Source organism: Pipra filicauda, unplaced genomic scaffold, assembly GCF_003945595.2.
Source record: "Pipra filicauda isolate LSUMZ 115617 unplaced genomic scaffold, ASM394559v2 scaffold272_size1030459_pilon, whole genome shotgun sequence".
In the NCBI taxonomy this organism is placed as follows: domain Eukaryota; kingdom Metazoa; phylum Chordata; class Aves; order Passeriformes; family Pipridae; genus Pipra; species Pipra filicauda.
Window position 1 is genome coordinate 683,841 of NW_024104390.1, and position 141,186 is coordinate 825,026.

Genomic DNA, 141,186 nt, shown 5'->3' on the forward strand with positions numbered 1-141,186 from the left:
TCCCCCAAACCCCCTGTGGTTTTGTCCAGCTTGAAGTTATTATTTGCCTCCAGCCTGCCCTGCCCCCTTTCCCTTAACTGTGTGCTCTCCTTCCCTCCTGTTCCCCATCCCATCTCAGTTTTGGTTCCTGCTCCAGGGTGGTTCCCTTTCCTCTATCTCTCTGATGATGGCAACAGGGAGAGGGAACAGTCCAATTTTTGGCCTAGAATAGTCTTACCTTCCCTGCCTTTGGACAGCTGGTTCATGTCTGGTAGCAAATCCCCATCAGCTGGGAGGGATAAGTGTTGGCCAAGCGTTGACAGGACACCCTCATCTGCCTCACCATCACTGTGCCTGTCCCAACACAGCACTGGGAAAGGTATAGGAGCATCCCCGGAAATCTCTGCAGGCCCTGGAGGTTTTCAAGTTAAGACATGAGCTAGAAGAGTAATCTGAAATGAATAATTTATTTTGGTGAATTTTCCTTCCCTCTGTTTACAGATTGTCTGGGAGCAGATTGCAGCTTTCGCACCTCAATTCATTATTGGAAACTATTTGCAGATAGTTCCCAGTCTGCAACTCATTTGCTAACTCTGTTGGGAGCACTGCAGATCTGAAATCAGGGCTGTTCTCACTGGTCAGGTGGTACTGCCGCGCTCTCCTTCTTCCATGGAATCCATGTGACGTTCAGAATGAGGCTGGAAGGGCAGATGCTCCCAGTCACAAATCAGATGTTCCTTTCCTGCCAGTGCTCCCCAGTGGCCTTTCTGTCCCTACATCTGCCCCTGCCAGGACATCCACCAGCCTTAGGAAAGTAGGAGTCAACTCTAAAAACAAATGAGGAACTGGGCAAAACAAACATCAAACCAAGTAGCAGAGGCCACATCTCAGGAACTCAAGACACAGGAACACTGTGCAGCAATGTCCACCCCAGCCCAGGACCATCCCAGTGGAGACACTGTTGGCTTGCAGAAAAACAAAAAGCTGACCCCTCCAAAGAACACATGGGCTACAGTGTGCTGAACCTGGGGACAGCAGAGCTCCTGACATGCAGAGCTGGGAGAAGGACCTGGAAGGTGAGCCCAGCTGGATCATACTGGTGTGACTGGGATGGAGCGACCATTCTTCAACTGCTGCTCTCAGGACTCTTCCCACTCCTTGGGCACTGTGTACTAGACCTGTCCTGGTGGTCCAGGGATACCCAGAGGCTCTGTGCAGGATCTGGTTGCCAGGTCTTGCTGAAGAGGCATTGGGAGGGCTTTTCATCCCAAATACCTGCTTATTTTGGATGCTTTGTTCTTCTGGAGGTTTGGCCTTCACACAGGTGTGGGTGAGAGCTGCCAGTGCAGAAACGGAGAGGCCATGACTGTGTTGGGCACCTCTGACCAGGTCACTGGGTTGGCATGTGAGACACAGCCGTGCCAGCTCAGCCCAGCCCTCCTTCACCCTGCACTCAACACATGCGGAGTCTCCTGGCTCGGGTCCATGGAGGAGCAGGTTCTATGGCCCTTCTCCCCACTTCCCTTGGCTTCTCTGCACATGCTAATGAGAGTCTCCTACCCTGGAATGGTCCATGCAGACATGAACCCTGTCTAGTCCATCGTTGGAAGGAAAAAAATCCACCATGCCTCGAAATCCAGAGGGCCTTTCTACCCAAGGGCACACAGTTGGGATGCAGAGCCTTTCTCAGCAGAACCTACAAGTACCCAGATCCACCATGGAGGAACCTCCTTGGAATCAAGAATCTGGACAAAAAATTGCTAAAGAAACCACTTAAGGCTTTGTGTTTCTGCTTCTTCAAAGCCCATTTATCATCTTTGGGCACTGCATCCAGCTTGGGGGGCTCCAGCACAGGAGAGACATAGACCTGTTGGAGTGAGTCCAGGGGAGGCCATGGAGATGCTCCAAGGGCTGGAGTCCCTCTGCTCTGGAGACAGGCTGGGAGAGCTGGAGGGGGTTCAACTGGAGAAGAGAGGGCTCCAGGGAGAGCTGAGAGCCCCTTGCAGGGCCTAAAAGGGGTCCAGGAGAGCTGGAGAGGGACTGGGGACAAGGGATGGAGGGACAGGACACAGGGAATGACTTCCCACTGCCAGAGGGCAGGGTGAGATGGGAGATTGGGAAGGAATTCATGGCTGTGAGGGTGGGGAGGCCCTGGCCCAGGTTGCCCAGAGAAGCTGTGGCTGTCCCTGGATCCCTGGAAGTGTCCAAGGCCAGGTTGGATGGGGCTTGGAGCAACCTGGGCTGGTGGAAGGTGTCCCTGCCCATGGCAGGGGGTGGAACTGGATGAGGTTGAAGGTCCCTTCCAACCTAAACCAGCCTGTGATTCTGTGATTGTTCCCACTCAGTGAGCTCAGGGCAGCTCCAAGCCATGTGCCAGTTTTCAGCCAGGTAAGTCTCCCAAAGGCTTCAACTGAGCAGCTTCCTGCGAGTGGCTCCTGAACAAATCCTGCAGGCCCTTCCTGCACAGCCCTGTGATTCTCTGAAGGATTCTTGGTGCATTCCAATCTCAGCAGCACCGCTGGGATCAGGTGGGAACCTTTAACAGAGGGAATTGATGTGTCAGGCTGCAGCCAGGGCTGCGGTGATTTACAGGAACAGCTCGTCCGAGCCGCCCCTATTGCTCAGGCAAAGAGTCCTGAAATCTGAGCGAAATCACGAAGCAGGAGCTCTGAGCTCATAATTCACCTTCCGGGGAGAGGGAACATCTGTGGGGAATTGCTGGCTGTGCAGGGGGTGGCTGTACTGACGGAGGGGAAGCTTTTATCCCTCTGCCTTGCCCATCCAGGCTCTGCAATACTCTGGAGCAGTTTTTCATGGCAATAGGAGCCAAACAGCCCATGGAACAACACAGACATTCAGCGCCTTTTCCTGAACTAATAAGATGTGGCAATGAGCTGAGACAGCTGAGGGAGATGGAGCACAGGGCCTACCATGGGGGGTAGGTGGTTCAAGCCAGGCAAAGCTCACACCAGGGCTCAGGACTCAATCCCATCTCTCTGGCATGTCATGTCTTACTGCAAAGGAGCCCAGGAGTGCCCAGCCATGCTTCAGTCTCCTGGTTCCTGGGCTCTCCCTGCAGCCATCTGAGGTGTTCTGGTACCCAGGGCACATCCCACTGCAGGGAAGAAATCAGACCTGACACGTAACCTGGCTGGAAGGGACCCACAAGGATCATCCAGTCCAAACCCTGGCCCTGCACAGACACCCCAACAATCCCACCCTGTCCCTGAGGGTGTTGTCCAAACCCTCCTGGAGCTCTGGCAGACTTGGTGCTGTGCCCACTGCCCTGGGGAGCCTGGTCAGTGCCCAGCCATCCTTTTTCCTGAGATTCAACCCAACCCTGCCCTGACACAGCTTCACGTCGACTGCTAATATATATATACATATAAAATATACATTCTCTCTCTATATATATATTTGGTGTGCAGGTAGGATGATCCAATCTTGCATTCATGGTAGTCTGGTCTCCTGGAATTGTCACTCTGCCAGCACACAACTTCTCTGCCCACTGGTGTACATCAGCTCCTGAAAATGAAGCAGTAACTATGCTGGGTGTCTGGATAAATCATGTCAGCACAGATCTCACTCCAGTCCAAACATGGCCAAGGAGCTTTGCTGATGTAGAGCCTCCCTGTGCCTCCACGTCTGGCCAATCCACAGGGTCTGGGCTTCAGCTGCTGGAAACGACCAGGGCAGAGCCAGGATCTATGTGCCCTTCACACAGGCCAACAGGTAGAAGGTATAATACACAAACTGTGTCACCAGTCCCAGGGGTGGTGGTGAGCCTGGGGAGCCCTCTCAGTTTTGTATTTGAGAGTGTTCCCCATAGTCTGCCTGGGCCTGTCCTCAGAGCAGGGGAGCACTAGTCTGAGACAAGATTCTCTTGGCTCTCCTGAAGGATGACTTGTCCAGGGGTCCAGAGGGATCACTGTCTCGTGGATAAGGCTATAGTCCCCCCTGCTGATTGTCCCTGCTGCACTGTGCACCCTGTGCTCGTGTCTGCTCCTGTCTCCTGCCAGCACAGCCAGTTCCAGAACTTCAGCAGAGGCATAACAGGGTCCCAGAAGGGTTTGGGTTGGAAGGGACCTTAAAGATCATCTTGTTCCAACCCCTCTTCCACTAGAGAGAGCAAGTAAACGGGTCTCTTTCTCTGTTTTTCTGCCTCCTTGCTCCTCTAAGAGATGTTTTCAGATGCTCACAGCCACATCAGACACAGGACAGATGCAGCCACAAGGCTGTGGGGAAGAAAAGTAAAAAATCTTTGCCAGATCAGCACAAGCTACACTTTATTTAATATTGGGATTCAACTCTATTATATTCTATTTTAAAAAAAGGGGTGGGTGTGAGCACGGCGAAGGGTCATGACTCCCCATTTTACGTGCCCTCTCTATTTCTCCACATCCACCTGTCTCTTCCACCTTCTCCTCAGTGCCCATAGACCCAGTAATGTGCCCCAAACATGTCGGGGCCCCTCTGCTCACAAACCTGGGTTAAAGAGAACAGGTGAAGGGCTGACACTTTGCAAACAACACTCACAACCCAAAGGAAGAGAATTGATCTAAGTGTGATTAAGCGTTAGGTAGAGATGAACATATAATTATCCAGTCAAAGCAAGGTCTCTTCATCTCAGGGAATGTTGGCTCCTTTCCAAGTGCAAACGAGCTGCACAGAATTACTCACACTGTGACTGTGAGCACCTCAGCTCCCCCAGGACATCTCCTGCTTGGGAGACTCCTCCTTCACCCAGTTCTTGCTGGACAACACCTTGACATGTTGAGAAATGGGAAGCACAAATGTCCAACATGAGGCACAGAGGGAGAGCCAGTCTCCTGTACCCTGGGACATGAGCTTGGAGAGGGAGCTGGCCCGAGGACACTGTCACACTGTGGAGCACTGCTGTGCACGCCAAGGTCACAGCCACCGTGTTCCTTCATGGTGACCTCTATGTAACAACTGTTGGGTCTCAAACCAGCCCAAATTGGTGCAGGAATCTGCAAGAAAAGTCAGTCCCAGCCCTTTACAGATGTGCTCTCTCCATTTCAAGATTAACCTTTCAGAAATGTCAGCCAAACAGCCACATGCAGCCTCCACCTTCCTGGTAGAACCTGTAATTTTTGGCCTTGTGACTAGAGCTTCAGTTAACTCCTTCAGTGCTCCTGTTCACCTTCCAGCCATCTCCCAGGAAATTCCAGCTCCAGGGTCCTTTTATCTGCAGTGCTTTTGATGCTCTGCATGTAGGTGACCTCTCCTGATGCACCACTTGGGATGGCAAAGTCAGAGGGCACTGCTGAAACAAGAGTGCTTGGAGGTGTGTTTAAAAGTGAGGAGCAGCATATTCCTAATCTGTGGTAGCTGGACTGTCATGCTGAAATAGCAGCGTGGGGAGGATCATCCTCCCTCCTAGAAGATGTCCATAACTCCACAACAAGTGTGCTGCCAGCAGATTGCATTAGGAGCGTTCCTTGTCTCTTCCCAGACCTCACCTATCCTTTACCCCTGACATTCCCGGAAAACCCTCCTGTTCCTTCAGAGCAGACCCACCACAGACTGGCCCAAGCACCCAAGAGAGACCTGTGTCCCCCCTGAGGGTCCCAGCCTGTGACCCTGAGGGCACAGTGCTTCCTCAGCAGCACAGTCACCAAGTGCTGTCCTGGGCAGTGTGTACAGGGCTCGTGGAGAACACAGGATGGGTAGGATAGAGCTGGAAGTCACCCTTATGCAAAGCAAACAGAGGGAAAGGGGCACCCGAGGCAAAAGGAGGGTGAAGGCAAGTGGATGCCTGAGCTGGGATGCAGGTGGGCTTGTAGGCTGAAGGTGTGGGAAGGAAGGGGACTAGGGAATCATCTCTGCCACCTCTGCATTCCAGAGGGGCAGAAAGACAGTGGTCAGAGGGCCAGGGAGGCCCCTGCCCTCCCCAGGTGTCACCTCCCCTCTCCAGGGGACTGGAGGAGAGGGGCTCCAGGCTTTAGGCTGCACACACCTTCCCATTTGGACAGTTAGATGGTGTCTGGGTACCAACAGTTCTCCTGGATCACCTTCAGGTGGGATTTCAAAGGTCTAGTGAAGGGGTGCCTGCCCATGGCAGGTCCCTTCTAACCCAAACCATCCTGTGTTTCTGTGATTCTAAGCCGAGTACCTTTGGCCAGCTGAGACTGTTTCATAAACAAGGCCCACACTTGGTAAATCACCTCCATCTGCCTCAAACGCCCACTAATGTCTCTCTTTGGTTGCATTTCTTTTTTCCACAGACGACTGTGAAGCACCCCACAGACCTCTGGATGAGATAAGACTGGTTATTGTACCGGGAGAAACATTTCCTGGCTCACCTTGGAGTGAGGCCTACACACAAAATTATGAACTGGGTAGGTCTTGGAGAGATGTGGTTATGACACCAACCCTGAGTGCAAAGCTGCAGGAGATGGCCAATATTAGGGTGACACAAGTGAGGAATGAATGTTCAATAGCATTTATATACCTGGGTGTAGATAGGTGAGGATATATACACAGTCTGTACATGGAATCACAGAATGGTTTGGGTTGAAAGGAACCTTAAAGCTCATCCAGTCCCACCCTCTGCCTTGGGCAGGAACACCTTCCACCAGCCCAGGTTGCTCCAAGCCCCGTCCAACCTGGCCTTGGACACTTCCAGGGATGGGGCAGCCACAGCTGCTCTGGGCAACCTGTGCCAGGGCGTACCCACCCTCACAGGGAAGGATTTCTTCCCCATATTACACCTAACCTCGCTCTCTGGCAGTGGGAAGCCATTCTGCCTTGTTGTGTCACTGCAGTTCCTGATGAAAAGTCTCTCCCTGGCTTCCTTGTGGGCCTTTCAGATACTCCGAGGTTACTGTGAGGTCCCCACACAACCTTCTCATCTCCAGGCTGGAGCCCCTACTCTCCCAGCCTGTCTTCATAGGGGAGGTGCTCCAGTTCCCTTATGAATTCCATGGCCTCCTCCAGACTTGCTCCACCAGTTCCATGTCCTTCTTACCTTGGGGGCATCAGAACTGTGTGCAGTATTCCAAGTGGGGTTTCACATGATACAGAATACATACACATACTGTACATACACCTGGTGGCAATTGAAGTCTCTGACTAGCAGGGACAGAGCCACCATGTCTCCATATTGAAGATGCTCGGCTTTCTCTGGCACCATCCTTCCCTCCTCCTTTCCCCACCTAGCAAACGAGTTCACTTAATAAAAATCCATCTTTGTGCTTCCCAGGACATCTGCAGATGGGAGCTGCCTGTGCAGTGAGCACTCGGCTGCTGCCGGACAGGGAAGGCAGCCAGGGCAGGATGGGAGCTGGCTTCACCCTGCTTCCCTACAGCGTGAGCCTCATGCTCCTCGGGTAAACTGAGGTAAGCTCTGTCCTTCCTGCACACAGGAGAGTGATCCCACAGGGACAGGGATGGGATGTGGCCAGAGGGCTCGGAGAGAGGGCAGAGCTCTCTTTCGGACTGTACCCAAGGGCCTCTTTGCCATCCCTCCCCCGGGGCGGCAGCAGCTCCGCAGCAGCAGCAGCAGCAGAACGTGGTGAGGAAGAGGAAGCACCGCGGGTTCGGGTGTCTCTCGCCGCCTTCCCGGTGCGCAGATTCAGAGCAGGGGAGAAACACCTGCCGAGGTCTCCGGTGCCTCCGGGAGGGGCTCCGAGCCGCGGACCCCGAGCCCGGGCGGTGCGGGCGCGGCTGCGGCGGAGGTAGGGAGGGGGGAGCGGGCCCGGTGCCCGCTGCCGCCCGGGCGTCCCTCTCCGCCGCTTCCTTTAGGTGGCACCTCTCTTCCAGGAATGAGCCTCCCGGCCCCGCGCAGCCCTGCCCGGGCCGCGGCCGCACCGCGGGGGCTCCGCCGCGGAGCCGCCGCCGTCGGAGCGGCCCCTCCTCCCCCCCGCCACCCCGTGCCCGGCTCCCCCGTCCTCCCGCTCACTCCTCCAGCCAGTAAATCCGATCTAGGCTGATTCCTCTCACGTCAAACCACATGATCCCATAAAACATTCATCGCCGCTCCATCCCCGCTCGCTCGCCGCTCGCTCCCGGGATACAGCGCAGCCGGCTCCGCTCCCCGCCGCGGGATCCGCCGCAGCCCCGGCCCCGCACGTGCGGCGGGCGGAGGGAGGAAGGACGGGCGGAGGGAGGAGGAAGCAGGCGGGCAGGCAGGGAGGGGGAGCCTCGCCTGGATGCTGACTCCAGCTCGGGGGCTGCTCATTCCCCCGATGAACGAGGGCGCCGGCACCGGGAGCGCCCCCCCCTCCCCGTGCGCCGCCGCTCCGCGCTCGGGCTGAAGTTTGGCACCGGGATCTGCCCCGCTTTCTCAAGGATTGTACCGCTGCCGCTCCACTTTGCGCCTCCAGACGTGCCTTCCCCGACCCCTAAGATGAAGAGGGCGATAGCTGAAGGTAGGTGCGCCCCGTCCCCCCCACCGCCGGGGCTCCCCGGGGCAGGGCGCGGTGGCCGCGGCCCCAACTTCGCCCCGCGCCGGGAACTTCCCTCGCCGCAACTTTTTGTTCCGTGGAGTCTCCGGGAGCGGTTGGTCCCATGCGGGGAAAGAGGGGCCGGGCCGGGCCGGGCCGGGAGAGGCGGCGGGGAGGGCGCGGGGGGAGCGGGAGCGCCGCGGCTGCGGGAGCGGAGGGAGGGGAGGCCGGGGGGTAGCGAGTAGCGAGCACCGGGCACGGCTCGGCACGGCTCGGCAGCGGGATGGACGCAGAGCAGCGGGCTGAGCCCCCTCTGGCCCCCGCCCAGCCTCGACTCGGCTCGGCTCAGCCTTGGGGTGACCGGGCGAAGTTGGTGCCGCCGAGGGAAGCGCATTCCGCGCTCCCCAACCCGCATCCCCCGGCCGAGGGGGCTGGAACGGGGGGGGAGCGGGGCTGGGGCAGCCCGGCTTTCCCCCGCTCCCAGCCCGGCCGCCGGGGGAGCACCGGCCCCGCTCCCCGAGCCCGTCCCGGGCCCGGTCAGCCCCGGGTGCCTCCGGCCGGGGAAGTTCGCGGAGGGTCCGGGCTCCCCGGGGGGATAACGGGTCCCGGGGTGCGGCGGGAGCTCCCCGCAGAGCCCTTCCGCAGGGTGTCCTCGCTTCATCTCAGCCCGGTGCCGATTAGCCAGGGGCTGGGAAGAGCTGGGGGAGCAGGGGTGGGACCCCCCTTTCTGCTCGCTCCTCCGGGGGAGAGAGGCACAGGGGATGCAGCTGCCACAGCTCGATCCTCTGACTGAAAACAGCCCTTTTTCATCTGCTTTGGCGATAATCTTTGCTTCCCGGTCCCGGTGTGCGGGCTGGGGCTGGGCTGGGCTGGGCTAGGACTCGGACTCTCGGAGCCCCCCGGTCCCGCCGTGCCTTGGCCATTTGCGGCGGCTCCGGATGAGCCCCGAAACGCAGCCCCACAGCGGAACACACGCTCTCCCGCTGCAGTTCAGAGCGCCTGGAGAAGCATGTGCCTCCCAGGTGTGTTTGCTGGGAACCCAGCCCACAGATTGCAGTTTTTAACGGGAGAGATCAGCCCATCGTGGGAGCGCCAGTGCTGCCCAGACTGCTGGGCAAGGGACATGTGGGCATCCGGAGCCTCTTGCTGCACGGAGTCTCTTCCCGAGTGTGCGGTCTCCAGCTTGCTTCCCGTTCCCATCAGTGACACAATGTAACTCTTCTTTCCTTTCTATTTTGGAGGGCACTCTGGCTGATTTGTTGTGGTGATCAAAGGACACATCCAAGCTCTGATCCAAACAGCACACCATCTCCTTTAAAGACTTTGTATCGGTTTTAAATCTGAAATGGCCAATTTATTCCTATTTGGGGAACACCTTGGGAGCAGGTTCCGGTGCCAGCTTCTCCCAGGGGCCCTCAGGGGATGCTGGTGTTTCAGCCTCCATTTGCCGTGAGCCGGAGCCTGGGCAGGAGTCACCCATCGATTTGAAGCCGGCGGCTCTGGGCTGTGCTCAGACTGCTGGTGCCAGGCTGTGCTGGGGCTCTTTGTGTCCCGTGCTGCTGCTGGGGGGGGCTGTGGCCGTGCAGAGCAGCATCCAGGTGCTGGGTGTGGTACAGACACCCGGATCCCCCCTCCTTACCATCCCAGATCCTGGTGCAGCACAACACTTCTCCGCACAGTGACATTCCCGGCTGCTACCAGCATAATGTGGAACAACACAGAGGATAATGAAATATAAAAACTGTGTTACAGCGGCTTTATTTATAGAACAAGGCTTTGAGGGGTTTGGGTTTGAATTATTCCCTTTTTTCCTGTGGTTTATGAATTGCTCCTGTGAGAGGCCGGGTAGCCTGGATTGCTGGCAGGTTTGACTGGAAAGTCCTTATGAACCTTGGGAGATTATGTTTAGCTGAGTGACCATCCTACTGTATCTGGACTACATTTCCCACTGTGGGCTGCCAGGATGCTTCAAGTGCCTTGTAAGCCAGAAATAGCCACCAGGGGCAGTTGGACAGGCAGAGCTTTCCCTGTTCTCAGCACTTGCTGCCTTATTAACACGATTCATTTATATTGAAAAAGGGCTTTCCATGCTTATTCTTTTTTTTAAACAAATGCAAAACCCTGTAATATGAGAACCAACATCAACATAAGAGACTCCTTTTTCACTCATGTGAGAGCAACTCTTTTTTTTTTCTTGAGAGAAAAAAAATTTATCATATAATTTTTATATTTCCTGTCTTTACAATCTTCATTTTTTATCAAGAGGCTGCTGCATTTTCTGGGCTTGATTCCCCCTTCCCCACCAGGCAGCACAGACCTCAGACCTATATTCTGTGGCACTATCAGGGACCATCGAAGGGTGTTTGGACAGGTTTTCTGAAAAGGAATATCCTTAAAGAGAAATTTTAGGGCAAAAGGGTGGAGGTGCCGTTGCACCGCTCGGTGTCTGGGCATTGTGTCAGTGCAGGTGTCATTGTGTCCCTGCTGGTTGTGTGATGTTTTCCCAGACAAAGCTGGTCCAGAGAGTGAGTTAATGAGATGGTGAGAAAGCGCCACGGTGTCTCTGTGCTGGGGGTTGTGGACAGCACATGCTGGGGCTGCTCCTGCTCCACTGGCATAGGGACCCTGTTCCACTCTGGCTTACCAAATCAGGGCCCTCATTAATTACCTCCATCCCGTGCTCAGGTGCTCTGGGATCTGCTTGGGGAAAACCTCCTGGGAGCCATCCACAGGAGTGGTGGGAAGGAGCAAGAGGAGGAAGGGGACAGTTTACTACACAACGAGTGTCCCTCTGCTTTCACATGCTCCCCGCTCGGCTTGGAATGAGGGGGCAGGGGAATTGCTCCATACACTCATCCTGGTGGCTCACTGTGGAGTTGGAAGCTGGCAAGGGACATGGGGGTCCCCAGCTAATATCCCCACGGATTTCTTGATAACCCTGTACCAGTCAGGGGCTACTAACGCAGACCCTGTGCTGTGTGATCTTCTTCTGACACCAACGATGACTTTGGCCATTAAACTTCCAAAGGATTAAGCAAAATCTGCAAAATCCAGCAGCACATATGGGAATTTTCTACCTTTTTCAGCTCGGAAGCAGCAAGGAGACTGTGAGCTGGGGGCTGGGAGGGGCAGGGATGCTCTGGAGGACAGCTCTCAGGCACAGAGATGCTGCTGTGGGGAGTGGTGCCTGCTCTGGAAAGGGCTGTGTCTTCCTTCCCTTCCCATCCTCCTGGGCCTTGTGGGAGAGGGGGAAGGAGAGGGAAAATCAGTTGAGCCAGAGCCTCGACAAGGAAAATGAGCTCTAATCTCTGCTCTGAGCCTGCACATGGCTGCTGTGCCAGTGGCTCAGGCAGCTCAGCCCTGCTGTGCTGCCGAGTCCATCCCTGTGGAAAGGCTGGAGCTGCAGCCCCAGGATTCAGCCTGTGGAACAGGAGGAAGAAGAAAGGAGTCGGTCTAATTAGGTGTGTGTCCTCTTCCCCTTGGATTTGCAATGCTTTCTGCTGCTGTCACCTTCATTAAGACAAATCTCTGAGTGCCAAGCTCCTCTTTTGATGTTCCTGAAGAGGTTTTCTCTTTATGCAGAAGGCATGGACACAGTGGAATAGGAGTATCCTGCACCACTGCACAGAGGTGTAAAAGGGAACATCTCAGCATCGTGTCTGCAAGGGCTGGGAGTCGCACTGAGGCTTCTCCTATCCACGTGGAAAGCTCTGTGCTGTGTCCTAAAGCCAGATGGGGCTGTCTGGGATTTGTGAGTAACAGGGTTTCAGGGCTTCTCCATCACACACACACAGAGGTGTGGGAGGGAGGAGTGAGGCTTGTGATCTACAAAGCCCAGCCTCTCCTCCCCTTTCCTGCTGTGGTTGCAACTCCTGGAGGTTTCCACATACTGAGGGAAAAGGGGACAATTGTACTGAAAAGTCTTAATCAGCTAAAAGAAGCAGAGGGTGGATCCTCCTGTGTTTGCGCAGAGATGCCGAAGCAATTCGTGCAGAGTTTGCTAAAATGTGCAGACTCACCTCAGCCTGCACGAGGGTCTCATTGAGGCTGGTGGGACACACAGCAATGGGAGGTTTGGGTGGCTGATTCCCCACTGTGGTGGTGTTCAGCTGGGATGTGTAGGCTCAGAGCAGATTGGCAGCCGGGTGCCACAGAGACTCCCGTGGTGTGTGTGCATGGCCAGGCCCTGCCTGGGAAAGGCAGGACACATCTGCAAGTGGTGTGGCACGGACTGTTCATGTTTACTTGGCTTTTAGAGAGCTCCCAGAAGTCAGGGCCTCTGGAGTCTGGTCTTGGCCCTGTTTCTAACCTCTCTGTACCCTTGACCAGGTCAATGAGCCTTTCTGTGATATGGTTTCAGCTTTTCCAGCTCAAGCCCTCAGAGACTGATGCTGAGTTATCTCCCCAGGGACCCAGAATATGCTTAAATTCAGCCCAGAGCTGAAACGTGGAGGTCTGTGCAATCACTGATCACTTCTTCAGCAGTGACACAGGGTCAGGTAACAAGACTGATGATGTTCTCCTTTGAGCTGTTGCTGCACCCACAGCAGGTTTGTCTCTTTGGGCTGGCCTGCCTTTCTCCCAGCCTTCACACTGGAACTGATCAATAGCACCAGCAGGTTTTATAGTATTTATTGCCCCTCTCAAGTCTCTGCTCCTGGAATCAGGGGATTAGAAAAGTGCTTGAGGTTTTTTTTATCCTTCCTGATTGCCAAGAAAAGCAGAAGCACTACATAAGCACATGCAAGACATTGAGGAAGTTGGAAGCAAGAAAGCACTCCAATGCTGTGATTTTTGGTTCAGTTTCTTGAGAGCTCAGTAGTTTGAGGCATCACCCTGCTCAGACTCTCAAGCAGCAGACAGTCAGCAGTGTTGGGTCCTCTCTGTGTGGGTCAGGCAAGGCAGGGTTACAGAACATTTGCTTTCATAGAATGGTTTGGAGGTATCATCTGGATACACCTGAAGTACATCTGGAGAGTACATCTTCAGGGATCTAAGGAACCTCTTGCTCAAAGCAAATGTAATTGCAAAGCCAGTTCTGGTTGCTCATGGGCTTGTCCTGCCAAGGATGGATGTCTTTCCGAGGCCTGGGTCAGCACCGGGAGGGCCCATGTCCCTTTGGGATGGTGGGGGTACCTCTGGTCTCTCCCTGGGCATGGCAGTAGGGGAGCAGCAGTGCTGGGTCCACCCTCCATGGGAGTAGGTGAACTCACTTCCTGGGAATTCAGGAGCTGGTGCTGGGGGAGGTATCAAGGAGGACATGGGGGTGGGGGTCACAGTCAGGGACCTTGGCAGGGACACTCAGGAAGGCAGCAGACACTTCCAGACACTTGTTTTGGGTTTGCTTTGCTGACTGCACTGGGGGATAAAGCCCCTGGCCATATTTTCTGTGTCCTGTTAGAGCTCCCCCAGCAGTGTCCCACATCAATGGTAATTACAGCACAGTTTCCCTGGAGCTCTTTAGTCCTCAAATGCACCCTGTGCTGGCAGCCTGTCCTGACATGGTGCAGTGGCAGAGATCTCTCTGAGGACACACTTTAGCATGGCCAAATCCCAGAATCCTGGTGGGAAGGGTCCAGAGCAGGGCTGTTGCACATGGGATCAGGTCTGCTGTGGATTTCTCTATCCAAGCTTTGGAAACTTCCAATGATGGAGCCTCGCTGGCTTTTCCCACTATTGCAGCTGATTAAAAAGCCTTTTATTATGTCTGAAATGACCCTCCCAAGCTGCAGTTCTTGGCCGTGTCCCTTTGCTGTGTCATGTGGCCTCACAGAGGTATGTTGGGCTCTGTCATACTCACAACTGCCTTTGAGTAGCTGTAGGCAGTGATTAGATCACCCTCTGCCTCCTCTTTGCCAGACCTAACCATCCTAAGCCCCTCTGTCTTACCTTTGAGGACACATTAGGACACATACTGGGAAGAAATTCTTGGCTGTGAGGGTGGGGAGGCCCTGGCACAGGTTGCCCAGAGCAGCTGTGGCTGCCCCTGGATCCCTGGAAGTGTCCAAGGCCAGGTTGGACGGGCTTGGAGCAACCTGGGACAGTGGAAGGTGTCCCTGCCCATGGCAAGGGGAGGAATGAGTGGAGCTTTGAGGTTCCTTCCAACCCAAACTATTCTGGGATGTAGTGATTCCATGGTTCTGTGACACATTGGAGGCTTCTGACCATCCATGGTCATCCTGGGCTGTGCCAGCCCCGGTGTGTCCCAGCCCCAGGGCAGGGCCCGTCCCTGTGCTGGCACTGCTGGGGCACCTCCAGCCCTGGGGGCACTTCTGGGCCCCTCAGACAAGAGACACTGAGGGGCTGGAGCGTGTGCAGGGAAGGGAACGGAGCTGGGAAGGGGCTGGAGCAGCAGGAGGGGCTGAGGGAGCTGGGGGGGCTCAGCCTGGAGCAAAGGAGGCTCAGGGGGGACCTTCTGGCTCTGCAACCCCCTGACAGGAGGGTGCAGTGAGCTGAGTGTCAGTCTGTTTTCCCAGGGGACAAGGGACAGGAGGGGAGGGAATGGCCTCAAGTTGCACGAGGGGAGGGTCAGGTTGGATATCGGGAGAAATTTCTTCACTGAAATGGTGGTCAGGCACTGGAACAGTTTGACCTGGGCAGTGGTGGAATCCCCATCCCTGGAAGTGCTCCAAAAGTGTGTGGATGTGGCACTTGACACAGTTTGGTGGTGAACGTGGTGGTGCTGCTGGGGGAAAGGTTGGACTGGATGATCCCAGAGGGCTTTTCCGACCTAAATGATTCTGTGATTCTCTGACCGAGCTCATCCTCCATTGGAACTTTTTGTTTTCCCCAAGTTAATTTTGGACTCAGGAAATCCCAGCTGGACAGTATTGGAGGTGCAGCCCCCCAGCCCTGAGTGGAGCTGGGCAGTGACTGTCCCACCCCACTGCCCACACTCTTTACACAGCCCAGGGTGGAGTTCCCATATTTAGGAGCAACCATTTGCTCATGTTCACCTTGGTCCCACCATAGCTCCCAGGCCCTTCACACCAAACTGCTCACACTTTACAGGCTGGTTTGGCTGCAGAGGACTATTCTGCCCCAGGTATGGAAGTTCCTGCACTTCTTGTACCATTAATAATAATATTACCTCTTAATACTGTTCCACTTTCACTCCTTTAGAAAGCTCAGACATTTAGGTAAATGATACCAAACTGCACATGATTTGGTTCCTTGTGTACTGAAGTGTTATTTAGCAGTGGGTCAGAACCATTTGGAGAAGTCCAGGGAAGTCCAGGGTTCCCATCCTGCACTTCTCTTCTCCAAATCACCTGTGCTGCTGCCAGAGTTCCATCCAGACAGCCAAGGACAAGGCAGTGCTTCACATGGCCTCCTTTCTTCCTTCCACCATCAGCATCCTGATGCCTTAAGCCCCTAATGTTTTTTTTATTTTTCTAATATTTGTAAGACTTGTAAGTTTTATAAGTAGTGGAAGTAGATTTTAGATTTTAAAAGCAGCAACCTCCCCCCCTCCTTTGTCCCTTGTCCCTTTCCCTTTCTCTAGCACCCTTGTTTACACATTCCTTAACCCTCGTACCCCATTCTATGCTCCCTATATCGATCCTACCCCTGAATACAGCGGAAATGTTTAGTCTTTTGTCAAGGCAAGGCCTAGATTGTTGGCAGAACAGCATATCAGGGCCTAAACCACAGAACACAGTCAAGAATTAGGTAACTATGTACCTTTGTGCTCTGATGAAGAGGAAGGTGGGATGAACACGGGGACCCAAAACCCCCAGACCCATTTCTCAGGGGGTGGACCCGGGGCGGACCAGAGTAAAGGCCACAGTGTGGACACATCTGGGATTGGATGGATGGTGTTATAAAATGTAACATCTCAGGCACGGCCTGCGCACATCTTGTAACATCTTTGCCTTGGCAAATAAACCCTTTCTTATCTCACCCCTAATTAACTGCTCTGGAGATTTTTTCAGCATCAAAATTTCATGGCAACAATCCAGAGGGGATCAAAGTCCTTTTGCCCAATGATGCTTGTTTTGCTGTTTGCTTCTGGAGCTGACTCAGAAAAACTTTCTTGTCCAGCATTTCTGTACTTAATCCATGAAGGTCTGGAGAGTCTTTATTGTTAGCTTTTCTTTGATCCCCATCCACAGCCACAATTCCACATGGAGATGAAAACAGTCCAGAGAAAGCAAATGTATCTACAGCAGCAGCCTGAGGTTCATTGCCTGGATGGGAGTTTCCAGCCTGTCACAGCTTTGCTCCATCCCGTGGGAGCTGGACACGTTCCCTCAGATGGCTCTTTGAGCCCTGGTGCCTTCTCAGCAGTTGTGCTTTCTTTTATCTCTCTGTGCTGCACCTTCCCTGAAAACAAAGGACTGTTTGCATTCAAATGTGATGCTTTCTCTTCTTCCTCAGTGCACAGGATAATTACAGTGCCTTGCGTGGACTTGTACTAATTGATCAGTTATTAGTGATAATTATAATTTACATGATGATTTAAGGGGCATTTCCACAGCAGAAATGATGTTCTGATACAACAGTTCAGAATTGCTTGTGATGTGTCAGATCATATCCTGTGAGCTGCTCACTGGGGAGATGGGTTAAATTTTATTTTTTTGTTAAAAACCAATCCTTTGCAAGAACCATCTGGTTGCTAAATTCTTCTCCTGAAGCTGTGCAGTTTGCTGGGAGTTCATTTGCGTCTTTAGCTCCTAAAGAGGAAGTAAAAGTGACTGATTAGTCTAAGACTGGGACCATTCACATCAAAGTGACAGATTTTGTGAGCTGGATTTGGGAAAGTGTTTAAAACTGGTGTGTTTTCATTAAATTTTGAAGACTGTGGGCAGAACTCTGCTCTGGGCACTCCAGCACAGCTCTGGGCTCTGCACCCTGTGTCGTTCTGTCAAAGTGAATTGTGTGCCTGGTAAAATTTGCATGTGCTTGTTTGATGACTTTAAATATTGATTTTAATTGTGCATCTTTCTTAAGGCTGTGAGTGATGATGGAGCCACGGACAATAACCATGTGCATAATACAGCCATGTGCAGGGAGATGGGAACTCAGCCTGACTCTTAAGCAGAAGGGAGGGGGGAAAAGAAAGGAAAATACCTCTGGCGGCCCCAAATTCAGTTTTCCCTGCTTCCAGGCACCATGGGGGGCTTTGTCAGGGATGTGCCTTCAGCTACCAAGCAAATTGAGGCTTCAGAAGCCTTTTGTTAGTGCTGGTGTCAGGCTGTGAAGGCTCCACACCCTCCCCTGACCAGAGTTGTCTTTGGAAATCCTAAGAGCAAATACTGAGTTTGTGAACGTGGGGTTTGTCTCTGCAGAGAAAAATGGTCACCTGAAAGCCACTGGGACCCTTTGGACACACACATGGACTTGCACTACAAGGGCCTGGAGTGCCAGGACAAGGGGGAATGGCTTCCCACTACCAGAGGGCAGGGATAGATGGGATATGGGGAAGGGATTCTTCCCTGTGAGGGTGGGGAGGCCCTGGCCCAGGTTGCCCAGAGCAGCTGTGGCTGCCCCTGGATCCCTGCAAGTGTCCAAGGCCAGGTTGGACAGGGCTTGGAGCAACCTGGGCTGGTGGAAGGTGTCCCTGCCCATGGCAGGGGGTGGCACTGGATGGGCTTTAAGGTTCATTCCAACCCAAACCATTCCATGATTCTGTGATTGCACATCCCCGCGGCATCGGCGTGTTTTGAGGGGCAGTGGGAGGTGTGGTGGGAGCAAATCCCTGTCCCTGGGCACGGGTTCCTTCCCAAGCACACCCCCCCAGCACAGATCTGGCCGTGATTAATGCTTTCCATACCTGTGCAAATATGGTTAGCATTGGCTTTACACTAGAGGGCTGTCTGTCCCTTTCCCTTTGGAGAACAGGCTGGAGTCGCTGTGCCGGGAATGTTTTACAGTAACCCCAGGATTTGACAGCAGCCCGTTGGTGGGGTGGGTGATGTGATGCAGGCTGGGAGTCACTGCTCAGCTCTCTGTGCTGCACAGGAACACCCTGGCCTGGGCTGAAGGGCCCTTGGATGTGGTTTGTCTCAGGTGAAGTGAAGCCTCAGTGGCTGTGTCACCAGGCACTGTCCCCTGCAAGGTCAGCAGCCTTTCTGCAGCAAGCAGCAGGTTTCCAGCCAGCCGTGTCTTCCCTCCTCTTATTTCAGACCATGTTTGCTGTCAGTGTTGGCACAGCTCTGGGTGTCCAGGAGTGTGGCATTTCCTGCACTTGAGAGAACCTGCAGCCCTGAATATCTGCATTTACAGCTGTGGGGTGCACTCAGACAGGAATTGCTTTGGAAGTGGCTTCTGGGGGCTGGAGGAGGGTCTTTAGCATCCCAGAGCTGACAGAGATTTGGCAGTTTATGTCTGGTGGGACAACTCCTCTGGCTCTCCTGCCAACAACAGGCTGGGACCTCCATGGGGACTTTGGCCACCATGAAGGACAGTTGCTTTGGGTCCACTGGTATCACAGGTTTCAGAGAATCACAGAATATCCTGAGCTGGAAGGGACCCACAAGGATCATCCAGTCCAAACCCTGGCCCTGCACAGACACCCCAACAATCCCACCCTGTCTCTCAGAGCGTTGTCCAAACCCTCCTGGAGCTCTGGCAGCCTTGGGGCTGTGCCCACTGCCCTGGGGAGCCTGGTCAGTGCCAACCACCCTCTGGGGGAAGGACTTTATCCTTATATACAACCTAACCCTGCCCTGACACAGCTTCATGCTGGTTTAGTTTAATTGATTTGTTTAATTCTGTCCCCACTCATGTTCATCTAGACTGACTTTAACTCATGTAAAGATGGAACTAGCTGAGGTTTGCCTTTGCCTAAGAGACCTGGTTTGAATTCACACAGTCCTTAAACCAGTGTGCCTGCCTGGAGAGATCCAACCCCAAACACACCCCCCCAGTGACTTCCATGTGCATTGTGCCAGCTGCATTCGGGGCACATTTTTTTCCATTTCTGGGTGCCTGAGCAGTCAACCTTTGGCTCGGTTTGGGCAAAAGTGGTGGTAATTGAGAGCAGCCAAGTCCCTTGACCCTGGCTAACAAGGATCTGCTTCAGTGAGCAGGACTGTAGGGGGGGGATGCAGTGGGATGGCCAGGAAGGAGTGGAGGGGAGGCACCGGTAGGCACTGGGCACACTCTGGGGCTGAGTCTGGCACACACTGAAGTGCAGACATTGGTTCTTTGTCACAAGTTGATTTATGAAGTCCAGGGACTTCTCTCCATCCCTCAATTTGCAGCTAATGTGTCCTGAGGGAGGGGGGATTAATAATGGTAATTACAGCAGCTCTTGGTGGCATTAACCAAGAGGGATGCACAGGGATGGGTGGTGGGAACTGCTCTGCCATGAGGAGCTGTCTGGCTCTCCATCCACCTCCAGCCACGGGCTGGGACAGCAGCTGCTGCCAGATGTGGGGCAGGACAGGGAGCAGCAGTGGGGACAGGCTGAGCTAGGCTGTCCCCTGAGCCCCGGGCAGTGATGTCCCTGGGCTGGAGCTGGAGAGGAGCCTGTTTGCTGCAGTGTTGCCTCGCTGTCCCTGGTCACCTCAGCAGAGCTGGGAGCTGCAGGCAGGAGGGCATGGCCTGACCCCTGGTGACTCACAGCAGCCTTGACTTTCACCTTTGGGAGCATGGTAAGGTTGGCAGAGACCAGCAGCACAACCAGTCTGGGGTTCAGGGTGAGAAGGGACTGTGCTGGTACTGCCATTCCCTGTGGTGTGGGATGTTCCCTGCTCTTGTGCCAGCCAGGTTGGAGTGCAGGGCAGTGCAGGAATCACAGAATGGTTTGGGTTGGAACGGAGCTTTCAGCTCGTCTCATTCCACCCTCTGCCATGGGCAGGGACACTTTCCACTATCCCAGCTTGCTCCAAGCCCTGTCCAGCCTGGCCTTGGACACTTCTAGGGATGGGGGAGCCCCAACAGCAGGAAGCCCCTGGGAAGCTGCCTGGGCTGGGCTGCACTGCTCCCCCCAGCTCTGCTCCTCTGTCCAGAACAACAGCTGCTGAGTCCCTCCCTTGGCTGGTTCCATTTCAACCCACAAAATGGATTTTAGGTCTTCTGGGTGAGACAGCAAAGGGATTCTGCCATCCCCAGCCTGCCTGGGCATTGTGGTGTGGGGGGGTATCAGCTTTTGCAGGCCTTGAGGGGTCAGTTTTAAGCCTGGATTTCTGACATCATGTGGTGAAGTGAGATGAGACGAGACCTCAGCTGGTCTTGGAGCCAGAGCCTGGCTGAGGGGCTGTGCCTTGATCTTAAGCCTGGGAAAGGCGACATCTCTGGGTTTGATGTTACCCACAGCACTGAGGAGCCATTTCTCCCAGTCTTTTTGGCAGTTCTACCATGACACAGTTGTGTCAGCTGCTGCTGAGGCACTGTCCATGCTCTGGGGGCAAGGCAGTGTCTAGAAATCAGACAGTGGTTGTTTAAATCTCATCCCCAAGTCAGCCAGCGCTACTCCCGAGTTCCTGAGGCTGCAGCCTGTGCTGTGTGCAGGCAGGGTGGTCCTGAGCCCTGGGGAGAGGCTCTGGGAGGGGCTGGGGATGCTGCTGCTGCCTGAGCACAGTGCTGGCCCAGGTTGTGTCCCAGTGATAGTCCCATTCTCTCCCAGGCTGGAAGGAGCTCCCAGGGAGCAGCACAGCCAAAGAGAGACATTTATACGAGTGGCACGATAAATGAATCTGAGCTGCCTCGGGGGAGCCAGCTCAGAGGAGCCTTTACTTGGCCATGACTTTTCAGTGGGAAATGCTTTTCTTTTGCTGTGTTTATTTTTGGCTTTCCTAGTATTTTGCTGGGCTTACAATTAATCCTGAGCTTCTAGGTGGCCAGCTGGGCTGTGGGGACAAAGTCTGCCTCAAAGCAGTTTGTTTGGTCATTTCCTGAGGACCTTGGATTTACTAGGAGCTTGGAAGAACTTAACCTGGGTACACCTGAGCCATGTGCACACACTGCTCTGGGTGGAGAGCCACCTGGGCTAGTGGAAGGTGTCCCTGCCCATGGCACAGGGTGGAACTGGATGATCTTTAAGGTCCCTTCCAACCCAAACCATTCTATGATTCTGTGATTCTAAGGGAAGAGGTCCCTGTGGCTGCAGCCCACCCAGGGAAAGGGACTGCAGGAGCCACTTGGGCACTCTCTCACCAGGTGGACAGGGACTTTGCTCTCCCTTGGCAGAGGTGGCAGCTGGGCTGTTGCTGCTGGGAGATGGCAAGTGGGGAAGGGAACCAAATGTGTGTCACTGGTGCATGAGCTGGTGGCAGGTTTGCACAGTGTGTGTTGTGTGGGTGTTAGAGCTGGGCCTGCCTCTCACCCTGGGGCACCTGCCATACTTTTACACAGAGAAATAGTGAGAGGACAAGGGGGGTGAAGTTTAGATTAGATGCTCTAAAGAAGTTCTTTACTCAGAAGGTGGGGAGGCCCTGGCACATGTTGCCCAGAGAAGCTGTGGCTGCCCCTGGATCCCTGGAAGTGTCCAAGGCCAGGTTGGATGGGGCTTGGAGCAACCTGGGCTAGTGGAAGGTGTTCCTGCCCATGGCAGGGGGTAGATGATATGAGCTTTAAGGTCGTTTCCAACACAAACCAATGATTCTATGATTCCATTTTTATTGTCATGAGAACCCCCCAGTGCAGCCTGTGCCTGCTCCAGCCTTGCTCCCTGCATGGCTTTATGTGAAATGTCCTGGGCCTGAGCCCTCAGGAATGGGCTGCAGGCCTGGCAGGCCCTGAGAGGAACTGTGCTGGGATCCCTGGGACTCCCTGCACTGCACAGGCTGTGCCTTGGGTGTGACGGGGGATCAGCTGACGAATTCCCTGCCTGCCTTTTGAGCTTGTTCTGTGGCAAACCCCCCGTGGGTTCCAGCCAAGGCAGCTCTGTGTGCTGTGCACCCTCCTCTTGCTGTAGCTGGGATGGGCCCTCTGGAAGCGTTTGAGCTCTGTTGGTTTTAGCTGGGTTGGTTTTAGCTGGGTTTCTGAGGCTTTCTAACTTGCTTCTCCCTTCCTAAAATTGAGGCTTCACTGTGGCCCATCTGAGCACAAATTCTCTGCCATGCACATTTGTTTCCTGCTCATAAAGCCACCTCATAAAGGCTGAGTGGGGAAAAACTCTTGTCAAGGCTCCTCAAGTGCTCTGTGTGATGAGCCTGGGGTTTGTTCCACCTCCTCAGTGCAGGTGGAAGGTGAGTGTGCAGGAGCTGTGGGCTGTGATGGCAGAGACTGGCTGTGAGCAGAGCACAGGGTCACCCAGAGGGGCCGAGGGGCAGCTCTGCTGCTGCCCTACTGGCATTTAGGGGGTGACACAGAGAGGCCACAGGCCAGCAGCCCCCACCCATGGCCCCTGTGTGTGACCATGCACAGAGCTCCTCCTGAGAAACCCTCCCAGCACATTCTGTCCTTCTGTCCACAGGAGGGGTGACAGTCGGTGTGTCTGAGCCCCCTGCTTGTCCCCACCCCCCTGTGCAGGCTGAGCATCCCCGGGGAGGGAATGGGGTGACCTGATGCCCTGTGACACTGCAGGGAACACTCCAGCTGCTCTAGACCAGAGGGATGCAGCTGCTAAAAAAGCCCTGGGAGCCCTCCCTACCGGCAGGGCTGGGGCAGAGCAGGCATTTACTGTGTTCTCTAAAACAGAGAAACTCTGCACACTAAAGGAATGAGCCCAACACTTGGCACTGGGAGAGACTGGAAGTGATAATGGGAGGCAGGGCTTTAATGGCACAGGAATCTCTCACTGTGATGGGAGCCAAAAGAACCCCACTGGGAGTGTCAGAATGGGCAGAGAGGAAAAGGAGATGAACAGGGTTTGCAAGTATACCCCAACAGCTCCCGAAAAAGAGCCTTGACCCACCTTTGGCTCAGGCTGGGGCCAGGCTGCCAGAGCAGCTCCTGTGACCCCCAGCTCCCTCTCTTGCTTCCCCAAACCCCTCCTGCTTGGGAAGGCTGAGGTGAGGGGGACAATCAGTCATTCAGGCCAAGTACACACCAAGTGCAGCCTTGTGGGGCCCGTGAGCGTGGCTGTGCCTGGGTGTGACACCACGTGTGGGGCTGTGTGAGCAGAGGCCACACGTGTGCTTGGGCAGGCAGGACACGGGGGGAGCTGCATGAGAGGCTGCCCTGGCTCCTGTCACGGGACAGGGGGGAAAATCCCCGTGGGCTGAGCACACAGGGATTGAGGAGAGGGAGTGTGAAGAGGAGCAGGCTGCAGCTTGTTTGTCACCCAAGAGGGACAGGAAAATCAGAGACACACCAGAAATAATGCAACAAGTGGCTGTGCTGAACACAGGCTCAGGACAGGCTCTGCCAGGCAGCCGGGCCGGCTTCCTCCTCGATGCCCTGGGCTGCCCTACAGATGCAGGGCCAAAACTCAGTCCCCTCCACTGCCTGTGGGCCTTTGGTTTTCTCCCTCTCAGAACTAAAGGCCACTGTGGAGAATCACAGAACCATAGAAACATTAAGGCTGGAAAAGATCTCCAAGATCATCACGTCCAACCTTTGACCAATACCTCCATGTCCACTAACCCATACTGTGAAGTGTCATGTGTACTCATTTTTTGAACACTTCCAGGGATGGTAACTCCATCACTGCCCTGGGCAGCCCGTGCCAAGGCCTGACCACTCTTTCAGTGAAGAAATTTTCCCTAATATCCAGCCTGAACTTTCCTTGGTGCGAGTTGAGGCCGTTTCCCCTTCCCTGAGAAGGTTCACAGTGCCACCTGAAGAGGTTCCTCAGCACAGGGTGTTGGTGCTCCCTGTGCAGCAGGTTGGCAGCAGTTCATCCTCAGTGCCTGCCTGGCCCTTTGGAGCAGCACCAGGGAATATGCAAATTTAACCTTTGAATTTACTGTGCTGTTCTTTTCCTGGGAAATGTCACTTGGGCACCAAGCTGGGAGTGCCTGCTCTGGGAGTGGGGTGGGGGGCAAGCAGCAGGGGCATGTGCCCTGATTCTGAGGGGGCATCCAGCCAACCCCCAGCATGGGGCTGGGGCCTCCAGGGCGCCTTTAGTGCTCTGGGAGTGCCAGGAGCCCATGTGCTCTGCCTTGGCTGTCAGCAGGAGCCACCTGAACCGACAGGATGTGATGGGTGGAACAGGTTTGGGTGACTTGAGCTGGTTCCTGAGTGACAGGGGGAGGGTCATGTCCCCATGGCCGGTGCTGGGCAGGACCTGTCAGCAGTGACACATGAGAGAGGCATGTGGAAGCCAGGGCCCTGCCAAGAGAACTCCTGTGCCTCCAGGGATGGGCTGGATCCAGAGGATGCTTCTGAGACAGGAGGGAACTCCCTGTTTGCTCGAATGTGAAGCAGATGGAAAGCTGAAGGGAATCCCAGCTGTCAAAGCTGGCAGTGACTGATAGGACCATCCTAGCTCAGACCAGAGACTAAGATGAAGGATTGTTTCCAGGCTACCCCTGGGAGGTACCTATGGAACAAAAGAAAGGTGTGATTACAGTGGGGCAGGAGTGACAGTGCAAAGGAGATGAATTTCAGCTCAGGTGAATAACCAGGGACTGTATCAGTGTCCCTGGAGGGCTTTGCCCTGGTTGCTGGACCATCCATGCCTTTCCTGCCACACGGGCTCCGTGAGTTTTCTCAGCTCCTGCAGGGTGGATTTGCCAATCTCTGCAGCATTTCAGCCATGCTCAGGGAATAATTCTATGATTCCATTGACGAGCAGATGAGCTGGGGGGGCTCAGCCTGGAGAAAAGGAGGCTCAGGGGGGACCTTCTCACTCTCTGCAACTCCCTGGCAGGAAAGGGGAGCTGGAGGGGGGGATTGGGCTCTGCTTCCAGGGAACAAGGGGCAGGATGGGAGGAAATGGCCTCAAGTTGCACCAGGGGAGGTTCAGGTTGAATACTGGGGAAATTTTCTGCATGGAAAGGGTGGTCAGGCATTGGCACAGCTGCCCAGGGAGGTGGTGGAGTCACCATCCCTGGAAGTGTCCAAAAGCATGTGGATGTGGCACCTGGGGACAGGGGTTGGTGTGAACATGGTGGTGCTGGGTTAAGGGTTGGACTCAATGATCTCTGAGTCTTTTTCCAACCTAAATAATTCTGTGATTCCCTGTGGGCTGTGCCAGATTCAGCTGTGGCTTTGGGGAGGCAGAACACACCTGGAGAGCCCTGAGAACACTTCTAGTTGTGTGGCCCTGGAAGTGTTCCCTGCAGGTTTCTGCAGAGTTATTACAGCTGCCACTTAAGATCTGGCTTTGTGGGGACAAAATGCTTCAGGGTCAGCAGGGCAGGAACTCTCAATGAACAAGCCAAGGTGGGCTCTCCTCCAGGCCCTCTGGGAGCAGCCAGCATGGGCAGCTCCAGGCTGTTAGACCCTGAAATACTGGAGCAAAGTGCAGCTGCCTTCACCAGCATCCCTGAAAACAGCAGGGCAGGATGTCCATGGGATGGGTTTCAATAGGAAAATTATTCATTTCCCAGCTCCCAGAGGGGTTTTTTGAAAACAGTAGAGAGTAAATAAGGGTTTTGAAAGTGATGGCAAATACCTCGGAGGTGCCCTTCCAAGCAGCCTCAGCTGTTGGAAATTACACTCCCATCTCCAATGGTTCTGGGAAGCAGAGGGTGGGGCCCTGGGGGTCTCTGGATCCTGTGTGTGCTCCTGTTTGCTTGGGTGCTAATTAGAGGAGTGTGTGTCAGAGCTCTGCTGTGTATTCTGTAACTCTCTAAATTCAGATAAGAGCCATTACAAATCCATCACAAGGTATGTTAAAAGCTCCTTAATTAATATCCAGTAAAGCCAGTGGTCCCTGGCTGTGAGCACAGCAGAGGAGTGCAGGGCAGGGAGGGAAACCAAGTCAGGGAGCAAAGAGATGAAGTGGGGAGGGTGACATGGCCAGTTCCAGTGACCCAAGGCTGTGCTGTGGCCTTGATGCACCTGCAGCATCATCAGAGGGCTGAGGGGGGCCAGGGGCCTTTGCTGACGGGACTTTTCCAGGTTTCTGACCCGGGTAAAGCCCCAGTAGAGAAGGTGGGTGCCCCCCCCACGCCCTCAGAGGTTGGCCCTGTGCCCAGGGCCTCCTGCACAACCTGATGTGGCTTCCTGGACATGCATCCACCCCTGCCCACGGCAGAGAGGTTGGAATTAGAGGATGCTTAAGGTCCATTCTGGGAGTCTCTGATCCAGCAGCAGGAGCTGTGGGCTGCAGGGCTGAAGGGGTGTCTGTGCCCATTCCCATGTTCCTTGTGCTGCTCTGCTGGGCTCTGGAGCCCGTCTGCAGCTCCACATGTCCTGTGTGATGTGTGGCCTGTGTTCTGGCATCTGTGTGGGAGGGCTGCAGGTCCCCTGTTGTCAGAGCAGAGATGGGGCTGCTGAGATAAAACCACACTGATCACTTACCCCTCTGGCCCTGCTGAGATCGTGTTCTTCGGCATTGCCACAGGTCTCTCCTGCATCTCCAGGGACAGGGGACATCAGTGGTGGCAAAGCTACACATGACACGGTCCTGGAGGAGAGGGGGTAACCCGTGTGCAGCTGAGGAGATGGTGGCTGGAGCTGGGTTTGGCCTGTGAGCCTGGGGGGTCCTTGCCAGCCCCCTGTCCCTGGGAGGAGAGCGGTGCTGAACCTGCCCTTGCACTCATGGGCTCCTGTGCCAGGCCAGCAGGGAATCCTGGAGTGGTTTGGGTGGGAAGGGACATTAAAGCTCATCTCATTCCACCCCCTGCCATGGGCAGGGACACCTTCCACTAGCCCAGGTTGCTCCAAGCCTGGTTCAACCTGGCCTTGGACACTTCCAAGAAAGGGGCAGCCACAGCTTCTCTGGGCAACCTGAGAGTCCATCATGGATGGATTAATTCTTCTGGCATTCACCTGAGGAAGAAGAAATGATGGGGGAGGAAACTCCTGGTTCAACCATGCAGAGGCAGTTTTGCAGGGAGCAGAACATTCTGCACGGCATCCCGGGGTGCAGGTATGGGCACAGTTGTGATTGCCCTGCCACAGCCCACATGTGCACAGCAGGACTGATGGGGCTCTTTATCTGCTGATCTGTTGTGGTTGCACAAATCAAGAGCTGGAAGACATAGGAGAGAGACTTTTCCCAAGGGAATGTAGAGATAGAACAAGGGGGAATGGCTTTAAGCTGCCAGAGGGCAGGGTTAGATGGGATATTGGGAAGGAATTCTTCCCTGTGAGGGTGGGGAGGACCTGGCACAGGTTGCCCAGAGAAGCTGTGGCTGCCCCTGGATCCCTGGAAGTGTCCCAGGCCAGGTTGGACGGGGCTTGGAGCAACCTGGGCTGGTGGAAGGTGTCCCTGCCCATGGCAGGGGTAGCACTGGATGGGCTTTAGGTTCCCTTCCCACCCAAATGGTTCCATGATTCTATGATTTTGGGGAGAGCTGCAATGACAGCAGAGCTGCCTCTGCTCTGGGACACTGGCATTTCTTCCCAAATTCCTTCAGGAGCAAATGGCAGCTGCTTGTGCTCATGTGGAACTGCATCTGTAAAGGGAAACAGCAGAGATTTCAAGTGGCACTGCCTGTTTTACCATTTCAAGAAGTGTCTTATTGTAATTGCCTTGCTTATTTGGAAAAAAACCCCACTGTAGTTACTAGAAATTCAATATAGAAATTACTAGTTACTACCCTCTGTAGACTAATTTTGAGGGTAGAAGAAGAATGAGGAATTTAATGCACACTATAATGAATGTCAATCTTCTCTCTTAATGAATAGGAATCACAGTTTGCTCCACATTGTTGGGAAATGAAAAGCATCCAAAATTCCATTCACTTTCTTCCTTTTTTCTTTTTTTTTTTTTTTTTTTTTTTTGAGAGAGATAATACTGTGCACAGCAGATGGGTACATTCATTTGAGAGCACTGAGGATTTTTATCTCTCACTGTACAAGTCAAGGTTTTCCTTCAGCTGAGCTTTGTAAAATTTCCTATACAAGCCAAACATAATGTTGCTACAGAGCTGGATCCTTCAGAGCAAAGTGGGCTGGGGTTTTTCCCTCCCTCCTGTAGCAAACCATCCCAAGAATTCAAAGCAGAGATGACCCAGCTTGTGCATGATATATGTTTGCTATTCTCAGCCCTAGCTTTGCTTGCTGGATTGGCAGAGGAGTGTGTGTGTGAGACTCTTGTGCAGTTATGTCCCTTACAGGGACACAAAGCCTCATCCTATCGCTGCACATGAAAGAGTTTCCTCCACCAGCTTCCTGAGCTGCTTCCCCTGCCAGGGGACCCCCCACCTCGAGCCCAGGGGTGAGCTGGCAGCAGGAGCTCTGGATTTGGAGTTACCATGGGGCAGCCTCATCCTGGCTGAGGGGTGTGCAGGAATTCCTGTTTTATAGCAGGAGAGGGTGAACTCAGCCCCACCCAGCTCTGTGGGCCTCAGGACCTGCCTCTGAGGGAGGCTGTGTGATGCAGGATCTCTGGAGGAGCAGAGCATCTTAATTTCTCAGGGGGGAATATGTGTGTGGAGCAGCAGAGCCTGGGCCAGGAGCCCTTCCCAGTCCTTGTCTGACTCGTGCTGCTCCATGGCAGCTCTGTCTCTGTGGGAGAACCACCCTTGGTGTGGTTCCAGGACTGAGCTCCTGGCTGTGGGCTCAGTTCAGCCAGGCTGGACATCCTGCCCTTCTCTGTGGCTCTGTTCATATCTGGGCTGGCTTGGAGACAGTTTTAGGGCACCTGAGCACAGCCCCTGGGACTGGAGGCAGCAGGGGGGGTTGTGGCTGGTGGTAGAAGCCTTGAGGGTACCTGCTCCAGGATCCCCATCTGCTGCACTCAGGAGAGGGTGCAGGAGGCTTTGGAGTGGATGTGGGGGCTGGGGGTACTACTCACAGGAACCAGCCCCCAGAGCTCAGGGGTGAAGGGGATGAGTGGGTGCAACAGGGGGAAGGGGAATTGAGGAGCAACTGGGGCACAGAGCTGAGGATTTGGCCACATCAACCTGGGAGTGAGTCCCAGGAAACATCCCTGGGAAGGGACGTGTCAGCAGAGCCTGGTTTGCATCTCTGTGAGTCTGGGACCTGGATAGAGAGCTCCTGGAGAGGAGCAGGATGGCAGCAGCCCTGTGAGCCCTGTGGGGTTCTCTGGGAGGTGGGGAGGGAGGGCAGCTCTCCCCCAGACACAGGAGCTCTGGCTGGGTCTGGAGAGGGTTCCTTGCTCCGTGGTCCTGGGGATCCAGAGGGGATTTTTCCATGTGTTCTCTCTCAGGCTCCAGCTGAGCGGGTGCCAGCCCTGTGCCAGAAGAGTTTAGAGTTCCACAGGTTTAAAATATTTATTAATGTGAAGATGTCGTTAGCACTTAAGCTGAGGCAATACAGTCGAAGTCTTTTTGTTGGAATGGAAGTTAGTGATGCTGAAAAGCCATTAAGCTGTAAATATAAACTATATTAAGTGTTCAGTAGCAACCTTAAATATCCCTTTGTTGGCTGCTCTGCCTTTGCCAGGCTGAGTGTCTGTGAGGGGATTGTTCACGGCGGGGGCTCTGCTGGGCCAGCTCTGCCCGGGAGCTCTGAGAGGGGCAGGAGTGCATTTCCAGGTGGGATTTCCTGAGCAGCACAGCTCAGGGCTGCCTGTGCAGGGCCTGATTATTCAACAGCCCACGGGATGCTGAGACTGAGAGCAGGGCACGAAGGCTGAGTGTTCAACCCCTGTCCAACCCCAACAAGGACTGTGTCTGTAGGAGCACTGGACATGGTGGGACCTGACTTTGGTCTGGGATTCCATCTGCTTGTAAAATCGTGGAATCACAGAATGGTTTGGGTTGAGAGGGACACTACAGATCATCTTCATCCACCCCCTGCCATGGGCAGGGACACCTCCCACTAGCCCAGGTTGCTCCAAGCCCCGTCCAATCTGGCCTTGGACACTTCCAGGGATCCAGGGGCAGCCACAGCTTCTCTGGGCAACCTATGCCAGGTCCTCCCCACCCTCACAGGGAAGAATTCCTTCCCAATCTCCCATCTATCCCTGCCCTCTGGCAGTGGGAAGCCATTCCCTGTGTCCTGTCCCTCCAGCCCGTGTCCAAAAACCAGCCACTGGACAAGGTGTGTCTTGGCAGAAGGGAGGCTGTGGGTGAGATTCCTGGATGATTGCTATCCATGGACGTGGCTCCCAACCTGATGCATTCAGGCCCTGCTGAGGAGCTCCTTCCCATCCCAATGGGCTCCTTGCCTAGTCCGGGATCAGCCCTGATCCTCCCGTGCTCACGGATCAGGCGGGAGAGGAGGGATTTTCTCAGAAAGGGCTGTCAGAGCTCAAAGGGAGTGTCACAGCTGACACTGAGCCTGAACCCTCTCCATCCCTCATGGGGACAGGAATGGGATGATGCTGCCCGTGCTCTGAGCTCTGCCAGGCACGGCTGTGCCCCCTCAGGGGCCGCTCAGCACCGGGCACAGCCTGGAACCCTCCTGTCTGGTGTCCTGCTCTGTGCCAGTCCAGCTCTGCTGCCTAGACTGCACCAAACCTTGACATTTTGGGTCCAGAGGGGGCCATGGAGGTGCTCTAAGGGCTGGACCAGCTTTGCTCTGGAGCCAGGCTGGGAGAGCTGGGGGGGTTCACCTGGAGAGCAGAAGGCTCCAAGGAGGCCTGAGAGCCCCTTCCAGGGCCTAAAGGAGCTCCAGGAGAGCTGGAGAGGGACTGGGGACAAGGGATGGAGGGACAGGACAAGGAGGAATGGCTTCCCAGTGCCAGAGGGCAGGGAGAGATGGGAGATTGGGAAGGAATTGTTGGCTGTGAGGGTGGGGAGGCCCTGGCCCAGGTTGCCCAGAGAAGCTGTGGCTGCCCCTGGATCCCTGGAAGTGTCCCAGGCCAGGTTGGATGGGGCTTGGAGCAACCTGGGCTGGTGGAAGGTGTCCCTGCCCATGGCAGGAGGTGGAATGAGATGAGCTTTGAGGTCCCTTCCAACCCAAACCATTCTATGATTCTGTGATTCCATGATTTCTGTCTGAGCAAGACAGAAATCCTTGGACCTGTGTGTCCCAATGTGCTGAATCCCAGTAGCTCATTTTGGGTGGATTATCAGAACCAGAAGTGCTGCCTGGTCAGCCTGGCCATGCAGAACCTGCATCTGCTCTTTGGACACATCCTTTTGTGCTCCAGCCTAACACTGGCATTAGATTTAGAAAACTTCCTGTGCCCAGGAGAGCTCATATTTCAATCTTTAAAACCAACCTGAATAAAGATTGAAAAAATAAGAAGCCCCTGCTCTGGCTGCTGAGAGCATGAAGTGATATGGATTTTTTAGGCAATTAAATTGCACATAATAGAGTAACTAGGTTGTACAAATTTAAAGAGCACCTGGAATATGCAGGCATATTCTGAAATTTCTAATCTCATATTTCAGCTCTAGACCATTAATCTGCCATATTTAGGGCCTTTATTTCTTTTCTATTCCCACTGCTTGGAGCTGGGACATTGCTGGTAAATGCAGCTCTTCCGTGGTCACCTCAGTCTCCTGTTCTGTCGGGTGCTGCCCCCTGAGCACCTTTTCCTCTGCACATCCTGTGCTCAGCATCACTTTTTTTCTGAGGAGAATGGAGCAGAGCTTGTCAGAACTGGGACAGCTGCTTGGGAATGGGAGCACCATCAGCAGAGACAGCCCAGACCTTCCTGGGGAGGGGGGGTGCAGCCTCCATCCCCCCTGCAGGGGCTGTGCTGGGGGGGCACGGGCTGGGGGGGTCACTGTGGTCACGGCACCAAGGCTGCCAGAGCTCCAGGAGGGTTTGGACAGCGCTCTCAGGGACAGGGTGGGATTGTTGGGGGGTCTGTGCAGGGCCAGGAGCTGGACTTGGATGATCCTTGTGGGTCCCTTCCAGCATAGGATGTTCTGTGATTCTGTGACTTCAGAACCCACATCACAGAAACCTCTGACAAAGCCCCTTTGCTCAGTCCTGCCATTTCTGCCCCGTGGCTGTGTCACTGCTGTCACCCACCCGTGCCCTCTGAGCCCCCTGCACACCCCCCTGCAGGCTGTCAGAAGGAAGGTGAGCCCTTCCCTGGCTGGGCTGTGCTCCTGCACGGCCCATTCCTGCCCTTGGCACTGATCCCTGGGTGGCAGCTGCCCCCTGCCAGCAGCATCTGAGCTGGGATGGTGCTGGGGAGCCCCATCATCCCCAGCTCCTGCCTGCCCAGACCAACCCTGACTTCTTTATTCCCATTCCCAGCTAGCTCTTCCCTGCCAGCCCTGGCTGCTGGCTTGCTCCCAGGACAAGCTGGAGCATGTAATCCCCTTTCCACTGGGCAGCTAATCCTGGTGTACTGGCCCCTTCCCTGCCACTCATCTCTGTGCTCACCCCTAAGCTGCTTTCCCAGGTCAGGTGGAGAGCAGTGAGATCCCTCCTGAGAGGGAGGATGTACCCTGTGCCAAGGGCTGAGCCTGAGCTGACACCACAACTGCTCCTTATCCTTGATGATTTAAAGTCTGAGATGCACCAGTGGGATCTGGGGCCTGAGCCTGGGGAGAATCAAGGGGAACATCCTCTGTGCTCATTAGAGGAGATCAAGCCCTGGCACAGCTGCCCAGGGCAGGGCTGGAGTCCCCATCCTGGAGGCACTTAAAGGCCATGTGGGTGTGGCACTGGGGGACAGGGTCAGTGGTGGCCTTGGCAGTGCTGGGGAAGGGTTGGACTCAATGGTCTCAGAGGGCTTTTCCAACCTCAGTGATTCTGTGATTCCATGTTTTCTGCCCTCCTCTGTGTGGCAGCAGTGCCTGTGCCTGTCCCACCTTCACGGGAGCCCTTTCCTGCCCTGAGGTCCCAGTTCCTGGCAGGGCAGCAGCAGTGAGTGTGTCCCAGCTGCGGGAGCCCCACTGCAGGCTCAGCAGGCTCCCTGCCAGTGAGGAGGTGGCTCTCAGAGGCTGATGCCCTGGGGAATTGTGCTTTTGTAGGTTTGACTTTTGGGCCATGGAGCTAACAGGGAGACTTTTCCCTTCACCCATCACAAGACCATCACCCTTAGCTCTCCACATGGACCCTTTTGATCTCACTTGAGGTTGCAGGTGCCCAGGCCTGTTGAAAGTAGTTGCTGGTGTAGTTTTGTGCACACTTGCAGAAAATCCTGAGCTCTCTGTCCAGCTGTAGACTCTGTTCTAGCAAAGTGAAGGGCTGGAGTCATGACTAGAACATTGAAGACTGTTCAGCAGTAAAACAAACATGAATTACAGCTCCTGTTTGTTCCCAAACCACATGCCTTGTCCCTCCTCTGTCTTTGATAGCTGGATCTGTTGGCAATCCCACTCCTTTGCCCCAAGCTACAGCAGCTGCCCTGGGAAGTGTTGCATCACAGAGACCTGGAACAGCTCCTGCCAACCATGGGGGCTGGCCCTGGACCCCCTTCCCTGCATTAATCCAGCTCTTTTCAATAGGGATTGTGTCTGTGGGAGCACTGGACACGATGGGACCTGACTTTGGTCTGGGATCCCATCTGCTTGTAAATTCATGGAATCACAGACTGGTTTGGGTTGGGAGGGACCTTAAAGCTCATCCAGTTCCACCCCCTGCAGGGGGGACACCTTTCACCAGCCCAGGTTGCTCCAAGCCCCGTCCAACCTGGCCTTGGACACTTCCAGGGATCCAGGGGCAGCCACAGCTTCTCTGGGCAACCTGTGCCAGGGCCTCCCCACCCTCACAGCCAACAATTCCTTCCCAATCTCCCATCTCTCCCTGCCCTCTGGCAGTGGGAAGCCACTCCCTGTGTCCTGTCCCTCCATCCCTTGTCCCCAGTCCCTCTCCAGCTCTCCTGGAGCCCCTTTAGGCCCTGCAAGGGGCTCTCAGGTCTCCCTGGAGCCTTCTCTTCTCCAGGGGAACCCCCCCAGCTCTCCCAGCCTGGCTCCAGAGCAGAGGGGCTCCAGCCCTGGCAGCATCTCCGTGGCCTCCTCTGGACTCTCTCCAGCAGCTCCACGTCCTCCCTGTGCTGTTCCCAGGGCTGGAGGCAGCTCTGCAGGGGGGTGGGGGGGAAGGGGGTGTCTCACCTGAGCAGAACAGAGGGGCAAAATCCTCACCCACACTAAATGCTGCTGGTGTTTATCAAGGAGCCCCTGTCAGCGCTGAGGGAGTTGAAACCCTGCTCAGCTGCATCTAAACCAGGTCACAGGTTGCACTGATCGTGTGATGTCCCTGCCAGGCACTCCTGGGAAAAGCCTTTTTGGGTGTCTCTGAATTTAGGCATCTTCAAAATGCTTTGTCTCCTTTTTGCCTCCCTGCTGGGGAAGGAAAATGGTGGCAGCTTGGAGTTTTGGCTGCATCCCTGTCCCCAAGGTGCCTCTGGAGGCTCTGGAGAAACAAGGACAGGGGGCAGCAGATGCAGGGAGCCATGTCCCACATCCCACCCTCCATGGAGCATCCACAGGGGCCTCTGTGGACTCAGGGCCTTTCAAACCCTCTCTGATGCAGCATCATTCAGCTGCAACTGCATCAGCCTCTGGGAGCTCATCTGAAATCCAGCCAGAGGGAAAAGGGGGGAAAAACTGCCCTGTTTTTGTTTGCCTGTGTGCACAATCCTGTGTGCTCCTTGGCTGCTTTAAGCTTCTGGCCTTGATTAGTAAAAGTTAAATTATTTTCACATGAGAATTGTTTGGGAGTAAGTAGAGGTCCTGGGTGTTAATTTGCTCTTTGTTTTTGCTAACAGAACCGAGGGGGTTGGAGCCTGGTTGCACAGGTTTGTGTTGGCTTGTTTGCAAAACAAAGTTGGAGGGATTGACTTTGCAGAGCAAAATGAGCCAGAATGGAAGAAAATATGTGAGTGCTCTCTCTGGAGAGCTTTAAAAGTCTGTACACCTCTGAGATGCTTTAGAAATTCAGAGCTGACCCAGCTCACTTTGTTAAAAAAAAATAAAATATAAATAAAATACTGCTGCACCTCCCTCATCGTGGCTTTCTTTGTGAGGAACTTCTGACAGACTCTGAAATGCGCTGGCTTCTGAATAAATGATAAACCCCATCCTCGGGCACAGCACATGGTTCAGGCTGCACATCCAAGAGCAAATTAAATACTCTTCAGTGTAATGTCAAATGGAGCCGTTTGCTTCATTTTGAAGATTGTGTATTCCAAGTATTTATCTTTTTCTTGGGCTCCTCAGGAGGGGGAATCTCTGCCTGAGAGCCTGGCTGGGGAGAGGGCTGGGGGGAGGTGTGGGTGGCACGTGGGCTGTGATGCTCCAACTGCTCCTGCCCGTGTTTGGGGAGGGCTCAGGAGCCTTTTGAAAGCAAGGAGAGCCTCATGCTTGGGCCGTGGGAGGGCTCCCCTGTGCTCCTCTCTCACAGCAGGGCTGGGGTGCAGGGGTGCTGCTGGATCTCCTCGGAGCAGGGATTTGCTGCAGGGACCCAGACCTGTCAAACAAACTGTGGCTGCTGTGCTTTGAGGCAAATGGATCAGCAAAGGACTGGACAGGTCTTGCCAGAGTGCTCCTCAAGGAACCTACTGGAGGGCACTTTGCTGCCCAGCCCTGTCTCAATGACAGGAAGTCCTTGGGATGGAGCACTCAGAGATCCTGTCCCTGTCCCTGCTCAGGGCTCCCAAACCCGTAAGGGGAGATGATGCTCCAGGTCTGTCAGTCTGCTGAGCACCAGCATCTCTGAGCTGCATGTGAGCTCCTTCTGGGGACCCAGGAGTGTGAAAATTATGGAGAAAAGTGTGTCCAGAGCTGCTCTAACTGTTCTAATTCTCCACAGGTGACAGGAGAGGCAATGGCTGAACGTTTATACATTAGTTAGGTAAGGATATGACAGCCCTTTATGCCGCAGAGCAATCCCAACTGCACTTCATCCCCCCTTCTGCTGCCTCCTGCCTCCTGTCTGCTCACTGGACATGTGATGAGCCAGTTCCAGCTGTGTCTGTCCCCAGCTTGAGTTATCAGCCTGATGTAAGAAAAGGCTTTAAGTTTATTTGACACATAAGGAGAACAGAATCCCCTTGTATCGTCTCCATGAGCAGTCCAGTCAGAAATATTACAGATTGATCAGTATTTTATCTGGGAAGGAGGATGGCTCCTTAACATCATTAAGTGGTGACCTTTAAAACTCATATTCTCCTGCCAGCCTGGTCGGGCACTGGATGATGCTGGTGGGGAGTAAAATAAATTGTTTGCTGAGATCAGTGCCTGTGTGTTTTCAGTGGTGTGGAGGTCCCTGGGCCACTCTTCACTGTCTCTTTCTTTTTTACAGCAGAATAAATTCTGTTTGGTGCCCAGGATGAATTTTCAGAGTCATATGTCATGTTTTACAAGGGGCTGACAGCTCAAATTGGGTCAGAATAATGGTGCCCAGCCCTAACTCACCTCAATGACTTTATTAGATTCCTCATCCAGAAGCAGATGAGGAGGCTGGGTTCTGGGCGGGTTTCTTTGGAAAGCTGATCTGTTTAGTTCCAACTTTCAATCTGAGGGTGTGGTGATGCTGTGCCCAGCTGAGGGTGTGGGACAGGGACGGGCTGGGTGACAGCAGCAGAGCCGGGAGCGAGGCTGGGACATGCAGTGGCTTCAACCAGGATGCTCCAGGTCTAGACCTGAGTTCTGTCCCCTTCAGCCCTGGTAGTTTGGGAATGTGAAGGGGTCAATCCCACATGGATCTGGGCAGACTTGCCTTGAGCCCCCCGAGTTTTGGGCAGCCCCTGGCAGTGTGCTGAGGGGATCTGCTCCACCAGGCCCCGCATGTCTCCTGTGCTTGAGGCTCATGCAGGTGCTGAGCTGTGAAAACAAGACCCCCTCGGGGCAGAAAGCTGCAAGTGCTGCCCCATAGCAACATCTTCATACTCCTGGCTGTCATCTTCCAACTCCTGCAACCTGGGCTAGTGCAAGGTGTCCCTGTCCATGGCAGGGGGGTGGAACTGGATGAGCTTTAAGGTCTCTTCCAACCCAAACCATTCCATGATCCTCCGTGGCTACAAGAAGTCCTGCCAGTCCCCAGCCAGCCCTGTGCCACAGCCACCCCACCCCTGGTCCTGCAGGGATGTGTCCCCTGGGCCATTTGCAGGAGCTCTGGGATTCCAACTGTCTGCAATGTCTGTGTTGTTGCTCTGGCCCAGGTTGGCTTTGACACAGCCTGGGACCCTCACACAGCTGAACCCTTCATCTCCACTGGGGTGGCACCTCCAGACCTACTGCAGCCCCTAAACCCTGTGTCTGTGCCCCTCTGCTCCCCCCAGCCTGGCGAGTACACCCCCAGGGTGGGCAAATCAACCTCCTGTGCCCTGTGCTTGGAGGGCTCCCTTCCCTTTGTTCCCACAGGGCTCCTCTTGGCCAGAGTGGGCTCTGTGAAGTGGGTTCAGCTCTTGTGCTGCTGTCCACGGCCTGAGCACGGGGCTGGACCCCTCTGCTGTGGAAGCTGGCGCTGCCCCATCCCTGGGAGTGTCCAAGGCCAGGTTGGATGGGGCTTGGAGCAACCTGGACTAGTGGAAGGTGTCCCTGCCCATGGCAGGGGGTGGAACAAGATGAGCTTTAGTGTCCCTTCCAGCCCAAACCATTCCATGATTCTATGAGTAATTGCCTGGGGCAGGAGCAATGCCCCAGGAGAAGCAAGAGCAAAGTGGGAAGGAAGCAGGTGAAAGTTGAAGGGTTGCAACTCTGGGAGGGGTTTTGGCTGCCCCAGGGCAGTGGGAGACTGGTGGATCCTGTTCCCATGGGGCTGTGGTCAGAGTTCTTACTCCTGCCATCAGCCTGAAGCTGGATCCAGGATGGTATGGATCCTCTGTTTCCATTTCTGTTGCCTTCAAGCCTGGGGCTCCCAGCACAGCCTGGAGCATCTGTGCATGCAGCAGGGATCCTGTCTGGGAGGTGGGCAGGGTGAGTTCAGGCAGCCTTGGGGCAGGAGGGTCAGCCCTGGGCTGGATCCTAAGCATGGACATGAGGCCACGGTGACCTAGAGGAGAAGGAAGAAGAGGAAGAGGAGGAGGGGTGGGGAGAGGCTCTGTGCTGGCCCAGCACTGTGTCTGTTCCAGCCAAGACACAGTGTAGAGTCATTCCTGGGTAGTGCTTTCAGAGATGAGCAGGGAAGTGCTGCATCTTTTTTATGGCCCCTCTTCCTTGACCTCTGAGGGGGGTGGTGAGCACTGGGCTCATTCCCAGGCACTCGGTGCAGAGGCCCTTTGTCCCTGCTCCAAACCAGGGGCACGGGGACAGTGCCAGAGAGGAGCTGCATCACGAGAAGGGGTGACAGGCCCTGGGGACACCAGGAATAGCACAGACACCAGCTTTGGTCCCCTCTGAGGACAGAAATTGGGGTTTTCCCCAAGCTCTGAGCAAACACACTGCTGTTGGCACAACTCCTCTGAACCTCTGAGCTGGAATGTTTGCCCCTGGTTCCAGGGCCGTGTTCCCAAGGGAAGCAAGGACAGAGTATCTCTGTCTTCAGCAAGGATCTGCCTGACTTTGGGATGTCTTTGCAGAGCTCAGACAGCCCTTAAAGCAGAAGGTTACCCTAATTTATAGTCCCCGGATTTATGGGAGGGATATATCAAGGCAGAGTGTAATAGCTTTCATGTGGCCCATCAGCCAAGGGGGGACCATCTTGGAGTCTCTGGGAGCAGGGACAGCTGCAGGATCCTTCCCCAGCATAGCTGCTTTAACTCCTTCCATTCAGGAGCAGGGAACAGACAGTCCTGCCACTCCCTCACAGTGCCTTCAAGTGCTGAACCTGTGCTGGGAGGAAGCTGGAGGTGCTCTCCAAAGCCCCTTGGCTTCTGGAAATGATGGGAAATGGAAGATGTGGAGATTTCTCAAAGCTCAACCAACACAGAGCCAGAGAGTGGGGCCAGAGAGTCCCTGCCCGGCTGCAGGAGCTGCTGCAGGTGCCCTGTCCCCTGCAGGTACCCCGTCCCCTCACACCTCACTCCTGCCCCCACCACGGGCACCTTTGCCCTTCCTGTCCCTCCCTGCACCCGTACCCAGAGCTGGTGCTGCTGTTGCTGGGCTCTCTCTGCCCTTCGGCCCGGCCCTGGGACCTGCCCCAAAGGTTCCCTTCAGCCATGGGCATCTCTTGTTGCTCCCTCAGTGTCCCTTGTTCATCTGACAAGCAGAAAGCTGAGAGGGCAGATTAGCTCCTGTTCCACTTCTCACACCTCGTCTGACAGCCCTTGGGAGGGTGGGGAGAGAGCTGTGGGGGCTGATCTCTGTCCTCCTCCCTGTCCCATGGCATCACCCCCACCCAGAGTGATGCCCCTGGTGATGCCCTGGCTGGGGAGGTGCCCCAGGCAGGACAGAGCTGAGCTGGGCTGGACTCACTGGGGCTCTGTTTGCTTTTCCCAGTGCAGCACAGGGTCCTGGGGGCACCAGTATGCAGACATATGGAGAGCTGGGAGTTCCTCTGGGAGCTGGGGTCCCAGCAGCTGCTCCCTGCAGCAGTAGTATCTCAGCTGAACTGGAGATGTTGATCCCAGCAGCTGCTCCCTGCAGCAGCAGCATCCCAGTGGGAGCTGCTGGGAGAACCTGGAGCAGCACAGGGCTCGGGAAGACTTCACTGGTGTCGGTGCCTGGCAGCGCTGGTGCTGGAGAGCTGTGTGGACTGAGCTGGGCTGGATTCCCTGCAGGATAACTCTGTTTCTGACTCATTCCTGAGGCTGCAGGCAGGGCCTGGTGGGTGCTGAGGCCCTGGAAGGAACGGGGAGAGGGAAAGGGATGGGGGTGGAAGCAGGTCCCAGGCACTGGGTGCTGCATCCTCCCCCACCAGCCCCATGCAGAATAGAGAGCATGAGCCTTCCTCACACAGCCCAAAAAGCATAAATGGCTGGAGCACCTCAGCTCCCTGAGCCTTTGCTCTCAGTGAAATCCTGAAAATCCTGAAATCAGCAGGAATCACTTGGACTTCATGGACCCAGCAGAGCAGGCTGAGCCTTTGCCATGCAGCTGCCCCCACTAGCTGGAGCTGCACTTTTAGAGCTGCTTTGCTGTGAGTGTAGGAGGATCATGGTTGCAAAACTATTCCTGGGGCCCAGGCTCTCAAGCCCTTCCTCCTCCTCCTCTGCAGTCCCTGTGTGGAAATGCCTGTGCCCACTCGAGAAGCTGGCATTGCTGCTTGAAGATGTTCTGCTTCTTTAGCAAAGCTTCAGCAGTTACAAAAACTCCTCTTTAAAAATTCATGCTGTTCTGTATCATGTTAAATATTTATTCTTAAGGAACAATGCGTTCCCCCCTCCCCCATTCTGCTATGATACCTATTTTGCATATGAGCTGATTAATTATTAAGCATCTACATTTTATTTTGACTAACAGAAGATGTGCTCCAATCAGGTGGATGCCTGTTGTGTTCTGCTGAGCTGTGAATTCACCTTCCCTCTCCAAACAGAGAGATCCTCTCTGGTTGTATCTTGGAGCTCTCCCATGCTGGGAATCTGAGCTGGCCATGGCCAGTCCTTCGTACCCACAGTGCTGCAGAGCCCCTGCTCACCTGGCCATGGAGGATTTCCTGTACATCCAGCAAGAAATCAGGATAGACTCTTCAGCCCCACCTGGGTTTTCTCCCTGCCTGCTCACTTTGGTGTCTTCAGGTGTAGATGATGCTCTTTTTCTGGTGGAGGTGTTTCCCCAAGGCTGGGGCAGGAAAAAGATCTGGCTGGGCAACCAGGATGGCCCAGGGCAGCAGTGAGTGCCTGGGTGCCAACTTTCACCCTAGTGAAACAGGAAAGGGGGCAGAACTCGGCTGTCCTGGGCCAAAGGCAGCTGTGTCCCAGCACTGAGGGGCTCCAGGACTAACACTGGTGGTGCCACCAGCTCTCAGAGGACAGTTCCCTCCAATGGAGCTTTGAGCTCCTCTGGGGAAACCACTTCTGAAGCTGAGACCCAAACTCTCTAAAGGGTTCCCTGGGTCAGAGGGGAGACCTGTGTCCTTGAAACAGGGAGCTGGACTGGTGATACAAAGAGTCCCTGGGCCCTGCTGGGCACTCCCTCCTTTGGAAGTGGTTGGTAGGTCCAGCTCTGTAACTGGAGCCTCTGTCCACAGGAGTTTTGTGGAAGAGGAAATCTGCAACTTAATGGGACTTAGCGGGGCCACCACAGCTTTTCTGGGCAACTTGTGCCAGGGCCTCACCACCCTCACAGGGAAGAATTTCTTCCCAATATCCCATCTGACCCTTCCTTTGGCAGTGGGAAGCCATTCCCTTTTGTCCTGTCACTCCAGAGGGTGTCTGCAGTTTAGTGATACTGGGCACAAAGCCACTGGACCTCAGCACACCTGTGCAGGTGCTGGGTGTGCCCCTCCCAGCAGGTGTGGGCACCTTCTCTGTACACCAGCTCAGGTGGACAATGGATAACTGGAGAAAAGAACTCCTGGCATCCTGGGACCCAGTCCTGCTGCAGGGACACCTCCTGGTAGTGCTGCTCTGGCACTGCTGAACTCAGGAACAGGGGCTGAGGAAAGAGCTGTTCCCAGGGCAAACTCTACTCTAGGATTATCAGGAATTAATCCTGCTAAGAAAACTGGATTACTATTCAGGAGAGATCTGAAAACCCAGCATTTGTATTCTGTGGGAAATTCCAATGTTAGTCCCTCTTTTCCCCTCCCCAGATTTCCCGAGGAAGAACAAAAATAACTCTTAAGTTTTCCCATGGAAATATAATCTCAGCTGCTTTGCAAACACAGGAGCATCTTCCTTTCTGTACTTCCCAGGCAGAGTAATAGATAGTCTTTGCACCAATAAAATGCAGCTCCGGGATCCATTTTGGAATTGATGTTCGGGAGACAAGGAAAATGAAGCAAATTGAGTTGAGGTGTTTGGTCGGGGAGCTCTGTCAAAACAGAAGTGATCCCTCCCTCAGTGCGTCCCCTCCAGTGCTGCAGTCTCCAAATGCCCTGGGAAAAGCAGCTCTACCCTTGAGACAGGAACCACAAAAAGAGGAGGCTCTGCAAGGCGGAGATTTCCCAGAGGGTTCGGTGCAGACACACGAGATCTTTGTCTCCGGCCGGGTTTAACAGCCCGGTTTGGGAGCGCTGGCGCAAAGCTGAGCTTGCCAGGGGGCTGTGCCCGGGGCTGGGGTGGGTGGGGGCACAGGGGCTGCGGGGGGTGATCCCGCTCCTCCTTTCACAGCTTCATCAGCGAGCTGCAGGCAGCTCGGGCAGCCTGGCGGGGACAGGCACAGATGGTGTGAAACTGGGAGGTGTTGGAAACAACAGCGCAGCGTGTGATGGGAGCCCTGGCAGAGGCTGGAAAATCGGGCACGGTGGGATAATGCTCAGCTCTGCAGCAAACGGCCCAGGACAAAGCTGGCCATGGAGCCCAGACCTCACTGCTGGCTGTGCTCAGGGCTTGGGGGCAGCATTCACGTGGGGCATGTGCTGCAAAACCCTCCTGCCCTCCCCAGCTGGGCACACTCTGGGCATCGGGGGCACTGTCTCTGCAGGATTTTTCAGCCAAATCCTGACAACCTGTGAGTGGGGAGGGCAGCAAGTGAGAGCAGGGCCTGGGGAGAGTCACAAAACCATGGAATGGTTTGGGTTGGGAGGGACCTGAAGGATCATCCAATTCCAACCCCTGCCATGGGCAGGGACACCTTCCACTAGCCCAGGTTGCTCCAAGCCCCGTCCAACCTGGCCTTGGACACTTCCAGGGATCCAGGGGCAGCCACAGCTTCTCTGGGCAACCTGGGCCAGGGCCTCACCACCCTCACAGGGAAAAATTTCTCCCCAGTCTCCCATCTAACCCTGCCCTCTGGCAGTGGGAAGCCATTCCCCTTGTCTTGTCCCTCCAGATGAGCTGTGTGCTGTTGGCAGTGCTGGGGTTCTGCCTGTCCCTGTGTGAGCACACATGTCATCATCTGCTTTCAGGAGCAGAAGGGATCTTGAATGTTGATGTCCCGCCTTGAAAGGGCCACTTTTGGTGGTGTCAGGCACTGGCTGTCATACAAACAGGGCTGTAGCATCACCTTGAGGACCCACAGCAGGGACCTCCAATGACAGATCTGCAGGTGTTGAGCACACCTTGGGCCTGCAGGACCTGGTTGCCATGTCCCTCACCTCAGTCCCATGGGGCTGTACTCAAAAAGAGAGATGGTGCATTGGGCCAACAGTGGAGTGATCTGATGTGGAACACCAGGACAAGGGGGAATGGCTTCCCACTGCCAGGGGGCAGGGATAGATGGGAGATTGAGAAGGAATTGTTGGCTGTGAGGGTGGTGAGGCCCTGGCCCAGGTTGCCCAGAGAAGCTGTGGCTGCCCCTGGATCCCTGGAAGTGTCCAAGGCCAGGTTGGACGGGGCTTGGAGCAACCTGGGCTGGTGGAAGGTGTCCCTGCCCATGGCAGGGGGTGAACGAGATGGGTTTTAAGGTCCCTTCCAACCCAACCCATCCTGTGATTCTGTGCCATGGGAGAATGGGAGGTACTTGCAAAGGCAGGTCCAGAGTCTTCCCTGCCTCTGTTCAAGGCTGTGCACCAGCAAATGTTCTCTAAGAGGGCAAGATCTCCTGTTCCCATTGGAAAGGCTCAGGAGCAGAGACATGGATGAGGCACTGCAGGCAGGTTCAGCTACACCTCCAGGACTGGGTGCAGGAATGCAGGTTGTATTTTGGACGAGTCTGGCTTTGAAGGCACCAGTTGCTGGAGCAGCTGCTGTTTCCCTGCACCCTTTGTGGCAGTGGTTAATCACTGTGACTCATTCTGAATTGAATTCTCTGGCTCTAACCTTAAGCTGCTGGATCTTGCTTTGCCATCCTCTGCTGGATTAAAGAGCCTTTGAGTGTTCAGGAGTTTCCTTCCCTGAAAGTGCTTAAATGCTGTTATCAGGTCACCTCTTAGCTTCTCTTTAGAGGAGAGGCAGATTATGTGTCTTCAGCCTCACTCTGTTTGTCCCGGCTGTTGACATCATTTTAGACTCTTCTTTACAGCTGGTCTCACTCTTGAAGCTTGTGCCTTTCTCTTGGGATAGTTTTGCACTGGAGCAATCCTATAATCCTGCCTTCCTTTTGTTGTAGGATGGGCCAATTCCCTCCTGGCCTTGCAGAAGGCCCCCATGTGTGATCACATGGATGGCTCAGGAGCGATGAATTTTGGTGTTCGGTCCCAGCACTGTGACTGGAACTATGACACTGGTTGGAATCCGCAGTTTTGATAGACATACCCTGTCAGACTCATGGATGTGTGGAGCAGGAAGAGTTGGAACTGGTGTGTTTGGACACAGACAATGAAGTTTTGTTTTACTTTATTCCCCTCTGTGTGAAGCTGGCTGGCCTTGTGTCCTCTCCTCTCCTCAGACAGCTACAGAGAGATGGTTAAAACTGTCAAAACAGAAGGGAACTCTCTTTCCTCCTGCCAGCCCTTTCCTTTCCAGCTGTTGCACAGCTGCCCCAAGGCCACAGGAATGCTCAGTCTTGGCTCAAGGACATCTAATGCAGGGTGACAGTGGCTTACGTCTGTGCTGGTTTAAAAGGTAACCAGCAGGGGAAATGAACTCAACTCAAAAGAGAGATTATAAGTCAGAATAACAATTTAATAAAATAATACAATAAGTACAATTATACAGACAAACAATTGGTCTGAACCCACAAAACCCAAATGTATAACCCAGCACGCTGGGGCATGAACAAAGTGGTGTTCCTTGGGCCCCCCCCCCCGAGTCCAAAGTAAAGGGAGAGGGGAAAAAACCTGCTGGTGGGAGAGCTGTTGCAGTCTGGTCCAAAGTGGTGATTGCAGTCCAGTTGAGGGTGGTGGTCTCAGTCTGGTTGAGAGCAGTGAGCTGCAGTCTTCCTCTGGATCCCACGAGTGGTGGAAAGGTTCTGAAACTCCAGGTTTATATATTCTCCAGTTCAGGTAGGAATGGTCAGTCCTCCCCTCAGAGCAGGGAATTCCATAAAAGGATGCTTCGTCCTTCCCTCAGAGTGGGGAATTCCATAAAAGGGTATGAGGATGCTCAGGAACATCCCCCCCACCTCGCAGGCCTCTACTGACAACAGTTTCTGGGAAAATGGCATGGAAGGCTATAGAATACACAGTTTTGGGCTACACCCATCCAGTGATGAATCAGTTCCAGCTGTTCTAACTAGGACATTATCTACCCCTTATTCTATGCCGTCCATGTCATGCCCAAATTAACCCCCTTAAAAACTATGTCTCCTTAAAACTATATGCACATATATATATATATATACACAATGAAACATTACAGACCATTCTCACTCTGAATTAGGTCCCCTTGTGGTACACAACGTGTCTCCCCATCTTTTTGCATTACCCACCAGGTGGAACCAGGTCCTTGAGCAAAAACAATCCCTCTGATGGGTTTGCCTTTGCTTGAGGTGGGACTAATCCAAACAGTCTTCCCTAACATTCCTCTCATATGTACCACGGGGACTTTATCTCCATCTACAGTATGCAAAAGTTCTGATTGGGCAGGGCCAGCTCGATTGATGGAGCCTCGGGTGTTGACCAACCAGGTGGCCTTTGCTAAATGCAGCTCCCAGTGTTTGAGAGTCTCGCCACACAGTGCCTTCAGGGTGGTTTTCAGCAGTCTGTTGCACCGCTCAACTTTTCCAGCAGCTGGTGCATGGTAGGAGATATGATACACCCACTCAATGCCGTACTCTTTGGCCCAGGTGTCTATGAGGCCATTCCTGAAATGGGTCCCATTATCAGACTCAATTCTCTCCGGGGTGCCGTGTCGCCACAGGACTTGTTTTTCAAGGCCCAGGATGGTATTCCGGGCAGTGGCATGAGGCACGGGGTATGTCTCCAACCATCCAGTACTTCCTTCTACCATGGTCAGTACGTAGTGCTTGCCTTGGCGGGTTTTGGGGAGCGTGATGTAGTCAACTTGCCAGGCTTCCCCATACCTGTACTTCGACCACCGTCCACCATACCATAGAGGCTTCACCCGCTTGGCCTGCTTGATGGCAGCACACGTCTCACAGTCATGGATGACCTGTGAGACAATGTCCTTGGTTAAGTCCACCCCTCGGTCACGAGCCCATCTGTATGTTGCATCTCTCCCCTGGTGACCGGAGGCATCATGGGCCCATCGAGCCAGAAATAATTCTCCTTTGTGCTGCCAATCCAGATCTACCTGAGAGACTTTAATCCTGGCAGCTCGGTCCGCCTGCTCGTTGTTACGATGCTCCTCATTAGCCCGTTTCTTGCCTACATGAGCGTCTACGTGACGGACCTTCACACTCAGCTTCTCTACCCGGCCAGCGATGTCCTGCCACATCTCCGCCGCCCAGATGGGTTTCCCTTGGCGCTGCCAGTTGGCCTTTTTCCATCGCTCCAGCCATCCCCACAGAGCATTGGCCACCATCCATGAGTCAGTGTAGAGATAGAGTCTTGGCCACTTCTCTCGTTCAGCTATATCCAAAGCCAACTGAACGGCTTTAAGCTCTGCAAACTGACTTGACCCACCTTGTCCTTCGGTCGCTTCTGCAACTCGCCGTGTGGGACTCCATACAGCTGCCTTCCATTTTCGGTTTGTCCCTACAATGCGGCAGGAGCCATCCGTGAAGAGCACATATCGCCTTTCATCTGCTGGTAGCTTGTCATATGGTGGGGCCTCCTCAGCCCGTGTCACCTTCTCCTCCTCTTCTTCAGAGGATAGTCCGAAACTCTCACCTTCGGGCCAATTGGTGATAATTTCCAGAATCCCAGGGCGATTAGGATTTCCTATCCGGGTTCGCTGCGTGATCAGAGCGATCCACTTACTCCACGTGGCATCGGTGGCATGATGTGTGGAAGGAACTCTTCCCTTGAACATCCAGCCCAGCACTGGTAGCCGGGGTGCCAGGAGGAGCTGCGCTTCGGTGCCGATCACTTCTGGGGAAGCTCAAACTCCTTCATAAGCAGCCAGGATCTCTTTCTCAGTTGGTGTATAGCTGGCTTCAGATCCTTTGTATCCCCGACTCCAGAATCCCAGAGGTCGTCCTCGGGTCTCCCCAGGCACTTTCTGCCAGAGGCTCCAAGAAGGGCCATTCTCCCCGGCTGCGGTGTAGAGCACGTTCTTCACGTCCTGTCCTGTCCTTACTGGCCCAAGGGCTACCGCATGGGCAATCTCCTGTTTAATTTGTTCAAAGGCTTGTTGTTGTTCGGGGCCCCACTGGAAATCATTTTTCTTCCGTGTCACAAGGTAGAGAGGGCTTACAATCTGACTATACTCGGGGATATGCATCCTCCAAAAGCCCACAGCGCCTAGGAAAGCCTGTGTTTCCTTCTTGCTGGTTGGTGGGGACATGGCTGCTATTTTGTTAATCACCTCCATGGGAATTAGGCGGCGTCCATCTTGCCACTTCACTCCTAGGAACTGAATTTCCTGAGCAGGTCCCTTGACCTTACTCCGTTTAATGGCAAAACCGGCTCTTAGGAGAATCTGGATTATCTTCTCTCCTTTCTCGAAGACTTCGCCCGCCGTGTTCCCCCATACAATGATGTCGTCAATGTACTGTAGGTGCTCTGGAGCCTCACCCTTTTCCAGTGCAGTCTGGATCAGTCCATGGCAAATGCTGGGACTGTGTTTCCACCCCTGAGGCAGTCGATTCCAGGTGTACTGCACACCTCTCCAAGTGAAAGCAAATTGTGGCCTGCACTCCGCTGCCAAAGGAATGGAGAAAAAGGCATTGGCAATGTCAATGGTGGCATACCACTTGGCTTCCTTGGACTCCAGCTCGTACTGGAGCTCCAGCATGTCCGGCACAGCAGCACTCAGGGGTGGTGTGACTTCATTGAGTCCACGGTAATCCACCGTCAGCCTCCACTCTCCGCTGGACTTACGCACTGGCCATATAGGGCTATTAAAGGGTGAGCGAGTCTTGCTGACCACCCCCTGGGTCTCCAGTTCACGGATCATCTTATGTATAGGGGTCACAGAGTCTCGGTCGGTGCGGTATTGCCGACGGTGCACTGTTGCTGTGGCTATCGGTACCAATTGTTCTTCAACCTTCAGCAGTCCCACAGCAGAGGGGTCCTCTGAGAGACCAGGCAAGGTGTTCAACTGTCTAATTTCCTCCGTCTCCACAGCAGCTATGCCAAAAGCCCAACGAAGTCCTTTTGGGTCTTTGAAATACCCACTCCTCAGGTAATCTATGCCAAGGATGCACGGGGCCTCTGGGCCAGTCACGATGGGGTGTCTGTGCCATTCCTTCCCAGTCAGGCTCACTTCAGCTTCCAGTACAGTCAGCTGTTGGGATCCCCCTGTCACCCCAGAAATGGAGATGGATTCTGCCCCTACGTATCTTGATGGCATTAAAGTACATTGTGCGCCGGTGTCCACTAAGGCCTTATACCTTTGTGGCTCTGATGTGCCAGGCCACCGAATCCACACTGTCCAATAGACTCGATTGTCCCTCTCCTCTACCTGGCTAGAGGCAGGGCACCCCTAGTCCTGGTCATGGTACTCATTGTGCTCTTCTTGTGGGTATGACCTGGAGGTCCCTTCAAGAGGATCAGACGTATCATCATTCCTGTACCGTCTGGAGTCTTGCCCATGAGAGACTGGAGCAGCATTTACCCTTGAAGAGTTCCTTGTGGTACTTGTTCCTCTTTTTAGTTCACGTACCCGGGCTGCTAAGGAAGAGGTGGGTTTCCCATCCCACTTCCTCATATCTTCTCCATGCTCATGGAGGTAAAACCATAGATTGCCACGTGGACTGTACCTTCTCTCCTTAGTTGGGGGACGCTGGCTCCTAATAGCAGAGACTCTTGTTTGTCCTGGCGAGATATGGGAAATCCCTTCCTTAATTTCCTCTCTTAGCTTCTGGTGTCCCTCTTCAATTTTCTCTTCCAGGCTTCGGACGTGTTCAGCCAGTTTGGTTTCCACAGATGAGACGTGGGCTCGTAATGGGGCGGTGACAGTGTCTTCATACATCCTGAGTTTACTAACCAATGCTCCCACCTTGTCCTCTCCCTCCCTCCATTGCAGCGTTGCTAAGTAGCGGGAATACATTTCTGGCCCGAGTCGTGCAAACTTTAACCACATCTGGGAGGTGCACTGTACGCCATCTGGACTTTTAGGGAATCTTTCATCGTCTGAAAAGATTATCTCCAGTACAGCTAACTCCCTTAAGCACCGGATACCTTGTTCCATCGTGTTCCACTGTCCTTGCTGTACGTGGAGGTCCTCCTTGCAAAGGTATCTCTCCCTCACACTGCACAACAGTCGCCGCCAGAGGCTGAGAGTTTCCTGCCTCCTTCCAATCCCCTGATCAATGACTACATCTCGAGACAGGGACCCCAGCTGTCTGGCTTCACTCCCATCTAGGATTGTATCGTTAGCTGCGGCATCCCAGATTCGGAGCAGCCAGGTCAGAATGGACTCGTTCGCCTGTCGTGTGAACTCTCTCCGGAGCTCGCGTAGCTCACCCAGGGATAGGGACCGAGTGATTATTTCTGGCTCTGTCTCCTCCAGTGGATGTGAAGGTCCTGCCTCTTCGTCATCATTTGCTATACGGACTGATTTAGTCTTTGATTTCCTTTTCTGGACAGGGGCGACTGCTATTGGTTTTGGTTGCTGTTCTGGCTCCTCGATGGTTTGTGTGGACACGGTGCCGGTTGGTTTATTTCTTTCTCCCTCTGACTCAGCTGTGGTTTGGGTGGACGTGGTGCCTGCGGATTTGGTCCTTCTCTCCTCCCCCTGACAGTGCTGTACCATGTCAAGTAGTGTCCGGTAGGCAGTGGCCAGGGCCCAGCAGGTTGCTGTGAGCTGGCCATCTCTGGAGCTGCCAGAGCATTTTCCCTTCACCAGTCTTATCATGCTAACAGGATCCTGCAGTTGTTCAGGGGTGAATTTCCAGATCATTGGAGGAGAAAACTTCTCCAAATACTGGCCGATGTCCTCCCACTTCCCGTGCCACTCAGCATTATCTGCTCCCAGGGCAGGTGTCCAGACAACCTCCCTAGAAGGCCCTGTTCTGACCCTAAACATGGTGTACACAGTACAGAGCAGACAGAGCAACACTAACAATAACATTATGCTGTCCTTAACATCAAAAGGGAACTCAATATTTTCAAAAACTGTTGTAGCAGGTCTGAAGGGGAAGAAGGAGGTGAGAGGCTGGAAACAACCATCCCCCCCTGTTCCCCCAAAGGGCTGGGTACGATTTTTAATGAGGCCCCAGAGGTAGCAACCCAAACCAGGACAGGCAAACAGGACTGAATACACATTTACAATGAAACTCATTGCTTCTGATGTTATGATGACATAAACATAATATACTAATAAAGCAATTTGGATCCCTCTCCCTGGTCTTAAAGAGAGCATCAAAACAGGCAAATAGTTCCCCATCTGTGGAAATATGAACAGGCTCAGGTACAACATCCGTGTGAATGCATCAAACAACATGGTGATCTGGGAGTTTCTGTATCCAAACAGACAAATGCTTAAAATGAAATTGTGATTCTGACTTCTCTCTCTCTGCCCCACGTTGGGCACCAAAATGTGCTGGTTTAAAAGTTAACCAGCAGGGGAAACTCAACTCAAAAGAGAGATTATAAGTCAGAATAACACTTTAATAAAATAATACAATAAGTACAATTATACAGACAAACAATTGGTCTGAACCCACAAAAACCCAAATGTATAACCCAGCACGCTGGGGCATGAACAAAGTGGTGTTCCTTGGCCCCCCCCCCCGAGTCCAAAGTAAAGGGAGAGGGGAAAAAACCTGCTGGTGGGAGAGCTGTTGCAGTCTGGTCAAAGTGGTGATTGCAGTCCAGTTGAGGGTGGTGGTCTCAGTCTGGTTGAGAGCAGTGAGCTGCAGTCTTCCTCTGGATCCCACGAGTGGTGGAAAGGTTCTGAAACTCCAGGTTTATATATTCTCCAGTTCAGGTAGGAATGCTCAGTCCTCCCCTCAGAGCAGGGAATTCCATAAAAGGATGCTTCGTCCTTCCCTCAGAGTGGGGAATTCCATAAAAGGGTATGAGGATGCTCAGTCCATAAAAGTGTATGAGGGTGCTCAGGAACATCCCCCCCCACCTCGCAGGCCTCTACTGACAACAGTTTCTGGGAAAATGGCATGGAAGGCTATAGAATACACAGTTTTGGGCTACACCCATCCAGTGATGAATCAGTTCCAGTTGTTCTAACTAGGACAGTTCCAAACCTCCAAGTTTATATATTCTCCAGTCCAGGCAGGAATGCTCAGTCCTTCCCTCAGAGCAGGGAATTCCATAAAAGGATGTGAGGACAGAAACATCTTCCTATCTCGCAGGCCTCTTAACGCCTAGTTTATAGCCTGAGGAGTCAGGCTGCTCTGGGCAGAGGGTGTAAATGCTCTATTGATAACAGTTTCTGGGAAATGGCATGGAAGGCTATAGAATACACAGGTTTGGGTTACACCCATCCAGTGATGAATTGGTCCCAGCTGTTCTAACTAGGACAACGTCCCATCTCAATTCCCTGCACCCAGGACTGATTCCCAACCCCTCTGAGACCCAAAGGCCATGAACATGCTGTGTCCCCCACAGACAAGCTGGATCCTGGCCTGGAGGGAGCTGCATCCTGAGGCTTCCTGGGCAGAGGGAGGGAAATGTCATTCTCCTGGAGAAGTCAGAAATCCAGGCTCAGCCAGAGAGAGAAGACATTCCAGGGCCTAAACCAACCCAAGACAGCTGGGGATCAAATCAGGAATCTACTTGGACAGCCCAAGCTGCTAGGATGGTGACCCTCCCTGCTGGCACTGTGCATCCCTGAGGTCATAGAACCAGAGAATCAGAGAATCAGCTGGGTTGGAAAAGCCTTCCGAGATCATCAAGTCCAACCCTCGCCCCCACCCCACCGTGTCACCCAGCCCATGGTACTGATGCCACATCCAGTCTCACCTTAAACACCTCCAGGGACAGGGACTCCACCCCCTCCCTGGGCAGCCCATTCCAATGCCTGATCACCCTCTCTGGAAAAAATTATTTCCTAATATTCAACCTAAACCTCCCCTGGCACAGCTTAAGGCCCTCTTGTCCTACTGCTGGTTCTTGGGAGAAGAGCCCGACCCCCACCCAGCTCCCCCCTCCTGTCAGGGAGTTGCAGAGAGTGAGGAGGTCTCCCCTGAGCCTCCTCCTCTCCAGGCTGAGCCCCCCCAGCTCCCTCAGCCTCTCCTCACAGCACTTGTGCTCCAGTCCCTTTCCCAGGCCAGGTTGGACGGGGCTTGGAGCAACCTGGGCTAGTGGAAGGTGTCCCTGCCCATGGCAGGGATGGAATGAGATGGGCTTTAATGTCCCTTCCACCCTTCCATCCTGTGATTCTATGATTCTGTGAGTGAAAAACCAGTATTTTCACATCACTTGGAGCAGGAGGTGAACATTTCAGAAGGGCTGGAAATGAACCAGGAGCCTTGTTAATAGAGGTCAGCCCCTCTTTGTTGGCCCAGGACCCTTTCCTGAGGTTGCAGAAGCACTGCCCAGGGCAGACTTCAGACATTGGAGGGCTTTCCTTTGGGCCAGGATAGCCAGGACCCTTGTGAACCCTGGATGCCAGGATCCCTGACCTGCCTCTTCCTCTGCTGCCACCATCCTGGCTGGCCCCTCTCCAGGCTGGGCTGGGGTTCCCTGACTGCAGAGCTCCAGCAGAGGCAGGAAGGCACAGAGGTGGTGGCTTTGCAGGTGTCTGAATGGAGACAAACCCTTGGTAGTTGGGCAGAATAATTTAAATTCCACAAAACCTCCATCCCAGGAGGGACAGCACCCACTGACCCGTGGTCCACCCACAGGAGTCTGGTTCTGCTGTCCTCCTGTGCCATGTCTGTCTCCTTCTGAAGGGATATGGTAACTCTGAGCTTCACTTGCCCTGATGTTTCTTTCCCTGCATGGATGACCTGTCCCCATCAGCAAGGAGAACTTCCCTCAGCTGGAGGGGGCTCAGGTCCATATCTCCCCCTTAACCAGGGGCTTGTTCCTCTTCAGCTGACAGACAGGGAATTACACTTGGGTCTGCACAAACCTCCAAGCAAGCACTGCTTGTTCTCCTTTTCCATGCTTGGCCGTGTTTTCTGCGGGAATCCCCTCCTCCACAGGTTCTGCAATACCCATTTCAGGTATTTCCACGGGTTTCAGGGGAAGCCAGGCCAGCAAAGCTCTCCTGGACAATGGTTGATAACTCATTCCTCCCCTATTCTCTGCTTGTCTCCTGGGAAAGCCCCCTCTTTAAATAACGGGCTGAATGTTTTTAGGTTCCAGAGTGGTTTTGCAAAGAATTGCATCAAGGACTCTTAATGCTCAACCTTTCCCATCTCCCTGCAATTCTGGAGTGTGAGGCTCAGGCCGGGAAGTGCCTGGAAACACTCCTGACCCCACACAGCCTGTTCTCGGCAGAGCCCAGAGCTGCAGCTGGATCTTGAGGGACCTGCCCTGGCCTCCCCCACTGCTGCTTGGGGTGGCATTCAGGGAGGCTGGGCCCCCCTTTGCATGGGTGGTGTTGGTGAAAAGCGCTGTCAGACCTCAACAGGCAGTTCTGCCATGTGAGCTGGGCTGGGGCTGCTCCCACTCGGGAGGGCACGGGGGTGGGCTGTGCTGCTGCTTTGGGTCTCTGAGTTCCCCTGGCTGAAAGTCACGTGAGCCCAGAAATGTGGGCAGTGTGAGCTGGAGGTACCCTGGGTCTGTGCAAGGGCAGCCCTGAGGAACTCTACAACTCCCTGACAAGAGGTTGCAGCAAGGTGGGGGTCGGGCTCTGCTCCCAGGGAATAAGGGACAGGAGGAGAGGGAACGGCCTCCAGCTGTGCCAGGGGAGGGTCAGGTTGGATACTGGGGAAATTCCTTCATGGAAGGGGTTGGTTAAATATTGGAACTGCCCAGGGAGGTTTGGAGTGCCCATCCCTGGAGGTGTCCCAGGAAGGCCTGGCCGTGGCACTCAGTGCTCTGGGCTGGGGGACAAGGTGGGGATGGGCACAGGGGGGATTTATGGGCTGGGAGGGCTTTCCCAACCCAAATGATTCCATGATTCTGTGACGTCAAACTGCAGGAGCAGGTCCCACCAGCCCCGGGCAGGAGGTGGGGTCTCTGTGGGGCAGGATTTCTTCCCAGGAGGTGAGAGGGGTCACCTGCCTGCAGAAGGGCTTGCACAGAGCTGTGGGTCCCAGGCCCAGCACAGCCACACCAGCTCAGATCCCATCTGTGGCCCTTGGAGTGGGTCATAGCATGACCCCTGAGTGGAAAGAGCTCTTCAGATGGGGGGGACAAGGTGAGAGAAGGGATGGTGTCAGAAGCTGGAGCTCAGATCTGTGTTGTTTGAGGCACAGGAACTGGCTGCTGTGCCCGGGGGTGGCAGCTCTGGTGTCACCAGCAGGTTCAGCCACCAGATTTTGCATTTTCCTGCTGACCAGCTGTGAGCTTGGGACAGACCTGAATCCAGGTGGCCTTGTTGTGTCTACGTTTCAGGAGTCAGAGAACACGGTTGTGTCCTAGGGCTGTCCAGCCCGTGGCTGGATGATCCCTGAGGTTCAGGTTTGTTGTCTCCTGCAGGACCAGTCCCCCCTCCTTGCCCATGGCCCACACTGGGGGGTCAGGGACATCTCTGGGGTCCCTCCCCTGCCCTGTGGGAGGGCTCTGGGGACATGGGTTAGTGCAGTGCTGGGGGATGGTTGGGCTCCACAGTCTTAGAGGACTTTTCCAACTTGAATGATTCCATGATTCCATAATTTCATGCTCAGAGGAGGAAGATCCTCCATGAAGACACATACATTACCTTGGACACTGCTCCTGACCCTGCTGGAGGATCTGGTGGTTCAAACAACCACAGACCTGCTTCAAGTCCAGCTTTGCAGAGAACTGCCCATGTGTGTGAGGGGCAGTGACTGAGCTGTGGCCCAGGGCTGGGATGTGCAGAGAAACCAGGGTAAGCACAAAGCAACTGGGGAAAAAAAAAAATAAAAAATAATTAAAAAAAAAAAAACTTAAAAAAATTTAAATTAGTTTTTTTCCTTTTCATGTTGCGGGTCTGCATTTTCTTCTCATTTTCCATTCCTCTTTGAGCTTGTACTGCTGAAGTGGTTATTTTGTGCTTGTTTCTTTAATTAGTTTCTTAGCAGTTTCCCAGCTTTCCTATAGAGATTTGTTCTTCTTCTGAAGTTTATTTTTTAAGGTTAGGACTGAAATGTTCACCCACACTGAAAAGTAGTGCTGAAGTGAAAGGAAAAGCTTTGCTGTAGGAATGATGCAGAGACATTTGCTGAGCCACAAAGTCCACCTGCTGATCCCCTGGGTCTCCCACAGACACCCAAGAGAAGGAGCTTGGATTGGACCTTGTAGGACACAGGGACACGGAGATGCTCCAAGGGCTGGAACACTTCTCCTATGGGGAAAGGCTGAGAGACTTGGGATTGTTCACCTGGACAAGAGAAGGCTCCAGGGAGAGCTGAGAGCCCCTTGCAGGGCCTAAAGGGGCTCCAGGAGAGCTGGAGAGGGACTGGGGACAAGGGATGGAGGGACAGGACACAGGGAATGGCTTCCCACTGCAAGAGGGCAGGGAGAGATGGGAGATTGGGAAGGAATTGTTGGCTGTGAGGGTGGGGAGGCCCTGGCCCAGGTTGCCCAGAGAAGCTGTGGCTGCCCCTGGATCCCTGGAAGTGTCCAAGGCCAGGTTGGATGGGGCTTGGAGCAACCTGGGCTGGTGGAAGGTGTCCCTGCCCATGGCAGGGGGTGGAACTGGGTGAGCTTTAAGGTCCCTCCCAACCCAAACCATCCCATGATTCTGTGGTTCTATATCCCATCATCAGAGTTTGCAGACCGAATTTAGTGGGACTTTGGCTCCTCAAGCAGTTAAATGCTTCAGCAAAGCTTCCCTGTTCCCTCTGGCTGAAGCACGAGGCTAATTTTATCCTGCTTCCTCTGGAAATGTCAGCTTGTGTGTACAAGAATTTTACAGCAACTTTGTGCCTTGAAAACTGAAATCACTTTTTAATGCTAACAAGGAATCAATTTGTTTTGAATGTGCAAAGATTTTATGCCACCGAGAGAGAAGGCTTTTTAATATGGATATAATAAGCCTCTGGTATGTCCATGTTTAGAATAATCCATGGATTTCTTATTGCCCTGCCTCAGAAAAGATGCTGGAGTAAAGGAAAAGCTTGTGAGAAGGGCAGCCAGGGTGATCAGAGGTACACAAAAGGTCTCGGATGGGAAAGGACCCGTGGAGAGGTTTCACACTGCTGGAGACCTTTGTGCAGAGCAGAGCCTGGGGCAGGGCAGGGCAGTCACTGTTTTTAACCCTGGTGGCACTCAGTGAAATGCTGAGGCTGGAGCCTCACTGCATGTCTGTCACTTCTGGAGATCTTTGCCCCAGGATGCTGTGGGAGACAAAGGACAGAGTGAGTTTAAAGAGAGGAAAGGAGAAATGGCTTTTCTGGGATCCATTGTGGCCATGAAGCAGGTGGTTCACGTGCAATCCCCGTTTTGGAAGTCTCCAAACTTCTGCCTGTTCCTGTGTCAGTGCCAGGGGCTCTCACACTCCTACCCTGTGTCACCTGCTCATACCTCCGTGGGGGCTGCTGCTCTGTCAGGGGTGGGATGAAAGCCCCATGATCTTTGTGCTGGTTCAATATGCAGGTATTTGTATAAAAAAAGAATTTTAGAAAGGGTTCACAGGAGCCACTAAGACCCAGATTCAGAGCTGCTTTGGTGTTTAGGGATTTAACTTTTAGAAGCTTAAGATTTTTTTCTGTCTCTCATCTGTCTTTTTTGCACTAATGGTTTGTAATATTACAGTAAAGAATCCCACAGATGGCATTTTTCTGATTGGTTTATTGTCTGTGTGTGTGTGAAAATCCACAGTACACTGGTGTCACTGCTTGGGCTCCAAAGACAGACAGACCATGCAGCTGTGTGGTAGAATCACGGAGTGGTTTGGGTTGGAAGGGACCTTGAAGATCATCCCATCCCACCCCCTGCCATGGGCAGGGACACCTTCCACCAGCCCAGGTTGCTCCAAGCCCCGTCCAACCTGGCCTTGGACACTTCCAGGGATCCAGGGGCAGCCACAGCTTCTCTGGGCAACCTGTGCCAGTCATATAAATCACATGACAAACATCAGTCATAAATCCTTGCAGATGTTCTGAAACAGTGGGAATCATTTTGAAATGAAAGCTCCCAAATAATGCTCATATTCCTTTTCCTACTTCCCTGTGCTCTGGTCTGTCTGATGGAAGCTTTGCTGGGAGTGGGATGAGAACAGTAACTCCCCTTCCCCAGCTCCCTCTGAGCCAGGGCCTGGTGTCATCTCCCAGGGATGTTTCTCTGTGTTCAGGACATCTGATGTTCCCAGTCCACAAATGCAGGATGGTGCCAGGTGTGTGTCCCAGCTCCATCCCCTCGCTGTGTGCCGGGATTGGGGTCACTCTGACTGGACCACTTGGCACCTTTACCAGGATGCTGTCCTGATTTTGGCTGGGATAGAGTTAATTCTTTCTAGGAACTGCTCCAGGGCTGTGGTTGGGGTTTAGTGTGAGGATGACGTTGATAACACACTGATGGCTTGGTCGGGGCCAAGCTGTGCTTCCTCTACATCCAGGACTTCTCAGTGTCCCAGGCTCTGCCAGTGAGGAGCTGCACAAGGAGCTGGGAGGAACCATGGCCAGCAGATCTGTCCTTAACTGGGCAGAGGATGTTCCACACCAGAGAATGTCCTGTTGAGTGTATAAACTGGGGGGAGTGGTGATGTCACCATTCATGCATGTGTTCAGTGCGTAGATGTGGTGTTTACTAGTGGCCTTGGTAATTTTAGGTTAATTAGGTTAATGGTTGGACTCAATGATCTTGGAGGTCTTTTTCAACCCTAGTGATTCTGTGATTCTATGTATTGTGCATCACTTGTTTTTCTTGGTTTGGGTTTTTTGGGGTTTGATTTTATTTTTTTCTTTCCTGATTCTCCTTCCCATCCAGCTGGTGGGTCAGGGAGGTGCTTAGCTGCAGCTTGGGGTTAAACCATGACATCTGTGTGAACACCTTGGAGATCACACCAGCCTCTGGATCTGGTTAAAGGGATAAAAGTAAGTTTAGCTGATTTCACCAAGGTCAGAGGGATCCTTCTCCTGACACCCTTTATACCCCTGCTGCCAGAGGAGGACAGACTGTAACCCGTTGGGAAAGCCAAGCAGCCAGCCCAGTCCCACCCTCAGCAATGTCTGGATGACTCCCCCTGGCCTCTGCTCCACCATCACCACCCCTCCCACTCCATCCTCCTCAACAAAATGAGTGTGGAGACACTGGGTGCCTGTTTGCTCTGGTGGACCCTACTCTGAGGACAGGCTGGGAGAGCTGGGGGGGTTCACCTGGAGAAGAGAAGGCTCCAGGGAGACCTGAGGGCCCCTTCCAGGGCCTAAAGGGGCTCCAAGAGAGAAGGAGAGGGACTTTGGACAACAGCTTGGAGGGACAGGACAAGGGGGAATGGCTTCCCACTGCCAGAGGGCAGGGAGAGATGGGAATTCTTCCCTGTGAGGATGGTGAGGCCCTGGCACAGGTTGCCCAGAGAAGCTGTGGCTGCCCCTGGATCCCTGGAAGTGCCCAAGGCCAGGTTGGACGGGGCTTGGAGCAACCTGGGCTGGTGGAAGGTGTCCTTGCCCATGGCAGGGGGTGGAACTGGATGGTTTTTAAGGTTCCTTCCAACCCAAACCATTCCATGGTTCTATGGTTCTATGATATCTCTTACATGTCCTTGGCAGGGGCAACCACAGAGCCCATGTGCAGGATCCGATGATGTCCTGAGCACTCTGGAGTCACCTCACAGGCACCATCTCAAGGATCTTTTTATTTTCCTGCTGTTGGCCCTTCCTTGCACTGTTTTGTTGCTGCCTTTGAGCATCTGTGGGCCTGTGAACAAAATGCTCTTTTGTGGATTTGAGAGAAAATATCTTTGATAAAAAAATGGGGCCCTCAAATGCTGATTTTCTGACTGTTCACCCTTTCTTCCAAGAGGTAGTGGAACTGCAGTCGTGAGAACATGTTGTCACAGTTTGCAGATCACACACTATAGGAGGTCCTTGGTCCCTGCACCATTTGAGCTGTTTTTCTTCTCCTTGCCTTCCTTGCAACAGGAACATTTTCAGTCCTTCATAAAGAACTTGCAATAAGAGCATTTCAGAAATCATTGTTTATTCAATATTTATGAGAACCTTGGAATGCAAATCAGGTTGCAACAATCTAGCACGCAGGTGGTTACTTTGTTATTACACAATTTCTAAATTACCTTCCTGGAACTCCTTTCACGGTTTCCTTGCAAAGCTCTGATGTTGCCTAAGAGCTCTGTGCTTCCCCACTCTCTGTGAATTTACTTAATCCCTTTCCTTAGTCCCTCCAGCAGGAATAGCAGTTCAGTTATCCCCCTGACCTTGATTTGCCACAGTTTGAGCAGGAAGTCCTAGAATCATGGAATGGTTTGGGTTGGAAGAGACCTTGCGGATCATCCAATTCCAACCAGCTGCTGTGGGCAGGGACACCTCCCACTAGCCCAGGTTGCTCCAAGCCCCGTCCAACCTGGCCTTGGACACTTCCAGGGATCCAGGGGCAGCCACAGCTTCTCTGGGTAACCTGTGCCAGGGCCTCCCCACTCTCACAGGGAGGAATTCCTTCCCAATATCCCATCTAAGCGCATTTGTCCCACAGGTGGATAATGTTGTTATGGGATGCGTGAGCAGTTGGCTCGTGGGTCGGGCACAAAGGGTGACAGTGACTGGGGTGACATCAGACTGTGACCTGTCACTGCTGGGGTTCCACGGGGCTCCATCCTCATCCCTGTGCTCTCCAACATCTCCAGCAATGACCTGGACACAGCACTGGAAGGGACACTGAGCAGGTTTGCAGATGACCCAAAACTGGGAGGAGCTGCTGAGCCCCTGGAAGGCAGGGAGGGCCTGCAGAGAGACCTGGACAGGTCCGAGGGCTGGGAATCACCAACCATGGGAAGTTCAACAAGGGGAAGGGCCGGATTCTGCCCCTGGGATGGGGCAACCCCGGATGGACAGACAGAGTGGGAATGAGAGGCTGGAAAGCAGAGCCGGGAAAGGGCCCTGGGGGTCCTGGTGGTGCCAGTTGTCCCTGAGTCAGCAGTGCCCTGGCAGCCAGGAGGGACATCCCTGTCCTGGGGCATCAGGGAGGGGATTGTCCCACTCTGCTCTGCCCTGGGGCGGCCTCACCTTAACATTGGGGCAGTTTGGGGGGACACAATGGAAGGAAGGGATTGAGCCATTGGAGAGTGTCCAAAGGAGGGACACGGAGATGGGGAAGGGCCTTGATTTGAAGGCGTGTGAGGACACTGAGGGCACTTGGTGTGTTCAGCTGGAGCAGAGGAGACTGAGGGGAGAGCTCAGTGCAGTTCCAACTGCCTGGGCAGGGGCAGAGGAGGGGCAGGGACTGAGCTCTGCTCTGGGGGGAGCAGGGACAGCAGCCAGGGAATGGCTGGAGCTGTGTCAGGGCAGGCTCAGGTTGGATCTCAGGCAAAGGTTCTTCCCCCAGAGGCTGGTTGGGCACTGCCCAGGCTCCCCAGGGCAGTGGGCACAGCCCCAAGGCTGCCAGAGCTCCAGGAGGGTTTGGATGATGCTCTGGGGCACAGGGGGGGACTCTTGGGGTTGGGTCTGTGCAGGGTCAGGGGTTGGACTCCATGATCCTGATGGGTTCCTTTCAACTCAGGAGATTCTATGATTCTATTCTATGATTCTAACCCTGCCCTCTGGCAGTGGGAAACCATTCCCCCTTGTTCTGTCCCTCCATCCCCTGTCCCCAGTCCCTCTCCATCTCTCCTGGAGCCCCTTTAAGCCCTGGAAGGGGCTCTCAGGGCTCTCCAAAGCCTTCTCTTCTCCAGGTGAACACCCGCAGCTCTCCAAGCCTGGCTCCAGAGCAGAGGGGCTCCAGCCCTCAGACCATCAACATATTCTGCTGATCTCTCTGGGGTTTCTCACTTAACATCTCCAACATCTTGGAGTGCCCCTGGATGAGGTAACTCATCTGCCACAGCCAGTGAAATCTGTTCTTTGGATCCAAAGTGTCATGGGCTTTAGTAGATCTGTGCAAGTCATCCCAGTGAGTTCTTAGTCCAGATATTGCCTCCTTAACCCCAGGCCCAGCAAAGCCTGGTGTGCGCACTGTGCATTCCTTTCACCTCCCTGGTGTCAGCACAAACGCTTCCTTCAGGGCTTCCCAAGGGATCCCTTACCATTGGAGATGACATCCTCTGGTGCCAGTGCTTGCATTCCCCAAAGCAGCTCTTCCATCCTGGTGCTCATGACTCACCCTGGGCTGACAGGGGTGTTAAGAGCTGCTCTTCTGCTCTGCCCCTGCAGAGACCTGCATGTGCCAGTGCTTGCAGAGGTCCAACCTGTCATTCTCCACAGCAAAGAATAAAACAGCAGCTGCTGTGTTTAGCATAAAAATAAAGCAAGAAAAAACTGTGTTTGTAGCACCAAAACTTTACTGCCTTCTGGGTTTCTCTTCTCTGGCAGCTGGAGCACAAACCAGATCATCAAGATTTAATTCAGCCTGTGGCTTGAGCATCATCTTTGCAGCCCTTTCCCTTCTCCACAAGCCATCTACCACCCCTGCACGCATCTCAACATGGATCCCCTTCCAGCTAGCTGGATGTGATGGAGTTCTTGGCCAGGCAGGAGCCAAATCTTGCTGTCTTTTATTGCTTGAACATGTATTTGTTGTATCAGGTGTTGTGGAGAAGGAGCAGATGTGATGGGCCCTGTGTGCCAGCTCTTCTGTGGGTGCTGGCTGCACATCTCCTGGGTTTGCAGTGGGGGTGGTGTCCCGAACAGGAGCTCTGAACACCTCCCTGTGCCCTTGCCCAAGCTGGGATAACATTTTTTCACTCCCCCTTGCTTGCACTGAATTCATTTCCAGTTCCTGACACACTGGGACATGCCGTGCCACCTCCCAAGCACTCCCTGTTTCCTGCAGCACAGGAGCCTCACAGAGCACCCTGGGCTGCTCTGGGGACTCTGTGGTGTAGAGGTTTATGCCTTCCCCTTCCCCTTGAGCAAAACCCTTTCAGGGTGCCTGAAGCCTCACCTGCCAAGTAGAATCATAGAATAATGGAATATCTCGAGTTGGGAGTGACCCACAAGGAGCGTGGGGTCCAACTCCTGGCCCTGCACAGGACACCCCAATAATCCCACCATTCATTTCATATCCCACCCTGGAGTCCCTCCCTTGCAGTCTTAGCACCGGGTGTGCAAGGAAGCGGCCCCTTCCAGTGCCAGAAGGGGCTCCAGGAGAGCTGGAGAAGGACTGGGGACAAGGGATGGAGGGACAGGACACAGGGAATGGCTTCCCACTGCCAGAGGGCAGGGATAGCTGGGAGATTGAGAAGGAATTGTTCCTGTGAGGGTGGGGAGGCCCTGGCACAGGTTGCCCAGAGAAACTGTGGCTGCCCCTGGATCCCTGGAAGTGTCCAAGGCCAGGTTGGACGGGGCTTGGAGCAACCTGGGCTGGTGGAAGGTGTCCCTGCCCATGGCAGGGGGTGGGACTGGGTGATCTTTGGGGTCCCTTCCAACCCAAACCAGTGTGTGACTCTGTGATGATTCCACAGTGTGGACCCTGTGGATGGTGGGGCAGCCCTAGCAACAGGAAAAGAGCTTCCTGGAAAACTGCAGAAGCCAAGGGGAAGCATTCCCCTCTCTGCTGGTGGATCTCAGTGGAGAAGGCCCTCTCCCTGTGCTCACACCACAAAATCCATCCCACTGGCACTGACCCGTGTCCTTGGACACGACTGGCCCAGCAGCCAGAGGGCTGTGCTGGCACAGGCTCCTGGGAGAGCAGCATCAGTACCAGACGAATATTAATCCTAACAGGGGGAGGCAGAACCATTGTTTACCCTGCTTTTGTTAATCAGTTTGTTTCCCTTCGTGATCCCAAAATGGAATTAAAAGGCTCTGTTTACATTGCTGAATTATCATCTGCTCCAGCAGGTAAAGCACTTTGGCAGAGAATTAATGGAGCTGCAGACAGATTTGTGTCAAAAATATGTGCATATTTTCCCACCAAAGGATTTGTTTGAACTGAGCTGGAATCTCATGCCTTTGTGTTTAAATAAAACATCATCCACCAACCACCCACACAAGCTGTGGGGATGCTGTGGCCCTGAAACAAGTTCACCTTTAAAACAGCTGAGCTGAAGGCTTTTCCCTCACTTGATTCAAAGGTGATTTTCCAAGACCAAAGGTACCCTCGGAGCATAGCTCAAGGATTCCAAATCCTCTTGAAGGAAACATCCAATCCTGATGCCAGAGAAAGACATGAGGGTGTGCACTGGGATCGGGTTTGTCCTCAGGATCTTGTGCTAAATTGTGCTGGGGGGAGGGTGTGTATTTCTGTCACAACAGCAAGAGCCAAGTTATCTTCTCTGATGCCGCAACCCAGCACAGAATGGGGCCCTTGCACCTGCCTCAGAGAGCTGAAAAAAATCCAATTCTGATCATTTTTGCTCCAGCAGCACTAAATTTATAACCCAGCACAAGGAAGACAAGATCTAAAAACCAATTTAGCAAAAAATAGCCTTTGCAACTAAAAATTAATGCTTTGAAAGACCTAAATGAAGCTTGAAAATAGCTTTTTTTCATCTCCAGCCGATGATTCACGTGCCTATTTGCAAACAATTCAAATGCAGTAAATTGAGAGGAAATATAAATCAGGTTCCTAAGTGAAGCTGCATAAATCCAATAAATGATTGATGAGAGAATCCTGTTTTAAGACGCTGTTGTCTGTCTCCAGGGCTGAGGCACAAAATAATGGGCCCTTCGCCTCTGGGCAGTGAAGAACAGAGCAAGTTGCACCGACTTCTGATCCCCACTCAAGGTCAGATGCAGCTTTCTCTCTCCACCTGGCCCAGCTGCCCAAGAGAGAACTGAACTGCACAATAAAGGTGGCCTCACCCAGGGACCTGGCACAGCTCCTTATGGTCTCTCCTGGGGAGGAGGAGGAGGAGAGAACGGACTCAACAACTGCGCTGCACAAGAGATTCCAGGGCAGCCCTGCAAAGGGCTCAGTGCTCCCCAAGAAACATGGACATGGACTTTGGACAAGGGTATGGAGTGACAGGACAAGAGGGAATAGCTTCAGACTGGGAGAGAGTAGGTTTGGATTAGATGTTAGAAATCCTTCCCTGTGAGGGTGGGGAGGCCCTGGCCCAGGTTGCCCAGAGAAGCTGTGGCTGCCCCTGGATCCATGGAAGTGTCCAAGGCCAGGCTGGATGGGGCTTGGAGCAACCTGGGCTAGTGGGAGGTGTTCCTGCCCATGCAGGGGGTGGGACTGGATGGGCTTTAAGGTCCCTTCCCACCCAAACAATTCCACGATTCCATGGTTCTATGATCCCAATGCTGCAGTGAGTCAGGAGCCTCTATCTGGTTCCAGGGCAAAGGAGCAGATCTGTTTGCAAATGCTGGCTCTGCACTAGGACCATGGTATGTTCCTCCACTCTTGTAACAGGTCTGGGGCTGGCCAAGCCCTGAGGAGAAGCTCGTGGCCCCTTTGTGCTCTCTCTGTACACAAGGGTGTGTGTCCTGCTGGCACAGGGAGCTCCAAGCCCTCCTCTCAGACCCCAAGGGCAAGGGCAGCTGGAAGGGTGGCTGCAGCTGATGTATTCCCAGCCCTGATGACTGTGGCACCTGAAGGGCAGTGCAGAGACCTGTATCCAAACCCTTGCTTGGAGGTGCAGTGTATAACCAATATGTGGTGCTCACGATACAGATGGAGGTGCAGTGGGTAAGCAGTTCATGGGAGCTGATCACCAGGAAGGTTGCAGAGAGTGAGAAGGTCCCCCCTGAGTCTCCTGTTCTCCAGACTGAACCTGCCCAGCTCCCTCAGCCACTCCTGGTGCTCCAGCCCCTTCCCAGCTCCGTTCCCTTCCCTGGACACAGTCCAACCCCTCCATGCCCTTGTTGTTGTGAGGGACCCAGAACTGGACATAGGACTTGAAATGCCTCAGCAGTGCCTGAAGGTCTTCATTCCTTGTTCTCCATATGACCAGCAGCTCCAGTGACCATGCTTGGAGTGCTGGGAGCTGTGTGCAGACCCTGCACCTCCAAAGCACTGTCCTTGCTTTGGTGGTGGCCGTGAGCACCTGCCTACAGTGAGGGATGAGCCTGTAACACACCAGCAGCTGTTGGCAAACCCTTGAGGGAAGAGTGTCTGAGCAGTGGAAATCTGGGTCCCCTGTCCAGCAGTGCCCTGCCTCCAGCACAAGGCTGGTGCCAGAATATTCCCCGTACCCTGAAGGGCTGGTTGCTTGTCCTGCTTCGACTGAACATCTCTGCAGGCACTGGCAGGATGAGCTGTGTCACATGCTGCTGCTGCTGCTGCCCTGGGGCCCTGGCCTTTTTCCATCCACAGACTGATGGGCACATTGGGAAAGGGACAAACCTCAGACGAGTTGCTGTGCACTGTGTGGAGCTCAGTAATTTTGGGGGTGCCACATTTCCCATCCCTCATGGAGCCCCTGGAGAACAGTGGGGAAGTCCTGGAGATCATGTGGTGCAGGGCTGTGCCCCATTAGTCCTGCTGTGAGGTGTGTCAGCCGGGGTTGGAGCAGAGCAGATCAGCCCTGAACAGACCTTGCATTTCATTGCCTTCATCCTGCCCCACCATCAGGCTCCCAGGAATGTGAGGGGAGAGGATGGTTTGATTAGGGAGGCATCAGCGTGGCCAGAATGTGATGCCAAGGGGTGGGAAGAACCTGAGTAAAATCCAGACCCTAGTTGTTCCCTGCTTTGCTTGGGACTGGGAGCTTCAACCACTTTTTCTGCACCTGACAGGTCAAGGCAGCTGCCACCAGCTCCTGCTTCCAGGCAGCTTGGCATAAATCAGCATCAGAGGAAGCAGGTGACTTGTCTCCACTCCAGGTTGTCCCCTGTTTGAATTTGGTTCTGACACAGTTTTCATGAAAAATTTATTTTGTGAGAAAATGGATTTTCAATCAAACCAGGCATTTCTACATGAAATATTGTTTGCATTGACATTTTCCAATTTTTTTTTCAATGATACAGTTCCCTTCCTTCCTTCTCCCACCTTCTTCCAAAGAGACAAGCACAAAAATAATTCAGAAGTTGTGTTAATTTTTCAGTGAAAGTGTCTGGCTTTGGGTAGCACAGGACTGCATATTTTTAGAGAAAACCAAATATTTTTCCTCAAAACTGTGGAAAAGTCAGTTTTCAGAAATGAAACCATCACCTGTTAACGGAGTGGGGGTATTAGAACCATCTGGTGAAGAGTTTGCAGAGAGATTGGGGTCTGTAAGCAGCCAGGAGGGGAATGCTGTGTCCCCTTGGCCCCACAGCCCTGCCCATGCAAAGCCACAGGGAGCAGGGACAGCAGGGTCAGTGCCCTGGGGTGGCTCCTCTTCCTCATGACCCAAAGCCCAAAGTGTCCTTCTCCTGACGGGGTTCTCTGTGCCTGTCCTCCTGCTCTCAGCCAGCTCTGCCCAGCCCTTGGTTCCATCCTAATGAGGCTGGAGCAGACACCTAATTAATCTGCTCTGGTGACAAACGGCGTGTTGGGTAGAGGGAGGAGGAGGCAGCTCTGGGCTCTCAGAGGACTCCTGCTCTGTCACGGAGCTGATTCCCATGTGCCCCACGAGGGTGCTGTGCTGGGGACACTGCCAGCCCCTGTGCCCTGATTCCTCTTCCTTCTGCCCTATTTCTGCCTGGCCCATTGACAGGCCAAGGGAGGCTCAGCTTTCCAAAAGCTCCATGTGACAAAGGTCTCTGCCACAGGCATAGACTTTGGGGAATTGACCCTGGATCTGCCCAGGCACAGGTGAGCATCCAACTGCAGGTCCTCCCTCCTTTGGGTGTTTGGCTCTGCTCATACAGGACCAGCGTGGGGAGCCCAAGGTCACCTGGTTTATTCATCTGGAGAAGAGGAGACTGGAGTCAGAGCTCACCAGGGGCTGCAGCTCCTCCTGAGGGGCAGCTCTGATCCCTGCTCCGTGTGAGCAGGGACAGCAGCCAGGGAATGGCTGGAGCTGTGTCAGGGCAGGCTCGGGTTGGATCTCAGGCAAAGGTTCTTCCCCCAGAGGCTGGTTGGGCACTGCCCAGGCTCCCCAGGGCAGTGGGCACAGCCCCAAGGCTGCCAGAGCTCCAGGAGGGTTTGGACAACGCTCTGAGGGACAGGGTGGGATTGTTGGGGTGTCTGTGCAGGGCCAGGGGTTGGACTGGATGATCCTTCCAACTCAGGAGATTCTATGATCTCATAACGTATGATCCCACAACAGCCCCGAGCTGGATATTCTCCCCCACTCCCCAAGCTGTCTGGGAGCAAAGGGTGCTGGTGTGAGAGAGGGGCTGAGCCGTGGCTGTGCAGAGCAGGTGAAGCTGTCAAGGCACTGCAGCTGCCTCCAGCACAGGGATGCTGCTGACTGTCCTTCCAAGGAGCAGAGGTAGTTCCAGAGGGGCCTGGGTGAGGTTCACCCTGCCAGCTGTGGCTGGCAGCTGGCTGGGCACACGGCCTTGGGAAATTCTTACTGTTTTTCAGCTCTTGCTCTTTTGCAGGACTAGCAGAATTTCTCAGTGTAGAGACATTTGTCAATTTGCATAATTAAAGCACTGCAAACTCATCCAGATTCACAGATCCCTGCGCTGGCTCCCTGGAGACTCACCACTTCTCTCCCATGAATTATTTATTGGCAGTGCTGTTTCTAACAGGCCCCTTTGTCTGCAGCGTTTGCTCCAGATTTCAGCTCTCTGAGGTGGAGATGGTGCTGGTCCTCTGAGACAGAGCTGGGGAGAGGAACAGCTCCATTTCCCACAGCCCTTCCTGTTTCCCTCTCCCCATTGGGGAGAACAAGGGAAATTCCTTGGAACTGTGGAGCTGCTGCAGAGGGAGCTGAAGATGTTCAACCCAAGGTTGGACTCAATGGTTTTGGAGGTCTTTTCCAATCTTAACAGTTCTATGATTCCCTAAATGACTGTGGCAGCAGCAGAGGTTCCTGTGGAGGTGCCTGTAGCAGGGCAGCCCCAGGGCTGTGGTCCCCACTCTGCTTCATGCCTTGGGTGCATCATCATCAGGGGCTCGGGGGGCCTGGCACCTCTGCCCTGGGTGCTGCCCAACAAAGACCTGCACGGCACCTGAGGGCTGTGCCTGGGACAAGTGAGAATGTCTCTCCATCCCTGTGTGCTGTGAACATCCCCCCTGTGATGGGAGCTGCTGGTGCCCCTCAAATCCTGGACTCACTTCTGGGCCCCTCAGACAAGAGACACTGAGGGGCTGGAGCGTGTGCAGGGAAGGGAACGGAGCTGGGAAGGGGCTGGAGCAGCAGGAGCAGCTGAGGGAGCTGGGGGGGCTCAACCTGGAGAAAAGGAGGCTCAGGGGGGACCTTCTGGCTCTGCAACTCCCTGACAGGAGGGGGGGGCAGGGGGGGTCGGGCTCTGCTCCCAGGGCACAAGGGACAGGAGGAGAGGACACGGCCTCAGATTGTGTCAGGGCAGGTTTAGGTTAGACATTAGGGAAAATTGATCCATGGAAAATGTAGTCAGATATTGGCACAGACTGTCCAGGGCAGTGGTGGGGTCAGCCCATGGAGGGATTTAAAAGCCCTGTGGATTTGGCACTTGGGGAACACGGGTTAGTGGTGACCTTGGCAGCGCTGGGTTGACAGTTGGACTCCATGGTCTTAGAGGGCTTTTCCAACCTGATTGATTCTGTGATTCCATGATTCTGTGAGGCAGAGGAACAGTCTGGGTGGTTACACTGCAGCCAGGCACCCCAAGCTCTCCTGCATGCTCCCCTTCCTATGGGCAGCTCTGCCTCTGATGAGAGCAACCACTGATTAGTCCTGCCAGAAACCACACTTCCCTGGCTCAGGCACAGAAAAAAACAACAGATAACACGAGAGAGAAAGTCAGAGAGAGGGAAGAAGGCAGGAGCAAGTGGTAAGTATATGGAAACCTTGCTGGTGTTTGCAGGCTCTCCCTGCTGGAGTCGAGTGTGTGCTTGTAAATCCCACAGCAGAGGAATACAAATATTTGTGCTGCGGAAACACTCCCAATGAAGTCCTGGAGCTCTCCCTCTCAATTCCTTTCAGCCTTTCAGAGGCCTGTTTGCTACTTGGTCTGTGGGAGATGGCAGAGATGCAGCTGCTTTTGCACGGGCAGAGAGTGACAGGACAAAGCAGAGATTTAAATCAGATGTAAGGAAGAAACTCTTCCCTGGGAGGGTGGGGAGGCCCTGGCCCAGGTTGCCCAGAGAAGCTGTGGCTGCCCCTGGATCCCTGGAAGTGTCCAAGGCCGGGTTGGATGGGGCTTGGAGCAACCTGGGCTAGTGGAAGGTGTCCCTGCCCGTGGCAGGAGGTGCAGTGAGACCAGAGCAGCACTTTCCAGTCTCATACCCTGGACTGACATGTCACCCTGAACCTGGAGCTGGATCTGGTGGGAGGAGTTTGCAGCTGCAAATTCAGCCCTAAAAAGTTGTGATCTGCCCAAATTACAGATGCCTGTGCAGTTCTCATCCCCTCCCCACCCATGAATATGGATGTACAGCAGCGGGGATTTTAATAACATAAGCACTTGCTATTCGATATCCTGGAGCTGTGCCAGCCCCGGGTCTGCAACAGCAGGGAATGCCCCAAAAATGAGATGAGCTGTAAGATCTCTTCCCACCCAAAGCACTCTGTGATTCTCTGGCTGAACTGGGAGCACTGGCATTGGCACTGAGGGGGCAGTTCCCAGTGCTCTGCTGGGCCCTTTTGCCCAGGCCGGCGGGGCTGGGGGTGTCCCGGCAGTGCTGTGCTGGTTTCACTCGACCAACAGCTCCAGGCTGAGTCCTGCAGGGCTCGAGGGTTTCTTTTGGCAGGCCCAGCTCTGGCTGTGCTCATCAGAAGGTGTGATCACACCTGCAGAGCTGAGGCCTGCAAGTCTAATTTTCAGCTCCTGTCCCCTCGTTAAATCAGACGAGGCGAGAAATGGTACAATGCAGTTGGGGGTTATTGTGAAAAAACTCTGCAAAGGATTTTTTACAGTGTGATGGAAGCTGGAATATTCATCTGGGCTTCTTAGTTTTTGTTTTAATTTATTTATTTTTTTTTCCCAGGGACTGCTGTTGCTGATGTATTATTTATATAGCAGGAAATTAGACTCTGAGGACTCAAGTATTCTTCAAATAAGCTTCCTAATTCTGTCAATTAAGAATGCACAGGCTGCTGGGGCTCTAGCTTGGGATGAGCTGCAGAGGAGTGAAAGCTGCCCCTGGTCATTGCTCTGATGTGCTGCTACAGATACTTCAGCTGGAGGAAAAATATCTTAGTCCCAAAATCAAACGTGTGAGATGCTGGGAGGCTTATATAGAGCAGCTCTGGCTGATTCCAGTGGGACAAATAACTTCCCTGTGCTCTGACAGGGGAATACTGAAATGCTGAATGTGTGGCCGCTTGTTGTTCTGTTCTGTAGTGAGATCTGCTGCCTTTCCCTGCTGTAACAAACGGCTGCCAGGGCTGGGAGCCCACTGTTGGGGGGAGTTTGGGGTCATTTACTCCCTAATTAATGCAGTAATTCTTCATGTGCTCCCGGGGCAGCTCTAGAGCAAATGAGCTGATGTGTAATTAATATATAAAAGAGCATCTTCCCTCCTTTATTACCCTTCCTTAACCAGCAGGAATTTGGAAATCTGTTTGGAATTCTCCTCCTGCACCAGGCCTGTTCCCAGCCATGGGAGCAGGATTAGGCACAAGGCTGCGGGACGGGCTGTTCCCACCTCCCACGGGAAAGGGGATGTCATGGGGCGGGGGGGGGAGGGAGCAGTGTCTCCAAAATGCAGCCGGGCACGGGGTCGGCACCACGCTGGGAAACAGTGTTCCCTTCTACCTGCCAAAGCTCAGCCCCGATCTGTGCCCGAGCATCTCAGAGCCAGGAAAGAGCTCCGGGGGGAGCTGGGGCTGGGGGATCCTCACCAGCACATTTACCGAGCCTTTGGTGCCTTTCTGCACGGGGATGGCAGCACAGGGAGAGCTCAGGGCTTGTGCCCCCCTTGGTGCTGCTGAGAGAGAGGTGAGATCTCTCAGAGGACACCCCTTGGTCCCCTCCTGCCCCTCCTGGCCTGGACAATGTGTCCCCCCTCCCCCCTGCAGGCACTTCAGCTCTCTGGCTGAGGGAGGAGGTTTATTGCTGCAGCACAGTTTTTCTTTTTTATCATTGCTACGAATTTAATGTCCACTGCAAATGCAGATCTCTCCATCTGGAGGAGGGATAACTGCCTGTGCTGCCTGCTCTGCACAGGAGCTCGGTCTGCAGGACACAGACACTGCCTGGGCAGCCCAGGGACAGGGCTGGCACTGCTGCTCGGGGTCAGGGCTGCCCTGGTGACCCCCCTTCTCCTGGGGGACAAGTCCTTCAGTACCACATGCCAAGGACCAGTTCAGAAAGGATGGATTCCTCTGTGTCCCTGGGAGTGTGGGGCTGCCCCTGTGCAGGCAAAGATGACACCATCACCCTCCAGCCCTTGTAGGGGACATCACAGTGACTGACTTGCACAAGGCCTGTGTTAACTGAGCTGGGGATCCCCAGTCACAGAGGAGGAGAGAAATAAATTTCCTTGCTTTCCGTAACCCTTTATGGCCTTGGAAGCGTCTCTTTGTCACTCTCCTTTGTCAGCCAAACAAGTTTTCCCTCCCAGCCTTCTGTAGCACCATCCTTTGTGGAAAAGCTGCTGGGAGCATGGCTTTAATTTTTAAAGTGGTTTGTAGATGGAAAAAGATGAAATAACTCATCCATTTGCATTCAAAGAGCAGAACCACAAATCAACAGCTCCACAACACTGATCAGCTGCAGGAAATGCTGTGTGCTGGTTTAGTGCTCGGATTTGTGCACAGGGATGTGGGAAGTGCCCTCTCCCCCATTTCCCCAATCATGGGCATGTCCCTTTGCATGAGCAGCAGACATGCTGGGAGGTGACTGGGACCTGTGATGTTTTCAGGGTTGTTGGAGGGTGAGTGTGGCCCCTCACTATTGCTGTGGGGTGGTGGAACATCCACAACCCAGTCTCAGCTTCCCTGGGAGCACCACACAGGATCACCAGGGGCAGAGCAGAGCTGAGAACAGCTCCCATGATGAGGGTGTCCTACCCTGCTTGATCCATGGGCTCTCATTATTTTGGCCCCAACCCCTCCCTGTGTGCTCTCCAGAATCTGGCTCCTAATCCCACGTATCTGGATCTTGCTTTCCCTTCTCCTGCCTCCCACAGGATGCAGCACTCTTGGCCACAGGCTGCCCCTCTGCCCCATCCTCCCACCTCTGGTTCTGGTGCCCTCCCTCCGTTTTGCCCTGGCTCTGGTTTCTCTCTCTGCTGCCCTGCAGTGCTCGTGAGCCAAGGGCAGCACGTCCTCCCTCTGTGTGGCCACCACTGACCCTCGGATATGGCATAAGACCAAAAACTGAGAAACTGGGAGCAAAACTCAGCTCTGAATCTCTCAGGCTTCAACCCATGTGTTGAGTTAGAAAAGCTGCCAGCAGGCAGCTCACAGGCTGTTTCTGCTTTGAAGAAGCTTGTGAAATCTAAACCACACGTGGCATTAGAGTTCTTCATGCCCTTCATGCTTGGGGGGGGGAATAAATGCTTTTCTTCTCAGCTCTGGTGAATGCAGGGCTGAGCCTCTCCATCTGAAAACGCTGGGTTTGCTATGGAAACCAGGCCCTGTTGTGACAGCTCTCCAGTCCTCATCCAGGGAGGAATCAGAGACAAGGTTCCTGGGTGGGGAACAATGAGCAGGAGAGAGACACTGATCCTTTTCTGCACCTCGCTGGGGCACACGTGGAGCAGCTCCTTGCTTGGCTGGCCTTGCTCTCAATTTGGGAGGGCAGTGATGGAAAGGGGGACTGGACACAGGGAGGGAAACACAGCAGAAATCTCTGCATTCCACTCATTTCTCAACTGATTCTTTTCTCCTTGTTATTCCTCTTCTCAGTCTTCTTTTTTAGTCCTGCCAAATAGGAGCGTACAGAAATATCAGCCACAGTGTTTTAAAGAGGCAGCACACTTACAAAACTATATATCTGTCATTAAAAGTTTGGATTATTCCTGCTTTTCTACTGGTTGTCAGGAGACAGAGCTTTGCAGGAACCTGCCAGCCCACTCCTGGGGATGTCTGTGCTCCACATGGACTGTGGGGGAGAAGGAAGAGCTGCACAGTCCTGGGGGGCACTTGCCTGTCATTCTCAGCCATCTCTGTCATGGGTGTGGTGCTCAGCAGAAACATCCTGCAATGGTTAGGAACAGAGGAACTCATCACTCACATTCCTGAGCTCCTGCCTTTGCTGCCAAGGCTCTCCATAGTGGAGCAGGTGCCTGCAGAGCCAGGAGACATCAGGAGGAGGGTTTGGAAAGCAGCAAGGCATCTAGAGGGGCAAAACCTACTGCACTCAGGGTCCACACAAGTTCTCCCTGGAGGCCCTTGCAGGGGTGTCACTTCAAAGACAAGGGGGATCAGCCCAGTGTGGGTGTGCACAGCTGATCTCACTGTCCAGTGGCATTGATCTGACCAAGCCTGGAAGCCACCTTTACACTCTTTACAACCAGTAGAGTCCAGAGTTTCTTTCTCCCAGTTTCTTTCTCCCACACCTGCAGTTTCTCAGCTGAGCTGTGTCCCAGGGTCTGCAGCCCAGACTAACAGGATGCCCTCCCTGAGCTACGGTGTGAAATGCAAACACCATCTAACTCTGGGATCTATGGTACACATGATATCCATGCTTGCACCCCTTAAAAAGAGGGAAAAAAAATTATCATTATCATAGATCATGGCCAGGACCCTTTTTGGTGGGTCCTTGGGGTTCCCTTTCCCCAGAGTAACCCTCCAGCCAGGCCCAGCTCGAGGCAGGAGAGCAGGCAGGAGAGCAGGCAGGAGAGCCTGCTGCTTCTGCTGCTGACACCAGGTCTGTAAATCACCTCCCCCCTCCTGCCTGCTCTCTCCAGGAGTGCTTAAATCAACTCTAAATGAGCTCTTTTAAGGAAATGTAGGCAATCAGTGGTGAGTTATTGCAAGGCACAAGGGCTTTCTTAAAAGCGACCAGCACTTATTGGTCATTGGACTCCAGAAGGCACAACCCTTTAAATCAGAGCCCACAGGTCGGGCTAAAGCAGAGCCTCTGCCACTGCCTGGAGAAGATCTGTGCTGGAGGGTTCACAGAATCACAGGACATGCTGAGCTGGAAGGGACCCACAAGGACCATCCAGTCCAACCCTGGCCCTGCACAGGCCCAGCCCCAAGAGTCACCCCCTGTGCCCCAGAGCATCATCCAAACCCTCCTGGAGCTCTGGCAGCCTTGGGGCTGTGCCCACTGCCCTGGGGAGCCTGGTCAGTGCCCAACCAGCCTCTGGGGGAAGAACCTTTGCCTGAGATCCAACCTGAGCCTGCCCTGACACAGCTCCAGCCATTCCCTGGCTGCTGTCCCTGCTCCCCCAGAGCAGAGCTCAGTCCCTGCCCCTCCTCTGCCCCTGCCCAGGCAGTTGGAACTGCACTGAGCTCTCCCCTCAGTCTCCTCTGCTCCAGCTGAACACACCAAGTGCCCTCAGTGTCCTCACACGCCTTCAAATCAAGGCCCTTCCCCATCCTTGTGTCCCTCCTTTGGACACTCTCCAATGGCTCAATCCCTTCCTTCCATTGTGTCCCCCCAAACTGGCCCAATGTTGAGGTGAGGCCGCCCCAGGGCAGAGCAGAGTGGGACAATCCCCTCCCTGGCCCGGGGTTTCAGTACCTCCCTCCCTCCCCACTGTCCCTCCAAACCATCCGCTTCAGTACTGTGTGAATTCAGGCTTTGGCTGCTTTTGAGCCCTTCTCCAGCTCTTTCCACACTATCCTGCTTGGAGAGCAGCTGGAATTAGAAGATCCTGGAAAGTGGTGCCCTGTTGCTGAGATAAGGAGTGTCACTCCCTTCCAGGGTGATGTGATTCCTGAGCCTGCCATTGAGCTTTTCCTCATCCACCGTGTTTGCAAACAGCAGCTACAAACCTCAGCTGTGAGGAGGGAAGGAAATTCTCAGAGAACACACAATTCAGGACATTTCATTCACCTCCTTCTTTCTGAGGTTTAGGGAGATGGATGAGTTAATGTTTTCATCTTCTTTGCTAGGAAAAAAAAACACATTAGAATGAAAGTCGTGACGAGCTCCTGAGTCCAGACGGTGGGACTTCAAAAATGTGCTAAATATCATAAGATCAGTAACAAACCCCTGAAAGTTGGCGAGAACTGCAGTGTGTGAGTGCCCACACATCTCTCTGCCTTTGACAGCCAGGCTGAGGCTCAGGTGGGGCTCTGCCTCTTCCCCCCACCCCGCCTTTCCCAAGCTGTACCGGGGAGGGGGGTAACGGGATCAGAGCAGCCTGTGTTTAATGTGAAGACAAGACATTCATCAGCAGCCTGATCTGGTAATTTCTGTGCTGTGTGGTGGCAGTGAGTGACAGCTCTATAATCTCACTCAGGGGAGTCATCGTGGGGGTCACACTCTGTCAAGGAAACCACAGGTAATGTTTGCAGCTCCTTCTCTGAGTTCTCCTGGTTTCAAAGCATTTCAGAGATTCTCTCTTATTGTCTGTAATGTCAGGGGAGTTGCAATGAAATGTCATCCTTCCCTCAAAATATTCTACCCACAGATGAGATGTGTTGGTTTCTGACTGAGGTGGGGCATTTTTGGGTGCAGAAAAGAGGAGCAGGGGTTCAGCACAGGGCAGAGGCTGCAGCAGCAGTTGTGTGGCAGCTGTTTGGAAAATGGTGCCTTAGGATGGCAAACCCTCGATGACCTCCCTCCCTCCAGGGCCTGACATCTTTTCACTCAAGCATTTATTAAGTATTTCCCCACACCAAGCCTGCTATATTGGGTGCCCAACGTGGCAGACACTTCTGTGGCCATGGTCACCCACCAATACCAAGTCCCCACCCACAGAGTGCTGAGCCCTGTGACCCCTCTGTGTGAGGCAGAGCATCTCTCTGCTCTTCAGGGGCTTTGACACCCACGTGCTGCACCCTCACAGCTACTTAGCTGTTCAGGCCTGCAATGAGTCCTGCATCCCTTCCTTCAGCCTTGGTGAGGGAGGGTGTCCCCCATGGCACAGTGACTTGCAGGGTTGAGCACCCAGCCTGCTCTGGGCTGTTTGGGGTGTTCTCATGCAGGTTGTTCCTCTCCCAGGCAGCTCAGGTTGGAAGTGAAGGCATGAAAGGGCTTCACCAGCTCTTTCAATCCCACTGGAACCTTCCTGCAGCTGTGGGGCTGGGATACCTCTGAAAATCACAGAATAATGGAATGGGTTGAGTTTAAGGGGACCTTAAAGCTCATCTCATCCCACCCCTGTCATGGGTAGGGACACCTTCCACTAGCCCAGGTTGCTTCAAGCCCCATCCAACCTGGCCTTGGACACTTCCAGGGATCCAGGGGCAGCCACAGCTTCTCTGGGCAACCTGTGCCAGGGCCTCCCCACCCTCACAGCCAACAATCCCTTCCCAATATCCCATCCAACCCTGCCCTCTGGCAGTGGGAAGCCATTCCCTGTGTCCTGTCCCTCCAGCCCTTGTCCCCAGTCCCTCTCCAGCTCTCCTGGAGCCCCTTTAGGCCCTGCAAGGGGCTCTCAGCTCCCTCTGGAGCCTTCTCTTGTCCAGATGAACCCCCCCAGCTCTCCCAGCCTGGCTCCAGAGCAGAGGAGCTCTAGCCCTTCAGTCATCTCCGTGGCCTCCTCTGGACTCTCTCCAGCAGCTCCACATCCTCCCTGTGCTGTTCCCCAGGGCTGGAGGCAGCTCTGCAGGTGGAACAGCAGGTCAGCAAATAATTCCTGATAGCTTGAGGGTGATGCCTGCCCGTGCTTCTGCTACCAGGGGTGAAAGAGAGATTGAGGCACTGAGACTAAGTCAGAAAGCCCATGGTCCTTCCTCCCTGGCTTCCTTCTCTCAGCATGGTTGCTGGGGGTGCAGGGGATGGGAGGGCTCTGCAGCTTCTCTTGCTCCCAGGTGCATCCAGCAGTGCAGGATCCCGAGGGACTGAGCAGAGGACAGTGTGAGCACACAGGAGGGGAGGGAGCCCTTTTTCCTCATCCCTTCTCAGTGGAGCATTCCTGGGTTTTAATTCCCAGATGTGCTGTGTCAAATACAAGAGCAGTGGTCTGGGCAGGGACTCAAACAGACCTTCTCCCTTCTGCTCTCTGTCCTGGGCTCTAGTTCATCTCCTGCCTCATTTTTTGCAAGCTCTTGTTGTATTTGTCATGGGAGACCCATTTCATTTGTCACTCCTTCCTGCTCAGGTTCCTAATCCAGCCCTTCAGTGTCTCATCAGTTCCTCTTGAATCCCCTTGGATGTGCTTATGATCTGGAGAGTTCCATGCCTGAAGTTGCCCTCCCTTTCTCTGGAGGCTCCCAGCAGCCACTGAGATGCTGCCCAGGGGTGCACAGGTACAGCTTTCAGCTTAGGAATGTGCCAGGGAGGTGCAGGTGGACATGTTCAGGTTTCACAGGTCTGTGAAGGAGCCTCTCCTTGTGCTGTGATGCTCCTACATCAACATCATCATTATCAATCAATGCTGGTGGTGTCTTTTGCAAGAACCTGATGATTTTTAACCTGCACGTGGGATCTGAAAGCTCTGCTCCCAGGATTTCTGTGCCTTGGACCAGCCCTGAGCAGCTGCTGAGGAATGGCTCTTCTTTCTGGGCAGGTGTGTGGAGCCACCACTTTGCTGTGGGAGCTCACCAGTTGTCAGGGCCTGACCAGTCTGACCAGTCTGTGTGCAAAGCTTCATGCTGTGATGCTGTACTGAAAGCTTCAGCTGACTGTCCTAAGAGTTTCTTGGTTGTTAAAAGATCACAATTTATACACATAGGCTTTGCTTTCCACCCTTTTAAACAGCCTTTCCATTTCCCAAGGATTTCTCCCGTGCTGTGCCCACGGACTCACTGTTGTTTAAGATGTCTAAAACACATAGTGCTCTTCATACACAAGAATATCTCAATTTACATCCTCATTTTTGCTTAGCTACGTAGCCCATCAACATCTGGTTTGGCCTGTAATGTGCTGTGTTTGGCCAACCCCCCCAGCTCAGCTCTTCCTGAGTCCAGACTGATACACCAGTGCTGGGAATGTGACTGGGATACCACTGGACCTGGTTGTTTCCAGTCACCCTGGGTGTCTGGAGCTGATGTAAACTCTTCCTGTAGTCTCCCGTTGTTTTCTCTCCCTAATGCCAGAGTCACCACAGAGGCCACGCTCTGAAATGTCACACTGTTGGTTCCTTCTGTGGGGATAATGGGTCAGTGAGTTCAGCTGGAGTTCAGCTCAGACCATTTCTCTTAAAGGTTGGTGCTTCATGCAAATGTTGTTAGTGATCTCAGACAGAGCTGGGACACCTCTCCTCCCCTCTGCATGTTATTCCAGACACTTCATAGAGCCAGCACTGATTGATGGTGAACTGCCCCTGGGGTCCAGCTGACCTATTCCACCACAGGTGGGCAAAGCAAAGGCAGGGGAGTGATGCTGTGCCATTTTAGCTGATACCTCCCTGGTGTGGGATCCTCTGCTCCATCAAAGCCCATTCAATATGTTATTTAAAGTACCAGACATCCTCAGTGTCTTCCATATCACAGAATGCCAGGATGGCTCAGGTTGGAAGGCCCCACAGTGTCCCACCTGGTCCCACCTCCCTGCCCAGCAGGGCCATCCCAGAGCACATGGCACAGGATTGTGTCCAGAGGGGTCTGGAATATCCCCAGGGAGGAGACTCCAGCCCCTCCCTGGGCAGCCTGGTCAGGGCTGGGTCACTGCCCAGCAAAGAAGTTCTTCCTCCTGTCCAGGGGGAACTTCCTGGGCATCAGTTCCTGCCCGTTCCTCCTGGGCCATTGCTGGGCCCCCCCAGCAGAGCCTGGTCCCTCCTCTGCCCCCTCCCTGCAGCCCCTGACACAGCCTGGGGAGGGCCCCTCTCAGGCTCTGCTCTGGAGGCTGAACAGCCCCAGCTCCCTCAGCCTTTGCTGCTCCCAGAGCTGCTCCAGCCCTTGGGCATCTCCGCAGCCTGCGCTGGCCCCGCTGCAGGAGCTCCACACCAACCCAGGACTCAACTGAAGCCTTGTAGTCCATCCCTCTTATCCTGAGGGATTCTTCTCTTGGATTTGGTTGTTTATAATGAGCTAATGAGTTAAAAATGTTTATTTCACACCTTTTGTATTTAATTTCTCTCTTGTGCTGAATTGCTCGTGCCTGGTGAGATCTGATCCCTGGTTCCACAATGTGTATTCAAATGAGTGGTTGGTAGCTGACAACCACTTATTTATATATAGGTTTATTTTTTTAATCAGTGCCCTACATCACTCATTTATTAACTTCTGCAAGGCCTTGCATGTCTCAGATGCACCAAGGCTCACAAGCATCTCAACAGAAACCTTTTGTGTCCCTGACTGCAGGTGCTTTTCAACTCTCTCCTTCTCATTTAGATTTTCTTCTCAGTGTCCTGTAAATACCTTCAAGCCATGGGCTTCACTCCTATAGTGATTATCAGGAGTGGCTGAATTCCCCCCACTAGGCATGAGGGATCCCATCCTTCTTGAGGTTATGGGTCTGCTCCTCCTGACATGCAGGAATTATTTGGGCAGCACTAGAGAAATTGCTTTGATTTTGTGCACTAATGCTGCTCTCAAGCCTTACCTTTTTTTCCAGATCTTGCCTTGCTGCCTTGTCTCTGTCCTCAGCAGCTGTTTTAAGTAGTCAGACTTCTGCATTTGCCTTGAATATCTTCTGCCTCCTTTTTGAAGTTCCTGCCTTTAGAAATGGGTTTAAGTACATTTAGTCTTTCATTGCAGTGACTTCAGAGACCACTTGTACTGCAGCTGGTTTAAGTTGGCAGATTGCAGTGAAGTTCTCAGTGTATGGAGCAGAGCTTGGGACAGACACACACACCTTTGAAAGGTGACATTCTACTGTCCCTTCTTCTACAGACATTTTCTCCTGAAATATTTCTTTCTGTGGAGAAATATTCCCTTCCCTTCCCAAAAAGGAGGCCAAATACCACTGAGTTAGTGCTGCGCTGGTCTGAGTGATGGTTTTACAGACGGATCATGGAATCCCAGAATGGTTTGGTTTGGAAGGGACCTTGGAGTTCATCCAGTGCCACCCCCTGCCATGGGCAGGGACACCTTCCACTAGCCCAGGTTGCTCCAAGCCCCCTCCAACCTGGCCTTGGACACTTCCAGGTGCTCTGTCCCAGTGTAATGCAGCAATTAAGCTGGGAGTATTGTGTTCAAAATTTCCTGGTTTTTCAGTTTTTCCAGTTCTGGGCTGACCTGGTGCGCCTTTGGTTCACAGGCTCTGCAGCTCTGTCTCCATGTGGGTACCCTGGCACTGCACAGCTCATTTCTGAGGTTCACATTTGAACTAGAGAGACCAGACAACATGTTTTCCCCTTCAACGTTTCCACAATCTCCTTGTTGATGAGCCCTGTGATAGTTCCTGGTAGGGCAGCTGCTCCTCTTTCATCTCAGTTCATTTACTTTGTGTCACTGCTTCCTCCTGTATTTTTCTGGGATTCTACAGCTCTTTGGACACACAATTAAGACATTTCAGCCTGTGCACAGGGCTGCTCCTCCAAGTTCACCTGTGGATAAAGCTCTTTCTCTCACCATTTCCATAAGTTTCTTGGTGTTTTGGTTAAGCAAGAACATCAGCCCCTCAGAGCTGTTGTAACAGCAATCAATAATAACAATTGTATTTCTTCTGATAGTCTCAAGGAGCCCCAGGCAAGAACTAACATTTGGCAATACAAGCACAGAGCAAAAATTCACTCCCAAGTAACCCATCTTCCCTCCTCTCATTATCAGCCATCATCCCACAGCTCTCTGGCAGCTCCTCAGATATGGCTCTTTTTTCTCTAGTCTTTCCCCTTCACATGATAAGGTGGAAGGATGATCATTTTCCCCAGAAGTAGCATTTTTCTGGCCTATAACAATCTGCCATTTTTTGCCACAACCCTCCCTGTCATTTATGTGTCCCCACTGATGCTGAAACCTTCTCCAGCTCAGTAGAGGCAAATTTAATTAACCTTTACTCCCATTCCCATCTAGATCATTAACGAGAGTTCTAATGAGTCTGGGTCTCACAGTGGTCCCCATGGCCTGTCTCAGCACAAGTCCTCCCCTCCATGTATCAGCCAGTTAACACTGAGCCTCAGTTGGGATCCTTCAGCCAGAAGGAGCCATTCCTCCAGTCCAGCATGAACTGTCCCACGTCCCGTTTCGGGGGAGCTGGTTGATGCTCTGCTGGGAGTGGTCCTGCCTGGCCCAACCAACCGGGGATGAAGGTGCAGGTCTCTGCCTCAAATCAGGCATTGGAGGGATACAACAAACAGATCTCTCCCCACACTGTGCTTATGGGGGACATTAGAAAGGACACCCCTGCAAAGCCTCCCCATGCTCAGCTGGCCCAGCAACCCCTCCATGCTGAGATCCATTAACATCTGGAGCTGGGAATGGGCACCTTCCCACTGGCAGGGGGCAAGAAAATTTGTGTGCCATAAAAGTCACCGAAATTTCATCTAAATGTCACACCTCAACTTTGCAGGCAGCTGGGATGAGTCTGTGGGCTGCAGGGTAGGTGCTGGAGCTCCTGGGGACATTTGCCTCTGCAGGAGCTCCCCTTACCCCAGTGACTGGTCACTGCTGCTGCTTCACTCATGGAATCAGAAAACAGTTTGGACTGGAATGAACCTTCTAAAGGTCATCCAGTCCCACCTCCTGCCATGGGCAGGGACACCTCCCACCAGCCCAGGTTGCTCCAAGCCCCGTCCAACCTGGCCTTGGACACTTCCAGGGATCCAGGGCAGCCACAGCTTCTCTGGGCAACCTGTGCCAGGGCCTCCCCACCCTCACAGCCAACAATTTCTTCCTTGTAACTAAACTAAATCGAACCCCACCCAGTTTAAAACCATTTCCCCCCTGTCCTTTTTAGCCCTGCTAAATAGTTTGTCCCCACAGCAGAGTCCCCTCCCTGCTCTCTGAGCAGGTGGAGGGGAGAGGACAATGCCGAGACTGGCCCAGGAAGATGAACAGGACACTGAACATGTTTGATTTCAGCTCAGGCAGTGATTTTGAACAAACCCCCACCCCCTACCCCGTCACAAGAAACCCCAGAGGGACCTTCCAAATCCAGGATGAGCTGGTTCCTTGATAAATAGCCTCTGGGCACCACGAGGAACACAGGCCATGCGTCACCTGCACCAGGGAAGAGGAGAGGAGGAAGAAATAGCTGCTGGATTTTAATGTTAGCAAATGTCAAACAGTACATTTGGGAATGGAAAGCACTTAAGGTGACCTCTAGACTTCTGGGAAAAGTGCCGGAGTATTTTAGTAATAAAGGGGATTTAGGGATTCAGGAAGTGATACCTTAAGGATGAGGGACACTTGGTGGCTTCAGCAAAGGGTGCTGTCAGCTGGGAGGACTAACGATCAAGAAGGAATGTCATCAATTCAAGATCTGTGTGCAGCCACCAGAGGAAGCCAGCAGTGCACATGGTGGAGACACAGTGGGTGGCTCCAGGGCAGGACAGAGACCTCCCCATGGACCGGACTCTGCAGAAGTAGAATCACAGAATGAGTTGGAAGGGAACTTAAAGTTCATCCAGTCCCACCCCCTGCCATGGGCAGGGACACCTTCCACTAGCCCAGGTTGCTCCAAGCCCCATCCAACCTGGCCTTGGACACTGCCAGGGCTGGGACAGCCACAGCCTCTCTGGGCAACCTGTGCCAGGGCCTCACCACCCTCACAGGGAACAGTTTCTTTCCAATATCCCATCTAACCCTGCCCTTTGTCAGTTTGAAGCCATTCCCCCTTGTCCTGTCACTCTAGGCCCCTAGGTCCTTGTAAATAGTCTCTCTCCATTTTTCTGGCACTGCAAGGCCACAATTAGGTTACCCCAAAGCTTCTCTTCCCCAGGCTGAACACCCCCAGCTCTCCCAGCCTTTCCTCCCAGCAGAGCTGCTCCATCCCTCTGATCATCTTGGTGCCTCCTCTGGACTCTCTCCAGCAGCTCCACGTCCTCCCTGTGCTGTTCCCCAGGGCTGGAGGCAGCTCTGCAGGGGGGTCTCACCTGAGGGGCAGAGGGGCAGAGTCACCTCCCTTGGCCTAGTGGCCAGGCTGCTTCTGATGTAGCCCAGGACATGTACAAAATAGTGCAGGATTTCTCCATGGTCCCCTTGTTGTCATCCTGTATGCTCTGGCTGCTTCCTTCTCCAGAGCTCGGGGTGCCAGGGCTGCTGCTGCTGCTGCTGCACATGGAGGGTTTGGCTCAGCTGGGCAAGAAGGAAAATGGTTTGGGCTCTTTTTTCATCAGAAGAAGGGGTGTGTGAAGGGCATGTCACCCCAAATAACACCTCAGAAGGAAAATAGGAAGGGAGAGGCCGAGGGTGGTGAAGCAGATCTGGCAGCATCTAAATCCTTGGAGGAAATAGATTTTCATGAGGGTATAAGTAGGAACCTTTTAGATTCTAATCGAGGTGAGGTTGGCTGAGTTTGCTCAGTGCTACACCTCTGAATAAGTTCTTAAGGAAGGGAAGGCAGAGACAGAGGCACATAAGAAAAGGACAGTTCAGAATTCCTGGTTTCACTCCAAAGTGTTCATGGTTTCCCTGTGAGAGGTCCTGGGGCTGGAGGGGGTTTGCTGGGCTGGGAGGTTTTGCTGGGCAGTTCTGGGGGAGGTTTGGGTTTGACAGGTGAGAATACTGAAGGGGTTTGTAAGCCAAGGCTGACACAAAGCACTGCTGTGAAGTTGGAGTCTGGATGGTGCCCTCTGGAACCAGCAAGGTTTGTGTTCCTTGTCCTTGGTCCTGTCAGAAGTTGCACAAGGTATTTCCCCAAGGAAAGGAGAGTTTACTTCCACTTTGCCAGGTAAAAAAGAGCAGGGGAACATGAGGAGACATTTTTTTCTGTCTTCAAATCCACAAGATTTACTTCTTGACTTGCATCATGTGAGAAATCCCAAAGAAATAACAGTGAATAGGCTGGGATGAGCTTTTTCCAGGCTAGAAGAGGTGGGATATTTTGCTTGTAAATGAATATATTTCCTATCAGAGGCCATTTGGGTGCCTGATGCTATTGCTTCTGCAGGATTGAGCTTCCCAGTTGCATTTTTGTGATTCTGATGTAATTTCTATTCATATTTTGAGCAATTTTTTCCCTTTTTTTCACTCCAGTTAATTCCTTTGATAAGATGATTCATATTTCCCCCAAATCAGCACTTGGTCCTTGGTCTCCCTTCCGTGCTGAAGGAGGTGAATTTAACAAAGATGGCAAATGAAATGGAAAAAAGTTCACTTAGCACGATGAAATATTGATAAGCACTTAGAATGAGGGGAAGTGAGTCTGCTGCACTGGGAGTGCTCTGTGTGGAGGGAGGGACCTGCAGGGTGTGAAGTCTGTGTCCCCTGGAGATCTGCAAGTCCTGGCTATAGGATGGTGATTGCCTTCAATGAGCCTCAGGGTTTGGCTCTTTTAATTAAATAATGGGCTTCAATCAGGGGCTAAACATCCCCTTCTGGGCCAAGGCCAGGAGTGGGACAGTGCCTGCCTTACCCAGGGTAGAGGAGTCAGGAAAGGTTATTGGGGTGGAGAAGGAAGGAAAGGGGACCGTGCACCAGGTGGAGTGACAGGGATACCAGTCCTGGAGGAGAACCAGTCTCCCAGGGCAGTGCCAAGGGAATTTCTGCGTTCCTCTGAAATGATCCAAAATGCTCCAGCCTGTGGAGGCTGTGAGGGAGCATCACGTCAGAGGGATGCCCAGCTAAGGCACCATCCACTGGGAGTGGTTCATGGAGGGTGACAGTGATCCAGCCATGGATGGATGCACAAGCCTCTTCCTAAGGAGTCTGCATGGGAGCACTGCCAAAATTAGGTCCTGGCTCTAATTCTTTATAAATATCTGAAAGCCAGGGGAGTCCCAGAGGCAGGGAAGGCCAGTGCCCACCACTGGCTGGAGGCAGCAAGTGGGAAAGCCCAGGAGCTGAGGACAGGCTGGTCAGTTCTGTCTCTGTGCTGCCAGAGAGAGAGGAAATGTTAACAAAGCTAAAGATCAAAGGCATAGAAATACAGAGAAAAATACATAGAAAAGCATTGGCACAGGCTGCCCAGGGCACTGGTGGAGTCAGCACTCCTGGAAGTGCTCAAGAACGTGTGGATGTGGCACCTGGGGGCACGGTTTGGTGGTGAGCACAGTACTGGGTTGATGCTTGGACTTGGAGATCTTTGAGGTTTTCCCCAACCTTATGGATTCTATGATTCCATGGAATACCATTAATTTCCGCTGGTATTCTTAAGCCCAGTCGACTTCTCGGTTCCTTCTGATAGCAGATATTGCTGTCACTATTATTTATTAATCATGTTGCCTCAATGCCAACAAGCCCCAGGCATGGACTAATGTCCTGGTGCATTAGATGGGGACGAGAAAAACCCAGTCTCTGCTCATGTATCTGGATTATCATAATAAATTTAGATTTATGTCAGGCACTTGATTTACGTGGTGGGGAATATACTCTCTATTGAATCAATGGACAGTTATTAAATGGATTAAGAAACAGGCAGCTTAAAGCTCTCAAAATGCGATTGTTGTTGGGGGATCAGTGCTTAACAAGCTGCTTACATGGTGGCTTTGCAGGATTCAGCTTCCACCCTGCTGTATTTCACCATTTTCATGAATGATCCAGAAAATATGGATAAATTAGTTGCACATAAAGTTTGCAGCTGACTCAAATTTCACCTTGATAAATAATGATGAAGGCAAGTCTGTAACGCAGAGCAATTGCAATGGCCTGGTACCAACAACAGAGAAACAACATGAATTTTAATAGAGCCCAGAGCTCGGTCATCCATCTCAGAGAGCAGAGTTGGAGCCACTCGTCAGGCTGGGACCTGCTGCTCCAGGCCAGGCTGCAAAATTGATTTAAGGGCCACGTTGAATAACAGGTGATTATGAACATTTAATGCCCTGTAGTGGGGAAATGGATGAACACGGTCTCTGGATGAAGCGGGGAGGCTTCAGCCTGAGCAGGGAGTCTTTATCCACCCTGATTAGGAAGCAGGAAGGTGCTGTCATCTCTCTCGCTCTAAGCAGACCTCCAGACTGGGAGTGGAACTGAGGGCTTTCAACATGGAAATCAGAGGCAAATTCCTGGGGGAATACTGTGGGATCTCTGACCTCAGAGTGGGTGTCTGCTGGATAAGAGCTGAGGGCAGCTCAGCCAGGCACCAGGGGCTCCAGCCTGGCTTGGCTGCAGGCCGAGATCCTTTCCCCGTTGCTCATTTTCCGATTTCCAGGAAAACGGGAAGTTGTATCATTAGCAACCTATTGTATTCCTGCTTAGCTTGGCTTCACAGAGCTGCACAGCTCAGAGAGGTGTATTTTGCAGCTGTGGGTGGGCTGCTCCTCACCTGGGCAGTGTGGCTGATGGGGCAGGGAGGGGTGGCCAGCGCCGGGACTGCGCCGGGAAAAACAACACCCGGGAAAGGCAGCGGGGCTGGGTTTGCACGTGGATTAAAAACCTGGCCCAGCTTCTATCTGGGGATGAAAGAATGATCCACGTGAGCACAGCAGAGATGGATACATGCCAGGGAGCTGGGAGGGATGCCAAGGGAGCTGGGGGAAAGGAGGGAGAGAGGGAGCATGGCTGGCCTGGGCTGCTCTCCCATTGCCTGGGTGGAGGGGTTTGGTGTCCCCAGGGAGGGATGAGACATGTCCTGAGCTCACTGAAGGCAACATCTGAGGGGAGACCTCAGTGCAGTCCCAACTGCCTGGGCAGGGGCAGAGGAGGGGCAGGGACTGAGCTCTGCTCTGGGGGGACCAGGGACAGCAGCCAGGGAATGGCTGGAGCTGTGTCAGGGCAGGCTCAGGATCTCAGGCAAAGGTTCTTCCCCCAGAGGCTGGTTGGGCACTGCCCAGGCTCCCCAGGGCAGTGGGCACAGCCCAAGGCTGCCAGAGCTCCAGGAGGGTTTGGATGATGCTCTGGGGCACAGGGGGTGACTCTTGGGGCTGGGCCTGTGCAGGGCCAGGGGTTGGACTGGATGATCCTTGTGGGTCCCTCCCAACTCAGCATATCCTGTGATTCTGTGATCTTTGCAGACACCTCACACATCATTGCCCAGCTCTCCTCCTCCACTGCTCGAGGTGACAACTCCCAGGCTGGGGTGGAGAGCTCTGGTCATCCAGGCTCAGCAGGGAGAGCAACAAGTTGTGAGCAGGGTTGGGAAATGTGATCTTCAGTCAGCCGTGTCTGCTCTCTCATGTTTTCATTGCTTTGGAAACGCGGTTGTGTCTAAAGTTGAAGTTAAAATGTTCTCCCTGTCCTACTTGTGTTGCCTGGGGCAGTAGCTCTCAAGCTGTTTCTTCAGTCTGCATCCTTGCAGACAACCAAACTCAGGTCATGGGGAATTTCTGGAATAACTTTTCCTTCCAGGTTCTTTCCTAAACTTCATCCCTCCACTGCACATTGTGCAGATGCTGGGTCTGTAAGCAAAAACTGAGATAAACGTCATTTTAGAGGAAAACTGAGAGAAATGCTGCCTCGTGCAAGGGGGGCTCTTCCAGTGCTGAAGCTGTGGGGGTGGGATTTGCAGCTGGCAGGTGGGGTGCAGTCCCAGATGGCTGGGGGAGAGCAGGTGGAAATGCCATCTGGAGCTTTACCTCTTCTTTCTCCGAGTCACTCACACACCAGTGCCAGGTTTGGAGCTGCAGGAAACTCTGCTTCTTAGTAATAATGTTTTGAAGCTTTCCTGAGATACTTTAGGGTCCACAGGAGATCTAAATCATCCCCAAAACCTAACTTTACTTTCCTTGGATACCTGTCTGCCCCTGATTTCTCACAAATATGGCACAGAAAACACTGACTTCTGGAGGAGCTGCTTGTGATTTACAGTGCATATTTTCTCACTTCATTCTTCACAGCATGGGGATGGAATGGTGGCAATATCACAGATGATCCTGTTCATGCAATGTGCTGGTTGTATCCCATCTGGATAAGATGGAAATGAGGATTGTGACCACTTGTGATGCTCTGGGAATTGGGCACAGCTTCCTTCAGTCTCTTTCTTAGGCAACCTGGGATCTGCTCGGATTTCCTGAGTGTCTTAGTTTAACAAGATTACAACTTAGAAACGAAGAAACTTCAGGTGGAAGTGTGGAAAAGGGAAAGAAACAGCTTTTTATTAACAAAATCTGAATAAGCAACAAACGGTGAAAGCAAAAAACTTTCAGAAGAAACAAAACAAAGTCCCAAATCCCCAGGTGGAGGGGAGAAACCCGCGGCAACCCGGGGAGGGGGTGGAGGAAAGGCAGGACTGTCCCGGCGGCTCAAAAGCTGCTCCCAGCCACGTGTGCTCGCAGCCAGTTTTTCCCACAGGCAGTCTTGAAAGCAGAATACCTCGCTCTGAGATGGGTCGGTCTCTCTCTCTCTCAGTCGTTCTCCGCGAGGTGTCCCGTGGGGAAAAAACCTCCTCTCAGGAAAAGAGAAAGGTAAAGAGGCGGCCAAAAACTGGACTCCTGCTCTGTCCGGTCTCGGACCACAACCCAAAAGCCCCCGAACAAAGGACTCCCAGCTGTTCCTGCGGCCACCGCTTCCCTCGAGCCCTCCCCCTGTCTTCGCTCCTCCGCTGCCCCGCTCCGCCCCCACGCCCATCCCGGGAAAAAGAGATGGAGGGGATGGGGGGACGGGACCCTAGGGAAGAAAAAGGAAATTCCAACATCTCGTTTCAAACCTATGACACTGAGCTGGGTAAGGAATTTAGCCACAATAACTCTTGGGAAAGGCAGTGTGGCAGGGAAAAAATCCTTCCCTGTGAGGGTGGGGAGGCCCTGGCCCAGGTTGCCCAGAGAAGCTGTGGCTGCCCCTGGATCCCTGGAAGTGTCCAAGGCCAGGTTAGAGGGGGCTTTGAGCAACCTGGGACAGTGGCAGGGGGTGGAACTGGAGGAGCTTTAAGGTCCCTTCCAACCCAAACCATTCCATGATTCCATGATAGATAGCTGGGATAACACCGTGGCCATTTGTGACGTTTCATATAATCCCAGAATGGTTTGGGTTGGAAGACACCGTAAAGGTCACCTCATTCCAATCCCCCTGCCAGGTTCTCCTAGTCCATGAGGATGGAAGCCTTTTCCTCCTTGGCTCCCTGTGCTCAGTGTGGCCAAGCCCAGCTTGGCAGCAGGTGCCCACTGCAGCTCTGGGAGGTGGGTTGGGATCACAGCAGGTACTCAGAGGTGCTGTCTGTGATGGATTCATAAGTGGATTTGGAGATTTCAGCACGTCCCTGCAGGCTCCCAGGGATCTGTCTCCCCCTGTCCTGCAGCAAACCTTCCTGCCCATCCTCTTGTCCCCTTTGTGCTCATTTCCTGGGGGTGCCACAGCTACTCCAAATACTCATTCCAGGCCATGTGCTTTTCTCCTTCCCTTGGGGCACAGGGTGTTTTCTGTCTCTCATCTGACTTCCACACCAGATATTTGCCTTGGATTCCTGCCTTTGTCACACGCTGTCCCCTGCACTGGGTGTCTCCATGAGATTTTTGCCTCTCCTCCAGCTGTGAGTGTTGAATTTGGTGACTGCCAAGGTATCAAACTCACCTGCAAATCCAGTGTTCTCTGCTGAGTGCCCAGGCTGCTGCTGAGATGCCTGGGGGAGCTGTGGTACAGGGACCTTTGAGGTGCCACAACGTTGCAGAGGACATGAGAGAGGGCCACGACAATGCCAAGACTTTGCATCATGTCTTTGGGAGAGCTGAACATCCATGGTTATTCCAGTGCTAACCAACCACACATGACCACATCCTGAAAGGGGACACACCTCTGCAGTGGTGAAACCAGTTCACTCTGAGGAAGAAAAGGGGAACACTGGGAGAGTTTGAATGAATCAGCAGCATCTGGGACCTGCACCATCTGCAGAGGAAGGTCCAGGGTTGAATGCTATCAGGCCAAGACTGAATAGTATAAATGCACAGAAGAGGCCTTTTTTTACAGGAAACAGGAAATCTCCATGTTTTCTTCAAGCTCGTAATCTTCTCCTTTTCAAGGGTCAGAAACTGTTCCCTTCCAGATGTTCCAAAGACAGTTGGAAACAGGACAGGTGGAAAACACAGATTTATCACATATTACATTAAGAACTGCTGAAAATTCTGCTTCTGCCAATTGAACTGGCAAAAAAAGTCCTACCAGGTGAGGGGGCAGAGCTCAGGGCTGGCAAGAGCACCCACTGAGGCATGGCCTCGGATATCCATAGGATTTTCCTGTGCCTATCCATAGGAAACTGTGGTAACTAGGTCAGCTTTTTAATGCCTAACAGGAGAATCTCATCTGAAAGCAGTGAGCAAAGTTGATTCCTCTTTTCAGGAAAACCATTTTAAGGAGCATCTTTAACTGTGTTGACAGGTAGGGATGGCCAAGTGCTTATTTATTCCTCCCTGTGAGGGTGGGGAGGCCCTGGCGCAGGTTGCCCAGAGAAGCTGTGGCTGCCCCTGGATCCCTGGAGGTGTCCAAGGCCAGGTTGGACGGGGCTTGGAGCAACCTGGGCTAGTGGAAGGTGTCCCTGCTGTGGCAGGGGGTGAATGAGATGAGGTTTAAGGTCCCCTCCAACCCCGAACAGTCTGGGATTCTGTGATTCCGTGACTATTTCTGTGAACTGCTGCAGCTTGGCTGAAGGATCAGGGCGATGTCACTGCTTACAACCAGCTTACATTTTAAGGTTTGGGCACAACAGTGAGCTGTGATAATATTTCTTCTTGAAGGGAAGTGGATATTTGGGCACATGATTTGTTGCAGCAAAGGGTTTCACGGTAAAATTCATAACCACAGACGAGATGGCAGATGCAATTCAGCATTTATAAACACAAAGTAATGTACACTGGCAACCAGCCCGGAGCCTTACCTAAACAAACACCACGATGGGCTCTAAATGAGCTGCTGCCACTCAGCAGAGGGATCTCAGGGACTTTGTGGAGGGCTCTCTGCAAAGCTCAGCTTGATGGCTGCAGTGGCAGGCGGAGTGCAGGAACTCAGGGCCAGAGCAGGACATCTAAAGCTCTGACAAGTTCATCTAAACTTCTGCAGAAATCCATCTAAACCTCTGAAAAGTCCACCTGAGCCTCTATAATTGTCCATCTGAACCTCTGCAATTGTCCATCTGAACCACTGCAGAAGTCCAGGCTGCAGTTGCATCCCAAGGGTCGTCCTCCCACCCCTGCAGCCAAGAGAGAAGATGTTGAGAGGTACAGCAAAAATGTCTGGAGCAGCATTCCTAGCGACCTAGAGCTTGGAAAAATCCTGAGAGAGGGGAGAGAAGGTTCTGTAGTGTGTTAAGGAGACAGGGCAGTTGTGCCTCAGGCAGGCCCTGGGCCACTCTGTGCCCAGGCCTTGGGGAGGATGCCAAGGCCAAGGTCCCACATTCAGCATTGCCCTCCCACCCCTGGCTGCTGTGTCAGATCAGCCCAAATGTCCCTCCTCTGGCCCTGTGCAGCTCTTCTCACCTTCTTCTACTGGAATTAGGGCTGTTCTTATTTCCTGGCCTCCTAGGGCATTACTGGGCTGTAACAATTGATATCAGTGTTATTGTTAAACAGGGACCCAATGACTCCTCTATTTAAATCCCTTGATATTTTCCCCTCTCAACGTTTCTGGTGACCTTTGCTTCGAGAGGCTTTCATACCTCATGGCTTGCAGCAAGCCTTAGAAATTCAGCAGGAGGAAAACCCTCTGGCTAGAGAAGAGACTTTCAATTTTTTGCTCCTCATCAAACTCTCATTTAAATGGGCTGAAATATAAACTGTTAAGCAGCACCTTTTCCTTTCTCTCCCTGCTGTTGCTGAGGGAGATGCTGGCAAACCACCAAAAGCATAACCCTGCCCAAATGTTCTTGGGTTAAATCCACTCTGCTGACAAAATGCTGGGAGTGCTGGAGAGCCCCTGGCAGGGATGGGGAGCCTTGTGAACTGGGAGCTGCTTTGGCACATCCCAGGAAAGGATGGAGCTGCCCCAGAGAAGGTTTGTGCTGCTCTCAGCTCACGTAATGAGTTGTTTAGCTCAGCCCTAAGCGATGCTGAAGAATCAGCATTCAAACTCCCCTGGAGATTTGTGAGGATGGATTCAAAGAATTGCACATGATATAACTCACTTTTACCTGCTTCCCTTAAAAATATCCCTGCAATATTAAGTCCAAAAATCACATCAAGGGAATATGATTTAGGTGGAAAAGATGAACACCTAGAAGTTAGGAAATGGCACATCTCTTGCCTCCCTCCCCTACCTGGATGCATCACGGAAATGACCTTTCATTCCTGACCACAGATGATATTTTTTCTGCTGAAATCGTGTCTTGTTCAGGGGAGAGCCTGGACGTACCAGAGAGGCTGTGCTGCCAAAGGCAGTGAAGAGCAGCACAGTCCCAAAGCTTAATGTATCTGAATGCAGCCCCAGAGGATGTGGGATCAGAGGATGTACCTATACAAGTCAGGGGTGGGGTTCAGATGCCTGAACATTGCTGTCTGATGCCCTTTACATCCCACCCAGCTCCAGCTGCTGGCAGAGCACAGGTCTCACAGAGGTGCCAAACCTGCCAGCTCTCCTGCTGGCCTCTCAGACCCCCAAGAGTGTCTGAAAGGGAATTAGCTCCCTATTTTTAGCCAGCTGGGATTCATCACCAGCACGAGGCGTTTTGGTGTGAGCTGGGACTTGGAGCTCCAGCCCATGGACATGGAGCTGAGCTGGTCAGTGGAACCTCAGGAGCAACCCAGTACCCAGGGTCAACCAGTGACCCCACTGACTGTTTGGCCTGAGAGGGGTGTCTGACACCCCAACACCCCATGGAGATGCAGATGTGCCACAGGACCTGCTTCAGCCCCAGGGTTTCCTGCTGCAGCTCCTGAGGATGCTCCGCAGAGGGAGCTGTGCTGGGACCTGCTCTGCTCCTGCCTGCTGGGGGTCCCGGAGCTGTCACACTGGTGGCTTCCCCCAGGTGTTTGTGCGGTGGAAGAGCATCACTCCTGTCCTCTCCTTCCCACGCTAAAGCCACTCCAGCTGCACCATCACGATCCATCCTTGCTCTCTGCAGCAGAGGGAGGGAGGGAAACTCCAGCATGGGATGAGACTGGTCCGAACCGATTCTCTTTCTTCATTCACCTCTCAATTCACCTTCGTCTTGAAATGCATGGAAGTGCTGCCCTCTTCCCTCTGGCACAGGCACAGTGACAGCACAGCCCCACCTCTGGCCACAGGACAAAGCAGGAGCTGCTTTGCGGAGCCTCTTCTCGAGCCACGGGCGGAATTTCAAACAATGCCCACTCCGAACAGGGAATTCAGCAGCCATAGTGTGTCCCTACTATAAACAAAGGCAAAATGCTGTGTGCATCAGCAAAAGGCTTTGTGTTGTAAAGTACTCCCTTTATGTCCAAGCAGGAGAGAATTCAAATGATTATTGACCCTCCACTGCAGGAAAACCACATTATAATATCTCCAAATCAATAGAGACAAGTGCAGAGCAGCAGAGAAAGGCCACGGCTCTGGAAAGTGCAAAAAATTGCATTTTGCTTTGACCTCTTCAAAAAGTTTGCAAAGCATCTGTTAGAGGCCCCCGGAGCCTTTTCTTTCTAATTGCCACGTTTGACAATGTGGTGGCACTGGGGACTGGTGGGAAGACAGATAATGGACCCACTTTAATTGCTTCCCAGTTCCATGAGTCATAACACTTGAGAGATGGCAAAGGGGAAGTGCAGCAGTTTGACTGAAGGAGCTTTCTGGCTTTTAAGAAAGCCCTGGAGGAACAAATGCTAAACTCAAAGCCAAAGTCTTGGAGGGACTGAAGGTTCCAGGTACTGGATTTTCTTTCATGTTTTGCTTTTGACAGGAACTATGGAGTTAAGTTTTAATCATGCTCTGAAGGAGGGAGGAATGATTTTGGACTAAGAGATGAGGGAAGGGATGTTGTGCCAGGAGCCTTTTTCTCAGGGAGGGTTCTGAGGTGGTGGAGGGTCCAGTGTCAGACGGTGGTGGGAGCACACTGAGCATACAGAGCTCTGGGGGGATTTATCTGGAAGGCTCAGGGAGGATGCTCTCACTGGGTGCTGAGCTTGGCATGTACTTCTGGGAATGGGCACACAGTGGACTCCTGACCTCCCTGCTCCCTGTGACACCAGGGAATCACAGAACCACAGACTGGTTTGGCTTGGAAGGGACCTTACAGCCCATCTCGTTCCACACCCCGCCCTGCCATGGGCAGGGACACCTTCCACTAGACCAGGTGGTTCCAAGTCCTGTCCAACCTGACCTTGAATCTCTCCTGTACTTCTGGCCTAAGAGCAGAGCATGTTTTTCCAGGAGAAGGAAGGAGCCCACAGGCAGAGCGGAGCCCACAGGCAGAGCTGAGCCCAGTGCTCCAGGAACACAAACACTGGTGTTTGCTGCCTGTGCCAGCCAGGCTGTGAGTGGATGGGCTCTTTCTGCCCAGGACCTCTGGGTTCTTTTCCCTCAACCTTTGACCTTTCTGCTGAGGGCAGCCCCCACTGGGACCCCTCAGCATCACAGATCCTCAGTGCCCCCTGGAAGGAGCAGAAGCCCACAACACTCACACTGCTCCTGCTGCTTTAAGCTGTGTCTGTCTGTGTCATCTCTGCCTGGCCACACTCTGAAGGTCTTCATCCTTCCCCTCTGCTTTGTGCCAAGAGCAAGAAGCTGCAGTGTGGTGTACAGGGCAGGGCACAGGCTGTGGGCACTGCCAGGAGGTGTCCCAGTCTCTCTGGTTTGAAGATGGTTTGCCTGGGTGCTGCTTTCACCTCAACTGGACAAGTCCTGGGACATGGTGGTTGAGAAGGACGGGAGGAGGATGGAAAGCAGGAAGTCAGGAAAACACAGGAGGAACAAGGGGAGGTGGAGATGTCACCAAAAATCAGGAACAAAACTCTCTAAGGCTGTAATTTCAGTACTAGGAAGCAGCATTTCTTTATTCTGGCCTGGGTTTGTAGGGAATCATTCCAGCTCCACACACCACCTATCATGATTTTTCACTTATTTATATATTTTTAGCAAATAAAGAAATTAACGTTCATTGGTTCTAAGTTTTCTAATTCTCTTCATTAATTAGTATTCTGTCCTCTATTGGTTATTGATTTCTTGCTTCTTGTGCTAATTTTGTCCACATTCTTCAGTCCTCGTATCATCCTTTTCTCAGACAGAGAGTCTCCTCTGTATCTTCTGGTTACTCCAACAAGCCCTTGAAGGACCATAAATTTAAGATCCCAAATGTCCAATCTTCAACTCCCACAGGATTTGTTTATTGAAACTTATCAGGGTTAGTTTAACAAACTTAAAGTTTTGGTGATTTAATGATTGAAGTAACAATAAGAGCCTGGGGAAAAAAAGAAACTTAAGGAGCTAAACCAACAAATTAAACATTATTTCGGAAAGTTACATAATTCCAACAGAGAGAAAAGAAGGTGGAGCACCCTGTGCTTGGCTGATGGGTGTTGGGGTGGCCAGTTCCTGTGGACACACTGCAATAGAGTCCCCAGATCAGTGTCCCAGCTCCTGCCTCTTTGCCATGGCCCAGCTCTGTGCTGGAGGCTCAGGGAGGGGATGTTCCACACCAGCCTGTGCTGCCCAGCCAGCACAGAGGCACTTGGGGCTATGCTTTGTGCCCCAAAACAGGTGCCTGTTTCCAGCTGATGGGCTCCATCCCTGGGGCACAGGGCAGTGACACCGTTGGCCTGGATGGATCTTGCAGGGCTTGATCTAAAGAAAGAGATTACTTGAAAATACAGGGGTATATTCCAGCTCGTTCCAGACCCGAACCAGGTCTGCTGGGCCTCAAACCATCTTAAAACTGTTTTAAGGTAGCAACCTTCCTGTTTGTGCTCATCCCTGTCCTGAAGTGGTCACTTGGCCCCTGGTCAGAAACAGCAAGGTGGTTTGCCTGGAATTCCATGGATCAAAATATTCTTGTGCAAGGCCTGGATGGATCATGGCCCTTGGTGGCCACTGTGGCTGGGGACACACTGACACAAGGCACAGCTGCTGGGTGAGCACCAGGGCTGGAGAAGGCCTTGGAGGAGCGGGGAAAAGTCATGCCATGGGCCCTCCAGTCTCTGCCACACACCCCCTGGTCTGGCTGGGGAGGAAAGGGTCACCGTGGCTTCCCATGGCTGTCACCCCCTCCTACACTTCCTTCTGGCCCTGCCTGCCCGGGGACCCTGTGACCAGCTGGTGCTGAGCTTTGTCACAGATCAGGGCAGGGCTCAGCTGCACGGTGGGAAACTCACTGGAAAAAGGCTTTGGGGGCTGATTGACAGAACTGTCTGTGGTGGAAGGAGCTAATCCAGGCAGCTCATGAGCACTAGGTCCCTAATGAATGCACACAGGCTGGACCTGCCTGTAATTCATGTCCCTGTGCTGCTTCACTGGCTCCCAACAGTGCCACTGAGTCACTGCAGCCCCCAGGCAGGGACAGGGAAAGCCATGGTTCAGAGCAGAGCAGGATGTGCCCCTTCCCTTCTGCCCCTCTGTGCTGGGCAGAAGCTCAGCGTGTGTCCAGCTCTGTGCACACCCAGGAACTGGAACAGGACCTCACTGCCCAGCCCTGGCAGCTCTGTCCATAGGAAAGGGCTGGTGCTGTGGGCTCAGGGCACAAGGGATGCAGAGGGTGCTGCCAGGATGGGGTGCACAGGGCAGGGTGCTGTTCCCATGTAGGGTTCGTTCTCTGCCGGCTGCTCCCTGTTCTCTCCTTCTGCCTCCAGGTATCCATGTATTTATTATGCACTTGCCTCTCCTGCCTGAAGCTGGAATGGGAGTGTTGACTGCGATTCCTCTTGCACAGGAACATGTGTTTGCATTCCCAGCCCTGGGTCACATATTCCTAAGGCATGTGGGATCACCCAGGTTGTGGCTGGATTTCCCCAGGTGGGCGGTGGGCCCTGGCAGGGGGAGCAGCAGTGGTGGCCCAGGCTGAGCGCTGTTTTCCTGGAGTGGGTGGTGTTGCTTAGTGAGGTGAATCCCATTGCTCTGGTGCCACCCCCGCCCCCATCACCTGAAACAGGGAACTGAAGAAGGAGGCTCCAGAAAGTCCTACTTCTCTGCCCACGGGTTTTCATTATCAGCTGGATAGGAAATGTGCTGGCCAGAGAGTTGCCAGCGTTGTTTTAATTTCCCAGGAGGCTCCTCTTGGTGTGACATGTCTCCAGTAGGGAATTTCAGTTGTCTTGTGTTCCTTTGCTTCATACAATGGGACGTGACATGTCAAAACATGACAAGCCAGCCAGAATGTGTCATAATACTGCACTCAACACGCTGTCTTCCAGGGTTGCTCAGCAGCTAATAATATCAGCCTCAAATTATCTCTGCATGCTGAGCTGTTCTTTTTCTCCCATGTGGACTATGAGACATAGGAGTCTGCTGCCTATATTGGACTGTTGGATCACAACAGATTTATCAGCCACACACAGTGAATCATTTTGACTGGACTGAAACCCAAATCTGGGATCCGTTATTGCAGAAAAGCGACTTTCCTGCCTTGGCTTTTCTGATTGTTGTTGGCTCAGTAAACAGTTTGCTGAGATTTCCGTGTAATTTAATCCCTTATGGTTGGTGTTGGAGGTGCTGTTGCTGCAGAGGTGGTGTGATTTCAGTAGCCACACGATTGCCGTGCAGGCTCTGAGGGAGGGGGGCCGGCGGGGCTGGATGTGACTGTGCTCCCTCCAGTGTTCCCACCTTATCCCACTCGGCAGCGTCGTGCTTTCCTGCCCGGCTTTTTGAACTCTGCTGTTTTACCTTACACTGTAATGAGGCATCAACATGCCTGAACAATATTTTCAGTCTTTCAAGGAAGGAAATCCCACAACAGCGAGGAGGCAAAGCCGCTGTTGCCCGTGGGCTGGAGATCCCCGGGGATGGGGAGGGATGTGTCTTCTTGCCAGAGGTGCTGGGATGAGCTGGGAAGGAGACACACGTGTCTCTGCTCACACGTGGGATTTCCCAAATGGGGCCTGCTGCTGCTCCGGGTGCTGCCCGTTGGTTTTAGCTCCCGATCGTGGTTTGGAGGAAGGGCTAATTGCTTGTAAAGCACTTGCTGCTAATTGCTGGTAAAGCACTGCTGGAACTGCCTCCCTTCCCCACCACGGGTACAAAGAGCAGCTCTCTTGCCAGGTTTCACAGCTGTAGGTTCCCACTGACTCTCCCTCCCAGGTCCCTTTGCAGAAGATGATGCTCTGCCCATCCCTTCCCTTCCTCCAGGCTCTTTCCCAGGATCCCAGCTGGGGCTCGGGAATTTGGCGAACCAAAATGCTCCCTTGTGATTCCAGGGCAGCCCAGCTCCTGGGGAGCAGGTGGGGCATCATTATGGAAAAATGTTCCTCTCAGGGGCTTTTCAGCCCTGGTGGGCTGCCTGCGTGCCTGAACACATGGAATCTACTCATGCCTTGCAAACTTTGTAGAATCCCTGAATCCTTTGTGAAATCTCTGAATCGAGCCTTGCATGTGATTTCCTCCTACAACAGCATCACCCTCTGTGGAAAAACATGCTGTTTCCTCCTCTTCCTTGGTGGTTGCACAGATTCAAAGGAAAAAAAAACAAGGGAGAGAAAGGAAGGGAAGCAAGAACATGTGGCTTAAAGTTTTGACCAAGAGAAGGAAAGGATGCTCTTGGCTCTGAGACATCTGAAGGCAGGTCTGACCTGAAAGTTATTCTGGGAATCTCTCACAGTTATTTCTTCCAGAAAGACCAAATCAGTCCAAAATTATTTGGGGAAAGTCACAATTAGGTTTCGAGAGCAATGTGGGGACACCTGCTTGTTTCAGAGAGTGGTTCAATGATCCTGAAAAACAAGGAGCTGGTGGCACTGCTGGGATGGCACTCAGAGCTACCTGGGACATCCCTGTGGGTGCAGGTGAACTGGTCTAAGTGTGCCCATGGCAGAGAGAAATGGCCCCCAGCAGGCAGTGCCTTTGCTCCCAGGTGAGATCTGTGGAACGAGGCTTGTGTTGGATGCGCATCCAGGACCCAAATCCATGATGATGATCCTTCTTTTTCCCCTTGGCTGTCAGAGCCCTCCCGAGTGTGCAAGGCCGAGGAGGTGCTCAGACTTCATCTCTACAAGTGTATATTGATTTAAACTATTGAGTTGAGTGGTGGAACATTGTAATTATGCATTTTAATTGCTGGCTCCCCTGGTATATGTTGTTTGTGGTTGGTGGTGACACACTCACAGGGATGATTTCAGGTTCCTCTATTATCTGCAGAGAGAAGCTCTCCCATGACCCTGCCTAATTTACATACTATTTTTTTTATCCTTTAGGAAGCAAACTGCTGATTTTGGTGCTTTGCTTGAACATCCAGTCAGAAGTGGAGTCTTGCCCCGGGGCCTGTGTATGCTACAGCGAACCCAAGATTACAATAAGTTGTCAGCAGCAGGGACTGACAGCAATCCCCACGGAGATCCCCATCCAGAGCCAGCGCATCTTCTTGCACAACAACAGGATAACCCTAGTGAGGTCCACCAGCTTCACCTCCTGCCGCAACATGACCATCCTTTGGATCCACTCCAACAACATCAGCCTCATTGAGCCTGGAGCCTTCTATGGGCTCAACAAACTGGAGGAGCTGGATCTCAGCGACAACACGAACCTGAAATCCATCAACCCCGTCACCTTCCGGGGGCTTGTTCACCTCCACACCTTACACCTGGATCGCTGTGGGCTCCTGGAGCTCTCCACGGGGCTTTTTCGAGGGCTGTTCTCCTTACAATATCTCTACCTTCAGGATAATAATCTTCAGACCCTGCTGGACGACACCTTCATAGATCTGGCAAACCTCACCTACCTGTTTTTGCACGGGAACAAAATCAAGAGCTTGTCGGAGAACGTCTTTCGGGGGCTTATCAACCTCGACCGGCTGCTCCTGCACCAGAACAGGGTCAGCCTGGTCCACCGGCGGGCCTTCCATGACCTCGGGAAGGTGATGACCTTGTACCTGTTCAACAACAACCTGACGGTGCTCACGGGGGACACCATGGCCCCCCTGGTGTCCCTGCAGTACCTGCGCCTCAACGGCAACCAGTGGATCTGCGACTGCCAGGCCCGCTCCCTCTGGAATTGGTTTAAGCAGTTTAAAGGATCCTCCTCGGAGCTGGAGTGCCACCTCCCCCCTCGCTTGGCAGGGAGAGACCTCAAAAGGCTCCAGAGCTCTGACCTGGAAGGGTGTGTTGACTCCTTCAACCAGATACGAACAAGTGTCTTTAGCACTAAAACCAGATCGGGGAAACTCCCAACTGGGATCCCCCCTCTCGGTTCCCATGATGGCTCCTCCAAGTGCTGCCAGCCAGAAACGGATAAGTCTTTTATTTATGAAGCAAAAGGCAAGGCAGGGCCTTCTTCCCACAGCAGCCGCTCGTCCAACAACCACCTCAAGGAAAAGGAGAACATGTCCAAACCCAAGTATATGGAGATGGACCCTTCCAAAAACAGCAGCAACAAGCAGATAAATGATTCCCCCTTTGGGACCTTCCCCAGCATTGTAGACCCTCCTTTGACCAAGTTGAGGCCAGAATTTCTAGAGCCTATTGAACCTTCCACAGTTCCAACCAAAAAGAGGCAGGGCTGCTCTAAAAAGAACAGATCAAAGGCCCAGTGCCGCCTCACCCAGCAAGGGAACAGCTCCACGTTACAGCTCAGCCTCAGCCTTTTGATCCCCCCCTTGGTGTGGAGCTTACTGTTATTCTGCTAAAATTAACTCTTTTCCTGGGTTGATGACACTTTAATACTAGACTTTTGCTGACCTCCATAAATGTTGCAAACAAAAGCAAAACTACCATCCACCCTGAGAAAGCTTTGTTACACAAAAGTTAACTGGATGCCTTTATTAAAAAAACAAACAAACAAAAAACCCACAAAACAAAAAAGACAAACACCGAGATGTACATAATTTATTTGTCCTGAAACCTGTGAATTATACCTTTGGTCTTCGGAACTGCACTTGCCCACAAAGCAGCTTTTGCTACAGCAGATGGTAAAGAAATATGGTTTATTTACAGGAAAAAAAAAAGTGTAAGAAATGCTCTGAAAAGAATGTCTAAAATCTGTTTGTAACTCGCCATCACACTGAACAATGTTGCAGGTTCCCATATGCAGAGGTAATGAATTTGATGCTGTTTTAATCCTATGTTTATGAATATTGCAGTTTTTCCGTACTCATTCCATCACACCATGTTTACGGGCAGGATTTGTTAAAGAATGCTGCCTTTTTCTTCACAAGATTGCAGTATATATAGATATGCATTTTATTTTACTTGTGTACAAGTATACAAAAAAAATATAAAATAAAGATTTCTTTTTCCTAAACGGTCGTTCATCTGCAAGGGGTGAAGGAGGCTAAGCTGAAAAATTCAAAGGATGTGGAGTAATCCATGATCTGAAGGCAGGTTGAGTATTTAGCACAACAGTAATAAATAAGACATACTGGGCACGGTTATGCAACCTTTAACTGGTGCCAGCAAAGGGGTTTGTTGTGTGAAACCTGCCCTGGTAATGCTCCTGCTTCCCTCTGAACTATCCCAGGCCTGACCTCGTCCATATTTCAGGATGCTCAGATTAGCAGGAATTATTGCCCAGCCCCTCGGGGTTGGGGACTCCTCGTTGCAGGTGGAACAACATTGGAAACAATCCCAAGAAGTCAGGTAGGGCCACTTTTCTTCTCATCTGCACAGATGAGGAGGCTCAGTTGTGGTGCAGGTCCAGGGTGGAGCACCCTCAGGTTTGGATTTATGGAATAGGGTGTCTGTCCCCACAAACACAGTTCCTGGCCTGGTAGCTCAGGCTGTACTGGAGAGCTGGGGTCCATTCCTGGCTGCCCCACCCGCTCCATGGAGTCACTGTGCAAGGGGCTTCACCCTCAGGGTGACCTTGAGATGCTCAGGAAGTAAACCAGTGGTGTCCACCATAAGGTGGGTGTCACCACATGACCCAGGTGCCACAAAGCACCTGCCTAGACCTGGCTGTGCAGTGCTGGTGCTGCAGCCCCCCCGTGTGCCAGGTTAGGGCAGGGTGTGCAGGGGGCTTGCCAGGAGGTTGCTTTTCCTTCTCAAACTGTGGATTTTCTCCTGTGCCCCTCTCTTCAGGAGGACCTTTGGGGTTTTGAGGTCTGTACATGCGAGACCGGCCTGTCACACGCAGGGGACGTGACTGGGGCAGAGGGCAGCCAGGGCAGTGTCCCAGAGTCCTGGGAACATGCCCTAGAGGGTTATGTGGGGAAGTCAGGCTGAGGGTCTCCAGGCTGCACCATCCCCCATCTGGGTTCCCAGCACTGGGACTGGTGCTCAGCTCCACAGAGCAACCCCGGGGGGAAGGGGGACTGTCAGCCAGGAGTGAAGGGCATCAGCAGGGCCAGGACTTAGTGCCTGGCCTTGTTCTGGGCCTGACGGGTCATGAGGAGGGCACAGTGGCCATGGGCAGAAGCAGGAGGATGCTTGAATGGCTGATGTGCCAGAGACTGTGGTGCTGCAGGCTGGGCACCACCTGGAACAGCTCCAGGGGGGTTGCTGGGTGCTTCCTACCTGTACCATAGCCAGTTCCAACCTGTGTGACTGACAGGGGGGACAATGGCCCAAGTGTTGCATTTGTGAGCTGTCTCCTCCAAATCCATCACTGGGGCTGCAAAAAAGATGTGCCACAGACCCGTGCTGGTGGGCAGCTCACCCTGGGCACTGAGGTGGGCACAGGGCTGTCCCAGCTGTATCACTGGGCAGAATGGCCCTGGGATCCCAGCAGGTCTGACTGCTTCCATCCCAGCCCCAGGACCAGTCTCTGCAGAGGAGCCAGGGATGTTTCAGTGCAAATACATTGTCCTGGCCAAAAGATGAAGTGAGAAATCAGAGCCCTGTGCTGGGGTTCTTAGTGCCATGGTGAGCTAGACAGCCTTGGCAGCCCTGCTGCCTGCCCAGTTTGTGTGTGTATTATCCACACACACAGGTGAGGGACTGGCACATTTCCAGCTGCTTTCTGCCATACTTGGATGGATTCTTCCCATGGCTGAAGGGTTTTCCGAGGTCCTGCACGTCCAAAGTGTGCCCTGTCCCCTCCCACTCATCCAAAAGCACCATTCAGGCTCTTGAGGGATCAAACCTACAATTACATCTGAGGCACAGGAGTTGAGAGCAGCCTGGTCATGGGGTCAGCACTGCTCCAAAACCCATAAAAAAGCCAGATTTGCTGGATGTTGTGACAGGTTCCTGTGGAACCTCCTGTTTTGGTCATGGTCTTGGGACACAGCATATGTTTCCCTCACTGAGCTTTGTGGTCCAGTACCCACAGCTCCATGGGCAGGAGGAAACCAGACAAGGTGGCAAAAAGCAGGATGAACCTGAAAAGGGAAAAAAAAAAAAGTAGAAAAAAGAGAACAGCTTCCCATTGTGGCATTTCTCCCTAGCAGCGGAATGGACCCTGAGCAGAGTTGAGCTCTGGACCTGACCAGGCCCAATCCCAGGGAGTTTGGCTCCCATTCTCCCTGTGGATAACACAAAGCAGATGAGCAATTATTGTCACTTATCCTGAATGGACCAGGAGTCACATTCTGACAACCCAGGGACACTCTTCCTGCTTTCTAGAGCTTGATTCTGCTGTGCTTTCAGTGGCTCCTAGGATTATATATTGGCCATAAGCCCAGAAGAGTCCCTTGTGCTAATTTCCTAGATTTCCTGCTGTCCAGATGCCAATTCCTGTGTTTACAGGCATTAGAAGGCCATTTGAATGACAAATATTGAAGAAGGGGAGGCAGTAGGCAGCAGGAACCCCCATAGGAGCTTGAGAGAGGCAGAGGGGGAGCTCTGATATTGTTGAGAGTAGGGAGGGACTTCAAATGAAGGGAGTTTCTTTTCTGCTTTGTGCTTTGCTGGGGTTGGCACAACTCTTTCAGGTATTCTGAGACATAGTTTACACTCAGATGTCACTGAGTTAAGTGGGATTTACCCAGCAGGGCTCAGGACTTTGTTGACTGTTCTCCATCTCATGATCCTTTTTCTCCCTCCCTTTCTCACTGTGCAAGTCACAGTCAATTTTCTGCTCACGACATTGATGCCAGGAATGAAATCAAATAGACCAAGTTAGCAAAGAAGCCAGAATGGATGAGGGGTGCAGGCCACATTTCCCTGGAAGAATGGGCTCCCCACCACAGAGCACAGGGGCTGCACCACTCAGCCCCTGCTGCCCCCTTTGCACTGTCACCATGCAGACCCTGGGGAGTGCAGGGGGCACCACTGAAGATGCTGTAAAACCACAGACCTTCAGGTGCTGGGAAGACATCGTGTTCATGCTTAATTCGCAGTAAATTGTCTCCATGGATCCTTTGCTGGTAGTTCCACACTTGTCCTTGCAACAAGCAGGAACAGAACACCAGATCTCATGTGGTTGAGGCCAAAGTTCTGTATCAGGGAGTGGAACCTGCTCCTGCAGTTCCCTGTATGTGAGGGCACCTGGGCTGCAGGCAGATGGCATCTCTGCCGCATTCCTGCCCTAGAGGAGATCACAGGGGAATGCCCAGCTGCCTGTGACTCCCCGGGGCTGAGATCTCTGCTCCTAAATTGTCTCTCCTAAACCTTGTGAGCCAGTGGTGTTTCCACGTCTCTGCTCTGACACAGAGAAGATTATCCGAGCTGCTGAGTTTTGCTCCAAACAAACATGATGCATAGAAATAATAAAGGCTGGAAGGTTTTTTAATTCGAAGCTGTGTCTCTGGATTAGTTCCCCATCATTAGGCAGTCAGGGAGTAGAGTTACTGATGCTCTGCCTCCTTCTCAAAATCAGAAAAGGATAAAAAAAACAAGAGTCGTTGAGAGCTGGGGGTGGGAAGGAGAGCAGAGAACAGGCAAGAGAGACATTAGCTTTTTAGGGATGATACTGGTCCACGGTGCATGAGCGCTCGTGGGAAGCTCTGGAGACAGCAGGAACTCTGAGTCCAACCATTGTGAGGGCGAGGAATCTGTGAAAACCTTCCCTGTAAATCCAAGGCCAAACATTTGAGTCTGACTCGGGACAGAAACCCTAATTAAAGACCCCTTGATTTGTGCCATAACTAGGGCACTGCAGGGGGAACTGCTGAGGCAGGTGAAGCTTAATGGAATTGCATCCCAGGATATCTATAAATAGGGATAATGGAGCCTTGGCAAAGAGCGGCACAATGAACACACCGGTGTACTCTGCCCGCTCCCTGAGCGGGGAGGCACTGCAGAGCTCAGAGTGACCCACCTTCAGCACCGTGTGAGAGACTTGTTCTAGGTCAGCAGGTACCAAAAAGGCCCAGCTGTCATCAAGCATAAAAACAGTAACGTTTTTGGGGATGAAATCATAGCTTTTGCTATCCTGCAGCACCGCACATGGCACAGCACAGGCGCCGATGACTCACGGACTGGGCTCTGGCACAGAGATCTGGGGGTGGGTGGGTCCATCTGCGGGGCTGTGCTGCTCTTGGGGTCCATCTGCAGGGCTTTACTGATCTCTGGGCCCATCTGCAGGGCTTTACTGATCTTGGGGTCCATTTGCAGGGCTTTGCTGGTCTCAGGGTACAACTGCAGGACTTTGTTGGTGTCAGGGTCCATCTCGAGGGGTTTTTTTGTGTCAGGATCTCCCTGCAGTGCTTTGTTTGTGGGTTTGCTCTGTTGGCACTGGTTTGCTGATGGTTCAGCTCCTTTCTGGTGGTGTAGTTGGGGCTGGGTCCTACTTGTTGTTCTGTGGCTGCTTTTGAGTGTTATCACTTGAATTTAAACTAGAAAGGGAACAACTGCAAGATGTGGTGTGAGGAGGGAGTGCTGGACTTTTCCATGTGAGTGGGGAGCTAACATTTTAAACACCCTCTTGGGTGGTTGTGTTTGGTGGAGTTTAAACTGGCACTCCTGCAACTCCCTGCTGAGCTGTGAGATCCTGCTCTGCCTTCTGCACAAGCCTCTCTAGTGCAGGTTGACCCAGCACCTCTGGAGAAGGACCAGGAGCTCGCTGGCACGGACAGCTGACCCAGGAACACAGCAGGGTCCCTCCAGGTCTGCTGTGGGATCCCTCCCATCACCCTGACAGCCAGGGATCCTTCCGGCTGCCCGTGAGCAGCAGGGTGTGCTAGGGTGTGCTGAGCATGAGCGTGCCCATGTCTGGCCCAACACCTTTCTTTTACAACACCCACCACGAACAGTCCCCAAATCCACATGGAGCTGCCCCCCCAGAGCCTCACTCATCAGCCTTCCCACCCCTGCCCTGCCTGAGGACCTCTGGGTTTGCCTCTGAGACTTGGGGCAAAGCAGCTCCAGCAGTGTCCCATGCCCACAGTGAGACGTTGGGGGAGTCCCTTCGCCCCTTCCCCAGGGCTCGTCTGGGCGTGGAAGGATTGGTGGTGGGAGCTGTGCTGGATCTTCTCACACATCCAAAGTTTCTCCTTCCACAGGAGAAGGGCAGGATGCTTGACTGCTCTGTTTTCACTGGAGCCAGGCCCTGGAGTGGGCTGCCTGAGGACTCTTATTTAGCTGCACGCTGCTAAATAAGGGCAGAGCTGCTCTTTTCTCACTGGTATTTCCATTCAAACCACAACAACAGCGGCAGCAGGAGCAGCCGCTCCCATGGAATATTTATAAGCTGTTTGCAGAAATGTCAAGAAGAGCCAGTGGTTGTATTAACACACTCTCAGAGCAGCAGGCTGGGAAAGTTATCTTATGTGATTCTTAGTCAAAGTGCTTTATGTAACAGTCACAAGCTTACAAATCCCGGTGACATTTCCTTGCTTCTTGACAAACAATCGCTTGGTGTCCTGACAGGGAGACAGGAATCAATCACTGGTGCTCCTTCATTAGCGTCCCCCTCCTCCCTCCCCAATTAACGCGGGCTTACCTGGGAGGCTCCATCCCTCTCTGCATGACAATTAGAGCTGAGCTCCGGGAGCTATAACAGGACGGGCTGCAGGACATTCCTTGTTCCTCACCGGTGTCAGGTGCTCACAGGGATTTCAAGTTGACTCCAAGATGCTGGGACTAAATGTTCCCATTTGCTTCGGGCAGGTAAAGTTGGAATTCTAACGAGGTTTCCTAGCAAGACTATTAAATTCTGTATTGTGCTAAATGCCTTTTTTCTGTTTGTCACTGCCCCTCCCTGGCTGCCAGACTGACCTTGCTGGGACTGTGGGGATGGGGCTGGTGGGGATGAAGGAAAAGCCACTTGAATCCTATTAAACAAGGAGGTCCGGGAATGCATCCATACACACACTTCGTTTCTGTGAATTAGGAGTGGGGGTGGAAAGTACCCTGGGCTGTTTAACTTTGCTCTGTACCTTTGGAGGTTGTGGGTCACTTTTAGCAGTTTCTCAGCAGTGCCAGCTCACCAGAGGGTTCAATACCAAAGACCTCCTGACTCATGTGGGTGAGTTCTTGAGGCATTGTTGGTCGGCTTGGACCTGAGAGGTGCTTTGGACTTTGACCACATCGTTCTTGTCCAGCTTTTGTTGCCTAGAGAGGTCAGGAATATTTCAGTGAAGTCAGAGGAAGGTCCAGTTTCCTATTTGTTTCCCCCTTTGGAACACACTATTTATTTCCACCAGAGTTATGATCTTTAAAGAACCTAAGAAATTATTTCCAACCACTGGGAGAAACAGAGGCCATCCCAGAAGGAATGGATATTTCCCAGAATCACAGAATACCCTGAGTTGGAAGGGGCCCACAAGGATCGAGCCCGACTCCTGGTCCTGCACAGGACACTCCCAAGAGTCCCACCCTGTGCTAGGTTTGGGGGGGAAAGTCAGTTTTCTCCTGCCAGATAGTTCTGGGAAGGAGAAAACTGCCACACAGACACTGTCCTGGGTGTGTTTGTGTGTCATTGCTTCAGGTCACAGCCCAACAGGGCCTTGGGTTAACTAACAGGTCCTCGTGGTCCTGACCAGCCTTGTGTGGGGTCTCCACACAAACTGTGGGTCCAGGAGCTCTACTTATGTTCATCCTGGTGCCATTCTGGAGTAGTGCTGGTCTACAGCTCAGCCACAGCCACGTCCCTGCCTGGCTGTGGAGCTCTGCTGCTCTGGGAACTGATTTCGTGGCTTGTCCTTGGACCTGTCACCTCACTGTGGACCCGCCTGATGATCACTGGACCTGTGGATTGACTTCCTGGCTTCACCTTGGACCTGCCCCATGGCTGTAGCATTACCCTGTGATGTGGACTCTGGCTGGCCACCATCCCTTGGTCTTGCTTCCTCACTCAGGTCCTGTGGGACAGCCTGTGATTGGTGCGGCCCCTTCCATTGGTGGGATCCTCATCAGCCCTTGCCTTGCCTTCCCTGAGGGATCAGCCCTGCTCCTGCTGCTCCCTGACACAGCTCAGGACATCATGGACCTTCCAGACTCCAGCTGTAAGATCACAAGGGACCAGCACAACAAAAGGCCACCCAGGTGGCCTGAAGCCTGTCTCAGGTATGGCCCCAGCCTGCTCCAGAGTTGCTAAATTTTGCTGCTTGCAAAACCTTTTAAGGTGCTGGAACAATGCCTAGATGTGTAAGGGTCTAGTCAAGATTTCTACTTTCGAGGCTATTTTTGGTTTGCTTGGGAAAAAGTGAGGAGGAGAGTGGGCTCCAAACCATGTACCAAAGGCTGGAAGGGAAGCATCTGGTGTGCCCAGGGGTTGTCATAGTGAAGATGAGTGACACATAATAATGATGAATCCAGAAACTTTCACCTTGATTTCCCTGCCCGTGTGAGCTTTGAAGTGAGCCTCTAATATTATGTTAGCAGTTTATTGTGTGTGCTTCATTAAAAATACATCACAGGCTTTTTGGAGCTGGAAGGGACGCAAATTAGGTCATCTAGTGCAGCCTCCTGCTGCTCTGCCAGGGCTCTGATCCTGCTAATGACTCCAGCCCAGCCCTGACAGGGGCTCTCTAGCTGCCAATTGAAGCTCTGGGCTGACAGGGACAAACAGGCTCCACTGAGATCATTTCACTCTTGCAAACTTTCAGCCTTCCTGTTAAGTGGGGTTTTATTTCAGGTTCCCACAGACCTGCTCAGCCAGTGTTGGAGCTGCTGGGGCTGCTCTGATGCGCTGCAGATCCCCTGGTGCTCTGAGCTGGGCACAATCAGCCTCTGGATGCAGCCCAGGAGCATGGCAGGGGTTGGGAGGTGTGGCCCAGGAGCTGCTCACCGGTGGGCTGTCTTCTCCAGGGCTGGAGGCACTTCTCCAGGACCTGGCTGCAGTGCTTTTTCCCCATGGCTCCTCCCCAGCCCGTTTCCAGCTTTGCTTCCCCCCTTGCCTGTGCTCTGCTGTCCCTTTGGCCACTCCTTTGGGATGGTGGGGCAGATAAAGGTGTCCATCAACAGTACTGAGGGAAGACAAATCCCTTTGTCTTGAGTTGTGAGACATCAGAAATGCTAGGTTTGCCCCAAACCCTCGGCCAGCCTGAGCTGGAGGACACAGGGGGCTGAGAAACACCAGGACAGACCTACATGAACACACCTGCATGCTGCCATCCACTGCCCTTCGGGGCTGACTGTGCAGGGGGGAAGTGGGACCTCAGCACCACCCAGCTGGGTTCTAGACCGGGAGAGTGGTTGCTGTGATTGAGCGCCCTCAGCCTCGTGTCCTCCTGCCAAGGAAACCACAAGCAGAGCTGAGCTAAAAGCTCGCCTGTGCTGGCTGGAGGAGGGACAACCAAGGGGGCTCCCCCCATGTGAGCCCAGAATGAACAGCGTGTGCTCAGTCATGGAAGGGCAGTGAGATCCAGGCTGGGTGGAGAAAGGATTGAGAGCAGCCCTGGGGAGAAGGATTTTGGGGTGCTGGTGGCTGAGAGGCTGGACATGGCCCAGCACCCAGAACCCCCCTGTGCTGGGCTGATCACCCAGCGTGGGCAGCAGGGCAGGGGGGATTCTGCCCCTCTGCCCCCTCAGCTGAGACCCCCCTGCAGAGCTGCCTCCAGCCCTGGGGAACAGCACAGGGAGGACGTGGAGCTGCTGGAGAGAGTCCAGAGGAGGCCACGGAGATGCTGCCAGGGCTGGAGCCCCTCTGCTCTGGAGCCAGGCTGGGAGAGCTGGGGGGGTTCCCCTGGAGAAGAGAAGGATCCAGGGAGACCTTGGAGCCCCTTCCAGGGCCTAAAGGGGTTCCAAGAGAGCTGGAGATGGACTTGGGACAAGGGATGGAGGGACAGGACAAGGGGGAATGTCCTCCCACTGCCAGAGGGCAGGGATAGATGGGAGATTGGGAAGGAATTGTTGGCTGTGAGGGTGGGGAGGCCCTGGCCCAGGTTGCCCAGAGAAGCTGTGGCTGCCCCTGGATCCCTGGAATTGTCCAAGGCCAGGCTGGACGGGGCTTGGAGCAAACCTGGGCTAGTGGGAGGTGTCCCTGCCTGTGGTAGGGAGTGAATGAGATGAGCTTTAATGTTCCTTCCAACCCAACCCATTCCTTGAATCTATGATTTGGTGATCCACCAACTCCATCACCTCTCCTGTGGGCTCTGTGCACTGAGCACTGCACCTCTGGGACCTGGGGGTCCTCCCTGATGTGGGTCTGCCCTGGCTCTCAACAACCTGGGAGACACATCTGGGACGTGTCCCAGTGGGAACAGTCTGACCCAGCACTTGTTGCTCCTCAACAGTGCTTTGCCCGGGGTCAGAGTGGTGCTCTGGGGGAGAAACAGCAACAGCACTGCAGGGGAGGGACCAGTGGGGTTTGCCCTGAAGGCACATCTCCCACGAGGGTTGGTGTGCTCTCAGCTGAGGGCTGCAACCTCTTGTGGGGAAACCAGAGCTCGTGCCCCCCTCCCCGAGAGCTGGGGGACCCCTCACTGACTCCCTGCCCAGCAGCACCTGGAAAGCCCCAGCACCTTGAGGTGACTTTCCCTGGACTTTGAGCCAGGAGAGATTTATATTCCAGCCTGAAGACACTGGTGTTTTTCACTCAGGCTCTGAGCCTCCCCCGGGGGCAGGAGAGCACAGCCCTTCATTAGCTGTAATGAGCTGCCTTGGGCTGGGGCCACGGGCCCTGGGCTGGGCCCTGTTTTGGCAGAGCTGTGCTGAGCAGTTGGGCTTGACCTAGAAAAACCTCTTAATGTGGTGTTCATTTTGCAAGGGGCAACGGTCTGATCTAATCACAAACCACATCCTTCAGCAGCAGAGCCACTGCAGCCCAGTTAACTCAATTAGGAAATCACCACGCCGAGCTATTTAGAGCCAGCTTTTAATGGCTGTAGCAACAGGAGGATAATAATATGGAAACAAAGTGCCCTAATACGCTGTGATGGGATAACTGGCATCCCTCTGCTCCCCTGCTGGGCCTGGGCAAGGCAGTGCTGGTAGATGGGGCTCTCTGCTCTCCATCCAGCCCCCTCCCCAGCCCCAGCCCCTCGGGCTCCTTTGGCATCTCGGCAGCCTCAGAGAACTCGCACACTTCCGAAGCACGTGAGTTTGAGAGGGGGTGTGGTGGCTTTTTTTGGCTTTTTTTTTTCTTTTTGCTTTACCCAACAATCTTATTTTAAGTCTGTCCTCCCCCTCTTCCCTACTCCAGGGCTGGTTTGCCTTGTGTTAACCCACTTGGGATGTGGGCACCTCCCCTGTTCTGGGGGGAGGTGAAGCCCAGGTGCTGTGCTGGACGTGGGAGGTTCACCATGGAATGGGAACAGTCCCTGGAAGGGTGTTTGCACCCTGAAACTCAGGGCCATGAGGCTCCTGGGACCTTTTCCACCCACCTGCAATAGCAGCAACACGTGGCCAAAGCAAAGAGGTTGGCAGAGTCAGCAGACCCCTGTGTGACAGGAGCCACGAGAAAGGCAGAGCTCCTGCTGCTCTTCAGTCTCTCTAGGAAGGGCTCAGCCCTACACTGTCATTACTCACAGGAGAAATGAAGGCTCTGAGTGGGTAAAATGCCCCAGGTGGCCCTAGAGGGCAATAGCAGAAGTGGAATTTGGACACAAACTGCTGCATTTTCATCCAGGGCTCATCAAATAATATTCAGAGAATTTAAATCCTGAACTGAGCGACAACTGGTGTCTTCCCAAAATACGACTACATAAAAATATGTATATTCACTTATATGTTTCACAGAATATTCTCAATTGGAAGGGACCCACATGGATCATGGAGTCCAACTCTCAAGTGACTGGCCCATACAGGGACTGACCCCACACCTTGGTGTTATTGGCAGTGTGTTCTAACCCACTGAGCTAAGCTCAAATTTGTTATGCTTTCTTCTTTGCATGGAGTCTCATGTTTCACTAACAGTGGAATAAAGCAGGTCTGAGTCAACTTTGGAGACATTTCTCTCCCAGTTGACAGCTGCAGTTGGAAAGCCTGGCTTGAGGAGCGGCCCTGCTGTCAGAGAGTGCTCAGGGAAATGCTGGGGAAGGAGGAATCCCAGGGCTGCCCTGCCATGTGGTCACACTGCAGACTCCTTGCAAACATGCCTTGGGAACTAAATGATCTCATCATTTTTCCAAGTGGCCTCACCTCACTCAACCTCCTGAGCCCTTGGGGTGGATCCACAGCTCTGTTCTGCTTTGCCCAGGCACCTTTGAAAGCGTGGCCTCTCACCCAGCCCTGCTCTGAACACAGCACTGTGAACAGCCTGCTGCTTATTGCTGTGGCATCTGAGGGCTTCCCAGCCAGCCTGGGATGTTTTTAAGACCATTGTAAAACAGGAAGATTATTTTAACAGCATTGTAGGCTGTGTTTTCCAGGTGCTTGGAGAGCAGGATTTGGTGTTGCTGCCCTCTCATCTGCTCAAAAATGCACATGGGATTTGGCTTGTCAGAGCAGCAAACTGCCAGGAAGTTGCTCCCAAACCCCTCCCTTTCAGCAAACAAAATATCTGTGATTTGGCTCCTCTAAGGATGCCACACAAGTTAAAAAAAACCAAAAACAAAAACAAGACCCACAAGAATAACAAAAACCCCCAAAGTTTGTGATATTTCTAGTCTTTTCCATCCCAAACAGGCAGCATTTATAAAATCATGGGGTGGTTGGGTTGGAAGGGACCTTAAAGCTCATCCAGTGCCACCCCCACCATGGGCAGGGACACCTTCCACTGTCCCAGGTTGCTCCAAGCCCCGTCCAACCTGGCCTTGGACACTTCCAGGGATGGGGCAGCCACAGCTGGGCACACTCCTCACTACATCCAGTGACAGTGGTGTGTTTTACCACTGGGATGGGGGTTCCCAGTTCCTTCCTCTGCACTTGGACCCCCCAACGCCACCCTCAGCATTTCCATAGTCATGACTCCTGGTGCACTTCGGTGTCTTGAAGCTTTGTCAGCATTTTTTGTGCCCAGTGTCACTTCCAGGGGCAGTTTGGGAAGCCCAATGCTCCTCCCCCCATCTCAGCAGGGAGCTGGCTCAATCAACATGCAAATAATCCTTGAGGCATAGTGGCCAAAATGGTTGGACCCAATGGAAATAGCAGTGTTTTTCCATATTACTCTTTTTTTCTTTTCCTCAGGAGAACTGAAAAGACAAAAACTGTGTGTTCAACAGAAAAAAAATCCCTTAAATTGTTTCTATTTCAGGTTTGACAGCGGAAGCAAAGCTCAGAAATAGCAATCTCCACTTAGGTGCCTGTCCCTGAGAGAGGCAGTGAAGGCCATCTCCTCTCCAGCCAGCCCAGCCCTGGGGGCTCTGCCAACGATGAGGAACACAAGTCTGGCCCCTTCTCTGCTTCTATCCCTCAGGAGAGTGATCTCAGCAGTGGCCAGCCAGGGGAGGGAGATGCTGGAAGTGCAGGAAGGTTCCAGGGCAACCCCCCTGCTCCTTCTTGTGGTGCATGTTGGGCTTGTTGTGAAATCCCTGAACTCCCTCCTCCGTGGGGTCACTGTCCCTAAGGAACAGCAGCAGGCCAGGTTTGCCCCTTGGCAAACCCTGCTTTGCTGCAGAGGGTGATCTCTGTGAGCCAGGACTAAGCAATCCCATCTGTCTGGGGGCTCTGCAGCACCTTGGCCTAACCTTGCCCTTGGACAGAGCCCAGTGGCCTTGGCTTTGCCCCCAGGTGTAAGAATGGGGCTGGTGACAATGTCACAGTGGTGCCACGGCCCACACTGGGCTCCCTGGTTCTGGGGTACAAATTCATTCCCCTGCCCTTGGACCCCACACCTCCACCTTCAGCACTTCCATGGCCACTGGCCCATGGTGCACCTTGGGGTCTGAGAGTCATAGAACAGAATCATGGAATCAGTTTAGGTTGGAAAAGACCTCCAAGATCATCAAGTCCAGCCTTTGACCGAATCCCACCACACCCACTAAACCATATCACAAAGCGCCACATCCACTCATTTTTGAACCCCTCCAGGGATGGTGTCTCCACCTCTGTCCTGGGCATCCTGTGCCAAGGCCTGAACACTCTTTCAGTGAAGAAATTTTCCCTGATATCCAACCTGAACCTCCCCTGAAAGCCTGAAGCTTTACAAGCATCTTTGTGCCCAGTGTCACTTCCCAGGGAAAGCTGGAAGGCTTTCAGTGCTCCTGCATCAGTCTCAGGAAACTCAGTGACAAGGACTAAAAAGTCTCCAGAACATCTCAATTCCTTTTATCAGCTTCTCTTTTTCAGCTTCAGGAGATGTTCTTGCACGTTGAGAACAGCCTGGGTGCCTCCTGCCTGAGATCAAGGGGCTTTTGGTCAAGATGGAGCCGAGTGAGATAATCCCCCACCAAAAAACAGGCTTATGCCCAAAATGCCTGAGTAATCTGGGAATCTGATAAAGTCTGGACCTTTTTTCCTCAAATTTTTGCTGAAGACAGTGAAACAGGAACATGCTGAGGACTTCTCACAGGGGCATGGAGGGATAGGACAAGGGGAAATGACTTCAAGCTGTAGGAGAGGAGATTTAAATTGGGTATTAGGAGGAAATTGTTCCCTGTGAGGGTGGGGAGGCCCTGGCCCAGGTTGCCCAGAGAAGCTGTGGCTGCCCCTGGATCCCTGGAAGTGTCCAAGGCCAGGTTGGACGGGGCTTGGAGCAACCTGGGCTAGTGGAAGGTGTCCCTGCCCATGGCAGGCGTTGGATGAGATGGGCTTTAAGGTCTCTTCCCACCCAAACCATTCCACGATTCCATGTTCCACAGCACTGCAGCTTTCACTGAAAAACAGCAATAACAACAACAACAACCACCAAACAAACAAAAAACAAAACAAAAAAACCCAAACAAACAAAACAAAACAAAACAAAAAACCCAAAAGACAACAGCTCTTGAAACATGAAAATTTTAGTGGAAAACTGAAATTTCTGGGTGATTTCCTTTTCCAATGCTAAGGGGAAATGTTGAAAAAAGCCAAATTTTCCTGCAGAGAAGTGGGAGCTGTGCTGTTCTCCAAGCAGCTGGAGCATGAGCTCATAGAGGCAAAATAGAAGTGCAGCCTGTGCTCTGGGGGCGAAGGCGTGTGGGGAACAGGAGCAGATTGTTGCACCAGGGAAAGGCATTAAGATTCAACAAGTGAAAACTGACAATCACGAGAAAGGAGCACGGAGGGAGAGGATCAGGTTAATGAGCCTCCCAGAGGGATTGGAGGCCACGAGCTCAGCAGAACTTTGCGGGGGAATTAATTAAAGGTTTGTTTGTAGCTGAGCTTGATGATAAAAAACAAAAATAAAAATCCCTCTTGCATCCTGACACACCGAGCTCGTCCTGGAGCGCTGCCAAGCACTCCCAGCGCCGTGTTTACACCTCCGAGGAGGCAGTGGACAGAGGGAGAATTAATTGCAGCGAGCCCAGAGCTGTCAGAGGGAGCCCATCCGAGCGGCTCCAGCGGCCCCGGCGTGGGCAGGAGCTGCGGCAGGGCCGGGGGATGCAGGGATGTGTCGGGATGTGTCGGGATGTGTCAGGATGTGTCAGGATGTGTCAGGCAGCCCCTGATGCTGCAGCGCTGTCGGGGTCAGAGCCGGGAGGGCTTTGGGGGCCCGACCTGCCGAGCTCCTTTCCCCTCTCCCTACGGACAGCCCCTTCCCCGTGCCCAGAACGCCGCCGGGGAGGGCTGGAAAAAGCAGCAGGGGCAGGTCAGAACCTTGCAGAAAGGGTGTGCTGCTGCTGGGGGACCATGAGAATTCCTTCGGGAGGAGCAGTGGGAATGCAGATGCTCTGATCCAGCAGGGCCAGTCCTCAGGGCAGAGTGAATTCCTGTTTGGACTCAGATTCTTAGAACCAGAAAATCACAGAATGGTTGGAAGGGTTGGAGGGTTGGAAGGGACCTTAAAACTCATCCCAGTCCACCCTCTCTGCCATGGGCAGGGACACTGCCCTTGTGGGTCCCTTCCAACTCTGCACATCCTGTGATTCTGTGATTCCACTATCCCAGGTTGCTCCAAGCCCTGTCCATCCTGGCCTTGAACACTTCCAGGACCTTGAGGACTGATTTTTGCTTTTGTGCTGTTGTGATGTTCAAGGATCTCTGTGTGTGGAGTGAATAAAGAAGGACACAGTGACACAATAGTTGGGCTCTGTGGCACTGAAGTCCCTCTCAGCTTGGAGCTGACAGATATAACCCATGAAAGGCTTTTGCGAAGGATCTGACATCACATTCTGTTTTTAAACATTAGTATTGGGCATTACCTAATCCATGTTAAATGGGTTGGGAAGTGACAACAGACTACAGAACACTAGTAATCAACACAAAACTGTCACTGAATGGGGACATTTCTGTCGGGATCTCAAGGAAACAGTGCAGCCTTTGTACTTTTCAACTCTTCTATCAATTATCTAAAAATAAGTCTGAAATTTGCAGATAACATCAAGACTGGCAGAATGGCATCTCCAGATAAAAGCAGGCAGCTTTACAGCCTGAGCTGAATTCCTGGGCTGCTCAATTAAAATGTGTTTTCTCACCAGCAGATGAGTGTTTGGAGCAGGGCAGCTGGGGCTGCTGAAGGCTCCAGCTCTGACAGAGATCTGTGGAAGGTGAGCCTGCTGCCTGTCATTGCCAGGCCAGCAATTTGGGGTAGGATTTCAGAGGACTGAGGGCAGGGGAGAGAAGGTAATTTTAACTTTTATGTAAGACGCTGATGTGAGTGACAGAAAGATGCTTTTCCTTTGATACTCCCTGCTTAGTGAGTTCCAAGGAATATTGATGCTGTGGGATTATTGGCACATCCCTGAGCATCATAACTGGTGTTACTGGTGGGCACATGCCAAGCTGGGGCACTGCAGCCCCACTGCCACCCCCTGCTTTGGCCACTCCGTGCTCCCCATGCTGTTTGGGTGATGCAGCTCCCCTGGGGTGGGAATCACAGGGTGACTTCCATCCCAAATTGTGGCCAGATGGCCACGGAGAGGGTGTTTGGTGCTGGGCTGTATGACAGGGAATGCTCTGGGACCAGGGCACCCCCCAGACATGCCTTGTGTTGGATCACTGAAGGGGTTTCCATCAGTCTGGGATGCACCAGGACACTCCCCCAGACACCACCCAGAAAGTGATCCCAGCTCTGGGTTTGACACACAGCCCCCTCTGGAGGACCCAGATCTGCTGTGCCAGGATCTTATGGGGCAAAAGAGATAAAAGTCAAATGTACCCAACCTTTCTAGCTCCAGTTTTCCTCCCAGGGGAGTTTGTGTCAGGGCAGGACCCGAGGGGATATGAGGGGTCCGTGAGGACAAGCGGGAGTTAGGAATGCTCCAGAGGGATGGCGGAGATGCAGGTGACTCTAGAAATGTCCCTCAGTGTGTCACAGAATCATAGAATGGTTTGGGTTCAGAGGGACCTGAAAGAGCCTTTCGGAGGCTTTCTTTTGTCTCAGCTCCCTTGCATTTCAATCATTTCAGTTTTACACCTGAGTAAGAACATCCCTGTGCATCGGGGCACCAGCTCCCTTGCAGTTCTGCAGATGTGTTTGGAACTGTTCCTGCTCTGTGGCAGGTTAGAAATGTCTTGTGAGGGAGTTTATGTGACGTCAGGCACAACTTGTTCAGCTTTGAGGACGGAGCTGGATCTTCACTCTGCCTCATCAGCACGTGGATGGAAAGGAGCTGCCCTTTACATGGATGCAGGTCTTCAGCACAGGCAGGGCCCAGGTGACTGCCTGGAAGAGTGGATGTGCCTATAAAAGAGAATTTTTAGTAGAAATATCAAGTTTGACAGGAATTGTCACTGGAGCCTTAAAGGCAACATGACCCCCCTCATGTACAGAGGGGCAGGAGGAGCAGGGTCTGGCTGCAGCCACTGCCTCTGCTTAATAAAACTGGTGTGAGAGTCCTTTTGCAGGCTATTGAGATGAATAAAGGGAGCTGGGGCCAGAAGAAAGGCAGACGGGAATGCTCTGGGGTGCTGGGCTGGCTGCAGAGGCAAAGCTCTGCAAGAAGGCTTTTCTCAGTCATCTGTGCAGAACTAATGATACAGCTAAAGAGGGAGTGAAATGTTATAGGAATCCTGAGATCAGAAGGAAGATAAGCAGATGTAAACATCTCAAATTCCTACGATAGGGGCGTTCTTTTTCTGAGAGTGCTGAAGAGAAAAGAGGAACGTTCCCAGCAGCCCTGGAGCTGAATGGGGGTGAGACAGCAGCCCCAAGCCTCCTGAGAGAGGGGGATTTATTTAGAAGACAACCACAGGCAAATATGGTCTTTTTTTCTTCCCTTGCTTTTTGATGAGGAATATTGCTGGAATCAGCTCAGGGGAGGGAGCTTTGATCCTGCTTTCGTAGAGCAAAAAAAGCTGCTTTGAATTCTGCCACAAAGCAAAGCCCAGGAGGGGCAGGGGGGTGATGCTCACTGGTGGAGAGGCCCCTGTGCAGGTGGTGGGACTGTCCTGAGACAGTGACCGTCCCCTCCTCACACCCTGCCCTTCCAACACACATGGGTGGGGAGGGGAGCACTGATATCCCAGATCCCAGGATGGGTGGGGTTGGGAGGGACCTTAAAGCTTATCTTGTTCCGCCCCCTGCCATGGGCAGGGACACCTTCCACCAGCCCAGGTTGCTCCAAGCCCCATCCAGCCTGGCCTTGGACACTTCCAGGGATCCAGGGGCAGCCACAGCTTCACTGGGCAACCTGTGCCAGGGCCTCCCCACCCTCACAGCCAACAATTCCTTCCCAATTTCCCATCTATCCCTGCCCTCTGGCACTGAGAAGCCATTCCCTGTCTCCTGTCCCTCCACCCCTTGTCCCCAGTCCCTCTCCAGCTCTCCTGGAGCCCCTTTAGGCCCTGCCAGGGGCTCTCAGGTCTCCCTGGAGCCTTCTCTTCTCCAGGTGAACCCCCCAAGCTCTCCCAGCCTGTCACATCCTTAAAGTGCTGCTGCTGAGCTGAGAAACTAAGAGGAGCCACCCAAATCTGAGCTGCTCCTTGCAGAGGAACCCAGAGCACCAGGGACTTCCAGAAGACAACCCACACAAACCATCTTAGTACCTCTTTTAAGATAAAAACATCCCGATGCCCAGGTTGGTGTGGAGGAACCCAAACTGCCCATCCCATGGGGTGCTGGAAGGACAGAGCCTTCCTCCAGCTGTGCTGGGGGGGTCCAACCTCTGCCTGGGGAGGGGCTCAGTGTGGAGGGGGGAGGAGATAGAAAGGGTGGGGGGCACATCCATGGCAGGAGTTATTTAACCTCTTCCTGCTCAGCATGCCAAGAAAAGTGGTGGTGTCAGCAAATGTCTGAGAATAACAGAACTCCTGTGCTGCTGAGGAGGGTCGAACACCCTTCAGCAGGAAAATGCCATTGGGATTTTAAACAGTGCCATCAGATCTGCTGGAGCACAGAGAGGATCCATATCCAATGCTATAGGAATGTCAAAATCCCAGTATGTGTGGATTTGCCTGGTTTGCCCTACACTCAGAAACAAAGTGTTTGTCTGGATGCTGCTAATTGGAGTAGCATGAAAAAAATTCCCAAAATAAGTATCTTTTTTTTTTTTAATTCAAGAAACTGTTTCTCTGAAGGAAATTGCTTTAAGGGAGTGACACTAATTTTCAATTACTTTCTTCATTCTCTGCTTCTATTTTTAAGCAAAATGTGTGAGGAACAAAACTTTACAAGACTTTGAAAGTGTGTTTTGTTGTGTATGGAGATTTTTCTTCTCTTTGGCCACTGAAAATGGAGAACGGAGAAAACCCAACTTTTCCCATGTGGATATTGGCTTCCCACTGATAAAATCAACTTTTTTTCCAAGGGTAGCTTTTTCTATGAAATCATGAATATTTAAAAGAAAACTTCACCTTTTAAAAATGAGAAGGTCCCCTCTGCTTGCCCATGTTTTTGAACTGGACAAAGTTCAAATGAGAGGGAAATTCACAGACTCCACATGGGAAAATGAAATCTTCATATGAAAGCAATTGTAAAGAGATTTCTTTTCTTCCTTAAAATACTGGTTTTGAAAAAAAAAAACAATCAGAGACCACCTTTGTTTGCTTATCAGTTCTTGTGTTATTGTTTCCCTGAGTTTTTTGCAAGATTTTTCTCAGACTGGTGATGGAGACAAACCAAGTCAAATTTATTCCCAACACCTGCCGGATGTGGCAAAGAGCTGCAGGTTCCTGAGAATCTTCCCAGATAATTGCTATGGAATCCTTTCTACTCAGTAAAGCCTGTCCTGGCACCTTGGCTTTCAGTATTAAATCCCATTTACCACCCCCAGTGGGATTAAACCCTCGGAAGGGTGGGCTGAGTGTAGCCCAAGCAGCAGATCCTGTGGCTGGGCAGCAGTGCCAGTGCTGAGCCTGCTCAGGGGGGACCTTCTGGTTCTTCTGGACCTTCTGGCTCTGCAATTTCCTGACAGGAGGGGGAGTGGGGTGGGGGTCGGGCTCTGCTCCCAGGGAACAAGGGACAGGAGGAGAGGAAACGGTCTCAAGCTGTGCCAGGGGAGGGTCAGGTTCAGAGAATCACAGAATCATCAGGAGATCATCCAGTCCAACCCCTGCCAGGGCAAGGTCACCTGGAGCAGGTGACACAGGGACATGCCCAGGTGGGTTTGGAATGTCTCCAGAGAGGGAGACTCCACACCCTCCCTGGGCAGCTGTTCCAGGGCTCTGCCACCCCCATGGAAAGAAGTTCTGCCTCGTGTTGAGGTGAAACTTCTTGTGTTTCAGTTTATGGCCATTGCTCCTTGTCCTGCCACTGGGCACCACTGAAGAGAGTCTGGCACCATCCTCTGACACCCCCTGGGGATATTTCCATGTACTGTTAAGATCCCCTCTCAGTCTTCTCTTCTCCAGACTAACCAGGCCCAGCTCCCACAGTGTCTCCTCATCAGAGCTGTTCCAGACTCCTCATCATCTCTGTGGCCTCTGCTGGACCCACCCCAGGAGCTCCCTGTCCCTCCTGTCCTGAGAAGCCCAGAGCTGGGCCCAGCCCTGCAGATGTGCCTGCCCAGGGCTGGGCAGAGGGGCAGGATCCCCTCCCTGCCCTGCTCCAATGCTCTTCCTGATGCACCTCAGGATTCCATTGTCCCTCCTGGCCCCCAGGGCATACTGGTGGCTCATGGTCAGCTTGTCCCCCACTAGGGCTCCCAGGTCCTTCTCCACAGAGCTGCTCTAGTAATTCAGCCCCCAACCTGTGCTGGCACCTGGGGTTATTCCTCCCCAGGTGCAGGACCTGCACTTGCCCTTATTGAACCTCATTAGGTTGGATACTGGGAAAAAATCCTTCCCTGCAGGAGTGGCTGAGCATTGGAAGGAGCTGCCCAGGGCAGAGGTAGAGTCACAGTTGCTGGAGGTGTTCCAGAAACAAGCAGAGGTAGCACTTGGGGATGTGGTTTAGTGGCCCTGGGGGTGTTGGTCGAAGGTTGGATTTGATGAACTTGGGGGTCTTTTCCAACCTTAATGATTCCACAATTCTGTGGTTCCCTGTGTGCCCCACGCCTTTCTCCCAGGGCAGTGGGCACAGCCCCAAGGCTGCCAGAGCTCCAGGAGCATTTGGACAATACTCTCAGGCCATGGTGTGACTCTGGGGGATGGGCCTGTGCAAGGCCAGCTGTTGGACTCGATGATCCTTGTGGGTCCCTTCCAACTCACCGTATTCTGGGATTCTGGGGTTCCCTGTGCTGTTGGAACCATCTGGGCTGGATCATCATCTCCTTCCTCTCCTCCCCACCACACCCTTTAGTGCAGCTGATCGCAGACTCCTCTTGCTGCTCGGAGGTGTGAGAGGAGAAATGAGGACACACCAGGGAGTCCAGGAATTGCAGCCCCAGGGATGCTCCGGGCTCAGCCCCCGCTGACTCCACCCTCTGTCTCCAAACTCAGCTCTTCCACAGAAACCTCCTGCTTTTCCAATTTCTCCTGGGCTCTGCTGTGTCCCCGGGGCTCTGCCCCCCAGAGCACAAAGACTTTGCATTTGGCTGCTGCCTTTGTTCTCTTTTCATCTCCCCTTTATCATCTCCAGCCAGGCAGCACTTCCAGCCCGGCAATTAACAGTGGCAATTAAGAGTTGCAGAGGTAGGTGTTTCCCCTCCGAAGGGACCTGATGTTTTCCATGCTGAGCATGAGAGAGATTCCCACCGAGGGAGCTAATTTGTGCTGATTAGTAACTGCAGCTGAATATTGTCCTTGCTCTAATCTGGTGAGCTAAGTCTAAAAAATTGCAAAGTATTAAATCAGGCTTTTTTGCCTACTGACAATTCCAAATTCCTGTCTAAAAAATGAAACTATATAAATTTGAGGTCGTTACACAGTCTGTGCTCTTCAGAACTGCTAAGCAGTTCACAAAATCAGGTAAACAATGAGGAAAAACAGTAGTTGTCCAGCAAAGGACTCTTTTCCCACATCCATTTGAAGGAGATGGTTGTTTTGTGAAAGGCAGGATATTAGGGTTGTCCAGCCCTAGCCACTGCTAAGTAAATGGTGCATCAAAATGTTTCTGCTGAGCCTCTCAAACCCTTTAGTGAATGATAAAATGGGAGAAGCTGAGAAATAAGGGGGAAAGATAATCTGGACCCAAATGGAAAAACATATCTGCAAAAATCTAATCAAACCACCAGTGACACAGAGTGATTTCACTGACTTTTAGCTCCTGAATTCAAACCTGCTTCTGGTGTCCAATAATGACATTTTCAGTCTTGTGCAGTGAGTGCCGGTATGAAATTAAGAGTGAAAATGTGTATTTTTCCAAATAAGGCTGTTTCTCAGTACCTGCAGGATAAAATATGTTCAGGTCTCACCCTGCTTGTGGCTCCAAGTGATCTAATGTTGTGAGTGAAACAAGAAAAGCCTCCAACACTGACTTTCTGGTGATGAGAAATGATTAATCCACTACCTGCTGAAACAGCTTCCGAGGCATCCCCAGGACATCTGGATGGATTGAACCCTCCACAGAGATGTAGCCCCTGCAAATAAAACAATGAGGAAATAAGGAAGTGTTATTGATGGAGATTATTTCTCCCCTTACTTGATCAGAACAGTTTTATATCGGTGTAAAAATGAATTCTGGTTGGTAATGTGGTCTCTGGGAGTTGTATTTATTCTGTTTATTGGTATCAGGAACTTATTACTTTGCATAAATTATTCATGGGAATTAGACACACTCATGATGCTCACGTTATTTGTGTTGGGAGGGCTGGGGAGCAGAAAGGCATCAGAAACCTCCATTTTGGGTTCTTTTGAGAAAGAGCACTTGGAAATCATGGGACACTGGAGAACCCCAGTGTGAATGGCATCACTCTGCACACCCTGCTCACCCCCAAATACTCCTGGCCAAGTAAGCCATGGGAAGTTAGGGTGTCTTTACCACACAGGGTAGAGCCAGCACTGGTGGAGCTCAGGGGGGCACAGAGAGGGCCCTCAAAGCAGCCAAGGGGAATAGAGGAGAAGCTCCCCCCTTAGCAAGGTACAGCTTCATCCCACAGCCTTTGAAGGTGGAGGATTCTGTGCACGCAGAGCAGTGAGGGGAAGACTGAACATCCTGCTGGAGCAGCTGTTCTTTAGCCATAAAAAAGGGTCTGCTGGTGATTGCTCAGGGATCAGCAGGAGATGGGAAGAGATCAGCATAACTGCCCTCCTGGTTAAGAATTTGTAACAGGGAGTACAACCACTTCATTCACAGAATCACAGAATCCTTTAGGTTGGAAAAGCCCTCCCAGCCCATCGAGGCCACCCTGTGCCCCCTCCCCACCTTGTCCCAGCCCAGAGCACTCAGTGCCACGGCCAGGCCTTCCTGGGACACCTCCAGGGGTGGGGAATCCAGACCTCCCTGGGCAGCCCCTGCCAAGGTCTGACCACCCTTTCCAGTGAGAAATTCCTCCTGATGTCCAACCTGACCCTCCCCTGGCACAGCTGGAGGCCGTTCCCTCTCGTCCTGTCCCTTGTTCCCTGGGAGCAGAGCCCGACCCCCCCCGGCTCCCCCCTCCTGTCAGGGAGTTGCAGAGCCAGAAGGTCCCCCCTGAGCCTCCTTTTCTCCTAGTCTTGGTGGTTTGGTGCAGAAGGGAATTCTGCACAGACTCCAGTCCCTGGCATGTGTGGGAGCATCAGCTTCCCAGGAACAAGTGCAGATGTTGGCATCAACACAGAGCAAGTACATTTTGTAGGCAGTGAGATTCAGGGTAGGGATTTTCACTGGTCTCCACTGGCAGATACCAGGCAGGAGGAGCCCATGAGATAAGAGATAGACCCCTGGGATTGTGCCCACAGCTGCTGCTTGACCCAGGGCACATGTTGGGGTCTGGGCCTTGGCCAGGGGGGCTCTGACAAACCAATTACCTTCTATATCCTTCTGCAGTCAGTGTCTTAAAGCCTGTTTCTTCCCTAATATGATTGAACTATGATAAAATATTATTCAGGTGTGGTTCTGGTCTCCAGAGATGGATTTGGGTGGGTGATACTGGGATGGGCCCCTGCAGCTGGAAGGGCTGGAGCTGCTGCACCTCTTACCTGGCTGTTCTCACTTCCCGGGGGCTGTTTCTGCAAAACCCTTCCCCCAAGCAGCTGCTGTTTTGTTCCCTTTTTGCAAGTGGTGATTCAAGAGGCCTGGCTGACTTGCAGTTTTTTGAAGAGTTCTTGGAACTGTGGGGGTGGTTTTGTGTCCACCTGAGCCACCTGTTGTCCCATCACAGCTGGACCTTCATTAACCAAACCCCAGTGGTGATGCTCTCAGCAAGCTGCAAGTGGGTTTGCTGCACAGCCTGTCTTGATATCCCATTTGGAGCAAAGCTGGGAATTCCTCTGGAGCATCTTGGTGCAGCTGCTGGATGTATTTTCTGTACAGAGTTCAAATCTCACACTTGCACAGGGTGGGGGTGCCCACACAGCCCTGTCCAGCTGTGCTGGGTGAAGAGCAGAGCCCACATTGAGGCTCTGGTGGCTTTATCAGAGGAAAGGAGCAGCTCTCTGAGAGCACCACAGGCACCAGACTGCAGCACCAGGGGCTGGCTGTCCATTTTTACCTGTCAAGTGGCTCAGTTCTCCTCCAGGAGCCTGGGAAGCAGTGAGGAGACTGGCCAGGTGTGCTGGGACTTGCTCTTCTCCACTGACAGGGCAAGAATGGAGGATCCTGGCAAAAGCCACACTTCAGTGATGATGGCAAACGGCAGTGGAGGAAAAACCTGTGGTATGAGTAACTAGCAGCTTCCTTCTTCAAGCACACAGGAATCACTAAAAATCTTCCTCTCACCTGGATGAGGGGGATGGTAAAGAGGCCCTTTCTTCCCCATCGAGTGGTGTCATCCAACACAGGAAATCTTCTGTAGCAAACCAGGAGCACAGCCCCTGCAGGGACCTGCCCACCATCCCCTCCTCCAGCTGCCCAGGGCCTGTTCTCAGCCCAAACCATTCAACTTCTTCACAGCTGAGCTGGAGGGACCTACAGGAGCCTTAAAACGCTGGAGAGGTGGCAGATGGGAAAGGGTCAGCCTGAGGAAGGCTGAGGGCTCTTGGTCTGTTTAGCTGGAGGAGACAGGTCAGAACCCATCAGGGGCTGAAGCTCCTCCTGAGGGGCAGCTCCATCTCTGCTCTCTGTGAGCAGTGACAGCAGCCAGGGAATGGTTGGAGCTGTGTCAGGGCAGGCTCAGGTTGGATCTCAGGCAAAGGTTCTTCCCCCAGAGGCTGGTTGGGCACTGCCCAGGCTCCCCAGGGCAGTGGGCACAGCCCCAAGGCTGCCAGAGCTCCAGGAGGGTTTGGATGATGCTCTGAGGGACAGGGTGGGATTGCTGGGGTGTCTGTGCAGGGCTGGGAGTTGAACTGGATGCTCCTTGTGGGTCCCTTGCAACTCAGAATATTCTGTGGTTCTGTGATTTTATGAACGATAAAATATCTGAACCCACCAGACACAAATCAAGGCACAGACAGCCCAGATCAGATGTGTGAATACCAGAAATGATAAAGCCCTGACCCTGTAAATGACTTGGAGATGAACAGAGATAAAAACCTAATGGGAGCTCACTCCAAAATGAGGAAACTGGGATGGTGAACACAAGCCAAAACTGTATTCATAGGGAAATGGCAGCTGGATAGAAAGAGCCGGTGTGATTTCTGCACACAACAATGGGGAGAGCAAGATAAACTGCTGCCTCTAGAGCTGATGCCACATTGTTAAAATATGTTGTCAAGCTGGAAAAGGGAGACAAAGACTTGCAAGGATGAGTCAAGGCTTGGAAAACCTGCCCGAGTGTGGCAAACAGAAGGAGCTCTGTCTTTCAGTTTATTAAAGTGAAGTTTCTGAATAATACTCACAGCATAAAAATCCACCCAGAGGGTGCAGATCCCTGATAGCAAAACAATGTCTAATTTTGCAGATAAGGACAGATCAAGACCCAGTGGTAGGAAATTGCAGGCATGGAAGGCTGAGTCTGGGAATGACGCACAGCCTCAATCCCTGATAACATGAACTGTTTAGAAAGGGCCAGGTGTTTTGGTGGAATCTGTACAAATTAGACTCACTGAAGCTGTGCTCTGTGGGGTCCAGCTTGGAAGGGCTGGATCTTTCATAGAAATCCAGAGCCTGGGGCTACACAAAGTTCAAGGCAGCAGGTTTTTAGGCAGCAGCCTGAGATGGACTGAAATTTAGGAAGTGTGTTCCTAAATTACAGCCAGAGGCAGGTCCACCACCCACGTTTTCCTGGGTGTTGCCTTGATGAACCCTAATCCTTCAATTTGCTCAGAGAAGGAGGGAATGCTGAGCCATAAGTTCGCATTTCAGGCAGAAATAGCAAGGTCAAGCTGTGTGGGATGCCAAGCTGGCCCAGGATCTGCTTCCCTGACTCTGAATCCCAATATTCCCTGCTCACCGGGTGCATCCTGCTATCAGCACTTCACACACCACAAGGAATTAGCTCCTGAGCACAGACAGAAAAGTCAAGGGCAAACAAAGATCAAGATGTTGGTGTCAGTCCGTCCTTCAAGGTGTGATTTGGTTCCACAGATTGTCCCTTTCCATGGAGACAGAAGTGATACTAAAAACCCCAGCGGACATAGTGGGAACCACTGGAAATCAATCCAAGAGTGAGCAGGGAACAAAAAACCCACTTTCCATCCATCCTGCCTGGCATCCCCACCCCCATCATCACTGTGAGCTGATGGGTGGCTTGAACAGACATGGTGCATCCTCTGTGCTCCCTGCAGCTGTGAGTCCCCCCTCACTTAAGTGGGGTTTGCTGGAGAGGAGGAGATGTGGACCTGCATCTACAAGCCTTGGAAAATGTTTTTCCTTTGCAACTCGCCCTGTACTTGCTTCCTGTTTTCTGAATCTCTCTGATTTATGTGCTCTTGTTGGCTAAAATAAATGGCAGCTGTCCTCCAGTGCATACACTGAAAAAAATCACCAGGATGTCTCTAAGAAACTGCAAATATTTAATTATCAACAGCTCTGGGCCAGAACCCGTCATTATTAGATCACCTCTGTAATAAGTCTAATTGGAACAGCCCTTAATAGAGGTGCAGGGCTGTCATTGAGCTCCCTCCTGCTCAGAGGGTGACACTCACTTTCCTAGAAACATCAGTGACTGTGACGTGGGGCTCTGCCTGCATCTCATTTCTCTTCCAAAAGCTGCTTTTCCATGAATCTCCAAACCACATCCACTCTCTGAATCACAGCCCCATCCCTCCCTCACTGCTCTGGGGAAAAGAGCTCAAAAAACAATTCACTTTCCTGTTTCCTGTAAAATCAGTTGTTTCCCTGGGCCTGGGAGGCAGGAGCTGGCAGCACTGTGTGTGGCAGTGACAGCTCAGATCTTTCACCTCCTTCTGCTGGTTTTGCAAATGGAGGGCAAGGCTGCCCTGTCTGATTGTCAGGAGCAGGGATGTGCAAGTGATTGTGTTCTCCATTTGGCCAGCGATCCAGAAAAAAATAATTGTGTGAGGCTGACCCAAAACTACGACTTTACAGAGATTTTGGTAAAGCGAAACTGCTCCTCTTGGGTTTACAATGCCAAATGAAACAGCATCTCTGATAAGAAGTGGATTGTTTTGTCTTGGGAGAGTTGTTTTTAATAAGATTGACTCTGTAGCTGCTCACCTGGTTTGTGCTGGAGCTGGGATGGGAACCCAGCACTGCTGTGACTGAGAGGCTGGATGGACACAACCCACACTGGACTGTGGGGAAAGTGTCACAGAACCATGGAATGGTTTGGGTTGGAAGGGACCTTGAAGCCCATCCAGTTTCTCCTCATACCACGGGCAGTAGAATAAAAAGATCCTTGAGCTGGTGTCTGTGAGGTGGATGGACATGACTCCAGAGTGCCCAGGACATCACTGGATCCTGCACATGAGCTCTGTGGTTGTCCTGGCCAAGGACACGAACGAGAAGTCACAGAACTGTGGAATGGTTGGAAGGGCCCTCAGCACTCCAGCACCCTCCAAAAGCTGCAGATTTTCTCTCAGCCAGTGCAGTTCCTGAGTTCCAGTCATGCTTTCTGATGCCTCCCCAGCCCTGAGACATGGCCATCGTGGTCAGTCACAGTGCTGGGATTGTGTCCTCCTCACCCAGTGCTCAGGCTTTTTGGGAAATGCTGTGCTGAGTTGGGAAAAGAAGAGTTGAAAGAAGAAGTGAGCAGGACTGGAGGTCCTGAGAGGGAGGGAGACTTCTTCAGGAAGGCCAATGCCTGTAGTGCCCATCCATGCAGGTCCCAAATTCCCCTTCCCACAGGCTGGGTTTTGGTCTCTGCAGAGTGAAGCTGAAGCAGGAGGAGGAACACAAAGCAAAGGCACCAGACAGCTCTAGTCCCAAAACACATCCCACTTGTAGCCATGGTTTGGAAGCTCTTTGTCTTCCTCTACCACTGAATCCCAGCCATGACAATTGAGTTTCCTGCCTGGACCTCCTGGTTTGTCAGGAGAATTGGGAGCATGACTAAAGTTGTCTGCTCCTAAAAAGAGAGATACTTATTTTAGCCTATTTCCACAACAAATGTAGGATAAGCTCCAGAAGTTCTACTCACCCAATCAGGGATCAGACTCTTCCTTCTTTCTTTTTTCTTTGTCTTTTTCTTTTTCATTATCACCTGCCCAGGAAATGGAAACACCCTTCTACCTTCCTGTATGATGGAAATCTTATAAGAAGAATCAGAGAATCCCAGAATCCCAGAACATGCTGAGCTGGAAGGGACCCACAAGGATCATCCTCAGCCCTGCACAGACCCATCCCCAAGAGTCACCCCCTGTGCCCCAGAGGATCAGCCAAACCCTCCTGGAGCTCTGGCAGCCTTGGGGCTGTGCCCACTGCCCTGGGGAGCCTGGTCAGTACCCAACCAGCCTCTGGGGGAAGAACCTTTGCCTGAGATCCAACCTGAGCCTGCCCTGACACAGCTCCAGCCATTCCCTGGCTGCTGTCCCTGCTCACAGCGATGGGATTTGTATTGTACTGTGAAGGCACCTGCTTGGAGACTGTCTCCCACATTCTGGAACTCTCCTTCCTGTCTGTGAGAGAGAAGTGAGGGGTGCAGGGAGCAGTGCCTGGGGATGGGGCCCTTTGGCTTCTCCCATGGCCTGGTTGCAGTGGTTCCCTCACAGCAAAGTGCTTCTGTTCGTTTTTGGCTCACAGTGTGTCCACCCCCTTGGCCTCATCCTCAAACCCCTCTGATTTCTGCCATTTTTCCTGGGACTTCCCTGGCTCTCCAAAGGGCTCCATCAAGGACATGCCAGATGAGCCCTGGTCCATCAGCACCACCCCAGGCACAGGGAGATGGGGAGGGAGGACAACAACCCCTGAATAAATCACTGCCATGCTGGGAGCTCACTGAGAGCCCTGGGAAGGTCCAACCCACACAGGGCCCATCAGGAGCAAATGACAAAATACTAAACAGGACAATGTTCCAGTGGGGCAAAGGCTTTTAACAGGAACAAGTATGTGAGAATAGAGAATGTCCCTTCCCGTGTCCTTCAGTTCCCAGCACTGTGCAGATTTCATCTGGATTTTGCACTTGAAAGGAAGAAGAAAGGAAGTAGAAGAGATTCTGACTAATTTGCTGACTAAGTGTTTATTAAAATAGACTGTAGCAATTAAAGACAAAATCTCCCCAAAGTTAGGATGCAAAAGAAGATAGAAAGCACAAAAGGAGAGGTTCTGGTGACAACTTTGAATCTAACAGAGCTCATGGATAAACCCAGATTTCTTCACAGAATGAGAGAGTTGAATTCCAAGCTAAAGCCAAACTGAAACTGAAATTTTTGGAAAACCAAGAACTCAAAGAAGAATTTCTTTTGGTTAAAGTGAAAATTAGTTTGACAATCCACAAACGTTTCAATTTAAAATTGGGACATCTTTTTTTTTTCCTCTCTCTTTAATTAATTGCAAACTCTCAAAAGCACAATGATTGGAAAACAAAGAATGTGACATTGCCCAAGTGTCTCTAATAAATGTACAAGCTGCAAAACAAATATGGATTTGCAAAACATTTTGTTGTTAACACATTTACATTTTCACTGACTAGAAGTATTCCTACAAAATTTCAGCCAATTCCCTCTCTAATATTCTGCCTCCTTAATGCAATCATTTAATACTGATTTAGAGTCTGTGAAATGAAGGATGAAGAGCTGATATTTCTCAGCAACCTTTTGAATTTCTATATTCTGACTTCGGTCCATTTGATCCGTAACATCCAGATTGCAGGAGCATAAGGGATTTTTTACATTTATTTTCATAATTTAATGTTTGTTTTAGAAAAAGGAGGGGAGGAAAAGCTGCCAGGGCTTAATCATGCAGCAATCTTGAATCTTACCACGACTGGGGGAGGAGAGGAAGGCTTGGCATCTTTGCTGCAGTGCTAATTTGCATTGAGGAGGATCTTTACCCTTCGCAGCTAAAAAAGATGAAGTGCTAAAGTTCCAAAGTGACATTTTGGAATTCGTGTGGAGGTTCTCATGCTGCTGGGGCTGCATTTAACACTCTCACTGTTGCTTTTATTAAGATGGGGATGGCAAATTTGTCCAGAGGAATCAGTGCTGTGAGGGAAGGTGGTGCTGCTGGGGGATAACTCGAGAAGGGCAGTTTAACCCCACAGACAAGTCGCTGTGACAGGAGAAGCCTTGACTCTGGACAGGCCCTGATCACCAGGGCATGAGCTCCTCAGCAAAGGTCCCCTTGTCCCCCACCCAAGGGCCCTTCTCGCCTTCCTGGGCCAAAATCAAGGAGAAAAGGCTGCCTTTGCCCCCAGGGTGGCCAATGCTGTGTCTGCAGCTGAGGCTGTTCCAGAGCTCAGTTCCCCATTGCTGGGGCACTTTGCTGTTCTGTTACAGGGCAAGGTCCTGCACCTGAGCTGGGGCAATCCCAGGAAGAAACACAGGATGAGCAGGGAATGGTTGGAGAGCAGCTCAGGGGTGCTGGTGGCGAGAGGCTGGACATGGCCCAGCACCCAGAACCCCCCTGTGCTGGGCTGGTCCCCAGCATGGGCAGCAGGGCAGGGGGGATTCTACCCCTCTGCCCCCTCAGCTGAGACCCCCCTGCAGAGCTGCTCCAGCCCTGGGAACAGCACAGGGAGGACGTGGAGCTGCTGGAGAGAGTCCAGAGGAGGCCACGGAGATGCTGCCAGGGCTGGAGCCCCTCTGCTCTGGAGCCAGGCTGGGAGAGCTGGGGGGTTTACCTGGAGGAGAGAAGGCTCCAGGGAGAGCTGAGAGCCCCTTGCAGGGCCTAAAGGGGCTCCAGGAGAGCTGGAGAGGGACTGGGGACAAGGGATGGAGGGACAGGAGAAGGGAGAATGTGCCAGAGGGCAGGGATAGATGGGAGACTGGGGAGAAATTCTTCCCTGTGAGGGTGGGGAGGTGAGGCACAAGTTACCCAGAGAAGCTGTGGCTGCCCCTGGATCCCTGGGAGTGTCCAAGGCCAGGTTGGACAGGACTTGGAGCAACCTGGGCTAGTGGAAGGTGTCCCTGCCCATGGCAGGGGGTGGAATGAGATGAGTTTTAAGGTCCCTCCCAACCCAAACCACGCCATGATTCTGTGATTTGTGACCTGTGTGGACACCTCAAGGTGCTCTTTCCCAAAGGATCACTCCATAGTCATTCAAAGTGGCTCTGGGAAAGGCTCAGACAGAGCTCTTGTGCTGGACCTTGGACTGTTCCCACTGACACCCTAGTCCATGCACAGCACCCCAGTCCTGAGCGCAGCACTGGGCACCTTCGTGCCACAGGGGCTTCCAGGAGCTCTGGCTTTGCTGTGTTTCCGTAAGGGATGTGTGTGGGTGAGTGTGAGTGTGCATCTGTGTGTGTGTGTGTGTGTGTGTGTTCACAAGGTGAGGAGATTCTCCCCTTGTCCTCCCCTGCTGCTGCCACCCCTCACCCTGGCAGTGTCCTTGGAAAAGGAGCATCTGAAGGCTCAGGATGGTGTCTTTAGTAATCCAGGTGGTTTCTTTCCAGTTACAATTCAGAAAGCATTTCTCTTCATTAAACATTAATGAGAAGCCTGAGTAATGGCTATCCATGTGGTACCAGTGTGGAGCAGCTCTTGCAGCTCATGCCAGTCAAACCCTTTATCCCGGGAGTTTGTGCTCAGCACTGGGGCAGAGGGATCACATGGAATAGAGCATGAAATCGTGGCACTGAGCACTGCTCACTTCTCCTCAGTGTTCAAAAACAGTTGCAGAAAGCTCTTCTAAGAATATTTATTGGTGGGTTGTGGATTTTTGCTGCACTGAAAAGACTTGGTCCTGGGAAGAACAGGAGCTCAGACTCATGTTTAAAGTGCAGTCTGGCAGGGGGGAAAGGTTTCCCAGCCTTTCAAGGACTTGGCCATTTTTATAATAGTGTGATAGAGAAGAGCCCAAGCCTGCTGGGGCATCATGGGTTTGGAGTTGCATATACAGTATGTAAGAACTGTGCTCCCATTTCCCTCCCCTCCTGGGTGTCCCTCAGCCAAGCTGGCTCTGGATGAGACAAACATGCTCTGAGCAACCTGGTCTAGTGGAAGGTGTCCCTGTCCATTGCAGGGGCTTGGAATGGGATGGTCTTTTAGGTCCCTTCCAGCCCGAACTATTTGATGACTCTGATTCCATTTTGAGGCTGGGAGAATGTCTGGTTTGGATTTGTGGTAACTCCAGGCTCTGCTGGCAGGGACTGGTCACAGGAGGGGTGTCGAGAGGAGCATGAGGGGAAGAATTCCATTTTACCCCCAAAGGCTCTTCTTGAATTCATGGAGGGGGGGAAATCAAAACTAAAAGACAACTACACAGGACTCCTTAAACCCTTTCAAAAGCTCCTGTCTGCCATGTGCTTCGTTTCTGGTCACCAGAGGCTGGGAGGAGATGTAGGCAGATGATTCAGGCTGCTGCTTTCATAATGGATACAAGGGGCCAGATGATGGGACTGGTTTATGGCTCCTCACTGGGACATCTCAGCACTTACCTGGGCATTTGGGCTCGTGTAAAAGAAACAGATAAAGGCAAAGCCCTGTCTAATCCTCAGTTCTGCTCAGTCCCTCAGCAGCAAAGAGTCCTGGGGAGGAGAGGCCACCAGGAAACCTGGAGGTGCCAACAGGTGACTGAAGTGTGAGGTGTTTGTTAAGGTAAAATGACAGCAGAAAATCCCTGTGAGTGCTTGGCACTGGAATATGGAGACAGTCCTTGACCAGGGCAGTGGGAGAGACAAATCAGAGGAAGAACCTCAGACTGAAGAGTCAGTAAGGAGGGTTTTAGATTGAATCAATACAGTGAATAATGACAAATTGCCAGGCCCAGATGGCACTCAGGCACTGTAAGGAGCCCAGAGATGTAAGTGCTGGTAACCCATTCCTTAAATTGGCCTCAGTACCAAAGGAATAGGAGGTGGCAGACGAGAAGCCAGTGCTTACAACGAGCTCCCAGGGAAGCTGGGGAAGAACAGAGCAACAACTGCTGCTCTGGGAAAATTGGGGAAAGCTGGAGTGCAGAATAAATGAGTAGTCATGGATGTAGAGGGGGAAGAAATGCTTCAGACATTCAGCTGAGCCCTTCAGAGAACTGACAAGCAGGTGAAGGGGTCATCCAGGTTCCTACACCACACCTGGATTTCCCAAATGCATCCTGCATGCTCCTCACTGAGAGCTCCTCAAGAACTGGCTGCCTTGGCATCAGTGGGAACGTATCAGAGGTTAAAGAAGAGGAATAAAGAGCAGGAATAAAGGAAACTGGTTACCAGTAGTGTTCCCCAAAGGTCTGTGCTGAGATTTGGGCTGTGTAATATTCCTAAACTACCTGAAAAGGGAGCAAATTGAAAGGAGACAGTGTTTGCATATGATGTGTGTTCCAGAGAGCAGCCAAATCTGAGGCTGCCTGGGAAGGAAAGGAGCAGCATTCAACAATATCCGTGGGCTGGGGGTTGTAAGGAACATGCCAGTGTTGGGAAAGGCAAAAGAAAGAACATGGGGAAATAATAATCAAACCTTTCCACGTGAGTACAGGGGTGAGCTCTAAACTATCTCTCGCTGGTCAAGGAGAAGAGCTTGATGTAGCTCTGGAGGCTTCAGTGGGCTCTGATCAGCAGGAAGCAAAGGGCACCTGCAGAGGGTAAGGAATAAGGATCAGACCAGCAGGAAGGGATTTGCACCCTGCAGGCCATGTGCCTTTCTGGTGATCTCATTTTAAGAAGACTGTAGTAGAATTAAAAAAAAAAAAATTAATTGGAGAAGGGCAGTGAGGATGAACAGAGATACAAATCCACTCTCAGATGGGCAGAGAGTACTGCAGCCTCCCAAGGAAGGGACTTCTTGTGGAGAGCAGGGATGGAGTTGGATGGGGAATATTCATTGGCATCAGGGGTTTTTGGGGCAGGGTTAGTCCAAACTGCCATTGGTAATATCAAAGTGGTTTTTTGTTTAAGATTTTTCATAGAATCACAGAACCATGGAATGGTTTGGGTTGGAAGGGACCTTAAAGCTCATCTCATCCCACCCCCTGCCATGGGCAGGGACACCTTCCACCAGCCCAGGTTGCTCCAAGCCCCGTCCAACCCGGCCTTGGACACTTCCAGGGATCCAGAGGCAGCCACAGCTTCTCTGGGCAACCTGGGCCAGGGCCTCCCCACCCTCATAGGGAAGAATTTCTCCCCAGTATCCCGTCTAAGCCTGCCCTCTCTCCACTCAAAGCCATTTTTACTTGGTTTTGCTTTTGCTCTGTTTTAGAAGAGGTGTTGGGAGTTCCATGCTTGAAAGTGTGGCAAATCCAAACTTCCATGGAGACACAAGCACTGAAGATGGGATTCAACTCACTACCTAGAGTTGGTTCCAGTAAAGTTTCCTCTGTCTGTCACTCAGGTCATCCAGGACCACCCTTCAAAGCCAAGGGAAACACTCAGGCTGGAGACATGAATCACCAGTTCTTCCTCCAAGCAGGATCAGCTGATGAGGAAGCAGCCATGTGGAGTCCAGGCAGCCTGGGAGGACCCCTCCTGCCCGTGGTGCTTGAAGGCAAAGCAAGCAAATCCCAATTTTTCTGGTCCTAGGCATGTTCTTGCTTTGGCTCCACACACAGGTCTTACAGGTGTATCCAGTGCATCAGGTGGGAGATGGTGGCCACATGGAAGGGACAGTTTCCAAAAGGCCTTTTCCAATCCCTGAGCTCAGAGGAGCAACTTTCCAAATACAGGAGACATTCTTCTTTCCAGGCCCCAAGGCAGCTGTGGCAGCCAGAACAAGCAAAGCCAGAGGGCCTGGGCAAAGCCCCCCACTGAGGTGCTGAGGTGTTCAAATTGTGATGTTCCCACTGCCATTATCTGTGTCTGTGGGTCTCTCATCAGCACACAGTCCCTGAGTGTGCCCCTTTCCCAAAGTGCCCTCTCGAGCTCTCTCATCTGTTGTTTCAATGAGCAACTCTCTCAGCTGCTCAGCTCCTTTGGCTCATGGCCCTTGTTCAGTCGTATTTCTGTGAGGATCATCTCCCTTTCCTCTTGTGGTCTTCCACATCTCTCTCTTCCTCAGGAGCAGCCATTTTGGAAGGGGACTCTAACTCAGCCTTTCTTTTAGGTCTGGGAAACCTGCTGTTGTTCCCAGTGAGGCTCCACCTTGGCCAACATGAAGCTCTTGGGATGGTCTCTGCACTGATGGACTCTGGAAGCCACAACAGTCAAAAGAAAGGTGTCTCCTTGCTAATGCCCCCTATCAGCTGAGGGGGAGCACAGCCCTGTTCAGCATTATTCTTACTTTGCCTCCTAGAAAGTTGTTTAAAAAAAGCTGACAGCATTAGATTTTTTATTTCTTATCGCAAGTAAAATACTGTATTCACCTCTCAATAAAAATATTCAGAATACTTTTATTATAAAATGCTAGTTAAACTAACATTGAACAGTTATGTACTGCAGCTTAACTATAGAACTGAAAGTAGTCTCAGAGCAAATCTGTTAGTTATAATGAGGGTAAAGTCACTAGATGTCTCATTGCTCAAAGGAACTTAAAGTGCTGCTGGATCTCTTACAGGGCACAAGCTAATAGAGGTAAAATAGACATTCCCAAGATGGAAGTGTATCCAGGGCAGTGGGCACAGCCCCAAGGCTACCAGAGCTCCAGGAGGGTTTGGATGATGCTTTGGGGCACAGGGGGTGACTCTTGGGGCTGGGCCTGTGCAGGGCCAGGGGTTGGACTGGATGATCCTTGTGGGTCCATTCCAACTCAGCATATCCTGGGATTCTGTTCCAGTGCCCAACCAGCCTCTGGGGGAAGAACCTTTGCCTGAGATCCAACCTGAGCCTGCCCTGACACAGCTCCAGCCATTCCCTGGCTGCTGTCCCTGCTCCCCCCAGAGCAGAGCTCAGTCCCTGCCCCTCCTCTGCCCCTGCCCAGGCAGTTGGAACTGCACTGAGCTCTCCCCTCAGTCTCCTCTGCTCCAGCTGAACACACCAAGTGCCCTCAGTGTCCTCACATGCCTTCAAATCAAGGCCCTTCCCCATCTTTGTGCCCTCCTTTGGACACTCTCCAATGGCTCAATCCCTTCCTTCCATTGTGTCCCCCCAAACTGCCCCAATGTTGAGGTGAGGCCGCCCCAGGGCAGAGCAGAGCGGGACAATCCCCTCCCTGATGCCCCAGGACAGGGATGTCCCTCCTGGCTGCCAGGGCACTGCTGACTCAGGGACAACTGGCACCACCAGGACCCCCAGGGCCCTTTCCCAGCTCTGCTTTCCAGCCTCTCATTCCCACTCTGTCCGTCCATCCGGGGTTGCCCCATCCCAGGTGGTGGATCCAGCCCTGGACCCTGTCCCTGGGAATCCCCTGCTGCAGGATCCCCTCAGCAGACACGGCCCTGCCCCAGCAGGCAGCAGCAAACAGGTGATGTGGGGATGTCGGATCAGCTGCTTGGTCTGTAACAAATATACCACTGCTCATTATCTTCTACATGAATCCACCTCGCCACTGCTTTAAGACCTTGGGAAATTGGCAGGTGCTCTTTGCTTTTTGCTCATGCAGCTCCTAATTCTCCGATTATAAATTTGTTTTGGAGCCCCCAGACACGAGGCCGAGGCCAGAGCCGTGTGCGGGGCCGGGGCTGTGGCTGGGCAGGGCTTTGCCCTTGGCAGAGCTTCTGTGGGAAACCTTTCTCCTCAGCAGGGAGGTGTCAGCATTTTCCTCAGCATCACCTGCCTGCCTTTTCATCAAATCAGGGGTGATTTTCCTCTTGGAAAAAGCCAAATTAAGAAGTGAGCAAACAGGCTTTTGATGTTAAGGAAACCTGAAGTGTTGCATGTGGAGAATCCGTGTGGATTCTTCCTGGAGGCTGCTGAGGGCAACTTCATCCATTGCCTCGATGTCCTGGGAGCTCAGCCTGTGAGAATAGGGACCAAGACTTGAATGCAGGGGTCAGGGAAACCTCTGAAAAGCCTAAAAGCTGCTTATGCAGCTGTGCTGGGGGTGTCTGTGGGGTAACGTGGGGTGGTGACCACCAGGCAGTCCCTGGGAACGAGCAGCATGGCCCATGTGCTGGAAACCATCCCAAGCCTTGCCAATCAAACATTTATGAGCTGCTGTCAGTTATTCTGTGCACACAACAGTGCTCACAGATTTATAGCAAAAAGAGTTCCTTCAGGCCTCTGCCATTAATATGCAGCTAATTTGCTAACAATCAATATTGGAGGGAGACTGTTGCACTCATTATAGCTCCAGGTTCCAATAAATATGGGAAGTCCATGTGTCTGAGTGCAGTCTAGCCAGGTGAGACTTTCATCAGGCTCAGGAAAGAAAAAATAAGGATAAAAAAAAAGAAGAAGGAAAACAGATAGGAGGGGATAAAGACCAAGAACTACTTAATGACCTCTTTGGGGACTGCAAGTATTCCAGAACAAATTCAACAGCGCTTTCTGTGCTGTGCAGGAGAGGGATCTGGGGGATGGGAAGAAGGTGTCACTTGCAATGTGGATAGAAAGGCAAGTATTTTCTGCCCCAAACCGTTTCTGGATAGAGAGTTGGATTTTTGACTAAGCCAAATTGATTTCAGAAAGTACCTGATTCCTGTAGGGATACAAAATCATATTTTCAACTGAAATTTTTAAGCAGAAAAAACTGGAGAGTTTTGATGAAAAGTCAGCTCCAAGAAATAAGCTTCTATCTGCAGCTATTTCCCTTCTGATCCAATATTGTTACAGCTGGTTAATATTTCCCCAGTTAAGCTCTATTTTGATGGCGAATTGAATATTTTTTCCTAAACTACTTTTTTTTTTTTACAAAGTTTCTCTTGTGCAGACTCTTGAAATTTTAACAAAAACACTTTATATAAAACCCCCACTTTAATTTGTTAATGAATAATAGAAAATGCTTAGGGAAATATTCAAATCACTTTCCATAAACATTTTCATTCAGACAAAACCTTTCACTCACCCAGCCCCAAAAGCAAGATTTCCCTGGCTGCTTCTGCCCCTTCGGGCTCTATTTTTATATAAAGTTGGTGCTACCAAAGCTCCCAAAATCCTGGAGACTGTTTGTGCCAGGCAGGTTCTGATGGACACACACACACTGGTGGGTCTCCCAGAGCTTCTCCTCCTGAGCATAGAGGCCAAGGCTGTGCCTGGCAAGGCTGGAGGCTCATGGCAGAAGCTGAACCACCTTCCAGCCCTAGGAAAGGGATGTGTGAGGTCCAACTACGGGTTTGGGAGATGCTCAACCTGGCTCTTGTTCAAGGCCAGGTTGGATGGGACTTGGAGCAACCTGGTCCAGTGGAAGGTGTCCCTGCCCAGAGCAGGGGGTGGAATGAGACAACGTTTAAGGTCCATTCCAACCCCAGACATTCTGGGATTCTGTTATTCTGCAGCCTGTGGACAACACAGGGTGTTACTCAGCATCTCTGGAGCTCCATCCCTGGGGAACGTGTTTGATGCACAAGTCAATGAGCAAGGGGAGGGAGCAAATGAGGCTTGTGAAGACAAGACAACTGCTTTGTCATGGCTTTGTGATACACCAATGATTTCACATAATCCCAGAACTACAGGATCACAGGACATGCTGAGTTGGAAGGGACCCACAAGGATCATCCAGTCCAACCCCTGGCCCTGCACAGGCCCAGCCCCAAGAGTCATCCCCTGTGCCCCAGAGCATCATCCAAACCCTCCTGGAGCTCTGGCAGCCTTGGGGCTGTGCCCACTGCCCTGGGGAGCCTGGGCAGTGCCCAACCAGCCTCTGGGGGAAGAAGCTTTGCCTGAGATCCAACCTGAGCCTGCCCTGACACAGCTCCAGCCATTCCCTGGCTGCTGTCCCTGCTCCCCCCAGAGCAGAGCTCAGTCCCTGCCCCTCCTCTGCCCCTGCCCAGGCAGTTGGAACTGCACTGAGCTCTCCCCTCAGTCTCCTCTGCTCCAGCTGAACACACCAAGCTGCTCTTTGACCTGCCAATATTGTTAGACCCTGTTCTCATGGGCAGTGCAGCCAAGATGGTTTGAAGGACCTGTTTGATATTCTGGGAGCAGGGTGGGAAGTCAGTGGGAGGGAGAACTCATGGGAAGGAAAAGGGCAAGACTCTCCAGTTGAAATGGGACGGGCAAGGCAGAGATGTCACCTCAGGTGGGCACAGGGAAGGACAGAGAAGAAAAGCAAAGGCACAAGTGAGACATAACAAAGAAGAGAGGAACCAGCTGGTGAAAGGAACAGGGAGAAGGAGAGCAGGAGAGATTTTGGGATCCTGGGACAGAGTTTTTCTGCTCAGAAATGACGACAAAGTACTGTGGGTGTACTCATCATGCAGAGGAGGGGGAAAGGCAGTGAGGGGGCATGAGGGAGCCTTGCAGCAAAATCAATTAATACTCGAGCTAGTCAGCTGCTATTGAATGAGTTTTGAATTTCACACCATTGCTGGAAACCTCAAAATAAACCTTTCCCCTTCCCAGTGCGTCAGAAATTCTGCCTTATAAGGTAATATTGCCTGCTGAATGTTGTGGGGGCAGAAAAGGGAGAGAAAACGGGCTCCAGAGCCCCTATCCTCTTGTGTCTCTCCAGCCCTTTATTTTGCTCTAATCCCTGGGTCATGGTGCAGTTGGGAAGGGCTGTTTTCACCCAGTCTGGATCAGGAGAGAGGAGAATTCCCATGGGATGGCGAGCAACAGAATTACAATTTCTGATTCAGTGCCTGCAGTCAACTCAACGTCCTGCTGCTTGTTAGTGGGGGAAAAAGGTATCTGGCAAAGTGTGCTCTCCTGGGAGGCCCTGCCCTGCCTCTCCTGGGAGAAAGGTCCTGCAGAAAACTGAGCTGAGGATGCAGGGGCAGGGGAGGCTGGTGGGGACACTTCAGTTCCACTGATGGCTTGGGCAGACTGAATTTCAGTGGGACTGAGCTGTGGGGCAGAGCAGGGCGAAGTTTGTAATGGGATTTAATGAAGCAGAGGATTGGTGTTGTTC

At 52.7% G+C, this 141,186-nt stretch overlaps 1 protein-coding gene and 2 long non-coding RNA genes across 4 annotated transcripts; all 3 read left to right on the forward strand.

Annotated features, from left to right (window-relative positions):
* Positions 1-7,851: 7,851 nt before the first annotated feature.
* On the forward strand, positions 7,852-101,436 carry RTN4R (reticulon 4 receptor). The gene is made up of 2 exons (XM_027730233.2): positions 7,852-8,372; positions 99,396-101,436. The coding sequence occupies exons 1-2, from the start codon at positions 8,351-8,353 to the stop codon at positions 100,820-100,822; spliced, it is 1,449 nt and encodes a 482-aa protein (XP_027586034.1). The 5' UTR covers positions 7,852-8,350; the 3' UTR covers positions 100,823-101,436.
* LOC113992684 lies at positions 15,047-16,741 on the forward strand. The gene is made up of 2 exons (XR_003542309.2): positions 15,047-15,432; positions 16,502-16,741. It is a non-coding gene; the product is annotated as an uncharacterized LOC113992684 (long non-coding RNA).
* On the forward strand, positions 67,368-70,510 carry LOC113992683. Of its 2 annotated transcripts, XR_005563978.1 has the most exons (3): positions 67,368-67,536; positions 69,181-69,285; positions 70,185-70,510. It is a non-coding gene; the product is annotated as an uncharacterized LOC113992683 (long non-coding RNA). The 2 variants fall into 2 exon arrangements; XR_005563977.1 differs by lacking the exon at positions 67,368-67,536 and having other exon boundaries at positions 68,799-69,285.
* Positions 101,437-141,186: the final 39,750 nt, after the last annotated feature.

Bases quoted from the DNA above. Each gene is read 5' to 3' on its own strand.
- RTN4R (XM_027730233.2), top strand. From the start codon at position 8,351: ATGAAGAGGGCGATAGCTGAAG. The intron at 8,373-99,395 runs GTAGGTGCGCCC...TTTATCCTTTAG, and splicing joins GAAGAGGGCGATAGCTGAAG to GAAGCAAACTGCTGATTTTG.